The sequence below is a fragment of the Macaca fascicularis genome, chromosome 18 (assembly GCF_037993035.2).
Source record: "Macaca fascicularis isolate 582-1 chromosome 18, T2T-MFA8v1.1".
NCBI lineage: Eukaryota > Metazoa > Chordata > Mammalia > Primates > Cercopithecidae > Macaca > Macaca fascicularis.
Window position 1 is genome coordinate 43752912 of NC_088392.1, and position 106387 is coordinate 43859298.

The 106387-nt window shown below is 43.2% G+C and overlaps 1 protein-coding gene and 1 pseudogene across 2 annotated transcripts; one reads left to right on the forward strand and one right to left on the reverse strand.

The window, feature by feature from the left end:
- The first annotated feature begins 212 nt into the window (after positions 1-212).
- Positions 213-98197, forward strand: PSTPIP2 (proline-serine-threonine phosphatase interacting protein 2). Of its 2 annotated transcripts, XM_005586805.5 has the most exons (15): positions 213-317; positions 41194-41294; positions 54473-54550; positions 64238-64272; positions 68948-69054; positions 74335-74397; positions 81306-81404; positions 81993-82038; positions 82988-83067; positions 87105-87203; positions 89317-89413; positions 89536-89617; positions 90747-90781; positions 92742-92799; positions 96051-98197. In XM_005586805.5, exons 1-14 carry the CDS (start codon positions 285-287, stop codon positions 92789-92791), a joined length of 1005 nt encoding a protein of 334 aa, XP_005586862.3. In that variant the 5' UTR covers positions 213-284; the 3' UTR covers positions 92792-92799; positions 96051-98197. The 2 variants fall into 2 exon arrangements, with proteins under 2 accessions (XP_005586862.3, XP_073878501.1); XM_074022400.1 differs by lacking the exon at positions 87105-87203.
- LOC102124416 (U3 small nucleolar RNA-associated protein 18 homolog pseudogene) lies at positions 51019-52829 on the reverse strand (annotated as a pseudogene).
- Positions 98198-106387: the final 8190 nt, after the last annotated feature.

Here is a 106387-nt window from a genome sequence, read left to right on the forward strand (position 1 = left end):
CGTCGCCTGACGCTGTGGGGCTTTAAATGGGCCTGGGTCCCGGCGCTGGCTGCAGCCCCTGGCCGGGTGAGCGCCACGGGTCCCGCCCAGGTCCCGCGCGGGGAGCGCAGAGCGCAGACGGCGGCTATCGCAATCGGGAGTGGTTTAGGACCCGGGGGCGGCTTCCCTGCGCGAGTGTGGAACGCCGAAGTTGAGCCTGCGGGGCAGCGGGCAGTGGCAGTCAGGCCTCCCCACGCGGTGCCACCTGCGGCCCGGCTCTCCTCTGCGCCCCCACTCTCGCCGCGATGACGCGCTCGCTGTTCAAGGGAAACTTTTGGGTAAGTTGCGGGGCCGACAGCGGATCGCGGGGCTCTGGGCCCGGCCCGGGAGGGAGGCCAGCGCGCGTGCCCGCGAGTCCCGGGGGCTCGGACTCCAGGGCCCACCCTCTGCCGCCCGCGCCCCCAGCAGCACGTGCTCCTGAGGACACAGAGAGCCGAGACACCTTAGAGTCAGGATATCAACCCCTCCTCTCACAAGCGAAGAAGAGACCCTTAGGGAGGCGAGACCCGTCCAGGGACAGTCTCTGCCGGCCCCTGGAGCTGAGCCATGAGAGGATTTGGGAATCTGGTGTGGGGGCTTGTGAGCTTTGCCGGGTTGACAGCAGCAGCTGCCCCCCGGGATCTTCTTTTTCAGGAAACGTACAGCGTAGAGGGCTTCCCTTTGCTGGAGCTTGCTCTGTCCGACAGCCCTGTTTCCTGAGTTCCCTCCCCAAGCCATTGCCCCAGCCCATCCGTTCCAGGTCCCACAGTGGGCTGATGGTGTGGGAGACCCTATGAGCTGCAGGGGGTACCCCAGCCCGGTAGGGCCAGCCCAGCCTGGAGGAAGCAGGTCTGCCTGTCCCCCTCCTCTGTCCAGTCCTCTTCCCTCTGTCCTCTCACTCCCCAGGTGCCCCTCAAGGTCCATGCCCCCTCATTCAGAGGAGCTGTCCTCATCCCTTTAAGACAAGAGCAGGAGGCCGCACACCTCAAAATTGCCCACAGCTGCCAAGGGGCCCTGACTCCTTACGTAGGCTCCTGCTTGCCTCCCACCCAGGTAGCTTCACAGCTGCCTAGATGGTCCCTCTACCCTACATGGGCGGCAGGGTAGAGAAACCTGCCTGGGGACCTCAGGGACACAGTTTAGACTCTGCCTGTGAGTCCGTTCACTGGAGTTTGTGAGGTCCTCCTGGGGCACTGCTCACCCTAGGGTGCAGGGTGGTGGCAGCCTCACAGAGGAAGCAAGGGCACCACAGCTGGCTCTCACAAGAGGCCTGCGAGTTTTTCAGGTAGAATGGAGGACGGTGGAGTCCCATGGCAGGCACTGTGGGAAAAAGGCTCTGTATAATGCAATCTGGGGAATGAGATGTGGGCCCCAGAAATAAGGAAGTCAGCAGAGGAACTGGTTTGTGGAGACAGAAGGAGAAGGAGGCAGACGTGATACTAATAGTATGTAGTTCAGGCACAGTGGCTCTTGCCCGTAATCCCAGCACTTTGGGAGGCCGAGGTAGGAGGATTGCTTGAGGCCAGGAGTTTGAGACCACCCTGGACAACATAACCAGACTCTGTCTTTCCAAAAATATCTTTAAAATTAGCTGTGCATGGTGGTGCGTGCCTGTAGATACAGCCACTTGGGAGGCTGAGGCAAGAGGATTGCTTGAGGCCAGGAGTTTGAGGTTCCAGTGAGCTATGATCACATCACTGCACCCCAGCCTGGATGACAGAGTGAAACCTTGTCTCAAAAACAAACATACAAACAAACCCAACCAAACAACACAATCCTCAGTATTTAGCCATAGTTGTAGCACTGGCAAGACCAAGGCCAGGAGGGTGCTAAGCCCCTTCCCACCAGCCTCCACCTCTCAGCCCCATGCCAGGGATGCTGGATATGGGGAGGTCTTAGTGGAGAGGGTGACAGGGTGAAGACAGGGTTCCAGGCTGCAGAGTTTGTAGTATTTTAATATCTGCACAGCCAGTAAAACATGTCAGTGAGGACTCTCTGATGTCTGGTGGGTGACATGCCGGGTTTGAGGGGCTGGTGGAGATGGCCCCGCACCTTGGGAAGGATGTCCAGTTTTGAGAGCTCACCTAACAGTATGAAGCCTCTGAGGTGGGCTGCCCGGGTTTGAATCCAGTTCTGCCCCTTACTAGCTAGGTGACCCTGGGCAGCCTGCTTCCACCCCCAAGCCTCAGTTTTTCCGTACATAAAAATGCGGATAATAACAGTGTCTACTCCATAGGACTGTTGGGAGGATTAAACTTGAGAGTTTAGTACCGTACTTGACACACAGAGAGCACCTATAGTTGCCAGCTATTATTATCAGCAGCAGAGGTGACAAGTGAAAGAAGTGAGTGATGGTTATTCAAGGAGAAAGAATGAAGAGATCGGAAGTCCACAAAGAAGCTCTCTTAGTGAATGCCTCTATTGATGAAGGAGGAGAAAGGGGACAGAGAAATAGAAAAAGGGATGAAGGGATACAACCAGGAAAGAGCTATCACAGGCCCAAGAGAGGGACATTCCAAGGAAGGTGAGAGGACTGTGGTCAAACATGTTTGTACGTGTTCCTGAAAAGGTATGAGTCAACACACACTTCATAAATGAATGTATTTAAATGCTTCATGAAAATGTTTATTTAAGGAAACCTTCGATGAATCTGCTTCGAAAGAGAGTAATCAGTGTTTAAAACTGGGATTGGAGCTGGCATGCACCTGTAGTCCCAGCTACTAAGGAGACAGGGGTCTCTAAAAATCATTTTAAAATAAATGAGTAAAACTAGGATTGGCCCCAGGTGAATTTGCCTGCTATTGGTGCACACCTGTGTGTTGTTTCTCTCCCACCCTTCCCTTTGTGGCACTTTGGTTAAGCGGTGCTGTATACTTTCTCTTGGTTAACTTTGATTGTACCTTGTCAGAATAAGACAGTGACCATGATTTCCAAAGATCCAGGGAAACAGCTAGGCCACAATGAGAGAAATTCCAGTTTTGGGATGATCAGACACCAGTGTCCTTCAGATATGGGTGTGCACGGGTGACAGTAGGACCTGTTCTGGAAGGGGTAGATGAAAGCAGTGTTCTTTCACCCCTGGGGATTTCCAGCCTCTTCACTTGGGTGTGAGGTCCAAATTGTCCCTGAACCTCCTGTAGATACTTATTTTTCCTGGACCTTCCTGATTCCCAAGGTTCTTGGTGTAGACCAGCTTCCTAGTTGCTGTTTCAGCAACCCTGTTCCTGTAGTGGGCAGGGCTTCTCTCTCCCTGGGATTGACTAGGGCGAGTCTTGGGGCTGTCTGAACTGGCTCATTGCCCTGCTGTCAACATGGGGCTGTCTCTCTCATCCAAACCTTTGACCAGATTGGAATCTTGTCATTCTGGAGCCTTAGCAGAGTTTGAACTGATGTTGCATCTGGCTTTGCTCAATGGCTTTTCTCTATACAGTCATCTCTTGGTATCTGCAGGGGATTGGTTCTAGGACTCCCTTGCAGGTACCAAAATTCATGGACATTCAAGTCCTTTCTTTTCTTTTATCTTTTTCAAAATAGAGATTAGGTCTTGCTACATTGGCCAGGCTGGTTTCAAACTCCTGGCCTCAAGCTGTCCTCTTGCCTTGGCCTCCCAAAGTGCTGAGATAAGCGGTGTAAGCTGGCCGGGCGCGGTGGCTCATGCCTGTAATCCCAACACTTTGGGAGGCCGAGGCAGGCAGATCTCACGAGGTCAGGAGATCGAGACCATCCTGGCTAACACGGTGAAACCCTGTCTCTACTAAAAATACAAAAAAATTAGCCAGGCGTGGTGGCGGGCACCTGTAGTCCCAGCTACTCAGGAGGCTGAGGCAGGAGAATGGTATGAACTTGGGAGGCAGAGCTTGTGGTGAGCTGAGATCATGCCACTGCACTCCAGCCTGGGTGACACAGCGAGACTCTATCTCAAAAAAAAAGAGGTGTAAGCCACTATGCCTGGCTTACACACATATAACCTACACACATCTTCCTGTATACTTTAAATATTCTCCAAATTGCTTATAATACCTAATACAATGTTAATGATATGTAAATAGTTGTTTACACTGTATTTTTTATTCGTATTTTTTAATTGTTATATTTTTATTTTTTAATTTTTGGATTATTTTTCATCTGTGGTTGATTGAATCCATGGATGCAGATATGGAGAGCTGACTGTACAGTGCCCTAGATAAATATAGGAGGCTGCTTTAAAGAATAAATAAATAAAGAATACAGGTTAACACCACAGGCTCTCCATGCTAACCCCATAGTGTATTTTGTACAATGTTTAGGTTGTTGCTGTTATTTTTAAATACTCTCTTGGATTTTATGAAAAGAAAAACTTCACGCTAGTTAAATTTAGCAGAGTTTATCTGAGCAAAGAAAGTATTCATGAGTCAGGCAGCACCCTGAACCAGTAAAGGTTCAGAGACCTCCACAAGGCAAGAGTGGGCAGGCAATACTTACAGACAGAAAAAGGAGGTGATACAGAAATAGCCTGATTGGTTACAGCTGGGTGGTTGCCTTATTTGGACTTGACTGGGCAGTCTGCAGCCTGGGATTGGCTGAAAACTCCCCTGTTATGATTGGCAGAGACCCAGCTACTTGTTACAAGAATATACTCTTAGTTAGGTTACGGTTTGTTTACACACTAAGTTAGGTTGTGGCTTGCTATTTATGGAGGCAGCTTTAGGCCAAATTTAATTTGACAATCTGGTCCCTAGAAACATACCAGGAGGGCTATTTCCTATTGTCTTGCCTAGTGGCAAAAGGCAAGATAGAAAGATAGAGTCATGAACAATTACCCACTCTCCCATACATTCTTCATAGAGCAGCAGGAGGGAGCTAGCTTTAAAATAATTGTCAAAAATCCCTTTTTTTTTTTTTTTTTTTTTGAGATGGAGTCTCACTCTGTCGCCCAGGCTAGAGTGCAATGGCACAATCTCCGCTCACTGCAACTTCCACCTCCCAGGTTCAAGTGACTCTCCTGCCTCAGCCTCCCAAGTAGCTGGGATTACAGGCATGTGCCACCACACCCGGCTAGTTTTTGTATTTTTAGTAGAGACAGGGTTTCACTATGTTGGCCAAGCTGGTCTCAAACTCCTGACCTCAAGTGATCCACCCACCTCAGCCTCCTAAAGTGCTGGAATTACAGGCGTGAGCCACTGCGCCCGGCCGTCAAAAACCTTTTCTCTTGTTTATCTTAAACATTTAATAAGAGAGGCATAGGACCTATTTTTTAAAGAAAATAAAAAAATTCTTATTGTAATACATTAACATGTGACATGAATCCATTGGTCAGATTTTAAAAAAGAAATATATACAAGATGCATGAAATGGCCTGGCGCGGTGGCTCACGGCTATAATCCCAGCACTTTGGGAAGCCGAGGTGAGCAGATCACCTGAGCTCAGGACTTTGAGACCAGCCTGGCCAACATAGTGAAACCCTGTCTCTACTAAAAATACAAAATTAGCTGGGCATGGTGGTGGGTACCTGTAATCCCAGCTGCTCTGGAGGCTGAGGCAGGAGAATCACTTGAACCTGGGAGGCAGAGGTTGCAGTGAGCTGAGATGGTGCCACTGCACCCCAACCTGGGGGACAAAGTGAGACTTCATTTCAAAAAAAAAAAAAGAAAAAAAAAAGCATGAAAAAAGTACTTAAAACAAAATCTGGACATAGAGCCTTTTTGGATGAGAAAAGTTAACATAAAAGTTTGTTTTTGTTTTTGTTTTAAAATCAAAGTAACTAAAGCACATACTATAAAAATCCAAATATTGGCTGGGCATGGTGGTACCTGTAATCCCAGAACTTTGGGAAGCTGAGGTGGGCAGATTGCTTGAGCCCAGGAGTTCGAGACCAGCCTGGGTAACATGGCGAAACCCTGTCTCTACCAAAAATACAAAAATTAGCCAGGCATGGGTGGGACGCACCTGTAGTCCCAGCTACTCGGGAGCTGAGATGGGAGGATGGTTTGAGCCCAGGTGGTGGATGTTGCAGTGAGCTGAGATTGTGCCATTGCATTTCAGCCTGGGCGATAGAGTGAGACTGTCTCAAAAAAAAAAAGAAAAAAAAAAAGAAAAAAAATCCCAATATTTCTAAAAGCCTTGTGGTAAAAAACAGTATTTTTTCTTCACCTACCCCATTTGCCTCCAGCTTTTCTCAACATCTTTATGTAGAAACTCTTAGCTCTTTCTTCTAGTGGTTACCACCACTTCATAAAATGATATAAAATAATGTGATTATACTTCTCTTTCTTGATAGAGCAATTTTGAACATTATACACTGATTTACTACTACAGTGGAGGATTTAGCTCTTTTATATCACCACTTCCGCTTCCCTATATAATTATATTACTAGTTTTAGTTTTTTATTTAGAATTTAAAAGTTACAGAAATCTCAAGGGTATAAAGAATTCACATACAACCTTCACTTGGATTCCCCAGTGTTAAACCCCATTTGTTGTAAGTCTCTCAATAGATAAGTGGATGTGTATATTTTCCCTGAATAATTAAAAATAAATAGCACTGTTTTGAACCAAATAATCAGTTTACATTGTCACAGCATATAGATTGTTTTATTCAAAGCTAAGTACACTATAATCACATCTCTATTCTTACTTTTCCTGAACTTTTATCTGCCTTTTTTTTTCTCTTGGTGGCATTTACTACCTTTATTGTAGGCTATCTTGATTGTAGCCCTCTTCTTTATCTCTCTCATTTTTTTCATGCACCAGCATATCAAGTATTTATAAAAATCATTTCCACCTGCATCCTCCTATGGCGATCCCCTTCCTGGAGCCCTCCATCCCCTGTTCCAATCTGGACTGGTTATTTTCTGGGTCTGCTGCACAGCTGTCATCCTGAGCTTCCCTTTAGTGCTCTCTTAAGTTGGAGCCACTGTTTTCTAGATCTCATGTTCCCTAAAGCCCACCTTCCTTCCCTTCCTTCCTTCTGTCTCTCTTCTTTCCTTCCTTCCTTTTTTTTTAGATGGAATCTTGCTCTGTTGCCCAGACTTAGAGTGCATGGCACGATCTCAGCTCACTGCAACATCTGCCTCCTGGGTTCAAGTGATTTTCCTGCCTCAGCTTCCCGAACAGCTGGGGTTACAGGCGACCACCATCACGCCCAGCTAAATTTTGTATTTTTAGTAGAGACGAGGTTTCACCATGTTGGCCAGGCTGGTCTTGGACTCCTGACCTCAAGTGATCTATCTGCCTCAGCCTCCCAAAGTGGTGCTAGGATTCTAGGCGTGAGCCACCATGTCTGGCCCCTAAAGCGATCTTAAAAACAAATCAGGTCATGTCATTCCTCTGCTTAAATTCCTCCAGTGACTTCCCATTGCATTCGGAGTCCAAAGTCTGACCATGGCCTACAACCTGCCTGATGTAACCTCACCTGCTATCTCCCCATCACTTACTCTACCACAGCAGCTATAGGTCAATTACCAGATAATGAAACTCTCATTCCAACTAACCAATTAACTTGTTGCTGCTGCCTGTTCTCGAGGCATCCTGTGCCCCCAGCATAAGGCACATTCGTGATATTATCATTACCTCTCTCATCTGCTTCCCATCAGACTGTAAGCTCCACGAGGCGTGCTTGAGTTGTTCAGCACTGTAGCCCCGGCACCCAGCCAGGTATCTGGGCAAAGTCACAGACTCAGCAGGTATCAGAAGGAATGAGTGAATAAATGAAGCAACAGTGAGAAAGACATGTGGCAGCAAATGGGGTAAAATCTCTGTCTTTACACTGCCTTTTGTGGGAAGTGTCATTCCACCACCCCCTCCTTTTGTTTTCTGAGATGGAGTTTCACTGTTGTTGCCCACGCTGGAGTGCAGTTGCGAGATCTTGGCTCACTGCAACCTCCACCTCCCAGGTTCAAGCGATTCTCCTCCCTCAGCATCCCGAGTAGCTGGGATTACAGGCATGCGCCACCACGCCCGGCTAATTTTTTAGTAGAGATGGGGGTTTTGCCATGTTGGTCAGGCTGGTCTAGAACTCCTGACCTCAGGGGATCCGCCCGTCTCGGCCTCCCAAAGTGCTGGGATTACAGGTGTGAGCCACCGCGCCTGGCCTGTTCCACCCTTTCAAAGAACCTGTTCTGCTGTAAGTGGCTGGTGGTCTTGCATGAGGAGAATAATATCATCAAGGATGGGCTCTGGCTTCTTTAGAAGCCCTATACTCAAGAAGGGGTGCAGCACAACGCCCACACATGTGGGGCTCACCTTCTGGTGAGAGACTTTGTGACCAACAGAGAAAACACAGCGACTTGTTGAAGATGGGAATGTCTTCTCCATTTCCCACGTAGTCTCAGGCAGTTCAACTCAGCAAATGTCTATGTGAAGTCTGAGTGCCAGCTTTGTGGTAGCTGCGGTGGGCTCACAGAGAGACAGACACACAACATCTCACCTCTAAGAGATTATTAGCTACTCAAGAAGATGAGTCTCAACATGAAATTTTAAAACAATAGTTTTTATTTAATTTAAATATTTATTTTTGAGACGGAGTCTTGCTCTGTCACTTAGGCTAGAGTGCAGTGGTGCGATCACAGCTTATTGCAGCCTTAAATTCCTGGGCTCAAGCAATCCTCCTAAGTAGCTGGGACCGCAGGCACGTGCCACCATGCTTGGTTACTTTTTGTAGAAACGCTGTTTCACCATGTTGCCCAGGCTGGTCTCAAACTCCTGAGCTCAAGCAATCTGCCTGCTTTGGCCTCCCAAAGTGCTGGGATTACAGGCATGAGCTACTGTGCTTGGCCAATAGTTTTAAATATTAACATAAAATTAAGGTTATTAAAATATATATTATTAGTGATTTGGTACTTTCCCAACTTTTTTCCTCCATGCATAATTATAATCCTATAGTATCTGTACTATCTTGTATTCTACTGCTTTAATTAAAATATCGTAACTTTGGCTGGGCACGGTGGCTCATGCCTGTAATCCCAGCACTTTGGGAGGCCGAGTCGGGTGGGTCACTTGAGGTCAGGAGTTTGAGACCAGCCTGGCCAACATGGTGAAATCTCATCTTTACTAAAAAAATACAAAAATTGGCCAAGTGCAGTGGCTCACGCCTGTAATCCCAGCATTTTGGGAGGCTGAGGCAGGCGGATCACAAGGTCTGGAGTGCAAGACCAGCCTGGCCAATATGGTGAAACCCCGTCTCCACTAAAAATACAAAAATTAGCTGGGCATGGTGGCGGGTGCCTGCAGTCCCAGCTACTCGGGAAGCTGAGGCAGGAGAATCACTTGAACCTGGGAGGCGGAGGTTGCAGTGAGCCGAGATCTCACCACTGTACTCTAGCCTGGGCGACAGAGTGAGATGCTGTCTCCAAACAAACAAACAAACAAACACAAAAATTAGCCAGGCATGGTGGTAGGCACCTGTACCCAGCTACTTGGGAGGCTGAGACTGGAGAATCGTTTGAACCAAGGAGGCGAAGGTTGCAGTGAGCCAAGATCGCATCATTGCACTCCAGCCTGAGCGACAGAACCAGACTATATCTCAAAAAAAAAAAAAAAAAAATGTAACTTTATTTTATATATTGCTATCTACTTTTCCTAACAATTATTTAGAAAAGTTTTGTAAGTGATACAACTATTCTGTCACTGTTTGGCATTTATGTAATTTCCAGAGGTTTCTTTTCTTTCTTTTTTTTTTGAGACAGAGTTTCGCTCTTGTTTCCCAGGCTGAAGTGCAATAGCACGATCTCGGCTCACTGCAACCTCCACCTCCTGGGTTCAAGCGATTCTCCTGCCTCAGCTTTGCAAGTACCTGGGATTACAGGCATGTGCCACCATGCCTGGCTAATTTTTGATTTTTAGTAGAGATGGGGTTTCTCCATGTTGGTTAGGCTGGTCTCAACTCCCAACCTCAGGTGATCTGCCTGCCTCAGCCTCCCAAAGTGTTGGGATTACGGGCGTGAGCCATCGCACCTGGCCCAATGTTTTCTATAATGAAGAATGTGATGCATGTCATTCATGTAAGGTATTTAAAATTTGGATTCTTTAAGTATTTATTTCTGGAAACTCAAGACAGAACTCATAATTGCCCAGACATTTTACCATGTTTCTCTAATAAGATCACTCTTTCCCTGTCTGTAGTGATAATTTCATGCCTTTTCCACTCAAACCTCCACATCCCTCCCACATTCTCACTGTGTTTTGGTAATCTTGCCTCTACTCCATTAAGAAACCAGACAGTAGGGCTGGGTGGGGTGGCTCACACCTGTAATCCCAGCACTTTGGGAGGCCAAGGCGGGTGAATCGCCTGAGGTCAGGAGTTGGAGACCAGCCTGGCCAACATGGTGAAACTCTGTCTTTACTAAAAAAAAAAAACAAAAAAAACCCACAAAAATTAGCCGGGTGTTGTGGTGGGTGCCTGTAGTCCCAGCTACTCAGGAGGCTGAGGCAGGAGAATCGCTTGAACTTGGGAGGGGGTGGTTGCAGTGAGCCGAGGTCGCTCCACTGCACTCTAGCCTAGTCAACAGTGTGAGACTCTGTCTCAAAAAAGAAAAAAAAAAAAAAAAAAAAAAAAGAAAAAAGAAACCAGAGCAGCTGGTGAAAGCTCACTTGCCTTCTATGTAAATAGGATTCAGTTTGGCTGCAAGTAATAGAAAACCCCAAAACAACAGTGGCCTAGACAAGGAAGAGGTTTATTACTCTCTCGTCTACAAGCCCCTAATTGGTCATTCCAGGGCTGGCATGGCTGCACTTGGAGTGAGGACCCGCACTCCTGTCTGCTTACTCCAGTGGTACCTGGTTCAATGCCTGGCACATGACAGATTCTCAGTAATTCCTGCTGAATGAGTGAAAAAACCATTAACTAACAGGAGGACATTGAAAAACTTTTGATGTGTAGAACCAGGATGATTTCCTAAAGAGTGGGCATATTCTCAGTGTTCCCAATAATATCTGAGGATTCTAGTTTCACTCTGTCAATCATAGCTGTTGTCTTTTTTTCTGCTCATTTAATAAGCAGAAATTGGTGCCTTACTCAACTTTCATTTGCATTTTTATCACCAGGGAGAGCGCATGTTTGGTTATTATCTTGTAATTCCTCTTTTACAAACAGTTTTGTTTTCGTCCTCATGCTTTGCTTGCAAATTTATATGCATACTTTAAAATATATATTCTTGTATATATACGCGTGCCTGTGTGTGTGTGTGTAATTCACATGTTCTAACATTCAGTATAGGCATGACACAGTGAGAGGCAGTCCTCAGCCCTCAAGCTTTTGCACTGGACATTCCTGGGTTTGATTCCCAGTTTGGCTCCTTTCAAGCAGAAACATGTGTGTGCCCCTGTTCAAATCATTCAGCTTTCCTCAGCTTTGCATCCTCATCTGTAAAATGATATATGTATATGGATTTTGAAAACACTTTATACAGTCAAGTTGATTGATCTAATGTTTTGTGATGTCTTCTATTACACATCAAGGTTTTCTATGGTCCAAGTTTTACTCAATATGTGTCTTTTGATTGGGTGCCATGACTCATGCCTATAATCCCAGCACTTTGGGAGGCCAAGGTGGGAGAATTGCTTGAGTCCAGGAGTTCAAGACCAGCCTGGGCGACATAGTGAGACCTGTCCCTACAAAACACTTTTTAAAATTAGCCAGGCATGATGGCCAGTACTTGCAGTCCCAGATACTCAGGAGGCTGAGGCAGAAGGATCACTTGAGTCCATGCGGTTGAAACTGCAGTGAGCCGTTATTGCACCACTGCACTGCAACCTCAATGACAGAGCACGACTCTGTCTCACTAAAAATATTGTCTTTTGAGTACGAGGGCTTATGTATTCTGACATTTGCATAAGTCAGAAATGTGTGTGGACCTGCAAAATGAGGAGAAGGTGGATTCCTGCCCTCAGGGTCCTATATTCTTCTTAAGGAAGCAAACAAAGATGTAGGATACTAATGGGAAACAGACTGACCTACTCTCCTTCAAGCTAAAAAGAGTGGTTTACCCGCCTGGCACAGTGGCTCCTGCCTATAATCCCAGCACTTTGGGAGTCTGAGGCAGGTGGATCACAGGGTCAGGAAATTGAGACCATCCTGGCTAACACGGTGAAACCCCATCTCTATTAAAAGTACAAAAAATTAGCCGCCCGGGCGTGTTGGCATGTGCCTGTAGTCCCAGCTACTCGGCAGGAGAATTGCTTGAACCTGGGAGGCAGAGGTTGCAGTGAGCCAAGACTGCGCCACTGCACTCCAGCCTGGGTGACAGAGCGAGAATCTGTCAAAAAATAAAAAAAAGAGTGGTTTACCAGGGCAAGATTATTTTTATTTTTTTCTTCTTATTAGTTTTTTAAATTTTTAGTAGAGATGGGGTTTCACCATGTTGGCCAGGCTGGTCTTGAACTCCTGACCTCACATGATTGGCCCACCTCGGCCTTCCAAAGTGCTGGGATTACAGGCGTGAGCCACCATGCCTGGCATACCATGGCAAGATTCTGGGACAAGTCTGGCTGGATGGGTGCGATAGGGTACCAGTCATTGAAGAGTGCTAAAGTGGCACTGGGCATGCAACAAGATGGAGAAATCTTGGTTTTCAGAATACCTCTCAGGGAGGGGATGGTGTGGCACAGGGCTGGAAGGCTGCAAGGAAGACTTGAATAAGCTGCTCAGGGTAGGGAGACTGAGACCCCATCCCTACCTGAAGCGCATGCCCTCTAAGGGGCGGGATCCTAACTAACTTCTGAGCTTAGTTTTGCTGAGTGAGGCATGCAAGCTGAACTGCCAGAGAATGCAGTCTCCATGGTGTGCCCTCTTTACACTTGCCCTGTAGTGCTTGGTCTCTGCTTCTATTTGAACATTACTATTGAAAGAATAGCTGTTGGAAGTGATAATTTCATAAGTGGCCACAAATATTTGAAAACCCTAGAAATATGGGCATCTAAGTCCCTTTAGTGCTCCCAACTTTGGTGGCCCCACCTCTTGGAATCTGCTCTGAGCCCTTATTATCATATACAGAGATTGTTTTCTCTGTCCCAGGAGATCCAGATCCTGCCCTACAAGGCCTGAACTAGGGGTTTAAAAAGACCTAAGCTCTCAGGAATAAAAAGCATTGACTCAGGCCTTTGTCAGTGCTTCAGCAGATGGCCAGGTCTGGGCACTGTTGATTTGTCCCGTGGACTGTCTGTCCCAAGCTCAGGTTTCCTCATCTACCTGTCCTGTGTTAGGGCCTAACTGTTTAATCAGTGTTCTTGTCTAATTCCTGCCCATAAGAGTGGTTTATCTTGACTGTGACCAGCCACAGCCCAGGGCCACTGTCTTGGCTGGCAGGCCTCTCCCTGGCTGACGCAGACTGGTATTGCCTTTTCCTGGGCAGCAAGGGCAGGAAGTTTGTGGATAAGGGACCTTGATGCTCCTGCCAGGTCCTCTGAATCTCCATCTCATCTGCTTCCTTTGTCTTAGAGCTATTGTTTCTCTGTGCAAAGCAGCCTAATTTTGCTCATGAACTTCATATATTTTTGTTGTTGTTGTTTTGTGAAATGAGTCTCGCTCCGTTGACCAGGCTGGAGTGCAGTGGTGTGATCTTGGCTCAGTGTAACTTCCACCTCCCAGGTTCAAACGATTCTCCTGCTTCAGCCTCTCGAGTAGCTGGGATTACAGGTACACACCACCATGCCTGTCTAATTTTTTTTTTTTTGAGACGGAGTCTCACTCTGTCACCCAGGCTGGAGTACAGTGGTGCCATCTCAGCTCACTGCAAGCTCCGCCTCCCGGATTCACGCCATTCTCCTGCCTCAGCCTCCTGAGTACCTGGGACTACAGGCACCCGCCACCACGCCCGGCTGATTTTTTGTATTTTCAGTAGAGACAGGGTTTCACCGTGTTAGCCAGGATGGTCTCAATCTCCTGACCTCGTGATCCGCCTGCCTCGGCCTCCCAAAGTGCTGGGATTACAGACGTGAGCCACCGCGCCCGGCCATTTTTGTATTTTTAGTAGAGATGGGATTTCACCATGTTGACCAGTTTGGTCTTGAACTCCTGACCTCAAGCGATCTGCCCGCCTCGGCCTCCCAAAGTGCCAGGATTATAGGTGTGAGCTACCGTGCCCAGCCTCATGTGTGATTTTTATTAATGTGCATCTATTGGTGCATTCCCTCTTATCTGCCAACCACTGACCATTTCATCTCTGCTGTTTTATACATGTCATTGTCAATTAGTAACGTAATATTGATATCAAGGATAGAGTAGTATAGACTACAAGGCACCTGCCTGTGAGCACATGGCCCTTCCCTGCAGAAACTAAGCAGAAAGGCCCAAGGTCAAAGGGCTCAGCAAGTTATTATAGAAGCCTGTCTGCTCTCAGAGGGCAAAGAAACTAGTCCTCTGGGCGGAGCCTCGCATGGGGAAGCTGGATGCCTGGAAAGACCAGCACCCTCCCCCGCCACGTAAAGTCTGAGTGTACAAGACTGCAGCCATTTAGAGGGCATTGTGATCGATTCTGAGAGAACAGTCACCACATCCAGCTAATTTTTGTATTTTTAGTAGAGATGGGGTTTCACCATGTTGGTCAGGCTGGTCTCAAACTCCTGACCTCAGGTGATCTACCCACCTTGGCCTCCCAAAGTGCTGCTATTGCAGGTGTGAGCCACCATGCCCAGCCTAGACCTCATTTTTATTAAAAAAAATATGAAGACAGTCATATGTCACTAGGAAAATATATGAGGATTACATAGCAAATATTAACTATTGTTTTCTGTGGAATTTTAGGCAATTTGAAAATTATTTTCTTGGCCGGGCGCGGTGGCTCAAGCCTGTAATCCCAGCACTTTGGGAGGCCGAGACGGGCGGATCACGAGGTCAGGAGATCGAAACCATCCTGGCTAACACGGTGAAACCCCGTCTCTATTAAGAAATACAAAAAACTAGCCGGACGAGGTGGCGGGCGCCTGTAGTCCCAGCTACTCGGGAGGCTGAGGCCGGAGAATGGCGTGAACCCGGGAGGCGGAGCTTGCAGTGAGCTGAAATCCGGCCACTGCACTCCAGCCTGGGCGACAGAGTGAGACTCCGTCTCAAAAAAAAAAAAAAAAAAAAAAAAAAAAAGAAAATTATTTTCTTTTTGCTTATCTATACTTAAATTTTTTCAATAACAAAATAAGCATAACTTTTAAAATAAAGAAGCAGTGGTTCATGCCTGTAATCCCAGCACTTTGGGAAGCTGAGGCAGGTGGCTCACTTGAGGTCAGGAGTTCCAGACCAGCCTAGCCAACAAGGCAAAACCATGTGTTTACTAAAAATACAAAAATTAGTTGGGCATGGTGGTGGGCACCTGTAATCCCAGCTACTTGGTAGGCTGAGGCAGGAGAATTGCTTGACCCTGGAAGGCAGAGGTTGCAGTGAGCCGAGATTGTGCCACTCCATCCAGTCTGGGTGACAAAGTGAGGCTCTGTCTTAAATTTTAAAAAAAGACCAGCCTGGCCATCATGTTGAAACCCTGTCTCCATTAAAAATACAAAAATTAGCTGGGCATGGTGGTGTGTGCCTGTAATCCCAGCTACTCAGGAGGCTGAGGCAGGAGAATCACTTGAACCCGGGAGGTGGAGGTTGCAGTGGGCTGAGATCGCCCGACTGCACTCCAGCCTGGGCGACAGAGGAAGACCCTATCTCAAAAAAAATAATAATAATAAAAATAAAAAGAAGAAGAATTAAGAGGATTTCCCCCTAATGTATTAAAAGAAGAGCAAGTATGCTTGTTTAGAATAGAATAAAATTACCAAACCTGCAACTTGTACCCAAACCCAGATGGAAGTGGACCAGCCTCCTAGGCAATGTCCAGGGTCCTGGGTCCTGGGTCCTGGCCACCTGCCTGTGGCAAGGCCACAACCATTCCCTTGAGGACACAGAGGGTCCCACCCCGCTGGTGACAGGACCTGCCTAATGACAATTATCTTGCAGCGAGACCTCTCCTCAGCACCCCTGCCTTTAAGCAGAGAGAACCGCCTATGGATTCCATGAGCCATTTATTTTTCATTTTTATTGGTACCTTAAAAAACTAGGAATGTAGGACCAGTGCGCGGTGGCTCATGCATGTAATCCCAGTATTTTGGGAGGCCAAGGCGGGTGGATCATGAGGTCAGGAGTTCGAGACCAGCCTGGCCAACATGGTGAAACCCCATCTCTACTACAAATACAAAAAAATTAGCTGAATGTGGTGGAGCACACCTGTAGTCCCAGCTACTTGGGAGGCTGAGGCAGGGGAGTTGCTTGAACCCAGGAGGCGGAGGTTGCACTAAGCCAAGATCGTGCCACTATACTCCAGCCTGGGCAACAGAGTAATACTCCATCTCAAAAAAACAAAAAACAAAACAAAACAAAAGCTAGGAATGTAACATGCTTATTGTAAAATATCAAAACAATACAGATGTATATAGAGTAAAAAAACATAAAACTCCCTCCCTTAGCCTTCAAATCCCAACCTCCAGGGGTAAATTACTCATAGAGGATCTTTGCAGAGTCTTTTCCAGGGGTCCCCCATCCTATACAGGTAGGCTAGTGTAATTGTCTACATGAGGTGTTGAAAAAGTGTGCTTATTATCATGCTAAGGAATGACAGGTTAGCAGGCCATCCTTTCCTCTGACTCAGAGTTTTGTATTTTTTTTTAAAACATAAAAATAGAAATTTTACCTGGTTTTTAAAATTATGGGTGATTTTTGATTTTTCTTTTTTGCTAATGTGTTCACTGAGTAGAACACTGAGATATTCTGTAAATTAAGAAAAAATAGTTTTGGCCGGGCACAGTGGGTCACGCCTGTAATCCCAGTGCTTTGGGAGATGGAGGCAGGTGGATCACCTGAGGTCAGGAGTTTGAGACCAGCCTGGCCAACGTGGCGAAATTCCATGTCTACTAAAAATATAAAACAATTAGACAGGCGTGGTGGCGCCACCTGTAATCCTAGCTACTCGGGAGGCTGAGGCAGGAGAATCGCTTGAATCTGGGAGGTGGAGGTTGCAGTGAGCTGAGACTGTGCCATTGTACTCCAGCCTGGGTGACAAGAGCAAAACTCTGTCTCAAAAAAAAAAAAGAAAAAGAAAAAGAAAAAATATTTTAAATGTCTCCCAAGAAAGGGGGTGGTGGAGTCACATGCACCTTCATGTGACCGAGCAATCTTTGCTCTGAGGGAGGTCCCTGTGGAGGCAGGGAGGGGTCTCTGCTGAGTGGGAGGGAGGCAGAGCCAGGGCTAGGCTGAGGCACTTGCCTTGCATGTAAAATTTAAGGGGGTGCCAAAGAAACCATCCGTAGTCAAGATACATTATTCTTTTTTTCCTTTGAGATGGAGTCTTGTTCTGTTGCCCAGGCTGGAGTGCAGTGCCCTGATCTCAGCTCACTGCAAACTCCACCTCCTGGGTTCAAGCAGTTCTCCTGCCTCGGTCTCCCAAGTAGCTAGGATTACAGGTACCACCACTGCACCCAGCTAATTTTTTTTGTATTTTTAGTAGAGACGGGGTTTCGCCATTTTGGCCAGGCTGGTCTCGACCTCCTGACCTCAAGTGATCTGCCCACCTCGGCCTCCCAAAGTGCTGGGATTACAGGTGTGAGCTACCACATCTGGCCAAGATAAATTATTCTTTAATGTAATATTTAAAAAATCAAAGTTAATGAGAAAAACCCTGCAAGGAACAAAATATCAAAATTTTATTTCTTTAGAGACAGGGTCTCACTCTTTTGCCCAGGCTGGAGTGCAGTGGTGCAACCATACCTCACTGCAGCTTTGAACTCTTTGACTCAAGTGAGCCTCTTGCCTCAGCCTCCGGAGTAGCTGGGACCAGGTGTGCACCACCTTGCTCTGCTATTTTAAAAAATATCTTATAGAGACAGAGTCTTGCTATGTTGCCCAGACTAGTCTCAAACTCCTGGTCTCAAACTCCTGGCCACAAGCGATCCTCCCACCTTGGCCTCTCAAAGCGCTGGGATTACAGGCATGAGCCACCACGCCTGGCCCCTCAAAATTGTAAAGAAAGACAGACTTGAACCCTGCATTTGCACGACCGTGCCTCACCCTAGTAGGGGCCCTGGAGGAGGGTGACGTTTTGGACCAATGAGCCCTTTAAGGAAGCACAGGGCACAACAGAGGGAAGCATGGATTTGGGGTGGGCAGGGAGAGCCTGGAGAGGGGAGTTGGGAGAACATAAGTGATGATCCATTTTGCAAAGGGAATTCCTACAGACTCCCAGAACGGCTGAGGGATCTACGTTGCCGAGGGAGCACCTGCAGATAAGAAGCGGACCCAGCATGGATTCCCCATCATCCCAGACCCTCCAGGGCTGTGGGAGCTGTGGGGAGCCCACCTCTGCTGTAGAGAGAGAAGGGAGAGGGCAGGTTTGTGCTTGAGGCTCCTATAGAAGCTGTGCTGGTGAGAAAATGCACCTGCGGTTCAGTTAGGCGCTTACTAAACAAGAAAGATACAGTCTAAAAATACTCGGTTTTCCCGTGGAGTAGAAGCTTGTTTGTCTGCTTTCTCTACCTTGATTTTCCTTATCCTTTTTTAAAAGTGATTTTTCCAGTACACAAATGAGAGTCTAAAAGTAAATTGTAAAAATATGGAGAACTTTTAGACTTTACTACTAATAACAAAATCCACATTATACAGTTTTGCTTATTAAATTTAGCAAGTTTTAAAAAGTATATCAAGTGTCAGTATGTTTCACTGGGGGAAGGTGCAGGAAATGAACATTTAGTCATTACGAGTGGCAGGGTAAACTGTTAGAGTTATTTTGGAGAGGATTTGTCTGTGTGCATTATTAGCCTTAACAATCACAAGTGTTGGCACTGGCTGGGCACGGTGGCTTATGCCTGTAATCCTAGCACTTTGGGAGGCCGAGGCAGGCAGATCGCTTGAGCCTAGGAGTTTGAGACTAACCGGGGCAACATCGTGAAACCTTGACCAAAAAAATACAAAATATTAGCTGGGCATGGTGGCATGTACCTGCAGTCCCAGCTACTTGGGTGGCTCAGGTGGGAGGATCACTTGAGCCCAAGAAGGTCAGGGTTGCAGTGAGCTGTGATGACATCACTGCCCTCCAGCCTGGGTTGCAGAGTGAGGCCATACAAAGTAACAAATTATTAATAATTCCAGGGATTAGAATTTGGACATCTTTGGGGGAGGGTGTCGTTATCTACTTACCACATTAGGTGATTGGAGGGAGAGGCACTGGATGTGTATGAGGGACAGAGGAACCATAGAGGACTTCTCTATGGAGATGACATTTGAATTGAGGTGTGGTAAGGTCAAGCCAGCCTTGTGGATGACTGGGGAAAGGGGCGAGAGAACGGTAAGGCTGGAAAGGATCAGTTGGAGGAACAGAAGACCAGTGTGACTTCAGTAGGAGGCAGGAATGGGCCAAATTGCTGAAAATCAGTTGACAAGAGCCAATTTGCTGAAATGATCAAGTCACTAAAAACTTGTTTCTGTTAATTACCGACAAAGCTAAAATATGCTGTCGCCTCATTTTCAACAATTTTTAAAAATTAGTAGGTTTTTGGGAGGCTGAGGCAGGCAGATCACGAGGTCAGGAGTTCGAGACCAGCTTGACCAACATGATGAAGCCCCATCTCTACTAAAAATACAAAAATTAGCTGGGTGTGGTGGCACGTGCCTGTGATCCCAGCTGCTCAGGAGATTGAGGCAGGAGAAGCATTTGAACCCAGGAGGTGGAGGTTGCAGTGAGCCAAGATAGAGCAAGACTCTGTCTCAAAAAAAAAAAAAAATTCAGTAGGTTTTATTATTTAGAGCAATTTTAGGTTTACAGAAAACTTGAACTCAAGCCCAGATTTCCCATCTATTCTCCCTATTTTTCCTATTATTAACATCTTGCATTAATGAGGTATATTTGTTACAATTATGCACTAATATGGATACATTATTATTCACTGAAGTTCATGGTTTATATTAGGGGTAGCTCTTTGTGTCCCATAGGTTTTGACAAATGAATGATGTCATATATCCACCATTATCGTATCATACAGAGTAGTTTCACTGCCCTAAAAATCCCCTGTGCTCCACTTACTCATCCATCACTCTCTTCTCTTAAACCCCTGGCAACCAATGATCTTTTTACAGTCTCTATAGTTTTGCCTTTTCTAGAATGTCATATGTAGACATGGGCCACATAATGACGTTTTGGTCAACAAGAGACTGCATATATGATGGTGGTCCCATAAAATAATAATGGAGCTGCTTTATACAGATGTACCATTTTTAAAAATCCTCTATACAAGTATTTTTACTGTAACATTTCTGTTTAGATATGTTTAGATACATAACACTCACCATTGTGTTACAATTGCCTACAATATTCAACAGAGTGACATGCTGTACAGGTTTATAGCCTAGGAGCAATAGGCCATCTCATATAGCCTCACTGTGTAGTAGGCTACACCATCTAGGTTTGTGTAACTACACTCTGTGATGTTCAAAAAATGACAAAATGACCTAATGACACATTTCTTACAACATATTGCCATTGTTAAGTGACATATGACTGTAGCTGGAGTCAGGCAGTGTGTAGCCTTTTCAGACTGGCTTCTTTTACTTAGCGCTATGAATTTAAGATTCCCTCATGTCTTTTTGTAGCTTGATAGCTCATTTCTTCTTGTCATTGATTAATGTTCCATTGTATGGATGTAGCAGTTTATCCACTCACCTATTGAAGGCTCTTGGTCGCTTCCAATTTTTGGTAATTAGGAATAGAGCCTCTGTAAACATTTGTGTGCAAGTTTGTGTAGGCATAAGTTTTCAACTCAGTTTGGTTGAGGTTTAGTTTCAATGAATGAGACTTAATGGTCTGGTTGAGTTGAATGTCATTTTCACATGTGTTTCACATCAAGATGTCTGCATACTCTGCTGTACTCAAAACTCATGCAAGATGTTCATTAGATCAAGCTGGGTAAAAAATCAGCAAGTTAGAGAAGTAGAAAAGGCATTGGACTTCGATGAACATGTACTGAAAGAAACGCTTCCTGTAAGTCGCTTCTAAAATCCTGACATTTAAGACTTGCTTAATTCTGAAATTTGAATATATAAAAATTCTCATTCCCATGAATTATGGACCTGAAGTAAACTGAACTTGGGCTGGCCTCAGTGAAATGGCAGAAGTGAAGTTAAAAATAAGCTTAATCTAAAACTTAATTTAAGTGAAAACTTTGGCGAAAAACCTCAAGGACAACACAAAATGTCAATTTTATAAAGAGTAAGTAGAAACAGGAGTCACATATTTCAAGGATTGGAGAAGGCTGACCCACTGAGACATGGAGAGTGAAAAGTTCTTGGAATAAACAACAGACACTTGGCATTACTTGTCGGAGGCAAAGTTAATCTGTCTGATGTGTAAACTTGGAGATTACTTTTTTGTATTTATGTATTTTTGTTCATATTAAGAGTCTAAAGATTTTGGTCAACTTGTAATCCATGCTTGTTTCTTTCTTCATTTGTAAAAAAATGGAAATTAATGATATGATTGATCTCCAAGATGTACTCTACCTCTGATATCCTAGCACTCTACAACTAGAGCACTGTAGAAAAGTAAATAGACTCTTTGATTACCTAGAACATTTAGGAGATGGGATAATCTTAGTAACTGTACCTTCTGATTAATCGATAATGAACACTGATTCATTTATGGTTCAAAAAGTGTTACAAACTAAAAATCTACTTTTGTCTGGGAAAATCCAAGTGCGGAGAATGGAAGGGAATTTGTTTTAGAGGATTCTTCCAATTACGCTTTGGGGTTTGAAGATAGATAAGATGGAAGAAACTGAATGGGAATGAATGCACTGAGGTTAGGTTTTACCTTAGAAAAAGTTTTTTTAAATTAGCATTAAACATTTTCTATTAACTTGCAATTTCTTGGGATAAAGAGATAAGCCAAGGTTCCCCAGTTAGCAGCTGTGAAATGCATCCTAGCATTTACTTCTGCAGGGATGTGGTTAGGTCTTCACAGTTATATGGTGTCATAAGCCTTCAAGATTTGTTACACTTTGCTTATCTGGCTTGACTAGAGGCTGGCTAATAGAGATCAAAGACCTTCAAAATTGTGTTGTGGTAGGGGTGTGACATAGTAGTCAGAAGCTGTTTGGAATTTCTATGGGTTGGCCCCGAATATTGTACTTGTAGTGAGAAGGAACACAAGTCAGCTGGTGAAGCAATGTTGGACATTCCCCTGGGTTTGACCTAGTTCAAGTTCCTAACTCCTAGTTCTTTATTTGCTTTTGACAGTAGTGGCAGCACATTTGTTGTTTGATCTGGGTTGCTTTCTTGGGCTGCTGAGGTTTGGTGTCTCACTCTGTTCCTCTGGTCCCATATTTGTGGACCTAGTTCCAGTTTTGGGTATAGCCACTTCCTGGCACTTGCCTGCCTCCCCGTTCCTGTCTTGGGCATGCCCGGGGGTTCTCAGGGAATGCCATGGATCAGGAGGTGACCCGTGGGGTCTGCCTTTCACACATCTTGGACACATCACTGATTTTACCCAGTAATATGATGCATCACTAATTTGACCCTGTGATGTATGTGGTTGTTTACCTCTCAGGGATATCCAACAGAACTTCAACTTGTTTTTTATTAACTGGAAAAGTCTGAACGTTAACTTTAGTAATACACTCAGAGGTGGTTGAATGTTTATGAATTAAAACACCTACTTCAATTCTCAGGTTTTCTTTTTCAATGGAATTGTGAATTGCATTTCTCATGTCCCCGGGGATTTGGGGTTTTTCTGGGATTTGGATCATGTTGATGTTTAGATGGGTAATGTCAAACATTAACCAACTTTCTGAACATTGAAATCTACTGACTCTTATGCCTTCTATGTTAAGTTTCCAGGGATAATGGTCTTTTAAAAAGCCATGACCTCAACATACATAGTAGAAAATAATCTGTGTTGTTTTCAGTTTTATGTTCAATTGTTTTTTTTTTTTTTTCTTTAGACAGGGTCTTGCTCTGTCGCCCAGGCTGGAGTGCAGTGGCACGATCTTGGCTCACTGCAACTTTCACCTCCAGGGCTCAAGCGATTCTCCCACCTCAGCCTCCTGTGTAGCTGGGATTACAGGTGCCCACCACTGCACCCAGCTAATTTTTGTATTTTTGGTAGAAACAGTGTTTCACCATGTTGCCCAGGCTGGTCTTGAACTCCTGTCCTCAAATGATCCTCCTGCCTTGGCCTCCCAAAGTGCTGGGATTACAGGTGTGAGCCACTGCACCCGGCCTTATGTTCAATTTTTGTTATAAGAATCCAAACAGGCCAGGTGCGGTGGCTCGCGCCTGTAATTCTAGCTCTTTGGGCTGAGGCAGGTGGATCACCTGAGGTCAGGAGTACAAGACCAGCCTGTGCAACATAGTGAAAACCTGTCTCTACCAAAAACACAAAATATTAGCTGGGCGTGGTGGTGGATACCTGTAGTCCCAGCTACTTGGGAGGCTGAGGCAGGAGAATCACTTCAATCTAGCAGGTGGAGGTTGCAGTGAGCCGAGATTGCACCACTGCACTCCAGCCTGAGTGACAGAGTGAGACTCTGTCTCAAAAAAAACAAAAACAAAAACAGAATCTGAACTGTTCGAAGACAGAGGTTGTCACTAGTACATGTATGGTGTGTCCCTTTCTTTTTGTTGCAGTTACATATAATGGACCTGTACATTAACAAGTATGGGCTCATTTATAATGGGCTCATATATGTAACTTTCATTTTTCTCCTAGTATGTTGTATCTTGTTATGTTAATATATACAATTCTGCTTTATTCTAATATCTGTTCAGTTTTTCATCAAGTGATCATACATAATTTATTTAAATAATCCTTATTGCTGAATATTTAGGTTGCTTCCAATTCTTTGTTATCATTTTTATTTTATTTTATTTTATTTTTTGAGAAAGGGTCTCACTGCATTGCCTAGGTTGGAGTGTGGTTGTGCAGTCATAGCTCACTGCAGCCTCGATCTCTAGCATCCCAGGTAGCTGGGACCACAGATGTGTACCACTCTGCCTGGCTAATTTTTAAATTTTTTTGTAGAGATTGGGTTTTGCCATGTTTCCTAGGCTTGTCGCAAACTCCTGGGTTCAAGTGACCTGCCTACCTTGGCCTCCCATAGTGTTGGGATTATGGCTGTGAACCACTGCACTTGGCCAATTTTTTGTCATTATGATGCTGCACGGAACATCCTCGTGTATGAATCTTTTCATGTTTGTGTAGTTATTTCTGTAGGATAAACTCCTCATCATCAAAGGCTATACATATTTAAAATTTTAATGGATATTGCTAATTTCCTCCTCAAAAAGTTATGCCAATGTGCAGTTCTGCCAGTAGAATTTGACAGTATTTCCCTATAGTTCCTTGCCAATGTTAGAAATTTTCAACTTTTCCTAATTTGATGAGTGAAAAATTGTATCTTCTCATTTGCCTTTATTTGATTATTAATATTGATTCTCTTATTTAAAAATTGCTTATCAACCCTTTTTCTTTTTAGAGCGTTGCCTGTTTATATCTCTTACCCACTTGAGAAAATTGGTTGTTCATTTTTTTTTGTTTTGTTTTTTGAGATGGAGTTTTGCTCTGTCACCAGGCTGGAGTACCGTGGCGTGATCTCAGCTCACTGCAACCTCCGTCTCCCAGGTTCAAGCAATTCTCATGCCTCAGCCTCCCAAGTAGCTGGGATTACAGGCACGTGCCACCACGCCCAGCTAATGTTTGTATTCTTAGCAGAGACAGGGTTTCGCCATGTTGGCCAGGATGGTCTCAATCTCCTGACCTCTTGATCCACCTGCCTCTGCCTCCCAAAGTGCTAGGATTACAGGCGTGAGTCACCTCACCTGGCTGGTTGTTCATTTTTATGGGATTGATTTTTAGGGCTCATTACGCACATTAGTCTTTGATTAAATATTCTTGCTCTTTTTTCCTCCCTATTTGTCATGTCTTTTTACATTGTTTGAATATCTTTTTTTTTTTTAACTTTTATTTTAAGTTCAGGGGTACAAGTGCAGATTTGTTACATAGGTAACAAACTTGTGTCATGGGGGTTTGTCGTACAGCTTATTTCATCACCCAAGTATTTTTTTTTTTTTTTTTTTTTTTTTGAGACGGAGTCTCACGCTGTTGCCCAGGCTGGAGTGCAGTGGCGCGATCTCGGCTCACTGCAAGCTCCGCCTCCCGGGTTCCCACCATTCTCCTGCCTCAGCCTCCTGAATAGCTGGGACTACAGGCGCCCGCCACCGCGCCCGGCTAATTTTTTGTATTTTTAGTAGAGACGGGGTTTCACTGTGGTCTCGATCTCCTGACCTTGTGATCCGCCCGCCTCGGCCTCCCAAAGTGCTGGGATTACAGGCTTGAGCCACCGCGCCCGGCCCACCCAAGTATTAAGTCTAGTACCCACTAGTCATTTTTTCTGACCATCTCCCTCCTCCCACTCTCCACTCTCCAAAAGGCCCCAGTGTGTGTTGCTCCCCTGTCTGTGTCCATGTGTTCTCATCATTTCACTCCCACTTGTAAACGAGAACTTGTGGTATTTGGTTTTCTGTTCTTGTATTTACTCTTGTAAATATAGTAGAAAGAATTTCTGTGCTCTTCACTTGGATTCCTCAAAAGTTCTGTCCCTCTGTCTCTCTCCCTCTCTATCGCTCTCTAAACACACACACACACACACACACACACACACACACACACACACACACGCTTTTTTCTGAACCATTTGAAAGTAAAGACATGGGCATGATTTCCCTTTATCCACAAACATTTCAATGTGTATTTTCTAAATATAAGGATATTTTCTTATTACACAATCACAATACAATGACAAATCAGGAAATAACATCAATATAAGACTATTAGCTAATATATAGACCTGACTCGAATTTCCCCAGTTGTTCAAATAATGTCCTTTCTAACCAAAGAAGAAAACATTTCCCATTCAGGATTCCATGTGGCGTTTAGCTGCCAGGTCTCCTCCGTCTGCTTTAACCTGGAATAGTTCCTCAGTCTCTATGTGTCTTTATGAATTTAGCATTTTTGAAGGGTACAGGAGAGTTATTTTGTAGGATGTGCCCTGATTTGAGTTTGTCCATTTCCTGATGATTAGATTCAGGCCATGTGTTTTGGGAGGACCATAGCAGGAGTGATGCTGTGTTAATCTCAGTAACAGGAGACACGTGATGTTTATTTGCCCTGTTACTTGGTGGTGGTAACTTTGATCTTTTGGTTAAGGTGGTAGTGTTAGCTTTCTGTTACTGCTATAACAAATTACCACAAACTTATGCTTAAAACAAGATAAATTTATTACTCATGGTCCTGGAGGTCATAAGTCCAAAATGAGTTTCACTTGGCTAGAATCGAGTTGTCAGCAAGGCTGGCTCCTTCTGGAGGTTGTAGAGCAGAATCTCTTTTCTTGACTTTTCTAGATTCTAGAGATTGCCCGTACTCACTGCCTTATGGCCCCTTCCTCCATCTTCAAGCCAGCTGTGTAGCATCTTCAAATCTCTTTCTCTGGCCTCCATATTGTCATTGACATCTCCTACCCTGACTCTATGACCCTCCTGGCTCTTTCTTAGGACCCTTGTAAATAGGTTGGATCCACTTGAATAATCCAGGGAAATTTTCCCACCCCAAGACATTAATGACATCTGCAATGTCCTTTTTGCTATGTGTGGAAGCATATTCACAGGTCCTAGGGACCAGGATGTAGACATCTTTAGGGGCTCTTATTTAGCCTAGCATAGTGTTATTTTCTAGGTTTCTCAATTGTGAAATTACTGATTCCCCCTTTATAATTAATAAGTATCTTCAGGGGAAATATTTTGAAACCACATAAATATCCAGTTTCTTCTCAAATGCATACTAAATCCATTAGTCTTAACATCCATGAAAAATTCTTGCCTTAATCAATTCTTGCTAAGACAGTTGCCAAGTGGTGATTAAAATTCTTTCCCAACTTTGTTGAAGAACAGTTGACATATAGTTACATACCCATGTTTTAAGTGTATAATTTGATAGGTTTTTGTTGTTGTTGTTGTTGTTGTTGTTGTTGTTTGAGGTGGAATTTCGCTCTTGTTGCCCAGGCTAGAGCACTATGGCGTGATCTCGGCTCACTGCAACCTCTGCTTCCTAGGTTCAAGCGATTCTCCTGCCTCAGCCTCCCGAGTAGCTGGGATTACAGGTGTGTGCCACCACGCCTGGCTAATTTAGTATTTTTAGTAGAGATGGGGTTTCTCCATGTTGGTCAGGCTGGTCTTGAACTCCCAGCCTCAGGTGATCAGCCTGCCTCAGCCTCCCAAAGTGCTGGAATTATAGGTGTGAGCCACTGTGCCCGGCCAGTTTGATAGGTTTTGACATGTGTATTACCTTCATGAAATCGCCACAATGAAGATAGTGAACGTGTTCATTATCCCCTGCTAGTTTCCTCATGGCCCTCTGACATCTCTCCCTCCACATTATACTCTTCCCAGGCAGCCACTGATCTGCTGTCATGATAGATTAGTTGCATTTTCTATCAACTAATTGGAGCAAAGTAAGTACTTTTGTTCGCTTGGCTTCTTTCACTTATACTTATTTTGAGATTTATCCATGTTGTTGTATGTATTAATAGTTTATTCTTTTCTATTAGTGAATAGTATTCTATTTTTATGGACATATCACTGTTTATTCATAGACTTGTTTTGTTTTTTATGAGACAGGGTATCACTCTGTCACCTAGGCTTGAGTGCAGTGGCGCAGTCACAGCTCATTGCAACCTCCACCTCCTGGCTCAAGCCATCCTCCTATCTCAGCCTCCTGAGTAGCTGGGACTATAAGCCTGTGCCATCATGCCTGGCTAATTTTTTTTTTTTTTTTTGAGACAGAGTCTCACTCTGTTGCCCAGGCTGAGTGCAGTGGGGCAATCTTGGCTCACTGCAAGCTCCGCCTCCCGGGTTCACGCCATCCTCCTGCCTCAGCCTCCTGAGTAGCTGGGACTACAGGCGCCCACCACCACACCCAGCTGATTTTTTGTATTTTTAGTATAGACCGGGTTTCACCGTGTTAGCCAGGATGGTTTTGATCTCCTGACCTCGTGATCCGCCCGTCTTGGCCTCCCAAAGTGTTGGGATTACAGGCGTGAGCCACTGCGCCCGGCCGACTAATTTTTATATTTTTTGTAGAGACGGGGTTTAGCCATGTTGCCCAGGCTAGTCTTGAACTCCTGGACTCAAGAGATCCACCTACCCCGGCCTCCCAAAGTGCTGGGATTACAGGCGTGAGCCACCGCACTCAGCCTGGACTTATTAATGAACATTTGGGTTGTTTCAAGTATTTGGCTATTACAAATCGAGCTGCTGTGAACATTCATGTATAAATCTTTGTATGGTGGTTTTCTAATTCTATCTACGTAATAAAACTGGCGTTCTACTGTAAGGAAGTCTCCCCTCCCCACCATGTTAGTGTGGATTCATGGATTCTTATTTTATTTAATGCATTATAATATGTTACCATCTTTTATTTTTCTTTTTTTTTTGGAGATGTAGTCTCACTCTGTCGCCCAGGCTGGAGTGCAATGGCATGATCTCGGCTCACTGCAACTTCTGCCTCCCAGGTTCAAGCGATTCTTCTGCCTCAGCCTACTGAGTAGCTGGGATTACAGGCATGCACCACCATGCCCAGCTAATTTTTGTATTTTTTTTTTTTTTTTTTTTTTTTTTTTTTTTTTTTGAGACGGAGTCTCATGCTGTTGCCCAGGCTGGAGTGCAGTGGCGCGATCTCGGCTCACTGCAAGCTCCGCCTCCTGGGTTCACGCCATTCTCCTGCCTCAGCCTCCTGAGTAGCTAGGACTACAGGCGCCCGCCACCGCGCCCGGCTAATTTTTTGTATTTTTAGTAGAGACGGGGTTTCACTGTGGTCTCGATCTCCTGACCTTGTGATCCGCCCGCCTCGGCCTCCCAAAGTGCTGGGATTACAGGCTTGAGCCACAAAAGAGGTTTTGCCATGTTGATCAGGCTGGTCTCAAACTCCTGACCTCAAGTGATCTGCCCGCCTCGGCCTCTCAAAGTGCTGGGATTACAGGCATGAGCCACCATGCTCAACCATTACCATCATTATTAATCTTGATGTCCAAATTGTCTAGATTTGGACAGTGGGAAGCTCCTTTAAACTGGATCGTATTTCCCTTTGATATATCCTCATTATTCTTTGAGCACTTCCATGTTAACTGGAACAAAATGTTACAGGCTTAATAGGTAATTTCCCTGCCCCAGTTCTGGAATCTGCCGCTTCTCCAAAGAGTCCTGGTTCCATTAAGCAGAGAATAATATTTAGAAACTAAGATTTGTGGCTGGGCGTGGTGGCTCAAGCCCGTAATCCCAGCACTTTGGGAGGCCGAGACAGGCGGATCACGAGGTCAGGAGATCGAGACCATCCTGGCTAACACGGTGAAACCCCATCTCTACTAAAAAATACAAAAAAAAAACCCCAAAAAACTAGCCGGGCGAGGTGGTGGGTGCCTGTAGTCCCAGCTACTCGGGAGGCTGAGGCAGGAGAATGGGGTAAACCCGGGAGGTGGAGCTTGCAGTGAGCTGAGATTCAGCCACTGCACTCCAGCCTGGGCGACAGAGCAAGACTCCATCTCAAAAAAAAAAAAAAAGAAACTAAGATTTGTGATCTAGGGAAGCTCATTGCAATTTGTATGTTTCCAGGATTTCCCAACAGACAGAGCTAGGAAATACATTTATGTATGATAACACCTCCAATTCCATTTCAACATCATAGGGTTTACTCTAGCCTTCCTTCACTTGTAATTTGCATTCCCTTCTAGTGGTGTGCTGGCAGATGTTTAACAACTGGTTCTCCAGTGGATAAAAAGCCTGATAGGCAATGTTTGCCGGCATTCATGGTATAAAAGCTCCCTTCCATGGCCAGTTTCAAGCTAGCAACATGACATTACTGAATGGAGAATTAGAAAGAGATGTGTACAATTGATCCTTACTAAGTAAGCCAGCTCCAGCATGCCACTGTTCCTTTTTCTATGAGAAACCTGGCTCCCGTTATCCACAATAAGCAGTTTCAGAATTGCTAACCATACCGTTGTGAAAACAAGCTAGAGTTTCATATTTGTACTTTTTTTTTTTAAAGCTTTGGCTAGGAGTACGTAGTCAAAATATTGTGTCCAAAATCACCTAAGTTGGCTTGGTGTGGTGGCCGATCATTTAAATTTAAAAAGAAATCCCAGAATTTTGATTTTAATTGGAATTGTTTTAACTTTCTAGATTTATTTGGGTAGAACTGACTCTTTCCGATATTGGATTTTCTCATCTTCATCTAGGACTTATTTCTAGGCTGTATTGAGGTCTTTCTCTGTGTTCTTTGGCAATGTTTGGTAGTATTGCTTCAAAAAGACTTATTTCTAGGCTGTATTGAGGTCTTTCTCTGTGTTCTTTGGCAATGTTTGGTAGTATTGCTTCAAAAAGACTTATTTCTAGGCTGTATTGAGGTCTTTCTCTGTGTTCTTTGGCAATGTTTGGTAGTATTGCTTCAAAAAGACTTATTTCTAGGCTGCTCTGCCTATGGAGTAGCCATTCTTTTATTCCTTTACTTTTCTAATAAACTTGTTTTCACTTAAAAAAAAGACTTATTTCTAGGCATTTTAAAGATTTTGTTGGCATTTTGAATAGGATCTTTGTATTTTAAATTACCCTTTTTTTTTTTTTTTGGGGGGACGGAGTCTGGCTCTGTTGCCCAAGCTGGAGTGCAGTGGTGCAATCTCGGCTCACTGCAAGCTCCGCCTCCCGGGTTCACACCATTCTCCTGCCTTAGCCTCCTGAGTAGCTGGGACTACAGGCACCTGCCACCACGCCCAGCTAATTTTTTGTATTTTTAGTAGCGACAGGGTTTCACCGTGTTAGCCAGGATGGTCTCGATCTCCTGACCTTGTGATCCACTCATCTTGGCCTCCCTTAAATTACATTTTAAAAGGTTATTGTTGACATATAAGAAGGCTGTTGCTTTTTTGTATATTTATATTTTGTTCCCAGTTTTTCACTTTAATCTCTGGTTTTCTAAGTAGATACTTGTATTAACAATTTTTGATATTTTTATCTCTGTCTGTAGTGAGAAGTTGGGAAAGGCATTGCCCAGGAAGTGGAGGGCATTTAGAGGCCCTCAGAGCTGTGCTTATCCTTTTTTTCTGTAACTTTTTACTGGGGAAGCTTCGAAGACTGCTGAGGACAGCGCCTTTGCTGTTCTGGTTTTCATGCCCATGTTAGGCGCCTGTTGCGGGGTGGAGTCCTCGGACCAACTGCAACCTTGGCACAAATGTCAGAACCAGCTGCTCTGCTTCCTCCTGGAGTGGGGCAGGTCACTGGCTGGGTTCCCAGTGACCTCCAAACACCCTGCCGATTTCTCTGAGGCAGCTCTAATTTCAGCCCCTGCTGATGGAGAGCGTGGGGCTTCAGTTCTAGGATTGTGTTGGAAAAGTTTGTGTACTTCCTTCTCTGTCTTGTCTGGGTTGGAATACTGTCTTCCGACCTCTGTCTATCTAGTCCCATCTGCTTTTTCTGGTACAGAAATTCTTACAAATCTCCAGTTTCCTCATTGGGCCCCTCCCTGTTTTCTGTTGTTGCTGTGGATCATGTGTTATTTCAGTGTGGTTTGGGAACAGATGTGCGATAAACAAAAAAGTTCAATTTGCCATTAAGGGATGGAGGTAGGGAGAAAGACTTCAGATTATAAACACAGTGTAAGTATATTGTAGAAAGTTTAGAAAATGTAGAAAAGTGCTAAGAAGAAAATTACTTTCAGTGTTTGGGTTGTACATATTCTTCTTTTTTTTTTTTCTAATGTGTTCTTGGGTTACACGTTTTCTGAGGTTCTACTTTCACTTAACTTATTTTGAATCGAGTGAAGTTGCCTTTTTAAATGACCTGCTGACTTGAGGGTAGGCACATTTAGACACGTGAAAATGTCAAGTGTGGATCTAGCCTAGATGACGCCGAGGATTTTTGAGGGTTGTAGGAGGCGAGGTGGGCAGATTGTGGGTTTGTGGAATAACACTGAAGCAGGAACTGGGGTGGAATTTCATGCTTGTCTGCACTGTCCACTACCATTATTTAAGAAGGCTGAGGGACACAACCATTGTAGTGACTTTGACCTTAGGCTTGGGAGAACATGGCTGAACATACTGACGTGCTAACAGTCATCTTCATATCCTTTGCTAAGGTATATCTGACATGTCTCCAACTCCTTCCCAGATGACAATACACACATTTTTGAATATCTAACAGACTATGTTTATTTCACCATTGTTTGCTTTCAATGAAAAAATTCACAGCGTCCAAACACATCCTTTTTTGCTAATGTGCCTGGTCTTGAAAAATCCAGATTTATCTTCTTCATTCTTTTAATTCTTGAAGCAGTTGACAAACTCAAAGCATGTGACCTCCTTTAATCCTTCCAATATTCCCCATTTTACAGTCTAGTAAATTAGCAGTGAGAGAGATTGAGTCTTTAGCTCAAAGTCACATAGTGTGTGAATGGTAGAATTGCCACGCAAACCGAAGTGTAGCGTGAAAGCCTGGGTGTGTTGCATCTAGAATTGCAAGGAAATGGACTAATGGACAAAGAGTTAGATATGGTCCTTGTTCCTCAAATAAGGGAAGCTATGTAGTTGAGTGGTTTAAAAATTCAGACTATAGTCTGTTTCAAAATATAGATTTTAACCCTCAATGGGCTATGCTTTATAGGAAGATATTTAATAATGATACCTATGTCATAGCATTGTGGTAAAGATTCAACAAGATATTCCATGCAAAATACTTGATATGCTATTTGGCACATAGCAAGTACTCAATGTATATTAGACATATTTTTGTTTTTTATTTTAAGGCAGAGTCTCACTCTGTCATCCAGGCTGGAGTGCAGTGGCATGATCTTGGCTCACCACAACCTCCACCTCCCGAGTTTAAGCGATTCTCCTGCTTCAGCCTCCTGAGTATGTGGGACTACAGGTGCGCGCCACCATGCCTGGCTAATTTTTGTATTTATAGTAAAGACAAGGTTTCACTATGTTGGCCAGGCTGGTCTCGAACTCCTGACCTCATGATCTGCCCACCTTGGCCTCCCAAAGTGCTGAGATTATAGGCATGAGCCACGGTGCCTGGCCCTAGACATAATTATTAATATTAATTAATGATAATCCATATATGCAGAATTTGATCCATTTGGTTTTACCTCATAGAGTGGTAAGTAAACAGGAAAGAAAGATCAAGGTTGACAGCATAGGGAGGTAAAATGAACTTTGTGGTCTTTATCCCAAGTCTACTGTTTTATAGCTCTTAATAAATAACTGAGAGATTTAGATAATATTGTTAGTTAAGAATTAAAATTTTTCATAGTGGCTGGAAGCAGTGATAAGGAAAGCGAATAAGGAAAGCTTCCTAGTGCTTTGTTTCCTCCACCTGTAAAACATAGAAAGAGCTCCTGCCTCACTGTGCTTGTGGAACATGTGGTTCTTTAATGCAAAGTGCAGCGCACTTATGCACCCTATGCCCAGGCACCAAATAAACTACAGCCTTTGTATGAGATGCAAAGTAACTGGCCTCCTCCCTGTTCTAGTGGGGCTCTCTGGGCTTCCAAAAGCCATCATTGCCAACTTGCATGTTTTACTCAAGATTGGAGGTTTTTTTAAAAATGAAATGCAAACCACGGAGGGTCTTCTCTGGCCTCTTCTTTGTATTTCTGACAGTCATTCTGTCACCTCCCCATTCTGTAGTCTTCTTTATTTTCACAGGCTTGCATCCTGCTTTCTTCTTCTTATAAGCTCCTCTCGGCAGGAACCATGATGGTTCTTTTAGTCTTTTATATTTTGAATGGCCACAGTTGTCAAACTGCATTCCAAGTCACTTGGAAGGTGTATAGAAAGGTAGAGACTGTCGTGCCCCGCCCCAGGTTCAGAATTAGCAGGGCTGGGGTGGGACTGAGGCGTCTGCATGTTTAACAAGCTGCCTGAGTGATTCTAGCCTGCTAATCCCTGGAGCCCATGTCTATAGAGGTTGTATAGCAGACATCGTAAGAGGAGCGGGCTGGGGAAGCAGCACAGAACTAGATGTGCGGATGCTCAGCAGCAAGACCTGTAACCCTGACGGTGGCTTTGGAGACTGCAGGTGCTGTTTGCTTCCCCTCTACTCCTTACCCTTCTGCCCAGAGGCCATGGGAGGATAGAAGAGGTGAAAAGGAGCATAGAAATAAGTTATCAGAGGCCCTGCAGCATGGAATGAGTAGAGGCTTTTCCCCCCAGCAAGATTATGCAGTTATTCCAGAGCCTGCGTATTCCAGAGCCTTTGTTGAAAAGACTACCATTTTCCCATTGAATAGCTTTGGCAACTTTGTTGAAAGTCAGTTGACCATATATAAAGGAAATACACAGGTTAAACTTTTTTTTTTAAAAAAAACTGTTTCTGCATTCTATTCTGTTCCATTGGTCTCTTTGTCTGTCCTCTGAAAGGTACATACTATTTCGATTACCATAGCTTCAAAAAAAGTTGGTTTTCGGTTGTTGTTGAGGCAGGCTCTTGCTCTGTCGTCCACGTTGGAGTGCAGTGGTGCAAAGCTCACTGCAGACTCAACCTCCTGGGCTCAAGCGAGTCTCCTCCTTCAGCCTCCTGAGGAGCTGGGACTACAGGTGGGGGTGTGCACCACCACACCCGGGTCAAAAAAAGTTTCAAAGTCAGGTGGTATCAGTCCTCCAACTTTGTTCTTCTTAAAAATTGTTTTCTTCTTTTGCCTATTCTAGGTCCTTGGTAATTCTTTATCAATTTTAGTCTTGACTTGCAAATTTCTACAGAGAAGACTTTCGGGATTTTGTTGGGATTGTGTTGGATCTATAGATCAATTTGGGGAAATTGGTATTTTAACAATATTCACTCCTTCAATCCACAAACATGGTATACATCTACCTTTATTTAGGTCTTCTTCCATTTCTTTTAGCTGTACCTTTTGTAATTTTCAGTGAAGAAATCTTGTAAAACTTCTTGTGTTATCCCTGTATACTTTATCTTTATTATGCCATTATAAATAAATGTTTACATTTTTTTCTTTCCTTTTTTGCCACTGGTATATAGAAACACAAGAGATTTTTGTGTATTGACCTTGTGTCCTGCAACCTTGTTAAACTTACTAGGTTTAGTAACTGTTTTGTAAACTTCTTAGAATTTTCTGTCCATAGTCATGTTGTCTACAAATAAGGAAGTTTTACTTTTTCCTTTCCAATATGTATGTTCTTTATTTCTTTTACTTGCCTAGCACTGGCTAGGACATTCAGTGTGTTGAATAGAAGTAGTGAGAGCAGACATCCTTCCTAATCTTAGGAAGAAAGTATTCCGTCTTTCACCTTAAGTAGGCTGTTAGCTATAGGCTTTTTGTAGATACTATTTGTCAGATTGAGGACATTCCATTCTCTTAATGATTTGTTGATTTTCTATTGTGAGGTGGTATTGAAGTTTTTCAAATCCTTTTTCTGCATCTTGTAAAATGATTATATGACTTTTCTTATATTTTTCTGTTAATATAGTGAGTTATATTAATTGACGTTCAAAAGTTAAACTACGCCAGGCATGGTGGCTCATGCCTGTAATCCCAGAACTTTGGGAGGCCGAGGTAGGTGGATCACTTGAGGTCAGGAGTTTGAGACCAGCCTGGCCAACGTGGTGAAACCTTGTCTCTACTAAAAAAAAAATACAAAAATTAGCTGGGTGTGGTGGCACGTGCCTGTAACCCCAGCTACTTGGGAAGCTGAGGATGGAGAATGGCTTGAACCCAGGAGGGAGAAGTTATAGTGAGCGAGATCGTGCCACTGCATTCCAGCCTGGGCGACAGACGGAGACTCTGTCTCAAAAAAAAAAAAAAAAGTTTAACTTGTGTTATTGAGCTACCACTTGATCATAATGTGTTATACTTTTTGGCAAAGGTTTTTACATCTCTGTTTATGAGAGATATTTTTCTGTAATATTCTCTATTATTTTAAAAAATAATGCGCTTGTCTTTTTTTTGGTAACGGGGTTTTGCAAGTCTCATAAAACAAGTTGAGAAGTGTATTTCTATTTGCTGAAAGAGTTTGAATGTAATTAGTGTTACTTTTTTCCTTAAATGTTTGATAGAATTCAACAGTGAATTCATCTGGGTCTAATGTTTTCTTTGTGGGAAAGTGTCAAATTACGTATTCGATTTCCTTAAACATATAGGGCTTTTCAGATATCTGTTTCTTTTCTTTTCTTTTTTTTTTTGGAGATGGAGTCTCTGTCTGTCGCCCAGGCTGGAGTGCAGTGGCACAATCTCGGCTCACCGCAACCTTTGCCTCCCGGGTTCAAGAGATTTTCCTGCCTCAGCCTCCTGAGTAGCTGGGACTACAGGCATGCGCCACCACGCCCAGCTAATTTTTGTATTTTAGCAGAGATGGGATTTCACCATATTGACCTGGCTGGTCTTGAATTCCTGGCCTCAAGTGATCCGCCTGCCTTGGCCTCCTAAAGTACTGAGATTATAGGCATAAGCCACTGTGCCTGGCCAGTGCTAGCAGTTTTAAAAGGCTCAATTTAAATTTTATTTATTCTCTTCTCTGATGACCCTATCCTGTCCCTTCCTGTCTACTGCATCCATTCTATATTTTCTTTGTATCGTCTTATATACTAGTCTCTAATTTTCCTTGTGCATACATGTTTATTTTATGTACATGTCTTTTACTAACTCTCTAAATGAATGGTAGGGACTGATTGCAGGAACTCTATCTTATGCTGGCTTTGTAAACTTTTTAGTACTTCATATTAGTTGATATGTAATTAACAGACATTTCTCAAACAGTATTAATATGGAAACTACTGTGGATGATAGTTTCGGCATAATCCAGATGCCCTTTCAGGAGTTAAATGATTTTTTAAAAAGATGTTAACTCATGATACCAAATAGTATATGCTAGAGGATGTCTTGCCCTTTTTCTTGGCCCTTCTATGCTTATTTTTGTCAATCAACTTACCACCTGTGTTCTCTGAGTAACATAGGCAGGAGTTTCCAGACCAAGTCCTCCACCACTTTAACTTGGCCTTCAGCACTCTTTCTTTTCTCCTGGGGATTTCCTTTCTTGGCTGCCTCTGTAGTCCAGCCACTCCTCTGAAGCAGCAATTCTGGTTTTTTTAAAGGCTGGCAGCTGGGAGGTCTGTGGTTTTGGTTTGTGTTTCCAGGAAACTCTGGCCTAGTTCCACCCGCGCAATCCCACTCAAAGAGTTTCCACATCCTTAATTAAGAAAAAGGGGCCAGGTTTGGTGGCTCATGCCTGTAATTCCAGCACTTTGGGAGGCCGAGGCAGGAGGATCGCTTGAGCTCAGAAGTTCAAGATCAGCCTGGGTAACATAGTGAGACCTCACCTCTACTAAAAAAAAAAAAAAAAAAATTAGCCAAATATGGTAGTGTGCCTGTAGTCCCAGCTACTTGGGAGGCTAAGGTGGAAGGATTGCTTGAGCCTGGGAGATCGAGCCTGCAGTGAGTCATGTTCATGCCAGTGCACTCCAGCCTGGGTGACAGAGTGAGACCCGGTCTCAAAATGAAAAGAAAAGGAAAGAAAAGAAAAGAAAAGAGGAAGCTCAGTGTCTTTCTCTGGGAAGAGCAAAGACTCCTGTCTACAAACCAGTTTTGACACTGACCATTTGGTACCCATTCATTCATCACTCAGGAATCTGTTTTCATTGTTCTCTTCTAATGCATCTGGCAGCAAGCACAATAGGCCTTTTCATTCTCCAGAATTTTACTGTAGGCCTTTGATGTGAATAATATTAAGATAGATTTTTTGGGAGGGGGTGCAGGGGTAGTTCAAAACTTGAAAGAAGCTGCAAGCACTTGCAGTAGAGTTGGGACAGAAAGGTATTCACAGGCATGATAGCAAACAACAAATTCAGATGCTGGGGACTCTGAGAACCTAGAGAAGGGAGTAATGGGGCTACTCAGAGAAGTCTTCGGGAAAACCTGGGAATTGAGGGGCTATATCTGAATTCAGGAGACGATAATGTTAGCATCATCTTAGAGCTGCTGCTGAGTGCTGTATTTCGGGGGCAGTTAGATGCCTTCCTGGCTAAGACAGAGGGGCATGTGTGGAGCAGGCCAGTGGACAAATGAGGCTTTGGTGGAAGCTGTTTTTTGGGCTTTCTAAGGTCTAAATTTGTGCTCAAACAGCAGTTACAAAGCATAGAATCAAACATTTCTAACTTAGATTCATAATCTATAAAAGTTTTGATGATTTTATACATCCATTTAAAAAGTGCAAGGCAAAATGACTTGTTAGGGTGCCAAATTGAAATCAGCCCCAGGCCTGGGTCCCACTGGGTCTTTCTGGGACTGCTGTCCGCTCAGCGAGGCCATCATAAGTGGCAGCAAATGGAAGAGAGAAATTCTGCTTCTCTAGTGTCCAGGGCTGGGTAGGGAGGTATCTTTAGAAACCCCTTATCCTTAGTTCTAGGTCCTTGAGGAATCGCCACACAGTCTTCCGCAATGGTTGAACTAGTTTACAGTCCCACCAACAGTGTAAAAGTGTTCCTATTTCTCCACATCCTCTCCAGCACCTATTGTTTCCTGACTTTTTAATGATTGCCATTCTAACTGGTGTGAGGTGGTATCTCATTGTGGTTTTGATTTGCATTTCTCTGATGGCCAGTGATGATGAGCATTTTTTCATGTGTCTGTTGGCTGCATAAATGTCTTCTTTTGAGAAGTGTCTGTGGGTATATACCCAAAGGATTATAAATCATGCTGCTATAAAGACACATGCACACGTATGTTTATTGCAGCACTATTCACAATAGTAAAGACTTGGAACCAACCCAAATGTTTATCAATGATAAATTGGATTAAGAAAATGTGGCACATATACACCATGGAATACTATGCAGCCATAAAAAAGGATGAGTTCATGACCTTTGTAGGAACATGGATGAAGCTGGAAACCATCATTCTGAGCAAACTATCGCAAGGAAAGAAAACCAAACACCACATGTTCTCACTTATAGGTGGGAATTGAACAATGAGAACACTTGGACACAGGGTGGGGAACATCACACACCAGGGCCTGTCATGGGGTGGGGTGAGCGGGGAGGGATAGCATTAGGAGATATACCTAATGTAAATGATGAGTTAATGGTGCAGTACACCAACATGGCACATGTATACATATGTAACAAACCTGCAAGTTGTGCACATGTACCCTAGAACTTAAAGTGTGTGTGTGTGTGTGTGTGTGTGTATATATATACATATATATATATATATATATATATATATATATATATATATACCCTTATCCCATATGGAACCACACTTCCTTCTGCAAACTAGGGCTGGGAAGGGTTGGTTTGCCTTGGCTGGGATGGGGTGGATGAGTTCAAAACTCCCCAGGGCACATTCAGAGGCCAGCTAACCAACCTCTTAGGGTCTATGGTCTGAATCAGACAACCCATTGTATGCATTTGGGGGTGGAAACTAGGGAACCAGCCTCCTTAGGGAACACTTTGGAGTGTTATTTAATGTACTGATTTGTTGGTTTGGGGACTTGGCTTGATTTTTAAAATGTGCTGCATCTGAGGCTGCTGGCTGGGGGACTTAGCCTGGTCCCTCCAACCTTGGAGAGCACAGTAGAATAAAATATAAATAAGTTGCTAATTTAAAAATTTGGCCAGGCATGGTGGCTCATGCTTAGCACTTTGGGAGGCCAAGACGGGCAGATTGCTTGAGGTCAAGAGTTTGAGACCGGTCTGGGCAACATGGCGAGACCCTTGACTTTACTAAAACTACAAAAAATAGCTGGATATGGTGGCACATCCTGTAGTCCCCGCTATTCAGGAGGCTGAGGCAGGAGGATTACTTGAGCCCAGGAAGCGAGGGTTGCAGTGAGCCAAGATCGTGCCACTGCACTCCAGCCTGGGCAACAGAGTGAGACTCTGTATTTAAAACAAAAAACCAAACCAAAACAAAACAAAACAAAAAAAATACATATATATATATTTATACACACATATATAGTCCTTCTCCCCTAATTGGGGCCAATGACCACGGAGAGCATGCTTCATGCTTCCCAGTGGACAGACAGCCCTATTCTCCCACTCCTGAGTCCTGGTTCCTGGCTCCTGGCTTAGAGCTGCTTGTCTTTTGCAGAGATACCCTTGACCCTCAATAGTGCTAACTGGTGGTAGGAAGAGCTATCAGGGTGAAGTTCAGTGGCAAGTTTAAGGACAGAGAAAAATTGTATAGCACCAGGTTACATGGTCCTGTAGCGTAGGTCAGTTTCCATCTGGCAGTATAAGGAAGCACAGGACAGAAGGCTGGCCTGGGTGCCCAGCTCCTTCTCCCTCTCCTTGCCTGACTTTGGGCTTGAGTAGAGGATCCACAGAGGGACCTCAGCCTAGCCAGCTCCCTCATCCATGTGCCTGTGATTCGTCTGTCACTTCCTGTTTTGTAGCCCTTCAGTCTCATCAGTTAAAAAACTGTTTCACACAACATGTGTTCTTACTTCTTGCATTGTTCTTCTCGGCTTGGAGGTGTCTTGGAGGTAAAGCGTTACTGAACTAAACTTGAATCTGCTCATTGGGCACAGCAAAGCCGAACACTGACACAAAGGTTTGCAGTTACAGGAAGAAAGGCATTTATTGCAGGGCACCAAGCAAGGAAAAGGGGCATGATGGCTTATAAGCAAGGGTTTTTAAAGGCAGGAGTGAGGGGGTTTCCAAAGTAAGTTAGGGGCTGAGGAATTTCTGGAACTTCTTTATCCGTTTCCTGGTTCCAGTCTGTCGAAGGTCAACATGACTGTGATTAGCATTTGTCATCGGGTGAGAGTCCTGGTTTCTGAAAAACAACTCAAGGATGTATGTAAAGATGTTATCTTTGTTTCTATAGGGAACCAAATATCTTGTGATCCTGACTTACTTGGGTGGCTTGTTTGGTGGATTATTCATTCACTTCCCTAATTTCTGGTTGCAGGGCTAGCTAGATACCTGGAATTTTCCTTGAAGGAACTGAAACATGTTCCTTCATCTCCAGGGTGAGGGTGGAGAAGTCTGACAGGCTCCTAAGGGGGTCCCTGCACCATCTCAAAGTGAGTCAGCAACATTCTATGGCCAGCTTCTCACCTCTTTTGCCCCATCTTCTCTCCGGCCTCGGGGCTGCCTTCCATTCCTGGTCTGATGCTATGTTGTCTTTCCCCCAGAGCGCAGACATCCTCAGCACCGTCGGCTACGACAGCATTATCCAGCATCTGAACAACGGCCGCAAGAACTGCAAAGAGTTTGAAGAGTTTCTAAAAGAAAGGTACGATGCCCTGTCCTCTCTGAAGAGGGTGGGCCAAGATGTCTCCACACCGACAAGAAACAATTTCCTATTTTTCATTTGCGTTGAATGGTTCTGAAGACCCTCTGCTCTAGGTTATGGGATGATACCCGAGAAGTACATGATACTTCTGTCCTCAAGTTCTTAGAAACAAGTTTGACACATAAGATTTATGACGAAACTGTGAACGAATTATAATAAGAAACAAAACATACTTAGTACTGTGTTACAAATAACACTGAAAGACCCCATGATGTAGCTTTTAGACTGCTGAGGAGGAGACCGCTGAAGATTGGCAAAGTAGGAAAGGAGAGGAAAGGAAAAAGGAAGGAGAGAGGGAGGGAGGGAGGTAAAGAAAGGAGGAAATAAAATAGAGGACGGGGTGGCTTCACAGAGGAGTAGGTCCTTGTGGTGGCCCTCAGAGGGTGAGGTGGATTTGACAGGTGAAGAAGTACCTGAATATCTGGGAGAACAGCACGCTCGAGGTGGGAATCAGATGGCCCACGTGGTTAAAGGGAGGCAGAGCGCAGCTCAGAGACCAGCAGGATGAGGAGATGTGGGAAAGCGGTGAAGCCGATCACGACGCTCCTGGGGGTGGCAGGGCATGGTGGTCCATGGGGAACTGCCATGGTTTAGAGGATTTTCTTATCTTCTTCTTTTTAAAAATGGATAAGATAAAAAAAAAAAACCACAAAACTTAGTTTTGTGGAAACTTACTCATCTAGAATATTCCATTTTACAGAGGTTCTGGATGAAAGAATATGTTAAGAGGATTTGGGGCCAAAGATCAGGATCCTTGCCAAGATTCAAATCAATGAACAAGTTCTACTTGTAAGGCAGTAAGTGAAAGGCTCAGAACCCAGAGATACAGACATCAAAGTGTTTTTGGTCAACTCTCTCACTTTCTACTCAAGAGAAAATTTGGTAAACGATCAAACTTACTCACACTGGTTGCCCAGCCCTTGGGTGGTGAGGCCTGTCTCCTTGAGCCATCCCAAAGGTCTGGAGGACCTGGAGGCCTGAGGAGAGGTGAACCAAGAGAGGCTCGGCTACTGTCAGCGCTGTGGAGCTGGCCGCTGCTCCTCCCCCTTTAAGGGAGCAGTTCCCTTCTTTTCTACCCAAGATGGTTGACAGTGTTGACACCCAGTTAAAAAGTGTATCTTTCTTTTTACAAACACTGGCGGTGGGCTTCCTCCTTCCTTCAACAGTGCTAGGACAGAGTTTCATGAGCATGAAGGATCTAGAGATTGCAGAGGACTCTGCTTTTTTCTGTTCCTCCTCCATTTATGACTTCTATAAATGTCCTCCTGGGAATGAAATGGCCTTGGAATACATCTGCAGAGAAAGGAAGTATCTGTTGGCTCAGGACCCCAGGCACTGACTGCCTGGCAAGACCATCCAAGGGTCCCCTGATACAGTGGGGTTTATCTAAATCAGTGGCTTCCATACTTTTTTGAACGTGACCCTCAAAAAAATATATTTTACACAGCCACCCAGTACACACATACATAAACAAAACAATGAAACAGGACTACCCTGTCAATTTATCCAATTGTATTTCATTTTAAAATGCTAGTCTTCCAGCTATTCTGGAGGCTGAGGTCGGGGGATCACTTAGCCCAGGAGTTCAAGGTTGCAGTGAGCTCTGATTGCATCACTGCACTCTAGCCTGGGTGACAGAGTGAGATCCTGTCTTTCAAAAAAAAATTGCTGGTCATAATCCATTGAATTGATTTATGGCTCACAAATGGGTCGTGACCCACAGTTGAAAAACACTAGTCCAAATAGGACGCCAAAGCTAAGTTCTCACTTTTAAAAACGATTCACAAAAATACGTAAGAGTAGGAAATATATGGAGAATAAAAATTATTATTTATATTGTATTTCTAGTATATGTTCTCTCTCCCACCATGGGTTTTATAGCAAAAGGAAGTCAGTCTTGTGCTTTCCAATTTTGGGGAAGAATCTGCAGGCATTAGATCAGTGTGTCAGATAGGCATGCCCTGGGCGTGGAGATGCAGCCCCTGAGTGTGTGGCCTGCTTGGCTTTGGGCCTCTGTTCCTGTGGCACGCTTGCAGGAAGGAAGCTGCTGTCATTGAGCCTGTGTGTTTGTTCCTCCACTGTGTCCTGTTCAAGGGTAATTCATGTGCAGAAGGACAGTCCTCCAGGCGTAGGGGTCCAGCTTTCCTCTTGTTCAGGTGGGTGCAGGATGCTTGTGGGAACTGAGACTCAGTCGGCTGCATTTGTGCCATAATCTAATATGACTGAAACATCTCCTTGAGTCTTAAACATTATATGACTGAGCTGTCATAAATTACATGTAGAGGCTGGGCGTGGTAGCTCACACCTGTAATCCCAGCACTTTGGGAGGCCGAGGCAGGTGGATCACCTGAGGTTGAGAGTTTGAGACCAGCCTGACCAACATGGGGAAACCCCATCTCTACTAAAAATACAAAATTAGCTAGGCGTGCTGGCGCATGCCTGTAATCCCAGCTACTTGGGAGGCTGAGGCAGGAGAATTACTTGAACGCAGGAGGTGGAGGTTGCAGTGAGCTGAGATCTCGCCATTGCACTCCAGCCTGGGTAACAGGAGTGAAACTCCGTCTCAAAACAAAAACAAAAAACAAACAAACAAAAATTACATGTAGAACCCTGGGATATTTGTGGTTCTTAGAGACAAGAGGCAAACACACACCAATACAAGGGCAAAGATAACAGACTGTTATATGTAATAATTATTTTTGAACAACCACATCTTGTCCAATGTCATACGTTATTTATTATTTTGAGTTCATCAAATTTAATACACATACATTTATAACACTTTTATATGGTACATGACTAAACATGCCTTATATCTAATGGGGTACTTTCAAGACTTTCCAAAAGTGTCAAAGTCCTACCATGGGCCTCTCGAATTTCTGGCAGTTTAGTGGCAAGGGGAAGGGGGAGATACTATACTTCCTGGTGAGCTCCCACGCCCTTCTCTTCCCTGGATGGAACCCAGCACTGCACCCCTCCGTGCCACATTTTACCTCCATTACGGGAACTAGGAAATACCCTTTTCGTTGGTTGTACCCAGACAGATTGCAGTAAATTCATCTGCACTCCGTGGGGTTGGACAGAACAATCACCCCAGTGCAAGGAACCGCTCATGTGCTGCTCTGGAGGGACAGGGAGGCTGCCTTTCTTGCCACCCACAGGGCAGATTCTTGCATCCAGGGTAGACATATAAAAATAAAGTTAGCTCACAGGGTAGATACAGGTGATTAAATGAGATTATATAATAACTGCTGTTTATTGAAGGCTTGCTAGATGCATAGGGCAGATTCCAAAGCCCAACTTTCCTAGGTTTGAAACCATATTACCCCTTATTAGCTGTCTGACCTTAGGCAAATGCCATAATCTCTCTGAACCTCAGTTTCTTCAATTGTAACATAAGGATGAGAACAGTTAACATACAGGGTTATTGTAACAACTGTTACAATAATTGTTAATAATTAATAATTGTTAACAATTGTTACAATAATTATTTATAACTACTACATTGTTATAATAATTGTTAATAACTACTACAATTAATTGTTACAATTAATATTGTAGCATATTAACAATTAATATTATAATAATATTAAATCAAAATTGATATTAATTAAATTAATATATAATTAAATAATACTATAAGTAACAAAACACAGTAACAAACACTCCATCAGTGAATTGTAAATTTATCTGGTTTACCCTCCTCTCAGCTGGAAAAGCACAACAATAACAGAGGTGATGCTGGCAACCACAGCCAACATCTGAATAGTTACGTAATATAACCATAACATTGAGGCTTACACATCCCTTTGGTACTTATATTGGCTGCATAAGGTTTCTTGGAACAGAAGTGTAGCTTTGTAGATGAGGTTTAAGTAATTTACCAGGGGAATCTAGAAAGTGACAGAACCCAGAATGGTCCGGAGGGGCAGTGAGGACGGGGGTCTCATACAACCCCTGTGTTTATGATTCATCAACACCGGCAAAAGGGCTGGTGGCGATCTGAGGAGATGGGCTAGTTCCCAGCACAGACACACTCTCCTTCTCTTTTCTGTTTATACAATCTCACTCATTATACCCATTCTGTCTATTTCAGCCAGATGGGTTTATTGGTGAGCATGCTTTGGATGTCTCTGCCTGTACCTCTTTACTTCAGTATTTCCCCACCTGGAAAGTCCTCCTTTTTCCTTGATGCCTAAGTAAATTCTCCCCATCCTTCCAAGTCCAGGTCAAATTTTCCTCTTCTTTCATTTCTCTTCCCCCCCTTTTTTTTTTTTTTTTTAAAGACAGAGTCTTGCTCTGTCATCCAGGCTAGGGTACAGTGGTGCAATCTCGGCTCACTTCAACCTCCGCCTCTCGGGTTCAGACAATTCTTGCACCTCAGCCTCCCGAGTAGCTGGGATTACAGGTGTGCACCGCCACACTCAGCTAATTTTTGTATTTTTAGTAGAGATGGGGTTTCTCCCTATTGGCCAGGCTGGTCTTGAACTTTTGGTCTCAAGTGATCTGGTCTGCCTCAGCCTCCCGAAGTGCTGGGATTATAGGCGTGAGCAACCCGACCTTATTTCTCTTTAAAGGACCTTATTTCTCTTTAAAGGAAACATTCTACATAGGACTTTAGTCTGAATTCTTTCAGCCGGTTAACAATTAAAATGAAGCCATCCTGTCACTGATAGCCCAAGCCCAGGGACTCTCCCACCCTCAGATGCCCAGATGTGGCGAAATATTATATAATGAGCTCCTGATATGAGCAGAAAATGAGAACTATAAAAATAAGGTTAATCATACCTTAGAGGGTAGCTAGGGATGATTAAATGAGATTACATTAATAGCTTCTGTTTATTGAAAGCTTACTCTATGGAAGCTACAATGTGTTTTGTATATATTATTTAATTCTCATAAAAACTCTGTATGGTAAGTTTTCTCATCCTTATGTTATAATTGAAGAAATTGAGGTTCAGAGAGGCTACGGAACTTGCCTTAGGTCAGACAGCTAATTAGCTGTAGATACGGTTTCAAACCTAGAAAATTTGGGCCCTGGAATCTGCTATTAACCAGTACACTGTGCCCAGTAGAGTAGCTGGTACACAATACATAGTGAGTAAATGGTACCCACTGATCTTAGGCAAGTTCCATAACCTTTACTAATATTGTTATATTAAGTGTAGAAACCAAGTAGGGAATATATCATTAGCTTCCTTTTACAGACAAGAACACTGAAGTTTAGTGGATTTAAATGACTTGCCCAAGATTACAATATCAGTAAGTAGTAAAGCTGGGATTCCTATTGACTTCATGTCTGGTGGTTTTTCCACTTTACTTAATGGTCTCTTGAGAAAGTTGGGTGTATTCTCTGAAGGAGAACAGGAACTTGGCAGCCAAGTCAGTTCTCTTAATTGTGTGCTGTGATAGGATCCTTAATGGTCTCTTGAGTAGGGAGGAGGGAAACGTGCTTGTGGAACGCCTTTATGTCCAGAATTCTTTACCATTTGTAGATTAGCAGCTATACCTATGCTCTTGGGGATCCACAGCCCCGGTGCCTTGGGACTCTGTACTCTTCCCCATAAGCTCCTGTACGTCCCATGGTCAACCTGCCCTGGCTACAGCTCTGTTTCCGGGACCCTCACTGCGGTCGGCTACGTCTCAGGACAGCCTTAAGAAGGACAGATTGCCAGGATGGGAATGACAGATTCCTTCATGCATTAGCTGGTAAAGTTGTGAAGCCATTATGTACTATATTAGTTTTTTAGGGCTGTTGGGACAAATTGCCTCTGACTGAATGGCTTTAAATGACAGAATTTATTCTCTCACAAGTGCATAGGCCAGTAGTCCCAAATCAAGATGTTGGCAGAATCTTGCTGTCTTGAAGGCTTTATTGGAGAAGGTGTCCCATTCCTTTCTCTTGGTTTTTGGTGTCATCAGTAATCCTTGGCATATCCTGGCTTGCACCTGCATAACTCCCATCTCTTCCTCTATCATCCTGTGGTGTTCTTCCCCTGTGTCTTCACAGTGTCTTTTTTTTTTTGTTTTGTTTTGTTTTTTTTTGAGATGGAGTCTCACTGTGTCCCCCAGGCTAGAGTTCAGTGGCATGATCTCAGCTGACTGCAACCTCTGCTTCCCAGGTTCAAGCGATTCTCCTGCCTTCGCCTCCTGAGTAGCTGCGACTACAGATGTGCGAAACTACACTCTGCTAATTTTTGTATTTAGTAGAGATGGGGTTTCACCATGTTGGCCAGGCTGTTCTTGAACTCCTGACCTCAGGTGATCCACCTGCCTTGGCTTCCCAAAGTGCTGGGATTATAGGTGTGAGCCACCACGCCCAGCCCACATTGTCTTCTTGTGAGGACACTAGTCATACTGGATTAAGAGGCCATCCTACTCCAGTATGACCTTATCTCAATGATTACATCTGCAAGGACCCTATTTCCAAATAAGGTCATACTCTAAGATGCTGGGGGTTGAGACTGCAACCTATTTTGTGGGAGGAACACCTGTGCCCAAAAGAATGTACTGGAAGCTGAGAGCAACATGGGAAATAGAGTATTGGGATGGGAGTTTAGACACCTGGGCGGCCTTCTAATCCTGGCTTCCTCACTAGCCAGCGCTGATATTATTCAAGGCCCTAGACTTTTCTAGATTCCAGTTTCCTTAGCCGTAAAATTTGGATTGTATGAGATGTTCTATGAGAGCCCCTTGGATCTAATTCTTCCCAAGGAACTTATTCAGTTGAGGTGCTGTGAATGGCATATACAGTAAAATTGAGAAAAATATTTAAGTGTCAGGTTTTATGGCAAAAGGATTTCATCTTATCTGTTCACTCTGATTTTGGGGCAACCTGGAGCACTAGACTGAGAATCATCCTGAGGCTGCTTTCAGACCTGAGGGAAAAGACGATATCTGATGATGTTTGTCATGGGTTGTTTTTCCTTTCTTTCCTTCCTGTTTTCTTTTTCTTTTTCTTTTTTTTTTTTTTTTTTGAGACGGAGTTTCACTCTTATTGCCTAAGCTAGAGTGCAATGGCATGATCTCAGCTCACTGCAACCTCTGCCTCCTGGGTTCAAGCGATTCTCCTGCTTCAGCCTCCTGAGTAGCTAGGATTACAGGTGCACACCACCACACCCAGCTAATTTTTTTGTATTTTTAGAAGAAACGGGGTTTCACCATGTTAGCCAGGGTAGTCTCGAACTCCTGACCTCAGGTGATCTGCCCACCTCAGCCTCCCAAAGTGCTGGGATTACAGGTGTGAGAAACGGCACCCAGCCTGTCATGGGTTGCTGAAGGGAAAATGGCACATGGATTATTCCCGGTCTGGGAATTTGGAGAGAAGCGAGGTCAAAGGGAGTTGGGGTTTTTAAGGAGAGCTTTGTGAAGTGTAGCCAGCTAAGTGCTCAGAGGTATGGTATTGTCTCTTCTGTTTCCTGTACTATTTTGTACATTTTCATCTGGCCCTTGTTACGTGATAGTAAACTAAACTATTGGTTTACATCTCTCTCTTCTGCTAGATTATGAGCTCCACTAGGCAGGTCTCATATTTCAGCCATCTCTGTGTTCTTAGCACCTGGTATGATGCCTGACACATTGTGGATGTTCAATAAATGACAAATTGATGATCAGATGAGACAGAAAAAAATCGGATAGGTGGTAGGAGGGTGATCTAGATAAAGGCCTACTTATTCAAGCATGATTTCTGTGATGTTCTAGTAATTCCTTCATTGCCTGCCTGGACCCATTGCTTCCCATTTACTAGGGAAATACCCTCTCAACCTCAGTGGTTGTTCCCTGGTTTTATGAGGCTGAGATTCTAGTTTCACTTCTATTAAAGCGCCTTCTTTTCTCCAAAAAGCACACCATGGTGCTTGCTGGAACTCATTACTTCCCAGGTTCTAGGAGAACATCTTGTTTCATGGGGAACAAGATGTTGCCTATGGTATGTTTAGATTCATGATGCCTTCCTCTTACAAGAAGGAGACTGAGTGAGTGGTTTCTCGTCCTGGAAACAACAAAGATTCTAAAGAAATCTTAATGGATATGATTCTGAGGATAAAAGGATAAAATGCCTGTATATTATATATTTTTAAAAATGAAAATGGCCTGAATGTCTTTTTACCTGTAAAAATATTAAATGTCATTGTAGCATGTTAATAAATTTTTATATAGATATAGTGAACAGAGATTCAGAAAGTTAGAAATGGTTACTAGGGAGTTAAGATGCATCTTTTTCTGTAACTAGAGTCAGCTTCAGGTGTACTTTACATTGTCAGGAGCTGGAAAAACTTTAGAAGTAAAGTCGAAGAATGGAGTCCTGAGAAGAAACAGGGTTATTGCTGAAACTGTAGTACTGAGTACTGTCTAAGACCAGAAGGAGAAATCACTTGCATAATCTCAGACAAGTAGATAGGGCTGCCCACAGTACCAGGAGCAAGATGAAGCCAAATCCCAAAACAGCCATGCAAATGCACCTCCACCAAAGAAGGAGGGAAGGAAGGAAGAAAGATATCAAGGCAAAAGCAACCAAAGAACCAGAGCCCATAACTCAAGAACAGACAAAGCCAATCCAACATCTGGATAACTGACCCAAGTAGAAAATTTACCCAAAGGAATAGTGGAAGTATTCCAAGATATAATACAGGAAAAATGTCATGAAAGGAAGGACTAAATAGAACTGAAGGGCACACTATGAACCAGGAAACTCTGATACACAGTAATCAATACTGATTATGATTACATAAGGATCAATGTTAACACACATCCTGGCTAAGTTATTGAACTAAATAAAGAATTCTTCAAGTATGCAGGAAGGAAAAAACAAGTTGTCTATACAGAAATAATCAGGGGAAATTTGGGACGGCCCCAGGCTTCTGTACAATGACAGAAGCCAGTGGAACAAGTTCAGCCAAGTTCTGAGGGAACACTTAAGAACAGTCATTACACCAGTGAGGTTGTCAGTCCAATATAAAGGCCACAGGTAAATAGTCTCAAATATGAAAGACCTCAGGGAATACTGACCCCTTTCCTACCTTGAGCTATTTTGACAAAAGATTATGTAGTGATAAAATTTAGTCAAGCAAGAAATGAATCCAAATTAAAATCTTTGAGATGAATAATTATGATAACAGGACAATTATTGAGCTTCAAATTCATTTCAATAAATAGTTCAGACTAAACAACTGGTGGAAATATGATTGGAGAACAGAATATGTTATACACAAATGAAACAAAATGTAAACAATATTGAGGAGGTGGAAGTACAACAGTGCTTATTATCTAACACTTCCAGCATGCTGTCAAACATCTACAATGGTCAAAAATAGAAATCAATTGTTAAAATGTTTGAATATCTCCATCCTCTTACTTTTTTTTTTCAAACAAAAGCTGCCACATGTTTATTAAGACATTACTGGCGCTTAAGCATAGCTGGCTTTATAAACCATTTTCCACATATTATCACACATTTGGGAAATTTTCTGAGATGATATATCAAGACAGGCTTCTCTTGTGACTCAACTGGACTTCAAATAGTCTGTTTAGAAGTCTGAGTAATGATGCAACCTATACATCAGGGCCTTGCCCTTTTCTTTCTTTCTTTCTTTTTCTTTTTTTTTTTTTTTTGAGTCGGAGTCTTGCTCTTGTTGCTGAGGCTGGAGTACAATGGCGCGATCTCAGCTCACCATACCCTCCGCCTCCTGGGTTCAGGTGATTCTCCTGCCTCAGCCTCCCAAGTAGCTGGGATTACAGGCACCTGCCACCACACCCGGCTAATTTTGTATTTTTAGTAGAGACGGAGTTTCTCCATGTTGGTCAGGCTGGTCTTGAACTCAGGTGATCCACCCGCCTTGGTCTCCCAAAGTGCTGGGATTACAGATGTGAGCCACCATGCCCGGCCGGCCTTGCCCTTTTCATTCCCCAAGGCAAAGTATCCACCTCTGAGAGAAAATTCCATGGTATAAACATGAGAAATATTCTTCTTTTTAATGACTGGGAAGTTTGAAATACTGTACAGGAAGGAAGATGAACCAATCTGACTGCTTCTTTCATTTTTTCTGAAGCAACTGCCAATATTTCTGTAGTAGGATTGAATGTCAGAGAAGTAACACCTGTAACCAAGTTCATTATAGCTTTTATTGGCTTTGGGTTTGTTTCTCAGAGACAAGAATCTTGACTGTTTATATTTACTACTCCACAATTAGAACCACAAGCAACATACTATCCATTCCTAGATGTGGCAATGCTTCATCTATATAAACTGCCTTAATCAACAAATCTGTTAAGGCACCTCCTTGAGTTCACATCCCAAACATAAACTTCTCCATCCTCCGAAGAGGCATATACTTTCTCACTATCTGAAGAGAACGTGGATGCTGCAACCCTTCCATTAATTTTCATGCTTCCAATCAGTTCTTTGGTCTTCATTGATAGCAAATGCAAATACCTGGCAGTGCCATTTATGAGCAAGAAGGACCCACCTGGGGAGACTTCAGAGCTCCTCACCATCTTCTTTCAAACCTCTCACTGGATGCACAGGAATTAATTTTCCAGCTAGCATGTCATAGACATAAAAAACCTTGCTGTGGGTACTCGTGGCTAAAACTTCTTCCCCATTAGCACTAAGACAAGCCTTAAGGATTTGAAACCTTTCCAAATAGGTGCTTTGGATTTTAGGATTTGTTCTTCCATCAACCTGAAATAGTGATACAGGTTATCTAATCCAGCGACAATCACAATCTGTGCACACGGATGGAACTGCACAGATGAGATCTGAGCAGCAGTAGGACGTTCAGATGAGGAACGCTGGCAGTTCCTCATCTTCAGGATTCCTCTTGGCAGAGAAGTTATTGTGGATATGAAATTCCCAGTCCTTTGCAACAAAGCATCTTCATGCTCTTCACTTTCATCATCTGAAGATGTTTTCCGCCTATTAGTCTCTGCCCAGGCAGGTACTCCTCCCACGGCATGCTGGAATTCTTAAAGTCTCTTCTTAAGGTTGTCTTTCTAAAGTTTACTTTCACTAGCATTTTTCATCATTATCTTTCCGAAACCGATTGTTCATCATGTCAACCATTTCCTCATCTTCATCTTCTTCATCCACCCAAACTGGCTTCTTTTGAGGTGCAAAATTATCTTTTGCTTCATTCTCTGCTTCTGAGTCACCCGAGTCTTAATATCCTTGAACCCGCGGGCCCCGCAGAGGCCGCAGCCGCCCGATCTCGTCGTCTTCGATGTCGCCGGAGACCAGCGCCTCCAGGCACCGCTCGACGCCCAGTTTGCCCTCCTCCAGCGTGAGGCGGTGCCGCTGGCGGAGCCGGAGCCATCTCTCCTCTTCCGCCGCGGTTACCGCTGGGATGAAGGGGCAGCCTTTTCGGGCGGTGCGCCCGGCCCCGCTCCGGCTTTCCAGTCCGCCCTCGCTCTGGGCTAACGCTTCGGCTTCGCTTCGGTTCTCCCGTCCAGTTTCATTTGGCTCCTCAGTTCCCGCGGCATCGTTAGGTTTGAGGAGAGACGCAAGTGCTCACGTGGAACCTCGCTGCGCCTGGCCGCCTCTTTTCTTTTTTTTTTTTTTTTTTTGAGACGGAGTCTCGCTCTGTCACCCAGGCTGGAGTGCAGTGGCCGGATCTCAGCTCACTGCAAGCTCCGCCTCCCGGGTTTACGCCATTCTCCTGCCTCAGCCTCCCGAGTAGCTGGGACTACAGGCGCCCACCACCTCGCCCGGCTAGTTTTTTTTATTTCTTAATAGAGACGGGGTTTCACCGTGTTAGCCAGGATGGTCTCGATCTCCTGACCTCGTGATCCGCCCGTCTCGGCCTCCCAAAGTGCTGGGATTACAGGCTTGAGCCACCGCGCCCTCCTCTTTTCTTTTTAAGGCAGTGTCTGGCTCTGTTGCCTATGCTGGAGTGCAATGGCGCGATCTCGGCTCACTGCAACCTCCGCCTCCCGGATTCAAGCGATTCTCCTGCCTCAGCCTCCCAAGTAGCTGGGATTACAGGCATGGGCCACCATGCCTGGCTAATGTTTTGTATTTTTGGTAGAGGCGGGGTTTCACCATGTTGGCCAGGCTGGTCTCGAACTCCTGATCTCAGGTGATCCACCCGCCTTGGCCTCCCAAAGTATTGGGATTACAGGTGTGAGCCATTGCACCCGGTCATATGGTCTTATTCTTTAAAAATTATTTGTTGCATACATCTGTTAATCCTTCCTATTTGTATACCTGCAGAAAGAAATCCCCGTTACAATCATCATCAAATATTATTACTAATTAGTTTTAGTAATAGAATGATCTCAATTATGTAAATATGAAAGTTACATATATGTGTATATGTGAGATACGGGCATGTAAATGCAGAGAAAAGGGACTAGAAAGCTAACTAACAACCTTGGCAGTGGCTGCCCCTGGGGAGAGCAGTGGAGCTGGAAGAGAGTGGGAAGGTGCTGGCGTGTTTTGGACTGTCTACCTTTGTGATGTTGCAGTCTTTTACCGTGAGGATATATTCGTTTATTACTTACATATTTTTTTTAAATCTGAAGAAAAAAGTAGGGTAGATGAGCCTAAATCACTCTGTCCTAACCGTATGGTTTAGATAAGGCTGGGCTGGGACAAGAAATGGAGATGGTGACAAAAAGCAGCAGGGAGAGGGGAAGGGGAAGGAGGATGTTTAGTACTGGGACTGACCCTGCAATGCCGAGTAACAATCAGTGTTTTTATAGGGTACGCTGACTACAGAGTTTCTTTCCTGAAATTCCCCTTCCTTTGGTACAGTTTAGTTACGTATTTGAATTGCTTGTGAATGAAGGGCTCTATAGCATGGTAAAGGGCACTCTTAGAAAAGATGGAGGAGGGTTGAGCATTTCTTATTCCACTTAAACAAATGTTCAGTTTTACTGTAATGTTCACATAATGTTCATGTTAGGGACTTCTAACTGGAGAAGACCACCAGAGAGATGAGGGCCATTGATCTTTTCACAGTTGTTCCCCATCATATAGAGGGAGTCTTGCATTTTAGAGAACGGTGTTGTATCTGAGCTTCTGCGGTCACAAGTGCAGTTTTGCTTTCCAGGGGAGGGTCATTGTGTCTTAACAAAGAGTCAACTCTGAGAAGGACCCATAACCCTGTCTTCTGTTCCCCTAGGGCAGCAGTTGAAGAGAGATATGGCAAAGATCTGCTCAGCCTCTCTAGGAAGAAGCCGTGTGGACAGTTTGAAACCAAGTATGTACCAAGTTTTTTTCTGGTTTCCAGGTTGGTTAATAATGCCCGGGAGCCCCTTTGCTTCAGCAGACAGAGTTACCAGGAGGTTGAAAAAAAATTTTTGTTTTTTTGGAGATGGGGTCTCACTATTTTGTCCAGGCTGGGCTCAAACTCAAGATCCTCAGTCAGGCACAGTTGCTTATGCCTGTAGCCCCAGCACTTTGGGAGGCCGAGGCGGGTGGATCACTTGGGCCTAGGAGTTCAAGACCAGCCTAGGCAACTTGGCAAAACCCCATCCCTACTAAAAATAGAAAAATTAGCCGGGCGTGGTGGCCCATGCCTGTCATCCTAGCTACTTGGGAGACTGAGGTGGGAGGATGGTTTGAGCTCAGAAGGTAGAGGTTGCAGTGAGCCGAGATCGCGCCACTGCATTACAGCCTGGGTGTCAGAGCAAGACTCTGTCTCAAAAGATTTTTAAAAAAACGATCCTTACCCGTCAGCTGTCCAAGTCGCTGGGACTACAGGCACGTGTCTCTGTACTTGGCCTAAAAAAAATTGCAATTTTTTTTTTCTTATGTTCAATTGTGAAAAATCAAGACAAACAGAAAAATGGCTAAAGTGGACTATGAAGCCACAACCTGTTATTAATACCGTCTAAGTTTTTCTTGAAGTCTTTTTATATGTATACTTTTTCAATGATAGAGTTATATTATATATATTTATACTAGAAATTTAATAGAAGGGCTTCTTGTGTGTGTGTACTCTATGTGTGTGTGTTTTAGAAGCAAAAGAAGAAAAGAGGAAGGGCAATGTCCTATTTGTCCCCATTAGGACCTCTGAGGGGACACAGACTTCTGGGCATCTGTGCAAGTGTTGATAGCAGAGGTGCCCAGAGGGCTGTGTTGATATTATTTTATAATGTCTATCCTAAGTAAAATACCTGTAAAATTATATATAAAATATAAAATTACACATGTATTTTTTGGTTTGTGATAACTATAGGAGATTTTGCACCATTTAAAAAAAAATTTTTTTTTTTTTTGAGGTGGAGTTTTGCTCTTGTTGCCTTGGCTGGAGTGCAGTGGTGCGATCTTGGCTCACCACAACCTCCGCCTCCTGGGTTCAAGCAATTCTCCTGCCTCAGACTCCCGAGTAGTTGGGATTACAGGCATGCGCCTCCATGCCTGACTAGTTTTGTGTTTTTAGTAGAGATGGGGTTTCTCCATGTTGGTCAGGCTGGTCTCGAACTCCCAACCTCAGGTGATCCGCCTGCCTCGGCCTCCCAAAGTGCTGGGATTGCAGGCGTGAGTCACCGCGCCTGGCAAAAAAACTTTTAAGTTTAGGGGCACATGTGCAGGTTTGTTACATAGGTAAACATGTGTTATGGGGGTTTGTTGTACATATTATTTCATCGCCCAGGTATTAAGCCCAGTACCCATTAGTTATTTTTCCTGATCCTCTTTCTCTTCCCACCCTCCACTGTCTGATAGGCACCAGTGTGTGTCGTTCCCTTCCACGTGTCCATGTGGTCTCATCATTTAGCTCCCACTTATAAGTGAGAACATGTGGTATTTGGTTTTCTGTTCTATTTTAGTTTGCTGAGGATAATGGTCTCCAGCTCCATCCATGTCCCTGCAAAGGACGTGATCTCATTCTTTTTTATGGCTTCCTAGTGTTCCGTGGTGTATATGTACCACATTTTCTTTATTCAGTCTATCATTGGTGGGCATTTAGGTCAATTTCATGTCTTCCTTGCATCATTTTATAGTTGTCACCACCCATGTGAGATTTCTGTACCATAATTTTTATTTTTCAGTCATTCATTTAATACTTTGAGGATACAGAAATGACCAGGACATGGTACCTACGTTAGGAATACACTCCCTCTTATACAAGGCTGGTTTCCTTGGTGTCCTATGGCAACTCACACTTAGAAGGGTTTCATAATTGGTTTAGTGCCCTGCTATCACCATTCTGAAATTTTTAATAATTTATAAACAAGGGGTCTCACGTTTTCATTTTGCAGTAGGACTCACAAATTATGTAGCCAGTCCGACTCATTTGAAAAGTTCTAGATTCCTTCCCCAATATGTTGAGGGAGGGTTTGGAGAAGGAAGTCAGGCTTTCTCTCTGCAGACCTAACCACATAACATACTTTCCTGTATCCTGCTCTGGCTGTGCTATCAACAGAGATGCCCAGAGATCTGTGTCCCCTCAGAGGCCCTAATAGGGACAAATAGGACATTGTCCTTGCTCTTGTCTTCTCTTGCTTCTAAAACAAACACACATACAACACAGATACACACACACACACACACACACAGACTCATCCTAGACCACAAAGAAAGGTATTGAACTACTGAGGAGGAAAACATTGGGAGATATTGAAAATATTAATAGTTACATAAACCTAAAAATCTTGATACCCTCAGACATAGGAAATTAGCACAAGGAAGGTTTATTTTTTCATTGGTTAATTATATATTTTTGATGTTTTAAATGAAAATTTAAGAATCAGCTAGGCGTGGTGGCTTACACCTGTAATCCCAGCACTTTGGGAGGTCAAGGCGGGTGGATCGTGAGGTCGGGAGATCGAGACCATCCTGGTTAACATGGTGAAACCCCATCTCTACTAAAAAATACAAAACAAAATTAGCCGGGCGTGGTGGTGGGTGCCTGTAGTCCCAGCTACTCAGGAGGCTGAGGCAGGAGAATGGCGTGAGTCCCGGAGGCGGAGCTTGCAGTGAGCCAAGATCACGCCACTGCACTCCAGCCTGGGCGACAGAGCAAGACTCCATCTCAAAAGAAAAAAAAAAGAGAGAGAGAAAAGAAAATTTTAAAATCACAGAAAAGTTAAAAAATGAGCATAGTAAGTAGCTATATAGCTATATACCTATCACCTAGATTTTGCAGTTACTCATATTTGTCACCAAGATTTTATAATTATTAACAATGTAAATGCTTTAAATTTAAATCTGGAATCAGCTCTTTCTCCAAGAATACTTGGTTCCATTCCTTTTAGTGATTAATTATATTTAGAGATCAAATTTTCAGTTCTTTTTTTTTTTTTTGAGTCAGAGTCTCGCTCTGTCACCCAGGCTGGAGTGCAATGGCGCTGTCTTGGCTCACTGCAACCTCCACCTCCCGGGTTTAAGCAATTCTGCTGCCCCAGTCTCCCGAATAGCTGGGATTACAAGCACCTGCCACCATGCCCAGCTAATGTTTTGTATTTTTAGTAGAGGCAGGATTTTACTATGTTGGTCAGGTTGGTCTCGAACTCCTGACCTCAAGTGATCTGCCTGCCTTGGCCTCCAAAAGTGCTGTGATTACAGGCATGAGCCACCGTGCCTGGCCCAAATTTTCCGTTTTAATGTTGATCATTGTCACAGAGGCATCATTGTATGTAGGCCCTGGCAGGGAACGGATTTTAAAAGTATGAGTTCATACTGATATTTCCAATTCTAATTTAACTTTATAGGGCTTTACGTAATGTTTAAAATTTTATGTTTTTATTTCTTTCGTCTTATATTGAAGACCTGACAATATTAGTATAATTATCTGCTTTATTTTGTTATATATATAAAATTATTTTAAGATAATACAATATTGCTACTAACAATAAAACTTCTGAATAAAGCTTAACATTTCTTTGCAGTTCCTTTTGATCTTAGACCATGTAGGTCACTTAAACATTTACTTTCTCTGTGTGATTATGTAACCAATTTTACTTATAGTTAAGTTTATTTGTTTCAGTTTATTTTAAATTATAGGGATTGTTTTCTTTTTCCTGTTTGATTTAGTTTTATTTTTTGAATATGTAAAACATTTGCATGTCCAAGGGTCCAAACTACATCAACTTAGACAAGTTTCACTGTAATTAAAGAATGGTTTAGAACATTTCATGGAAGATAAGTGGGTCAGTTGACCAAAAAAACTTTTTTGTTTCTAACGAAAGCATAAGCTGTTGGCAATATACCCAGAAACTTTTGAGGTGATGTGATGGAAAATGGCCATATTCTCTCTACTACTTCCTGCAGAAGATACTTAACGGAATGAATCTGACCCGAAATGATATTTCTTACATCCTTACATGTTTGATGTTTGCCTTGTTATTTGGTAAATTCAGAGAGACTGTAACACAGTTCTTTTCTGTTGCTTGATAAAAGCCAGTCAGTTTTCCTTCTAAGAGTATACCTCAGAGAGGAAGTAGTAATAAGATAGGAGAACTGGGATCCTTTCCAAGGCTGAAGTGAAATGCTGTTTAGGTGACTTGTTTTTGTCACCTCATGACATGATCTTTAGGAAGATGTTCTAGATGACAGCAGATTTTTTTTTTTTTTTTTTTTTTGAGACAGAGTCTTGCTCTGTCGCCCAGGCTGGGGTGCAGTGGCCGGATCTCAGCTCACTGCAAGCTCCGCCTCCCGGGTTTAGACCATTCTCCTGCCTCAGCCTCCCAAGTAGCTGGGACTACAGGCGCCCGCCACCTCGCCCGGCTAGTTTTTTGTATTTTTTAGTAGAGACGGGGTTTCACCGTGTTAGCCAGGATGGTCTCGATCTCCTGACCTCGTGATCCGCCCGTCTCGGCCTCCCAAAGTGCTGGGATTACAGGCTTGAGCCACCGCGCCCGGCCTTTTTTTTTTTTTTTTTTTTTGAGATGGAGTCTCACTCTGTCACCCAGGCTGGAGTGCAGTGGCATAATCTTAGCTCACTACAACCTCTGCCTCTGGGGTTCAAGCAATTCTCTGCCTCAGTCTCCTGAGTAGCTGGGATTACAGGCACTCACCACCACGCCTAGCTAATTTTTGTATTTTTAGTAGAGACGGGGTTTCACCATCTTAGCCAGGCTGATCTTGAACTCCTGACCTCGTGATTCACCCGCCTCGGCCTCCCAAAGTGCTGGGATTACAGGCGTGAGTCATCGCGCCCAGCTGGATGATTTTGCTTATCCAGGGACTAGCTAGGATCTTCCACCTCATTGGCTACCCTGAGAGACTCAAGCCTGTGACGGGACCTGTTAGGGCTTAAGGCCAACGTCCTTTTAAAAAGAGTTGTAGAATAGTTTCCTTTTCCACAGTCAGGGAGAACACCGTGGAGAAGAGAGGGTGAATGTTGCTAGGCCACCATTCCCATGGTTCAGATTCCATTCCTGGAATGTCATTTTGTCCTGAACATGAGGAATGACAATGAAGTGATGATGGGAGACAACAAAGCAATGACAAAGGAAATGAAAATGGGGCTGCTCTTTAGGGGCCCTTCAGTCAGTCACTGTGGTGGGAGAAAAGTTTTAAACTTGGGACAGACAATTTTGCTGGAAGGCTGGCCTTTCAACCCTATGACTCACTATAGGGAAATAATCCCAGTTGTATCTCCTATCATATCCGTCTTTTTTTTTCCCATACTTTGAAGACAAATGAGCATCACTGAAGAGTGGGTTTATTAGTTCCAGTTGACCATTGGTGCATTTGTTTGGATATGGACACTTTTATTTTTATTTTTGTTTTTGAACTGGAGTCTCACTCTGTCGCCTAGGCTGGAGTGCAGTGGTATAATCTTGGCTCACTGCAACCTCTGCTTCCAGGGTTCAAATGATTCTTGTGCTTCAGCTTCCCAAGTAGCTGGGATTACAGGCATGTGCCACCATACCTGGGTAATTTTTGTATTTTTAGTGGAGAAGGGGTTAAACCATGTTGGCCTGGCTGGTCTCGAACTCCTGACCTCAAGTGATCCTCCCGCCTTGGCCTTCCAGCGTGCTGGGATTACAGGGGTGAGCCACTGCACCCGGCCTCAATATGGACACTATTATAATGCATTGTACACCTTGATAAATTGTATCATAAGATGGGTAAAGTGAATGGAGAATGTGCACTTAGACTGTCCTGCTTAGTGTATTTGTAATAGCTGGTGCAAGTGTTCATGTGAGAAAAGGCAGAGAGAAAGAAGAACCTTTGTTTTGAGATAGAGGGGGGAAAGTGAGGTAGTTGGGAGAAGGGGCCAGTTGGAAAATGCAGGGCCTTTAATTTCTAAAATAATAGAATTTTCCATATATATATATATATATATATACACACATATCTAAAATGATGCATGATCTTACGCTGCTGTGGTAGGGGACTATGAGTTAACAAAATCCCAACCCTGTTTGGGTAGGTTGAGCGAGCACAGTCCACAGTTCCATGAGATCAGCCTCCGTGAGAGTAGCAGTGAGCAAGAAAATTATCTGGGCCAAGGCACCTCCGAGGGGGTTCACTTAAGGAAGTGTAGGTTGGGGGAGAACTGAAATAATGGGCAAAGCGAAGTTGATTATAAGGGAGAGGATAGGGGAGATTGAGAGAAGGTATGAAAAATGAATCACGGTCTTCCATATCCACAACATGGTAGACTAGATATTGGGAAGCCCTCCCATCGTAAAACACTTAAAATGCTAGTTTAAAATATATTTTAATGACTTAAGATAAATATATGACTATGCTGTCAAGAAAGTAAGGAAAATCCTTCCAGGCCAAAGATGAATCAAAGGTGTCTTTCAGTGCTCACTTAGCTCTCTGGATTCAAGCTTTTCTTCATCTCCTAAATCCCAGAGAAAGCCTGGAAACCAGAAGAGAAATAATATCTTAATGAAAAGCTAAACTAGAGAAAAAAATCTCAATAAAAGATATCAAGTCATGCCTGTAATCCCAGCACTTTGGGAGGCCGAGGAGGGCAGATCACTTGAGGTCAGAAGTTTGATACCAGCCTGGTCAATGTGGTAAAACCCTGTCTCTCCTAAAAACACAAAAATTAGCTGGGCGTGCTGGTGGGTATCTGTAATCCCAGCTACTTAGGAGGCTGAGGCAGGAGAATTGCTCAAACCCAGGAGGCAGAGGCTGGGTGCCTGTGTGACCGAGTGAGACTGTTGCAGAAAAAGAAAAAGATAACAAGGAAAGATACCTCTCTAAGTCTTGATTATGAATGATGGAAGAGGTTGTATCTCCTGAGAATCTGTAATTACAAGCCAGTTATCTTGCAGATTTGGAGCTCCAAATTACCAAATTTCATCAGAGTGGTCTGAAGAATCCTAAGCTAAAAATTTAGTTTAGAGTGGTCCTGAGTGTCAACAGAAGCAATAAATAGCAGAATTAGACATGCAAAGATTGTAGATACTAGAACTAACAGATCTAAAAAAACAAGTATATATAGTATATTTAAAGAAAAAAAAAGAGTGAATTAAGAGCATGAGTAGGGTGACTTTCAGAGGTATCCAAGAAATTTTGAAAGGGATTCAGATAGAACTTATATAAAGAAAATAGAAAATACTTAAAATAAAAATTCAGTATATGAGATGCATTAAGTAACACATTAACTATAATTGAAGAGGGAATTCAAAAATTAGAAATGAAAAAATCAGGAGAGACTGGGGACAGGGTTTGGGGAAATGTTGATCAAAGGATACAAAATTTCAATTAGGAGGAATAAGTTCAGGAGATCTATTGTACAACACAATGACTATGATAATAACAATGTATTATATTCTTGAAAACCACTAAGAGAGTAGATTTTAAGTGTTCTCACCACAAAAAGTGTAAGTACATGAGGTAATACATATGTTACTTAGTTCTATTGAACCATTCTACAATGTACATATTTCAAAACATTGTTTTGTACACAATAAACACATACAATTTTTATTTGTCAAGTAAGTAAATACTTTTCAAAAAAGAAAAGAAATTATCTGGAATTAATCACAGAAAAAAATCAGAGGTTAAAAGTAAAGAAAAATTAAGAGACGTGGAGAATAGGATGAGAAGTTCAATGCAAACCTAACTAGAGTTCCAGAAGAGAGAACAGAAACAATGAGAAAAAACTTCTAAAGCAACAGAGCTTAACAATTTTCTATAATTGATGGGAGCCATGAATCTTCAGATTGAGGAAGCAAAATAAATCCCAAGAATGATAAATTAGAAGGAAATTCACAAGCACACAAGAACAGTCAAACTGAGTAAGATCCAAGTTAATGAAAAAGTCCTAAAGGCATTCAGAAAGAATGATTACCTACTAAGGAACATTTATTAGCGCAACAGCTGATTTTTCAACAGCAATGATGAAGTGAGAGACTGCAGAATTATGTCTTTAAAGTACTGAGAGGAAATAACTATCAACCTGGAAAAATTATTTTTCTTGGATAAATTATTTTTCAAGAAAGAAGGAAAAACAAAGATGTTATCCAACAAAAAATTAGAGTTAACTATGAGCAGATCTTCAATAAAGGAATTTCTAAAAAATATACTTTAGGAAGAAGGAAAAAAATCCGGGACAAAAGGTCTGGAGTGCAAGAAGGAATAGTGAGCAAAGAATATGGCACATATGGATAAATCTAAACAGTTTATAAATAAATGGTATTAATGTCAACTTGGGTGATTTAAAAAATAAGATGGAGCCGGGCGCGGTGGCTCAAGCCTGTAATCCCAGCACTTTGGGAGGCCGAGACGGGCGGATCACAAGGTCAGGAGATCGAGACCATCCTGGCTAACACGGTGAAACCCCGTCTCTACTAAAAAATACAAAAAAACTAGCCGGGCGAGGTGGCGGGCGCCTGTAGTCCCAGCTACTCTGGAGGCTGAGGCAGGAGAATGGCGTGAACCTGGGAGGCGGAGCTTGCTGTGAGCTGAGATCCGGCCACTGCACTCCAGCCTGGGTGACAGAGCGAGACTCTGTCTCAAAAAAAAAAAAAAAAAAAAAAAAATAAGACGGAGCCAAAATATTGGACATTGAAAGCTTATAACTTTTTAGGAAGGATAATCAGGGTTAAAACATTCTTAGGTATTTTATTGCTGAGGGTAAGTAAAATATTAACCTTGAGTAAGCAGATTCTTCCCCTGTCAAGCCACCAGATGAGAATGCAGCCTGGCCAATACCTTGATTGCTGCCTGTGATACTCTAAGCACAGGATCCAGCTAAACCATATTCAGACTGGCAATCCACAGAACTGTGAGATAATAAATATGTGTTGTTTTATGCTGCTAAGTTTGTCATGCAGCAATAAAAAAATGGATACAATTTGTTTAATGTCTGTCTCCTCCATTAGACTCTGAGGTCTGGGATGAGGTCTGTCTTGTACAATTGATCTACTAACATCTGACACAATGCCTGGCCCCTGGTTTATGGTCAATAAATATATGATGATTGATTAAATGAATGTAAATTAATGAAAAAGGAGGCAATCAGGACTAGGTTTGAACCCTTCCTTTGTTGCCTTGTATTCATATTTTGAATTGCTGTACTATTTATTTATTTATTTATTTATTTTGAGATGGAGTCTTGCTGTGTTGCCCAGGCTGGAGTGCAGTGGTGCGATCTTGGCTCACTGCAACCTCCACCTCACGGGTTCAAGTGATTTTCCTGCCTCAGCCTCCTTGTCGTACTTTAAAGAATCACTGGTATTCTTATGAGAAAGGGTCATAACTCCTATACTATCATTGGAGACAATGAAACACAAAGAGTTTTGGCATATTGCTCTCCCCAAGTGAACAGCTGAAGAATTTCTTGTGCCTGGGATTGAGGAAACTGGACTTAAGAAGTCTCGGTCTTTTGCTGTCTCTCTAGCTCATGGGCAAAAATTGGTCTGTAGGTCCTAAGTTAAGATATAGGCAGAGAGAAGCATGCAAAGGCATTATAATAAGATTGTGCAGAGAATTTCCAGAACTGAAATTATATATGTACTTGTCTTTTTAGCACCCTGAAGCGGGCCCTTGAAGTCTTCAAACAGCGTAAGTGATTTTTTAAAAAATATATGTTCACTGCCCTTGACAACCCCTTTTTAAAAAATATATATTCACTGCCCTTGACAAACCCTGTGTCTGTTGTCAAAGGTGTGTTCTAATTTGAACAGCAGTTTCATAGTGGGTCAAAAAAAATTAGAGCAACTCCTCAGGTGAGACAAAGCGCTGCAGGCTTGAAATGAACTGGAGAACCTACACACCTGCACATCTTGATGTGTGTTTGCCTTACTCAGAGCCATGCTTCTCACACTTGCATTAGCATCAGAATCACCTGGAGGGCTTGTTATTGACACGGATTCCTGAGACCCATCCCCAGGGTTTCTGATTCAGGAAGTCTGGAGTGGGGCCTGGGAGTCTGCGTGTCTCTCATGTTCCCAAGTATTGCTGAGGCCACTGGTCCAGGGACCATGCTGGAAGAATGGTTGCCTCAGAGAATTGTCTATACTTCTTGGTTCTAAGACGGAGACACTGTCATCCAAGTGCTCCTCCACACCCACACCTGCCAGACTGTCTAGCAACCTAACCCCTGGTATGTTCTTATGTTCAGTCTGGCTTCCTTCTCCCAGAGCCATCTCTGCAGGGCTTCAGACTTTGGGACTGTGTTGTGCGTGTCTTGCCATTTCTCCCAGATCACCAGACGTTTGTATCCGGAATAAAGTGAACTACAGTAAGCATCGAAGGAAGTATTGTCACTATTCCCTCACCTCTTACTCTAATCTGCCTGTGACCCCACCACTCATCTGGAACTGCCCTCTCCAAGGACACCAGCAACCTTTGGGTCACTAAGTTTAGGGGACAATTTTGGGCCTCTTCTAGCTTGACTCTTCAACAGCATTCAGCACTGTTGTGCATTTCCTTCTTCTGGAAACCAGCATCCCTCTGACCCCCTTGGATTTTTCCTGCTTCTCTGGCTACTTCTGTATCCCTTTCTATATTGCAGGTCCTCAGAACTTGGTCCTAGCCCTTCTCTTCTCAGTCTGCCTAGATAAACATCCTCATCCCTGACACCAGCTATCATCTTTTCATAAAGAATGTACAGTTCTATATTTTCAGTCCCGAACTCTCTAAGGACCAGAACTTACATCCTGTTGCCTACTTAATATTTCTTCTTGGGTGTTTCAAAGGCACCTTAAATTCAAAATATTTGCAGCTGAACTCATGATCTTACAGGCTGATTGCCTAAGGAAGTTTGAGATCTGTTTATTTTTATTTTTTTAAAGTCAGGGCATCACTCTATCATCCAGGCTGGAGTGCTGCACAGTCACAGCTCACTGCAGCCTCACACTCCCAGGGTTAAGCGATCCTCCAGCCTCAGCCTCATGAGTAGCTGGGACCACAGGCATGCACCATTACGTCTGGCTAATTTTTTACTTTTCATAGAGATGGGGTCTCACTGTGTTGCCCAAACTGGTCTTGAACTCCTGGGCTCAAGTGATCCTCCCGCCTTGGCCTCCCAAAGTGCTGAGATTACAGGTGTGAGACACTGTACTCAGCCATTGAGATCTGTGTTTTTAGAACCACATCCTGTTGTTTCCTTAAGAATTCTTATTTATTTATTATTTTCTTCCCAGGGTCAGGATGCTATGTCCTAAAAATGATCTCTTTTGGCCCAGTGTGGTGGCTCACACCTGTAATCTTAGCGCTTTGGGAGGCCAAGGCGGGCAGATCACCTGAGATCAGGAGTTCAAGACTAGCCTGGCCAACATGGCAAAACCCCATCTCTACTAAAAATACAAAAGTTAGCCAGGCATGTTGGCATGTGCCTGTAGTCCCAGCTACTCCAGAGGCTGAGGCACGAGAATCACTTGAACCTGGGAGGCAGAGGTTGTAGTGAGCAGAGATCTTGCCACTGCACCCCAGCATGGGCGACAGAGTGAGACTGTTTAAAAAAAAAAAATCCCTTCTTCAGCCTCTCCTTCAGCGTCTTAAGAGGAGAACCCAGTGGGAAGTTCCCTCATGTTTGGATTTATTTTCTTGTTTGGAATGGGGCATTCTAATTTTATCATACTTCTTGAGAGTGGTAAAGGCTAATTTAGAAAGGAAATAGAAAGTCTTTGGAAACACCAGTGTCACAATTGTCAGAGTTCATCTCTGTTGGGGTGAAGTTCTATTTCCCTTCATCTTTTTGAGGCTGAGGAGTCATTTTCTTCCTGTGTTGGTCGTCTTTGCTTTTCTTGGTATGAGAAATTATTATTTATTGGTATGAGTCTGGAGGGGAAATGGAAGACGTAAGTCATAGTGTCCTCAGCATCCTTTCTTAATTTCTCAGTTCTCATTTCCACTTGGTGGCCTTTGGTTATAACTGCAACTTGGAATTCAGTCAACAGATTTTTATTTAGTTCCTATTATTCTAATGTGATGACAAGCAGAAGTTGGGCAATCCAGGGTGGGACCCTGGCACTGTGGTTTTCAAGGGGTCCTATCCAGTTCTAATATTCTTCAGGCCTGTTACTCAGAACCTGCCTCTAAAGCTTTCTGTTTTTCAGAATACCTGGCCCTTCCAAGCTAAGAATTTTAACACAGCATAGTATGTTTAATACGTGCCTAAAGTGTTTCTGTAGCTCACTGAGTAGTTCTAGACGTTTGTAAATGTTAGCTCAATATTCATTTTAACGTTTTCATAGAAGGTGTCTTCTTCCCTCTGTAACTTGTCAGTGAATACATTTCTCAAGGTAGAGACAGTATCTTTTCACGTCCCTTATATGCACTGTAAGGCCAAGTATGGCGTGGCCCAAGGTCAAACCTCAGCATAGGCTGGGTCTCCTAAAATTTTTTTTGCCTTTCCTTTACTTGTTTTCTTTTTCTAAAAAAAATAAGTTTTATTTTCTTATTAAAATAATATATATATTTATCTTAAAAATTCAAACGAGACAACTAGCTGCAAAGAAGATAGTAAGCACTGGAATTTTCACTTCTCAGTGATTGTCTCCAGACAGTTTAATGCAATTAAACATATATATGTAGAGTATATATGTATTTATTCATATACAGAAATAGTATTATACCATGGCAGTGATCCACAATTTCTGGGATGGGGCCAGATATGTTTTTATATTGTTTTTAAAATGAAAACGATCATTTTAAAATCATGCTAGTAGTTTGGTGTATATCTTTCCAGACCTTTCTCTGTGAATTTACAACTCTCTCTCTCTCTTTTTTTTTTTTTTGGGACGGAGTCTCGCTCTGTCACCAGGCTGGAGTGCAGTGGCGCGATCTCATCTCACTGCAACCTCTGCCTTCCGGGTTCACGCCATTCTCCTGCATCAGCCTCCTGAGTACCTGGGACTACAGGCGCCCGTCACCATGCCTGGCTGATTTTTTGTATTTTTAGTAGAGATGGGGTTTCACCATGTTGGCCAGGGTGGTCTCAATCATTTGACCTCGTGATCTGCCCACATTGGCCTCCCAAAAGTGCTGGGATTACAGGTGTGAGCCACTGTGCCCGGCCAACTGTCTCTCCTTTAATTGTAGATGCACATATATATATAGACATGAATGAATTTTTATGCTGTTATACTATACATATCTCTCTATAGTTTGCTTTTTTACTTAACAATATATCGTAGACAACTTTTCATTTCAATTCATATAGATCTGCCTCATTCTTTTACATTTAAAAAATTTTGTTTCTAAAAAATGCCAAATTTCCTCCAGAAAGGTTGTGCTGTTTTTTTTTTTCCAACAATGATGTTTTGTTCCATGCTTGCCAATATCAAGAATTTTTGTGCTTTAAAAATTTTGCCCAGTTGAAAGGTTTGCATTTTAAAGTTCTGCATTTTTTTTTCAATAGTTTTAAGGCTGGGTATATTTCCAAATGTTTATTGGCCATTTAGCCACTCTTTTTTGAATTTCATGTTCTTTAACTGGTTTTTAAATACTGGAATATGTATTTTTCTTTTGATTTTTGGAAGCTCTTTGGATATAACTATTTGCTCTTTGTTATGTAAATTGCAAATATGTTTCCAGTTTGTCATATATCTTTTAACCTTCTTCAAGATTGTTTTGATACCCACAAGTTTACATTTTTTTCTTTGATCAATCTGACCATCTTTCAGTCTTTTTAGCTTTATCTGTCAGTCTTTTTAGCTTTAATGCCATGCTTTGATTTGTTTTCTTAGAACAAGAATTTATTCTTTTCTGTTACAAAGGCAGGCCATGCTCCTTGAAAAGATGTTAAAAAATAAGGGGAAAAATCACAAATAATCTTTCTACCCAGATATAACTATTGGTAACCAAAATTTTGGCATATGACCTTTCTTATAAATGTTCAGGCTTATGAGACATTAGAGATAGAAGGAACCTTAGAGGTCATCTACAGAGAATGAAGAATCAGGTTTGAAATTGTGGTGGCGTTGGTAATGTCTCCTAGGATGTAACCTTCATGAAATGGGATTTTGGCTGCTTTTCTCCCTAGTCCTGGGCACCTTAGGTTAGTAACAGTTAGCGGTAGGAGGCAAAGCCAAAGATTTTCTAGCTCTGACCTTGGTGGCCAGGGCAATGCTGGACGTATGGAGAGGTTCAATAAATGTTGGTGACCAAATGAAGTGATGTTGATTTTACCACTTACTCCAGTATTTTGTATATACATATTTATTTTGTATGATTTTATGTATTTTAATTCAGACATATGTAGACCTTAATTTTTTGAAATTCTTTTTTGCAGAAGTAGACAATGTGGCACAATGTCACATTCAGCTTGCACAGAGTTTAAGAGAAGAGGCCAGGAAGATGGAAGAATTCAGGGAAAAGCAAAAACTACAACGGAAAAAGGTTGGATTTGCATATGTGTTAAGGTGTTTCCTTTCCTCCTGTAGAAAACTACAGGCTTGTTTGTTCGTTATACTCCTCAGCTCAGCTCCTACCATCATGCAATCATGACCTGAGACATTACTTATTGGAGTCCCCACGTGGGGACTCAATCCAGATGGGTATATGCATTTCTATACCCCAGGCCAGTTGTCCTTTTTTAAAGTTCATGTAGGATTCAGGGGTCCAGCTTGCATTCCTCTTCTTTTCAGGTCTACTGCCACTATTCAGACTATGAATGGAAAGGGGAAACCCTCTGACTTCAATAGAATCTAGCACATCCCAGCTGGAGGGCTCCCAAACCACACTCCTCATCCTGGACAAGGCAATAGGGGAAGGGAGAAGTAGTGGAAGAGTCCCGCTCCCCCTGAAGACCATAATGTAGTCCAACTACTCTACTGTACAAATGGGAAAACGGAAGGCCTGGGAACTCCAAGTCCTTTTGTCTTCAAAGCAGCTTTACATAGGCTCTTTTTCATTCATGAGATTTACTCTGACCAACTACATGGAAGAAGACAAGGGTGAACAAGAGTTAACAAAACTGACAAATGTCTGGGATCAAGAAAAGAAGTCCAGGTTTATATCAAAGTGTTAGTTAGACTAGACCAGCCACAACTCTATTCTTTTCTGTTTTGTTCCTGAAAACCTGTATATTCAGGCTGATCCTGCAGCCATGTAGGGTCCTTATAGAATTTTTTTCTGTGTCTAGTTTTCAAGACTGGAACCTGGGCCTCACATAGGAGACAAGCTCTCCTCTATCTGGCACCCAAAAATGTCTACCCAGGTCTCCCGGCACAGCTCTGCGTAACTTTCGGTGACCTCTTTCACCCTTCCTGGGGGTCCCTTTGAAAACCTTTTCTTATCCTGGGTCTGAGCTTGCTGTCTACAATGAGCATATCCGATAAATAGCCAGCTGTTAAGGCTGATTCTACCCTGACCTCAGTCACAGCAACTTTGCCTGTGGCTCTAAGTTGGAGTCTAGGTCTAGCTTCCCTGGCGGCCACTGGCCTCTATTATGGGAGGCAGCATCCTGAGAACCTGCCTGCCTTACCCCTATTGCTGTTTCACCAGCTGCCTTTAGCACACTACTGCCTCTTCCATCTCACACCTGTACTTGTGCTGTGCCTTTTACCAGGAAGGAAGGGTAGAAATGAACATGGGAACACTCTGTCAGGTGCTTTGACATATTCTGTCAAGCTTGATGTATCAGGTTTGAGGAGTGCCTCTGAAAAAAAGGCTCTGAAGCCTTTTTCAGAGCAGAAATAGCATGTGTATTAAACCCATTGGATGGTCAGACCCTTGTGGCTGACATAGCCAGGACTGCTCACCCCTCTAGGGGAATTATAACTTTTCAGAATCAAAAATGCCTTAGACAACCAGAATCTATGCACACTTGATTTCCCCTCAGAGGAGAGGAGAATCATTTCCTTGCATGTTTTCAGTGCCCTTGGTAGCCCTAGTCCTTTCAGGGAGAGTTTTGTTAATTTTGCAAGGTTTCTGAAACTTCCTCATCCTAATAAGCTACACAGACCAAATTATTTTAAGCTAGACCTGAACTCTGCTGTGAACTATGTTAAGCAATTGTGTAAGTCACCTGTGCTCAGTCCCCTGCCACCCTCTAAGTTCCCTTTATTCTGTGTGCTCTCTACAGTGGGAAAATGCCTTCAGAGCTAGCTTTCTTTGAGAAGTCCAAATTTTATTAATAAAATTGTAATTACTTCTGTCAAAATGAACTCTGGGTTTTACCACTTCCGTATTTAGCTAGTTTTTTGTTTTTTTTTTTAAACATAAAACTTTGGGAGAAAATGTGCCAACGCTAACTTCTCATTTTTCACTGGTCAGACGCACGCTTTGGTCTTTCACTTCTTGGAAATTAAGCCATTTCCACTTAAGGAAAGCCATCAGTTGGTTTCTTTCAGTAAATGAGGGCACAGGAGGTGCAGGCCCTGGAAGGGCTGGCCAGAAGTTCGTGGTGTGCTCCCCCGCAGCTAATGTTTTATGAAGGTGGTGACCAAGACGTACACGGTCATCCTTCTCTCACTAAGCATGAGAGCAGGGCCAGACAGGTGGATGTGACCCAGGAATCATGGTAAAGCCTGATATGCCTTACATGATGCAGGGAAGGAGGAAGACACCATCTGAACACACAGTGGGAACACGTAATGTCATCTGGAGGCTTGGGAAGGCCTCCTGGAAGAAGGACATTGATGCTAAAACCACTGGGGTGAAAGGCTGTACAGAGGAGTGAGACACTCACCCCAGGGGATTGGCGGGTAGGAGCCATTCTCAGCGGTCTTGACACTTGAGGGTCATGAGGTTTCTCCCCCAGTCCATAACTGTCTGTAGCATGACAATGACAACACATGATCAGACACTCTGTCCTCTGGTGCCCACATGGTTTTATCCCCTCCGTTGAGATTGGGATGGTCATGGGAGAGTTTCGTGCTGCCTGTGTGGAGAGCCATCTCCAAAGAAAGGAACCTCTGTGGTTACAGAGGCGATGCTTCCAGTTTCTAGAATACAGCTTAAAGCTGAGCACGGTGGCTCATGACTGTAATCCCAGCACTTTGCCAAGGTGGGCGGATCACTTGAGGTCAGAAGTTTGAAACCAGCCTGGCCAACATGGCAAAACCCCGTGTCTACTAAAAATACGAAAATTAGCCAGGTGTGGTGGCTCATGCCTGTAATCCCAGCTACTCGGGAAGCTGAGGCAGGAGAATCGCTTGAAACTGGGGTGGGGGGTGAGCAGAGATCATGCCACTGCACTCCAGCCTGGGCAACAGAGTGACACTCTGTCTCAAAAAAACAAAAATTAAAAATGAAAAAATAGAATACAGCTTGAGTGTGAGTAGAGAGAAAAATGGGCTATGAAGCAGCTCTTCCAATAGTTTCTCTCAGGGTTATAGGGCCACTTGCAAATCTCTTCCTTTCCCCCGTCTTGCTTTTCCTCATCCTATGACAGATTGTTGTGTTTTTGCATTCCTTTGTGTTGTCAGTAATAAAACCCAATCATATTTCCACTGGATTTGGTCTGAGCAGAAAGTCTGAGTCTCAGAAGAGACACTGAGGAGCTCTGAAAGGGCACCTTTGTCTTACTGGGGTCACCACAAATAAGTCACCCTATAAGTGAATATGGACGTAAGGACACGTAAATCCAGGTAGTGTAGCAGACAGAGCTGGACCTGCTGTCTCTGACACTAACTCACGAGTGACCTTGAACAAAGCATCTCACCTCTTGGGCTCCAGGGTCCACGCCTGTTAGGTTAGGGAGGTGGAGGAATGCTTTCGAGACTCCTGCCAAGTTTCAAAGGCCAGGAATCCATGAAGGCAGAGAGAGGAGTGATAGGAGGTGAACAGACTTGGCTGCTGGTGGAATGTTGCAGCCACCTGAGAGGTGTTTGAAGCAAGTGTTATGTAGAACTTACAGGTAAGGTGGCCTAGGTGGGGCCACAAAATATAATACAGTAGCAGCTCCCAACTGTAACAGTGGCCATATGTGTATTTAGACTAGAAAAGACCTTGGAACAGACCAGCGTTACTAACTGATCTGCTCTGTGTAGCCTGGGAAAATCGGTAAAGATTATGAAATAAATAAGCCCAGCTTCTCCTCCTGGCAGAGGGACACAGTCATGCATGTGGACTGCAGGTTCCTGACTGCAGTGGCAGGGATCTGCCATGTGACTTTTCATGCTGGGCTCCTCTTGGAACCTTGTCTATTCTCTATGTCTCTGCTGTCGCAGGCGAATGGCCAGCACCTGGCAGCTGACTTTCACGTGGGCTGGAAGATGACTGCTGGATTCTCTGAGGGCTCATCTGAAGCTCCTCCAAGGGAATTTCATGTACTCCACAAAGCTCATATTTGAAGTGAGACCATTCCCAATATTCCATTCAGATATCTTCAGAATTCTTCAAACGATGTTTGTGTGTTATAGTAGCAGACAAAAACTTAAGTTTTGTGTGTCTGAAAGGAACTACATTTGGATTGTATTTTCAATATTATTTTGGCACAGTGTTAGTGTCATTGCTCATTTTGAATTATTGTGTCTTTTCGTTGTTTACAGCTTGGTTTTACAGAGCTATCATAAGGATAATGATAGTCTAGGGTAACAGTGAGAAACAAGGGCACTGGGGTCAGGGCTCCTGGGTTCAAATTTCAATTCTGTTACTTGCTGACTGTGTTACTTTGGGGTATGTTAATTAACTTCAGTACCATCAGGAAAATGGGAGAGAGAGTACTCACATAGCTGTGATGCATGAAAACTGCTTAGCATGTAAGTGCTTGATAAATGGAAGCTACTACGATTATGTCTGGGAGGTACATCTTTATTATTAACACCATTATTTTCAATAACAAGTATTAACAGCACAGCCACAATAAAAGATTTACTCCCAGCGAGGCATTTACCTCACTTGGATGGGGTATAAAAAGTAGCAGGGCTGGGCGCGGTGGCTGACGCCTGTAATCCCAGCACTTTGGGAGGCCGAGCCAGGTGGATCACCTGAGGTCAGGAATTCGAGACCAGCCTGGCCAACATGGTGAAATCCCATCTCTACTAAAAGTACAAAAATTAGCCGGGTGTGGTGGTGCAGGCCTGTAATCTGAGCTACTCGGGAGGCTGAGGCAGGAGAATTGCTTGAACCCAGGAGGCAGAGGTTGCAGTCAGATGAAATCATGCCACTGCACTCCAGCCTGGGCGACAGAGCGAGACTCTGTCTTAAAAAATAAAAAAATAAAAGAGTAACAGAACAGTTTCTTTTAGTTGTCTGACAAACTCTTTTTTCCTTCATACTGACCGGGCGCCCTGATGGTCATGGATGTGTCACTGATGGGCTGCAGAAGTGATACAAGTACCGAATTTAACTGTGCTGATGTATACTTAAAGAATAAAGACCTCCTTTAAAATATAAATGGCACTTTAAGAAAAGTTTTAAAATTCCTTTTTGAAACCAAAGTTCCTTGATTCCAGATTTTACCCAAGAGACTGCTCTGAGTTGATCAGTGACTCTCCACGGTGTCTGAGAGTTCAGGCTTTGGTGTTTGCCTGTACAAGTTCAAAGATGGGCCCCATTATTCGCTAGGAATAAGACCTTGGGCAAAATGTTTGGTCTCTCTTTTCTGAAGATTGTGAAATGTGGGTAATCATTTTGAACACTTAACCCTCCAGATAAACTGCTATTGATAATGATTTCTGTTTTTATTAATGATTTCTGTTTTTATTAATAGTGCTTATGATCTCTCTACAGACAGAGCTTGTAATGGATGCCGTCCATAAACAGAAGAGCTTACAATTCAAGAAAACCATGGATGTGAGTCACATTTTATTGTCTTTTTTGGGATAATGGTGACATTTTCTGAAATCCTGTGCTGTGTATGAACATATTCCTACTCAAATAATGTTTCAAAAATGTTACTATTTATTAGTGCAGTGTTTTAGGGAAAACAACCTTAAATGCTTTGGGTTTTCTTTTTTGTTGTTGTTGTACATATTATTATATCCAGAGATTAAGCTCAGTACCCAATAGTTTTCTTTTTTGCTCCTCTCCCTCCTCTCCCTCTCCCTCTCAAGTAGACCCCAGTGTCTGTTATTTCCTTCTTTATATTTAAAGTTCTTATCATTTAGCTCCCACTTATAAGTGAGAACATATGGTATTTGGTTTTCTGTTCCTGCATTAGTTTGCTAAGGACAATAGCATCCGGTTCTATCCATGTTTCCTCAAAAGACATGATTTCATTCTTTTTTATGGTTGCATAGTATTACATGGTATGTATATACCACATATTCTTTATCCAATCTGTCATTGATGGGCATTTAGGTTGATTCCGTGCCTTTGCTATTATGAATCTTGCTGCAGTGAACATTCACGTGCATGTGTCTTTAGGGTAGAATGCTTTCTATTCCTCTGGGTATATACCGAGTAATGGGATTGCTGGGTCAAATGGTAGTTCTGCTTTTAGTTCTTTGAGGAATCTCCATACTGCTTTCCACAATGGTTGAACTAATTTATACTCCCACCAACAGTGTATATGTTTTTGTTTTTTTAAGGCCTTGGAAAGATTGAAAGTGACACTGATAGTGGAAATGCAATGGGGTTATCTTTCTGGTAACCCGAGAAAATATAGCAAGTCAGTTCGAATATTTTAGGCAAATATATAAAAACATATATAGTGTACAATACCTTTATCTTGTTGAATTTGCAATTTTACCCTGTTACTATTTTGAATCTTGATTGCTTACCTATTTTATTGAGTGATCCCTTTCTGTTTTAAGGTATCTGAAAATTATAAAAACCGGCCGGGCGCGGTGGCTCAAGCCTGTAATCCCAGCACTTTGGGAGGCCGAGACGGGCGGATCACGAGGTCAGGAAATCGAGACCATCCTGGCTAACCCGGTGAAACCCCGTCTCTACTAAAAAATACAAAAAACTAGCCAGGCGAGGTGGCGGGCGCCTGTAGTCCCAGCTACTCGTGAGGCTGAGGCAGGAGAATGGCGTGAACCCGGGAGGCGGAGCTTGCAGTGAGCTGAGATCTGGCCACTGCACTCCAGCCCGGGTGACAGAGCGAGACTCCGTCTCAAAAAAAAAAAAAAAAAAAGAAAATTATAAAAACCTTTCCTTGAAGTAATTTGTTTAAAAACTGCTTGGTAAGATAGAGATTGGACAAGTTGCTAGAAATCTCTCTCTAGCTTTTATGAATCTATTGACTCTGGATACAACAAACTCTGTTATTAGAACATGTATGACTCCATCTTGATACAGAAGTATCATCATGATACTCTATGAGTAGGACATAACAGGGAAGTGTTACCAGGTTGATAACATATGCAATCTGTTTTGCTGCATTCTTTTTCTCTTTGATGCAGAAATCCCTCAAAAACAATTGATAAATAGGGAATGATGTCAGTGTAATACAGAAATAGTGTTGGTTGATAGATGATTTTTCCCAGACCTTTATATTTTAAGCAATCTGGGGCAAGCTTTTTTATAATTAAAGAGAAAGGCTTATCCAAATATAACTTTCTGGTTAGGTACAGTGGCTCACGCCTGTAATCCCAGCACTTTGGGAGGCCGAGGTAGGTGGATCACCTGAAGTCAGGAGTTCAAGACCAGCCTGGCCAACGTGGCAAAACCCCGACTCTACTAAAAATACCAAAAAAAAAAAAAAAAAAAAAAAAAAATTAACCAGGCGTGGTGGTGTGTGCCTGTAATCCCAGCTACTTGGGAGGTTGAGGCAGGATAATTGCTTGAACCCAGGAGGCGGAGGTTGTGGTGAGCCGAGATCACACCATTGCACACTCCAGCCTGGGCAACAAGAGTGAAACTCTGTTTCAAAAAAACAAAACAAAACAAAACAAAAACAGCTCTGAAAGGTGGAGAGAAGAAGGCACACTGGCTAGTGACCTTGGACTCAAAGAGCAACCTGACAAGGAGTTCCCTGGGCTTTCTTTTTGCCTCATTTGTCACAGGCTGAGTGCCAAAGAAGCAGGCATCCCAGAAATGCCAACGATCATACACAAAATAATAATAATAATTTTTATTAATAATAAAAATAATATTTTTATTAATAATAATAATTATTATTTTTTTAAAAGCTCCAAGAAAAGCCTGTTCTCTCCAGCCAAAAGACCAGAAAAGGGGCAGCCTAGCAGGACAGAAACTTTAGAAAATAACCATTGTACTGCAGCCAAACACCACATAAAAAAAACAGGGGCCCCACCTCCACACATCAGCAAAGGCCAAGTGGAGAGTCTAAACTTCCACCACACCAGGCTGTAGAGAGCACCCAACTCCCCTGCCAAGGTGGCATCAGAGAACAAATAGGGAACCAGGACTTTCACTCCCACCAGGAGGTAACAGAGCCTCCTCTACACAGTGTCAGTGGGAACCATGTGGGGAACCCTGATTCCACCTGCACCAGGAAATAATGACGTACACCCTCTCCCTGCTGGGATGTTGTCCAAGGAGGTCTAATGGAGAATGAGAACTTTAACCACTTTCCAGCGGTAACTAGGTCACACACACTCTGTGGTGTCAGTGGAGACCAAGGAGGGGAAACCTGGACTTTCACACTCACATGGCAGTAATGAGATGATGCCTCACCTTCCCCTGCTGGAGTGGTGTGCAGAGGAAGCTAGCTAAAACAGAAGCCTTAAATAAAACCCACAGTGTTGTAACGTAATACCAAAAATTCCCCCAAATCAATCGAATATCACTCTTCATACCAGAAAGATACGAAACTGCTGAAAAAAAAAGACAATCAATAGATGCCAAGATCTAGATAACAGAGATGTTGGAATTATGCGACGAAGATTTTACAGCATTCATTACAAAAATATTCAGCAAGCAATTACAAAGACAATTTTTTTGAGATGGGGAGTCTCACAGTGTTGCCCAGGCTGGCCTTCAATTTCTGGACTCAAGTGATTCTCCCACCTCAGCCTCCTGAGTAGCTGGAATTACAGGCATGTGCCACTACACCTGATTCACACTTGAAACAAATGAAAGAAACAAAGAAAGGACTGGCAAAGAAATAGAAAAGCTCAGCAAAGAAATAGAAGATATAAAGAAGAACCAAATGGAAATTTTAGAACTGAAAATATAATAATCAAAATTTTAGAAAACTCATTATATGGGCTTAAGAAGAGAATGGAAGAGACAGAAGAAAGAGTTGGTTAACTGGAAGACAGAATAATAGAAATTACCCGACATGAACAACAGAGAGAAAATAAGCTGAAAAAAATTAACAGAGCCTCAGGGACTTTTTGCACTATAAGAAAAGATCTCACACTAATGTGTCTGTGATGCTAGAAGGCGAGGAGAAGGAAGGTGGGCTGAAAAAGCCCAGCTTTAAGTCATTATTTAAAGAAATAATGGCTGAAAAATTTCCAAATTTAGCAAAAGACATAAACCTACATATCCAAGAGGCTGATTAAAATGAAAACAAGATAAACCCAAAGAAATCCATACCAAGACGTATAGTCGAACTTCTGAAAACTAAATGAGAGAGAAATGACACCTTAACTAAAAAGGAAAACCTAAAAGGGAAAACCAGTGACAGCAAATTTCCTATTAGAAACCATGGAGACCATGAAGAAGTGGCCCAACATATCACATATGCTGAAAGAAAAGAACTGTTAAGACATAACCCTATATCCAGTGAAAATATCTTCTAAAATGAAGGGGATGATAGCATGATATGGTGATTATAGTCAATAATCACTTAATTGCATATTTTAAAATAACTTAAAGAATGTAATTGGATTGTTTGTAACTAAAAGGATAAATGCTTGAGGGGACAGATGCCCCATTCTCCATGATGTGCTTATTTCACATTGCATGCCTGTATCAAAACATTTCATATACCCCATAAGTATATAAACCTGCTATGTACCCACAAAAATGTTTTTAAATTAAAAAAATAATGAAAGGGAGACAGAAAATAGAATGGGGAAAGGGCTGCTAAGGGCTGGGGAAAGAAGAAGTTGAGATGTTATTGTTTAATGGGCATAGAATTTCAGTTTTATAAGATAAAGGGAATTTTGAAGATGGATGGTGGTGATGGTTACATAACTTTATAAATGTGTCTAATACCACTGAATTGAACACTTACAGTGGTTACAATGGGAGAAAATATGCAAATTATTCATCTGACAAGAGACTAATATCCAGAATATACGAAAAGAACTCAAACAACTCAGCAGCAAAGAAAAAAACAAACAATTGGATTAAAAAATGGGCAACGGATCTGAGTAGACATTTCTCAAAAGAAGACATACAAATGGCAAGCAAATATATTTTGTAATGCTCAACATCACTAATCATCAGAAAACTATAACTCAAAACCACAATGAGGTACCATCTCACCCCAGTTAGGATGGCTGTAATCAAAAAGACAAAAAATAACAAATGCTGATAAGGATTTAGGGAAAAAGGAACTCTTACACACTGTTGGTGGGAATGTAAACTAGTATAGCCACTATGGAGAGCAGTATGGAGATTTCTCGAAAAAACTACAAATAGAATTACTATATGATCTAGCAGTCCCACTATCAGGTATTTATCCAAAGGAGAGGAAATCGGTATATCAAAGGGTTTATTTCACTTAACTTAATGTCCTCCAGGCTTATCCGTGTGGCCACTGATGACAGGATTTCATTCTTTTTTTTTTTTTGAGACGGAGACTCTGCCGCCCAGGCTGGAGTGCAGTGGCCGGATCTCAGCTCACTGCAAGCTCCGCCTCCTGGGTTCACGCCATTCTCCTGCCTCAGCCTCCCGAGTAGTTGGGACTACAGGCGCCCGCCACCGCGCCCGGCTAGTTTTTTGTATTTTTTAGTAGAGACGGGGTTTCACCGTGTTAGCCAGGATGGTCTCGATCTCCTGACCTCGTGATCCGCCCGTCTCGGCCTCCCAAAGTGCTGGGATTACAGGCTTGAGCCACTGCGCCCGGCCTGATTTCATTCTTTTATAGTGGAATAGTGTTCCATTGTGTGTATGTGCCATATTTTCTTTATTTATCTTAGTCAACCATTCTTTCTCATCATTTTTATTTATTAGCTAACTGTTTGATTCACAGCTTTGTTGGTTTTCTTCCTACTTCCTGGAATTAAGATAAAGCAGCTTTGGTGTTTAAAAAAGTCTTTGCTTTCATAGTTGAAACAGAAAATTATTTTTATGATCCACTAATGAATATAGTTTGTGAACTGTTTCCATAATACTGGTGGTAATGGTAGCACATGATAGACCATGGCCTACGTTTAAACTACATAAAACAGAATTCTTTAAATAAAAAAGGAACACTGGCTGGGCGCAGTGGCTCACACCTGTAATCCAGCACTTTGGGAGGCCAAGGCGGGTGGATCACCTGAGGTCAGGAGTTCGAGACCAGCCTGGCCAAGATAGTGAAATCCTGTCTCTACTAAAAACACAAAAATTAGAGGGGCATGATGGTGCTTGCCTGTACTCCCGGCTACTAGGGAGACTGAGGCAGGAGAATCACTTGAACCTGGGAGTCAGAGGGTATAGTGAGCCGAGATCACACCACTGCACTCCCGCTTGTGTGACAAAGCTAGACTCTGTCTAAATAAATAAGTAAATAAATAAGGAAAACGACTATCTTTAAGCAAAATAAATGATGGCATTGGTACCCTGCCCACTGTTCACATGCTGTGGTGAATATAGAGGCTTCATTAGAATTAGAGTGAGTTGGTACCAAATAACCAAGGGATTGTACGTGCATTCTGAGGATTATGAATGTTTTATAAATTTTAGACCACACGTTTTAGAGTTACATAAATATTTTAATTGTTGTTGTTATTATTGTTATTTTGAGATAGAGTCTCACCCTTTTGCCCAGGCTGAAGTGCGGTGGCATGATCATAGCTCACTGCAGCCTTGAACTCCTGGGCACAAGCGACCCTCCCAGCTCAGCCTCCCAAGTAGCTGGGACCCCAGGTGTGTGCCACCATGCCTAGCTAAGTTTTGTGTTTTTTGTAGAGATGGGGTTTCACCCACTTTGCCCAGGTTTGTCTTGCTCAAGCAATCCACCCACTTAAGCCTGTCAAAGTGTTGGGATTATGGGCCTGAGCCGTGGTGCCTGGCCTTAATTTTGTCTATTTCAAATTCCATCTTTTGTTTCAGTCCTTTTTTTTTTTTTTTGAGACAGAGTCTCACTCTGTCGCCCAGGCTGGAGTGCAGTGGCTTGATCTCAGCTCACTGCAAGCTCCACCTCCCGGATTCACGCCATTCTCCCGCCTCAGCCTCCCGAGTAGCTGGGACTACAGGCGCCCGCCACCAAGCCCGGCTAATTTTTTTTGTATTTTTAGTAGAGACGGGGTTTCACCGTGTTAGCCAGGATGGTCTTGATCTCCTGACCTTGTGATCCACCCGCCTTGGCCTCCCAAAGTGCTGGGATTACAGACATGAGCCACCGTGCCCGACCTCATTTCAGTCCATTTTTAAAGCTCATGTACTTTATGTTGCCAAATAGGAGTTATTACTTCCTTGATCAGGTTGCCGCTATTACATAATTTGAAAAAGGGCTAGAGAGAGAGAGTGAGCTTTCAAAGACTTAGAAAAAAAAGCATCTGCCCTCTGGGAGCCCAAGGCTTAGAGACAATCAGAGGGCCCTGTCCATGCTGGACTTCCTGGGCCAAGGGGGCTGCATTTCGGGGTTACACTCTGTTCATTTGTTTTGCTTCTCTTTGTTCATAATGACAAAGGCAAAGAAGAACTATGAGCAGAAATGCCGGGACAAAGATGAGGCAGAACAGGCTGTCAGCCGGAGTGCCAACCTGGTGAACCCGAAGCAACAAGAAAAGGTACCTGGGAGGGCTGACAACCCAAAAAATCCGAGATTGACCAATATCAGGCTAAAGCCAATTATGAATATTCATAAGAAATGAACCTGTACCCTAAACTCCTGGCAATATCTTCCTTCCCGTATTGGGGTCTTCTGAACCTGAAAAACCACTGTCACATTTTTGGGGGTTGGGGGAAGAGTGATAGAAGCACGGCTATGAGGGAGGGAGTTGGGGTGATAAGAGGTTGGAGGGGTTTCCCAGTTGTTTTCATTTTTCTTAAATACTCAGCTTATGTATTCTTTGTAGTCAGGTTGCTTTTTGCTTGGGTGGACTACAAATTTAACTTTGTAAAATCTAGATACAAGATTTCTGCAACGAGAGGATGTGTCTTTAGAAAGACACTGGGTAAGATGCTTTATGGATATTTTTCAAGACTGATAAGATTGCAGGGCACATTGAGTTATTTGCTCACGAGGGAGATGTACATAGGACTTGCACTAGACCTGGTCTCTTCATAGTTACTGCTTTTCAATCTGTTTTGCCTATGGAAGCCTTGTCCAGCATTCCCAATGCTTGCTATGTTTTTTTTTCTGTTTGTTTTCACAGCTTTTTGTGAAACTGGCAACTTCAAAGACTGCAGTAGAGGACTCCGGTGAGGGGCAGTTCCTACGAATGGGGGAGGGTTGCTGGTGGTGTCTATGTTATCCTAAATGTGTCCCTGAGAAAGGGAGTTTTATATACCTTAAAGAGAGAATATAAGGATATTCAGCAGGATTAGTGAGATATCAGAAGCGAAAAAGGGAGGAAGGAAGGGAGAGAGTAAGGAAGGCAGGGAGGAAAGAAGGGAGGAAAGGAAAGAAGAGGAGAGAGGAAGGGAGGGTGTATTAGAATCCCGGAAGGTGGGAGGAGGCTATGAGGCAGCCGTTTCTGGCCGCTGTCTGCTTAGATCTTGCTGCCTTACATGGGAGTGAGTGGTGATGGTGCAGTCATGTGGTAGCGGCTTTGCAATAAGGTGCTTCCTCTGATGTACTGGTAGCCCTTATCTGCTGTGAAACAGCCAAGCTGCAAGGCCTTGTTATCACTGAAATCTAAGACCCAAACCAGGCGTTTGCAAAAGCTCCTAATTCCCAGAATATCCTGCCGGAAATATCCCTCGTAACTGTGGTCATGTAAGATCTTAATCTTTACATTCGAAACTAAAGTAACTTGGTGCCCCTTTAGGGCTCAAGGTAGTTATCTTCTCTGCACCCTTCATCAGACAATTCTGAAAATGAAAAGTGATGGGAAGCATTGAGGTGGAATTAGACAAAGAAAACTTGGCTGAGGTTTCTTATCAGCTTTCACTTCTCCTTCCTTAGAACATTTCTTTCTCAATGTTTGGTCCAATGTTTAAAAAGACAGTGATACTCTGCTTCACCTGCTTCACCAAATATGATGAGGGTGAGAGATGGAATAACTCCCAGTGCTCAAAGTCCTGGGGGCCTTGTGAGCTGAGCACAACTCGGATGAGTTTCTTTTGCCATCTGAGATGAGCCTGTGGGGGTATCTGCGAGCCATCTTCCTGTCTAGTTTCTGACCCAGGTCTCTCCCTTCTGTTGCAGACAAAGCATACATGCTGCACATCAGCACCCTGGATAAGGTCCGAGAAGAGTGGCAGAGTGAGCACATCAAGGCCTGTGAGGTACCCGTAATGGGAAGCTGCTCAGGACTGGGGTGCGGGGGTGCGGGGGTGCGGGGGGTGTAACAGGAAGCTGCTCAGGATGGGGTGGGGGGAACTGGGCGGGGAATGGAGGGGGGGAGCGGGGAGGGGGAGATGGGGGGGCAGGAGCCTGTCTTCTGCCCAGAACCTGGAGAGTCTACTTTTGTAGAAATGATCTGCCCCGATTCTCATAGAGTTACAGAGCTTGAGGGCAAATTAGAAATCGGACATTTGGTGGGGCACAGTGGCCCATGCCTGTAATCCCAGCACTTTGGGAGGCTGAGGCAGGTGAATCACCTGAGGTCAGGAGTTCAAGACCACCTGGTCAACACGGTGAAACCCCATCTCTACTAAAAATACAAAAATTAGCCGGGTGTAGTGGCACACGCCTGTAATCCCAGCTACTCTAGAGGCTGAGGCAGGAGAATAACTTGAACTTGGGAGGTGGAGGTTGCAGTGAGCCAAGATCGCGCCATTGCACTCCAGCCTGGGCGACAGAACAAGACTTCTCTCCAAACAAACAAACAAACAACAAAAGAAATCAGAAATTTAAGTGAAGAATAGAAGGAACTGGAATAGTTTTCCCCAAACCTTGTCTGCCTCGTTCCCATCCTGACCATGCTGTCCAACTACTCAAAGCTTTAGTCTCATGTTGGGTTAGCACAGGCATAGAATAGCTGCATCAGTTAATGGTCGATTACGTAATTACCTTCGGAGAGCCTGGCCTGTACTCAATACGCTCTAAAGGGAACGCCGACAGCAAGTGAGCAGGCTTTGGAGGTTGGTTTGTTTGCTTTTTGTTTGTTTTGAGTCAGGGTCTCACTCTGTCACCCAGGCTGGAGTGCAGTGGCACAATCAGAGCTCACTGCAGTCTCAAACTCCTGAGCTCAAGTGAAGTAGGTGGGACTACAGGCATGCACCACCATGCCTTGTTAATTATTTATTATTTATTTTATTTTTAAAGAGACAGGGTCTTGCTGTGTTGCCCAGGCTGGTCTTGCGCTCCTGAGTCTCAAGCAATCCTTCCACCTTGGCCTCCTGTGTTGTGGGGGTTACAGGCATGAGCCACCATGCAAGGCTGGAGGGTTTTTTTTTCTTTTTTTACTCTCCTCTTACCTTCAGTTTCATCGCTGCTCCCCTTCTTTTGCTGCAAATGACCTCACAATTTCCAAGAGAAAATAAAAAGCGTAACTTGGAAGCTTCCTTAATTTTCTGTCACCCTGCCTGCACATTTTCTTCCAGTGGTTCTCAACGTGAGGTCCTAGGACCAGTAGCATCAGCATCACCTGGGAACTTGTTAGAAATGCAGGTTCTCAGACCCACCTCAGACCTACAGAATCAGAAACTCTGGGGGTAGAGCCCAGCAATCTCTGTGCTAATAAGCCTTCCAAGTGATTCTGATGTGAATTCAAGTATGAGAATCGTTGGCAGACATGCCTGCCCCACTCCTTTTTTCTTCTTAGCATGGAAAAGGGGCTATTCCTTCCTCGTTCAAGATCTTTTTTCATCCATCTTGCCTTTCCCCACCTTCTTGGACATAGAGAATTTGTCAACTTCTGTTATCTTACACACAGACTCAGCTCTTTCTTAGCTTTAAGACCCACCAGTTCGGCCAGGCATGGTGGCTCATGCCTATAATCCCAGCACTTTGGGAGGCCAGGGCAGGCAGATCACCTGAGGTCAAGAGTTCAAGACCAGCCTGGCCAACATAGTGAAACCAGTCTCTACTGAAAATACAAAAATTAACTGGGTGTGGTGGCAAGCACCTGTAATCCTAGCTACTTGGGAGGCTGAGGTGGGAAAATCACTTGAGCCCGGGAGGTGGAGGTTGCAGTGAGCCGAGATCATGCCACTACACTCTAGCCTGGGCAACAGAGTTAGACTCCATCTCAAAAAAAACCCCAAAATAATAAAAAAAAAAAACCCAGTAGTTCTTGCTTTCCTATCTACGACCGCTACCACCCCCACCCTTCTTCACAGCCACGCTTTTTGAAGGAGCTGTCTCCAACTCCTTGTTGTCCTGTCTGTCCCAGCCTACAGCATCTGGGATTTGCTTCCTTGCAGCTGCTGTCTTGGAGGGCACCAGCAATCCCTTGGCATGAGGGCCAGTGGGCCTTTGCAGTTTCTAATCTTATTTGACCTCTCTTTGCCATCTGATACTGTGGGTCATTATGCTTCTCCTAAAACACTGTTTTCTGCTTTACTTTAGTAACTCCACACTCTTAAGGAAAAGCCTAGAATGAGGCCATTTTAAAATAAGGTTTAAAAACATGTAAAGCAGTATCATATACATTTTATGGATACATATATAATGTAAAAACCTGCATAAAGGCCAGGCACAGTGGCTCACGCCTATAATCCCAGCACTTTCAGAGGATGACACGGGTGGATTGTTTGAGCCCAGGAGTTCAAGACCAGCCTGGGCAACACAGTGAAATTTTGTCTCTACAAAGACATATAAAAATTAGTCAGGCATGGTGGCAGAGGCTACTTGGGAACCTGGGCGGGAGAATTGCTTGAGCCCGTGAGTTTGAAGGTGCAGTGAGCCATGAGCATACCACTGCTCTCCAGCCTGGGTGACGAAGTGAGACCCTGTCTCAAAACAAAACAAAATAAAACCCCCCAAAACCAAACAACAAAACAACCCCTTCCCCATAAAACAAAACAAAACAAAACACTTGCATAAGAATGATACAATTCAGGATAATGGCTATCTGGGGAAGGAAGAAGGCGATAGAAACTGGGTAAATCACACAGGGGCTTTTACAGAATCTGAAACAAATATGGCTGAAGTTTTTGACAAAGCTGGGTAGTTGGTATATAGGTATTTATGATACTGCTATCTGATTCTATGTGAAATATCCCATAACAAAACTAATGTAATATTAATAAATTATTATACTATGTTATATAGACATAAAAATATTTAGAGGTGAAATAATGCATTTGTTTCAAAATACTCCAGACAGTAGGGTAATTGGTAGAGATATAGATAAAACAGAATTGGTTGTGAGTTGATAAATGTTTAAGCTGGTGATGAGTACATAGGGATTCATCATACTATCTGTACCTCTCTACTCTTGTATATGTTTGAAGTTTTGTTTATTTTATAATAAGTTTTAAAATGTAGCACATTTTAAAAGGCATTCAAAATTTTATGGTTTTGAATAAAACCTATAGTATGAGATATGAAATTGAATCAGAAACTATGGAGGTGGAGCCCAGCAATCTCTATGCTAATAAACCTTGCAAGTGATTCTGATGTGAATTCAAGTATGAGAACCACTTATAGCCATGCCTGTCCCCATCCTTTTCTCCTCATAGAGTGGCAAAGTGGCTGTGGTATATAAAAGCTACGGAATATAAAATTCATTCATGTTAAAAATAGCTATGGTATTCAATATTTTTAAAATACACTGATATATCACATCCACTGTTGAATAGAATGCCATCTGCTTCGTAGAATAGCTTGATTTTTCTAAAAGGTGACATTTGTTTATATCCAAAAAACTATCTCAGGCAATGACTTTTATTTTAACCCTTTTATTAAGGAAAAACAATTAAACATACACAAAGGTAGAAGACAAGTACATGGCCTCCCATGTATTCATCAACCAGCATCAACAGTTATGACCATCTTGCCAGTTAAACTCATTCATTCCAGGGTGGGAGGGGCAGCATGTTGAATCTGAGGCTCTGGCAGGCTGCCCAGGTGGAGATGATGTTAGATATTTGGAAATGTCAGTAGAAACTCAGTTAGAACATTGGTGTCTGGGATCATCATTACTTTTTGTCCTCAGAACTATTTCCAAGCCTGTTTGTGTTACTATATTAGGATTTGTTTGCATTCTTTGTGGTATGAGTTTATGAGCATCCTGAGTGGTGGGGGAGAAGTATTCTAAATTGGACAATAAGTTTACAGATAACTAAAGGTTGACACTGTTTCTTAAGTCACAGCCAGCCAAAATGAATGGCCCTTTTCCTTGCATATTTATGTACATGTAGCTATTTTTCTGTAGGCATTTGAGGCTCAAGAATGTGAACGAATAAACTTCTTCCGGAATGCATTGTGGTTACATGTGAATCAGCTGTCACAACAATGTGTCACCAGTGATGAAGTAAGTCAGAGGCATCCACTGAGGATTGTCCTGTGCATGTTGGATACATTAGAGTAGAAGGAACTATAGATATTGATTGGTTCACTTCGCCCCTGGTGAGGTAAGGTGACTTGCCTAAGGCCATACAGTGAGTTGATAGAAGGATCCAGATAACATGTAACCTGACTCCTGGCTCTTTTGCCACCATGATTTTCTCATTAAGAGATTCACCACTGGGAGCAGTGGTTCACACCTGTGATCCCAGAACTTTGGGAGGCTGAGGCAGGTGGATCACCCAAGGTCAGGAGTTTGAGACCAGCTTGGCAAACATGGTTAAACCCTGTCTCTACTAAAAATGCAAAAATTAGCTGGGCATGGTGGTTATATATATATATATATATATATATATATATATATATATATATATAAGAAATTCATAGTTAGGGCACAAAAGTAAATTCAGAGTTAGGGCAGGAGAACAGATAGAATCCAAATATAGTTTCATGTACGGAAGACAGATGTCACAGCATGTATGTGCATCCCAGACACGGCTCCATTCTGGAATGGGGTCGCTCCAGGACAGCACCAAGTACTAGGACACTGACCCTTTCCCAGGCTAATGGTTACGCCAGGGTTCAGACTTACCTCAACAGTATTCGCTGGTCCATTGTCCAGGCTTAACCTGTACACAGCAATAGTAATGGGCTCTCCACATCTCAGAGGCGTCAAATCAAGTTTTCACAACCTTCTTTGCTAAGGAGTAGCCACTCTCACTTAGATGAGACATTCACCTTAGAAGAACAACTAAACACCCAGAAAACTGATAGGATTGAATGGAAAACTCTTCTTTAAGTAATTGTCTTTGCATTTGTGTGTGGCATTGGTTTTGTGCCATAGGATTTGATATCTACTTTTTGGTTCCATCAGTATTCTTAAATTTTATCCAAGGCTGGGTGCGGTGGCTCACGCTTGTAATCCCAGCACTTTAGGAGGCCAAGGTGGGCGTATCACCTGAGGTTGGGAGTTTGAGCTAGCCTAGCCAACATGGTGAAACCCCGTCTCTACTAAAAATACAAAAATTAGCAGGCATGGTGGTGCATAGTGCCAGCTACTTGGGGGGCTGAGACAGGAGAATTGCTTGAACCCAGGAGGCAGAGGTTGCAGTGAGCCAAGATTGTGCCACTGCACTCCAGCCTGGGTGACACAGCGAGACTCCATCTCAAAAAATAATAATAATAATAATAATTCAGCCAAGGCTTCTGTCCTGCCACAAAGATACATTTTCTGTCATCTTTAAAATATTAATAGCAGATGTAGGCGAGGCACGGTGGCTCACACCTGTAATCCCAGCACTTTGGGAGGCCAAGGCAGGCAGATTGCCTGTGGTCAGGAGCTCAAAACCAGTCTGACCAACATGGTGAAACCCATTTCTAGTAAAAATACAAAAAAAATTAGCCGGACGTGGTGGCATGCGTCTGTAATCCCAGCTACTCGGGAGGCTGAGGTAGGGGAATTGCTTCAACCAGGGACGTGGGGGTTGCAGTGAGCCGAGACTGTGTCACTGCACTCCAGCCTGGGTGACAGAGCGAGACTCTGTCTTAAAAAAAAGAAATAATAAAATTAAAAAAATTAATAGCAGATGTGCATCAGAGAAAAGCTCTAATATGAATCTGGGACTTTGGAATGTGTTCTTTTTTCAAAACAAGAAAATTTGGAAGAGTCAGCTCTCTATCAAACCCATGTTTTTGTTGTTGTTGTTCTTTTTTTTTTTTTTTTTTTTTTTTTGAGATGGAGTCTCGCACTATCGCCTGGGGTTGGAGTGCAGTGGCACGATCTTGGCTCACTGCAACCTCTGCCTCCTGGGTTCAAGCAATTCTCCTGCCTTAGCCTCCCCACAGGCGCCCGCCACCACACCTGGCTAATTTTTTGTATTTTAAACAGAGATGGGGTTTCACTATGTTGGCCAGGCTGGTCTCGAACTCCTGACCTTGTGATCCGCCCACCTCAGCCTCCCAAAATGCTGGGATTACAGACATGAGCCACCACGCCCTGCCTCAAACCCATGTCTTTAAGGAGCTGTGTCACAATTATCTCAACATACTTCTACCTATTAATTGACCTTCTTTTTTATTAGATGTACGAACAAGTCCGAAAGAGTTTAGAAATGTGCAGCATTCAGAAGGACATTGAATACTTTGTGAATCAACGCAAAACTGGACAGATTCCACCAGGTGAATGGGGTGGTGGGGTGGGGAGTGTTATTTACACAATTCTATTAGCCTTTCTTGTTAGATGTCATTAAGGATGAAAGACGCCTGCCTCTTCATGTCCTGTTTCTTGGTGACTCTCCTAGCACCCATCATGTATGAGAATTTCTACTCCCCCCAGAAGAATTCAGTCCCACCAGGAAAGGCTACAGGGCCTAATTTGGCAAGGTAATAACCAGCTGCTTTTCACATGAAGAAAATTACTTTTAGCAAACATTGTTATCATGAATGTTCTAAGACTTGCTAGAATTGGAATATATCTACTACTGCATCTGCTTAATAAGGCTGCTTGCTTTTTGGAAATAGTATTTTTAGGACAAATATTAAGTGGATTTTAATAGTCATAGTTTAGGGAGGAGTATATCATGCTTGAACTTGATCATTACTGTTCATGTATGAATCCTATACTTCTCTTACAGCCTGTAGAAAGCAGGGGTCAGCAAACTATGGCCCCTAAGAGTTAAATTCATTTTTGTAGGGCCTGTGAGCTAAGAATAGTCTTTACATTTTTAAATGGCTAGAAAAAAGTCAAGACGATCCTATTTTGTGACATGCGAGAATTATTTGAATTTCAAATTTCAGTGTTCCTCTATCAAGTTTTATGGGCACACAAGCACCCTCACTCACTGAGGTTTTGTCTATGGCTGCTTTGCCACTAGAGATGAGTAGAGTTGCAAGAGAGACGGTATGTGGCTAGCAAAGTCTAAATCATTTACTACTTGGCCCTTTACTCAAAAAGTTCGCTGCTGTTCACGTAAAGGATCCTGCGGGAAGAGAAACTTCTGTTTGACATAGTCAGCTTGCGGTCTAAGCTTCTGAATTTTCACTCCAGTTTTATTAAAGATGAGGAGTGCCTGGGAAAGATTGCATGATCATTATCAATATTTAAGCATGTCAGGCACTGTTTAAAACCGTTAGTGTGAATTAGCTGATTTAATCCCCACAGTGAGGTAGGAGCTGTTTATACTTCCTATTTTACGTATGAGGATGTGGATGTTCAAGGCACGCAGGGAGTCTTTCCCACACAGCTAAGATTTTAATCCTGCCAGTCTAGGCTGTGGGGATAAGGCTCTGTGCTACTAATCACTGTGCATGCTGCCTCTTGCCATAATAGAACGTCTGCAACGTAGATTTCCGTAGGTCAGTGCTACCGATCATTTGCTTCAGGTGAGCTTTCTTGACCCTCCAGTGCAGAAACCAGATCTGATTAGAGTACAATAGGCTTGTAGCAAGAAGTAAAAATATTATAAAAATAACAAGAACTTATCTAAAATACTTTGGTTTTCATTTCTTACAGGAGAGGACCCCTCCCAATTCCTAAAACCTCACCAGGTATGCCACTAAAAAAGGTCTTTTGAAATTCTTCTATTGCAAGGCAGGCGGATCACTTGAGGTCAGGAGTTCGAGACCAGCCTGGACAACACGGTGAAACCCTATCTCCCTAAAAATACAAAAATTAGCTGGGTGTGGTGGCGTGTGCCTGTAATCCCAGCTACTCAGGAGACTGAGGCACGAGAATTGTTTGAACCTGGGAGGTGGAGGATGCAGTGAGCCGAGATTGCACCACTACGCTCCAGCCTGGGTGACACAGTCAAACTGTGTCAAAAACAAAACAAAACAAAACAAACAAAAAACAACAACAAAATTCTTATATTGCGTTTTCTTTAAAATTAAATAGCTAGAACTTTGAAATAAAGGGAATGAAAGGATTAAATAGAATCAAATTCCCAAGGGAATGAGTCTCTATTAGAATCTTACTATAATACTACTTGTCACAGAGTGGAATATGATAACTGGTGGTCTATTTTATAGCTTATCCAAGATAATTGTGTTACTGAAATACCAAAATAAACTTATTGCAAGCAAATTTTACCTAAAAGATTATTTCAACTTGGACTGTGAGAACAGCAGAACTGAGATGTAGTTCCCCTTGGATTACACAGAAATACAATTTATAGAAGGCATGGACGTCAGGAAACATGTCACTTAATGTTATCTTTAATGAGAACTTTCACTAATTACAGTAGTCTCTTTCTTTCTTTGAACTCCTATGATACCTCTGGGAGAAGTACACATCTTAGCACTTCTTATTAGTTGTATGGGATGTGAGGGCAGTTTGGCTGCAACATCTGTCAGCCTATTGTTTGCTAGGGTTGATTTGGCACATCTGGCTGGCTAGGCGGGTGTCCACTTCCTCCTTCACCAGTCCATGTGCGTCCCTGCCGAAGCTATGTGCTCAGTCAAAGAGCATGACCATTCCTGATAGAGGAGGGTCAGTCTTTGGTCAAGAGTATACAAATAGCTGCATTCCCCTGCAGCTACTCCAAACAAGCTCTGGTTAGTTGTATGCCTTGAATATTAATAAGATCCGGAGGTCAGGTACAACTTTGTCTTCTGTATTACTCACAACACTTGACACGGTTCTGAGTACATAGTAGGTGCTCAACATATATTTATTATTTGAGTAAAGAAAAGATATACCTATCCATATTCAAGAGAATGAGTGTATTAATCTGTTTACATGCTGCTGATAAAGATGTACCTGAGACTGGGAAGAAAAAGAGGCCTAATTGGACTTACAGCTCCACATGGCTGGGGAAGCCTCAGAATCATGGTGGGAGGTGAAAGGCACTTCTTACATAGTGGTGGCAAGAGAAAATGAAGAAGATGCAAAAGCAGAAACCATTGATAAAATCGTCAGATCTTGTGAGACTTATTCACTACCATGACAACATTGTGGGGGAAGCTGCCCCCATGATTCAAATTATCTCTCACTGGGTCCTTCCCACAACAGGTGGAAATTATGGGAGATACAATTCAAGATGAGGTTTGGGTGGGGACACAGAGCCAAAACCTATCAATAAGGGAGGAGTTCAGCTTATGCTGTACTTAACAGTTCACTAAAAATTTAGTGATGGAAAAAAAATGTAGTGGCTGAAATTCTATCTTTGAACAATATGAAGATTTAAGGTATTTTATTTCTTATTGCTTTAGAATTACCCTTTGGTAATGTAGGATGCTATTTCTGTCCATTTTTAAATATGATTTTACTGTGGGTACTGTACCTGAGCATGGATGAAAGAGGGCAAAGAAGTCAGCATAGTGATTTCCAGAATGTCCTCTGGTTTGGAGTAGTGACTGCCATTTATAGTTTTTGTTGGCAGATCTATTTTCTCCTTACAAAATGGTAGTCACCGGAATCTCTAAGTGAGATGCCCTGGCTTGAAAAGGGCTGAGATCTTATTATGAAAAATTGATGTTACTGTTGTTTTCTGTGTTCTGCCTTTTGCAGATGATCCTGATTACTCTTTGGTTGATGACTACAGTTTGCTCTATCAGTAACATCAATGGTAAGAACCTTTATTGAATTGAGTCGCGTGTAGACTGGCAATTGTGCTCTTGAGGCCTTTGAAGTTTCTTTATAACACCACCACAAACTAGCAAGGCCTTGCATCAGGCAGGCACACTGGCCAGCATGCTGTCCCTTCAGGATGCCTCTCTGGATCCCACAGCTGGAAGCAGACTGGAGACCCCTCCATACCTATTTAAATGAGGCTATTTTTCCTTCATTGATTATTCCGTAGTAACTCTTTATCTGCTTTTTTTTGTTTGTTTGTTTCAAGGCAGAGTCTCGCTCTGTCACCAGGCTGGAGTGCAGTGGTGCAATCTCAGCTCACTGCAATCTCCACCTCCCGGGTTCAAGTGATCCTCCCACCTCAGCCTCTTGAGTAGCTAGGATTACAGGTGCACACCACCACACCCAGCTAATATTTTTTTTGTATTTTTAGTAGAGACAGGGCTTCACCATGTTGGCCAGGCTGGTCTTGAACTCCTGACCTCAAGTGATCTACCCGCCTCAGCCTCCCAAAGTGCTGGGATTACAGGCATGAGCCACCATCGCCGGCCCTCTTTATCTGCTCTTATTAAGCTCTTTTATAGTTATTACACACCTGGATTTAAGGCAGTGCTCATCAACAAAACACACATCATCCTCACTGTTAAAGTAATTTAGATTTTAGTTTACTTGTCCACCATCTAAAAGAGGAAAAGTCAAATAAAAAGAAGTGCAAATGATATCACACTCACTGTACACACAAGGTCATCACAGAGGTCATCCTGCAGAGTATTAATGCTCTGAACGAGCTTTTCTTAGAAAAGGACTGAACACTGCTAAGCCAACTGCACCTGCAAAGATATACTGCATGGTGACTCTTTTTCTTAGGCACTGAGGTGCTTGGAACGTTCTCCAAGTCAAAATCATTCTTCACAGATGTGAAGAAATGCCTCAGAAGCCAAAGTAGTGATACTAAAAGAAACTCTTCATAAAGTATCATTCTTTTACCCCAATGGGCTTATCTTGGGGTAAAAGAATTATATAGGTACACATGAGCAAAGAAAAGGTCTGAAGAGATATATTCCTAAACAGGTAATGTTTTTCCTTTCTGTTTTTGAATTTGTCTGCAATGAAAATGTGTTACTACTTTGACTAAAAACTGTTTTAAAGAGTTGGTCCACTTACATATTCCTGATCTCAGTGTGGACTGAGCTACACGTCTGACCTACATGTCTTTGCATTTCTTGTTACTTTATGCCCTGGATAACAGTGTCAGAAGACAAAGTGGCAGGCAGTGGGTGGGTGGGATGCCAGAAGTCAACTGAGAAAGGCAGCAGCCCCTCTCTCACGCTTCCTGATTTGGTGTTGGTTACATATACTGTCCTTTATGAACCTAAACAGATTTTAACAGTGCTCCAGGGTGATTTTCTATAGTGTTCTATACCACCAAAGTGAGCACATCAAACATTATTTGTCTCCAGTCCTCTAAAAACACCTACTTTGTGACTTATAGCCAACTGGCTATCTAGGACAGATGGCAACTTGTCCTAATTACATAAAAATAATCAGCTAATGACCAGGCACAGTGGCTCACACCTGTAATCCCAGCACTTTGGGAGGCCGAGGCAGGTGGATCACTTGAGACCAGCCTAGTCAACATGGTGAAACCCCATCTCTACTAAAACAAAAAACTACAAAAAATTAGCCAGGCAGGGTGGTGGGCACCTGTAGCCCCAGCTACTCAGGACCCTGAGGCAGGAGAATCACTTGAACCCGGGAGGTGGAGGTTGTAGTGAGCTGAGATCGCGCTACTGCACTCCAGCCTGGGCAACAGAGCGAGACTCAGTCAAAAAAAAAAAAAAAGAAAAAAAACCAACTAGTTTCTATTATATTTAAACATAAGTCCTTAAATTGCTTAACATAATTGCTTAATATATTTAATATTTAAGCAACTTTGCTATAAAATAGATGGAACTTGAAGACATAAAGTACCCTGTTCTCTAACTGTATATAACTTCGGACCTACAAATCTACAAATAAATTCTAGTCTTTACAGTCATCATTTCTTCTTCGTTTCATAAGCCTCCCTCTTTCTCATGGAAAGGGGCAAGGCCCTAGTGAAGGTAGAGTGGAAACCTGGTAAATCAACGACTTGGAATTCAGAGGTGGCACCTGCTCTCTGGAGCACTGTGTAGATAATGGGCAGGCCATTGGCAGTCCTAAGTGTTTCTTTTTATTTTTTACTTCTTTCTTTTCTGTCCTTACTTGTTTGGGTAAAGAATATATTCTGGTAGCTTAATAGTACCACTTGACCCAACAACTGTAGTTCCTCAGAGTCGAAGAGTGTGATGTTTGAATGCAAGATGCTAGTGCCAACACATTTACTTGAGTTATATCATTTCACTGGAGTTCACTGGAATGTGTGCCCATTCAATGAGTTGGGGTTCAACATATACATCAATTTCAGAAAATTTTAGAAAAGGGAGTATATAACACATTCATATTCAATATACAACATATACTGAATTTCAGAAAATTTTAAAGAAGGGAGTCTAATTTAGTGAGTAACTTACTAAGCAACTTATCACAACAATTAAAATAGTTTGAGTGAACTTTTGGAAAATAAGTTTAAACAGGGTCCCAGCACGGTGGCTCTTGCCTGTAATTCTAGCACTTTGGGAGGCCAAGATGGGCGGATCACCTGAGGTCAGGAGTTTGAGACCAGCCTGGTCAACACGGTGAAACTCTATCTCTACTAAAAATACAAAAACTAGCCAGGTGCAGTGGCGGGTGCCTATAATCCCAGCTAATTGGGAGGCTGAGGCAGGAGAATCACTTGAAGTCAGGAGGTGGAGGTTGCAGTGAGCTGAGGTTGCGCCACTGTACTCCAGCCTGGGTAACACAGCAAGACTCTCTCTCAAAAAAAGAAAAAAAAAATTTAAACAGGAAAAGTTAGGAATTTGTGATTTGTTTTGTAGTTGCTGATTTTAGCTGCTATTCCTGTTGTTAATTCTAACATGTTTAGGTAAAGATAGATTGAAAATTTCAAATTTAAAATATGTATAAAAATGTAAATGTAGGTATTATTTACCACAAAGCAATGCTGGTATCATCACATTCCATTTCTCATTGCTTGGAATACCTATTCCTCACCATTTGTTTTCCTTGGCCTGCACCCTTATTCTTGTTGAATATACTCTCAAGGTAGGAGAGAGTGTTGACAAGCACTGTTCATTCATATGAAATTTCTTTGTTATTTTCTTTCAGAAACCAGAGCTTTTTCCGGCAAGTGCTTCTATGACATGGAAAGGGCACCCAGAGCAGCAGGACCTATAGCCACGTTATGTCAGTCATGAAGACTTTGAAGTGAACCCTTGCTATAATTTTTTAGAGATTTAAAATTTATGGTAGACATTTAGGACAACATAAGCAAGTAGAGTTCTGCAGTTTTTTGAAGTTTACATATTGCCCCATTCTGAAGAATTATTCTTTCCCAGTTACTCAGGTTGTGAATGAATTAAGTTTTCAACATGGGAAGCATGAAATCCACTTCTGGATTTGGAGTGTCCACTTGAGGAGCAGAGGTGGCAGCAGAGGATTCCGAGCCACCAGCTGCAGCAGTAGCTCCTTTGGCTTTGGGCAGCCTGGCTGTGGAGTTTCCACGGCGACACACAGCCTCAGTGGTGCAAGGTTTAAAATTACCTTCCTTTTTGGCTAGAAGACTTAGAAGCCACCTGATCACACTTTCTCATTTTACAGATGAGGAAACAAAGCCTACAAGTGTGAAATTAATTTCCTTACAGTTTTCCTAGCTGATTAGGGACAGAACCAGAACTAGAGCCCAAGTCCAACCCACATCACTATTCCTCTAACCCTTCCTGAAGTTGTGATGCTTATGCTGAAATTTAAGATGCCAAATATTTTTGCCAGCACTTTTTCAATTGGGAAAATCACCAGGGTTTAAATGTCAGATTTATTTTTATGTGGATCACTGTGTGTACTGAACTACACAGCATGATATTTAATCTAATCTAAGGAGCCACTGATTGTAAAACATGCCATTATTTTATGTTGCACTAAGAAGGTGGGGTCGAGGAGTTGCCAATAAACTTGTGACAGACCATTGGTGGCCAAGCCCATTTGAATTTAAGATGCTAAAGTATGAAAAAAAATACATCCTGGAATCAATGAAATACCATATTTTGATTCCACTCCTCAAGATCATTTTAGAGTTACAAAACCAGTCCTCAGTTTTGGGTCTTCACCGAGAATCTTTCCCTTGCTAGACCCCAGAATTTTAAATGCATCCGTCTTACACTTTCACAAATATTTGGGTTTTCCTTTTTCACTCACAAACAGCAGGGAAGTCATGTACTTTTTGTACAACATCTGTGCACTGTGAGAAAATGGTACTCTTTGGTTATTGACAAGTTAAAATAGCTCTCTCAGTTTTTCAGTATTACAGAGAGCAAATAGTTTCCTCTCCAGCTCTGTGCAGTAGCTTTTCCAGAACTATGGACAAATTGATTGAAAGAAGATGGATTATTTCCCCATCTTTTCTTTTCTTTCCTTTCTTTCCTTCCTTCCTTCCTTCCTTCCTTCCTTCCTTCCTTCCTTCCTTCCTTCCCTCCCTCCCTTTTTTCTTTCTTTCTTTCTCTTTCTCTCTCCCCCTTTTTCTTTCTTTCTTTCTTTCTTTCTTTCTTTCTTTCTTTCTTTCTTTCTTTCTTTCTTTCTCTCTTTCTCTCTCTCTTTCTTTCTTTCTTTCCTTCTTTCCTTCTTTCCTTCTTTCCTTCTTTCTTTGAGTCAGAGTCTCGCTCTGTCCCCCAGGCTGGAGTGCAGTGGCGTGATCTTCGCTCACTGCAACCTCTGCCTTCCGGGTTCAAGTGATTCTACTGCCTCAGCCTCCTGAGTAGGTGGGATTACAGGCACCTGCCACCACACCTGGCTAATTTTTTTGTATTTTTAGTAGAGATGGGATTTCACCATATTGGCCAGATTGGTCTCGAACTCCTGACCTCAGGTGATCCACCTGCCTCAGCCTCCCAAAGTACTGGGATTACAGGCATGAGCCACTGCGCCCGGCCTATTTCCCCACCTTTCATGTAAGGTGCCACTGAACATGACAGCTTCTTCTCATGGCAGGAAACTTGCATCAGTTGGATATCCTTTTGAGAAACTGAATTTTGCAAAGGGCCAAACTTCTCCAAACTGAACGGGCTCAGGAAATGTTCCTTCACACTCAGAACATTCTATTTTTAAGTACATTATTTATTATTGGCAGTTCCTCAGGGATTTCCCTTTTCTCTGTATTGGTCAGTGTAGTTGATGTAAAACTGTTTTGTGGATGGAAAATATTTTTATTTTATTCCTCTTTTAGTTTGGTAGGTTAAATAAAGGTTCTTGGTAATTTGGGATTTGTTTCGTATTTTTGTGTTGACCATATCGCTCTTCCAAGCTTTATTTGACCCCTTGCCACATTTGTGATTGTTAGGCTTCAAAAAGACAAACTCCTGGTCAGGGAAGCCACATGGAGACGGTGCCGAACTACTTTGCACGAATCCTTCAGAGGTCAGTTGCAGTGTTACTTCCTCTGGGAGACACCGCTTCTGCCTTCAGACTAGGTTGGATCCAACTGCTGTATCTCTCCTGCCCCTCCATTTTCCTTGTTATGATATGATTCACCTTTGAAATTAATTGTTCAAAGTCTGTCTGCCTTTTTAGACTGGAACCCCAATGGTAGCAGGGCCGTTGTCTATTCTTTTTCCTGCTGTATCTCCAGCACCTGGCACGTAGTAGTGACAATGAAAGAATTAGTGGCCTATGAGAAAACATAGCTAGAGAAACAACCACTTGAAAGAGAAATAAGAAGTACAAAGTGAGTGAAGCCAGTCAAATGAGTACATGTGTTACATTTAGTAAATGTGAGCTATTCTATAGACTGGTGGTATATTAATTTGGGTTCCATGAGAAGCAGACCCTGAGATAAGGATTTGTGTGCAAGTACTTTTTCCAAAAAGTACCAGTATGGAAGTGGGGACATGAGATAGGGAAAAGAAGAAAGGCAAAAAAAGCATGCATTATGAAGTAAGCTACCTGGCAGGCAGCTGGAGCTTACTCTTGTTGAAGACTCCCGGGAAACAGTGCAGAACAGAAAATTAGGGCCAGGCACGGTGGCTCATGCCTGTAATCCCAGCACTTTGGGAGGCCGAGGTGGGCAGATCACCCGAGGTCAAGAGTTCCAGACCGGCATGGCCAACATGGTGAAATCCTGTCTCTACTAAAAATAAAAAATTAGCCGGGCATGGTGGCACGTGCCTGTAATCCTAGCTACTCAAGAGACTGAGGCAGAAGAATTGCTTGAACCCGGGAGGTGGAGGTTGCAGTAAGCCAAGATCATACCACTGCACTCCAGCACGGGCAACAGAAAAGCTAAAACAAAAACAAAAAAACCCAAAAGAACACACACACACTTAGGAGATATTGACCTAAGCCGCAAGGGAGCTGGAGTATTTATTCAGCAACTCTTGTCAGTCACTGGTTGCGAATACTCCCAGGAGGCATTAATTTCCTGGCACTTCTGGACTGTCTCCAATGCTGGAGAATGGTCTGAGAGGGTCCTTAGGCAGGGACACAGTTCCTGACAGTTGGAACTGTGTGTTTAAGGAATTGAGAGGTACTGAGGGGATGTGGATGGGACGTTGACAGCATCTGACCCCCACATGGTTCAGACGCATCCATACCCCACATTTTATTCCATCCTAGCACTACTTCTTCAAGTCCCAACTTCCAAAAGCCAACACACATACATATAAATGAAACAGTTAGCAGGACCAGCTATATTTCCTGGTCTTAGAGATAATCCTAAATCCATAATTGATATTCATCATCTCCTTCCTCCACCCCCTGTTATGGATGAATCGTGCACCCCACCGTCACACACAATTCATATGTTGAAGTCCCAACTGCTAGCCAGTACTTCAGAATTTGACCATGTTTGGAGATAGAGCCTTTAAAGAGGTGATTAAGTTGAAGGGAGGCCGTTGAGGTGGGGCCCTAATCCTAGTGACTGGTGTTCTTCTAAGACGAAGAAGAGGCCAGGTGCGGTGGCTCACGCCTGTATTCTCAGCACTTTGGGAGGCCACGGCTGGCAGATCACTTGAGGTCAGGAGTTTGAGACCAGCCTGGCCAACATGGTGAAGCCCCATCTCTACTAAAATACAAAAATTAGCCGGGTGTGGTGGCAGGCACCTGTAATCCCAGCTACCTAAGAGGCTGAGGCAGCAGAATCACTTGAACCCCGGAAGCGGAGGTTGCAGCAGTGAGCCAAGATCACGCTACTGCACTCCAGCCTAGGTGACAGAGGGAGACTCTGTCTCAAAAAAAAAAAAAAAAAAAAAAAAAAGGAAAGAAAAAAAAGAAGAGGAAGAGACAACAGGAGCACATGTTTACAAAGGAATGAGCATGTGAAGAGGCAGCAAGAGGGTGGCCATCTGCCAGTGACAAGCCCAGGAAAGGGGCCTCAGAGGAAACCAACTCTGCACCTTGCTCTCCTTGCTCTTGGACTTCCAGCCTCTGGAACAGAGAGAAAATAAATTTTGGTTGTCTAAGCCACCCAATCTCTGTGTGTGTGTGTGTGTGTGTGTGTGTGTGTGTGTGTGTGTGTGTGTGTGTTTTATGGCACCCTTAGTGAACTAATGCACAGACATTCTAGAATCCTCTTAAACTTGGCTAGTTCGTCTGCTTGTCTAGGTTGCTTGACTGGTGGGATAACCTGCATCTTCCTCCCTGGCGGCAGTGGTGGGGGAGGTGGTCTTAGCCCTGGTTATCAGGCTTTTGTCCTGTTTGCTGAAATTGCCAGTTTATGTTAATTACCAGGCATGGGAACACAAGGAAGCACCCCAGGGAAACTCCTGCATTCCAGATATATTCATCCTTGCCCCCTTTTTCTCATGATACTCACTAACTCCTGTTGGGATTGGTATGCCTCTCTTTATCTGCTGGTGTGTTGGTATGAGGAATCCCAATAGCCCAGGCATTGGCCATAGTTTTATGGAACCCTTTCTATATACCCTGGTATAGGTATCCCCTGCCAACCTCCTAAAGTCAGGAGTTTTTGTCTGGCAGAGCCTAAAGTTGAAGGGATGGGAAGCACAAATTGCCCCTGTGGGTCAGTGGGAGCTATAGTGACAGACACCACTCTTACCTCTTGGTGTCTGTGAGAAACAAATTCACCCATCCAAACCCAAAGAATGGTCTCAGAGATCTGGAGAACATCACAAGTGAGACTTTTAATGACGGTCTTGCAAGATCAGGTGTCTGATGGGCAGGCACACCCAGCACAGTTTCAACAGGCAATTTATCCCCTAGTGCACAGGTCCCTCCCCTGGTTCCTCACAGGCTGAGTATTATGGGGTCACAATCTTCCTGGACATCGCCAGTTGATTGTTGGGTAAAGGTTTTAGGTATTTTTTTAGGGTTGTCTTGCTGCATCTTGTTGCAGCCCACAATGCATTGCAATCCTAGCTCAGGCGCTGTTCAAGTATTGGACTTATAACCTAAATAGCTGGGCAGGCTGACAAGAACAGACAAAATGAACTATTGTGCAGGTTGGTAAACTTTCATCCTAGATTAAACTGCTTTGGTTCAGCTGAGGGCAACTAAGTTATGGGGAAGGCGGAGGCCAACAAGCAGGCGTTGGCTATCCAAGCAGAGGCCTCACATATCCTGTTTCTTTTGTAGTTTGCTGATCTAAGCCAGTTCAAGGCCCTTTGTCTTGGAAATGGACCACTGTATACATAATTTTCTTCAGTTTCCAGACTGTTTTCCACCTATTGGAGTCATAACATGCAGTAACAGATTGTGGCCATATAAACACCAATACCTCATCATCAGGGCCAGCACCCCTACTTTGCAAGGTATTATTCTCAAGCTGTTGCACCTTTAAGAGGACATTCCAGTGATTCTGTCAGGACAGCAGCTTCTAGGTGATGCGGTACACAGTAGACAAAGGGGAATTGATGGGCATTTGTCCATTGTTGTACCACCTTTGCCGTAAAGCGAATATCTCTTAGTGTAAGATTTGCGTTCTCAGCCAGCTGTGGTGGCTCATGCCTGTAATCCCAGCACTTTGGGAGGCCGAGGCAGGTGGATCACGAGATCAGGAGTTTGAGACCAGCCTGATCAACATGGTGAAACCCTATCTCTACTAAAAATACAAAAAATTAGCCAGGCGTGGTGGCATGCATCTGTAATCCCATCTACTCAGGAGGCTGAGGCAGAAGAATCGCTTGAACCCAGGAGGCAGAGGTTGCAGTGAGTCGAGATCACACCACTGCACTCCAGCCTGGGTGACAGAGCGAGACTCTGTCTCAAAAAGAAGAAGAAGAAAAAAAAAAGATTTGCATTCTCAACGGGGGCAGTATTGCCACCAGGGGGGTGAAAATTGGTTATTGAGAGACAAAACAAACCTTACTATTTTTATGTATAAAGCATAGATAAACACACATTGCTTAAAAAGAAATACAGCTGTGCACGCTGGCTCACGCCTGTAATTCCAGCAATTTGGGAGGCCAAGGCGGGCAGATCACGAGGTCGGGGGTTCAAGACCAGCCTGGCCAACAGGGTGAAACCCCGTCTCTATTAAAATACAACCAATTAGCTGTGCGTAGTGGCAGGTGCCTGTAATCCCAGCTGCTCAGACGGCTGAGGCAGGAGAATCGCTTGAACCCAGGAGGTGGAGGTTGCAGTGAGCCGAGATTGTGCCGCTGCACTCCAACCCTGGCAATAGAGTGAGACTCTGTCTCAAAAAAAAAAAAAAAAAAAAAAAAAAAAAAAAAAGGAGAAGAAGAAATACAGTATATCTGTGGTATTAAAATTTCATGGGAGTTTTTGAATTCAGAAGGCATGTTAAAAAAAAAAAAGAAAAGAATAAAAAAAAGAAGTTTCATAGGGTGACAATTAGGAAAAAAATGTCTAAAAAAGCTCTTAAGGGAGTGATAATGAAAAAAAAATTGAAGACCGGGTGCGGTGGCTTATGCCTGTAATCCCAGCACTTTGGGAGGCCGAGGCAGGCAGATCACTTGAGATCAGGACTTCAAGACCAGCCTGGCCAACATGGTGAAACCCTGTCTCTACTAAAAATACAAAAATTAGCCAGGCCCAGTGGCACGTGCCTGTAATACCAACTACTCAGGGAGGCAGGAGAATCGCTTGAACCTGAGAGGCAGAGGTTGTAGTGAGCTGTGATTGCGCCTCTACACCCCAGCCTGGGAGAGAGAGCAAGACTCCGTTTCAAAATAATAATAATAATAATAATAATAATAACAATAAAAAGAAAAAAATTGAGAAACACTGGTTTAAGATGATGTTATTGGAAACCATAATGTTACATTAGACACTCTATAAGCTCCTGGATTGTGGTGCTGGCGGAGGCAATGCTAGTAGAGAGAAATGCTTCCAGGGCAGAACAGGTTTGATAGAATCAATTTGCCACCAAGTGGCTGGTTGGACTCCTTGAGGACTGGTAACATTTTTAGAGCTCAGCCTCAGTCTTTAGGCTAATGGGTCAGGCATTCAGTGGTAGTTGCTACCTCAGGGTTGGTGAACAGGGAAGTCCCCATAGCTCCATTCCTGCCACCATGGCTACTCTGTTAATGGGCCCATTGAGCAAGCACCAGAGTGGCCAAGGACAGAGGCCTGCTTACCGCACTGGATGCATCACCCCCACCACCTGGTTGCTCTGCACCTGCTCTGTGATGGATATTCTCTCACAGGCCTTGATATGAGACACAAAGAATTGCATGTTTTGTTGCCTAATCCCAGAGGCCACTCGCCTGCTTTTTCCCTAGGACTCTTTGTCTTCAGTCTTCTATTTATTTTTTATTTTTATTTGTTTTTAAGACAGTCTTATTGTGTTGCCCAGGCTGGAGTACAGTGGTGTGATCTCGGCTCACTGCAGCCTCTGTCCCCTGGGTTCAAGCAATTCTCCTGCCTCAACCTCCTTAGCAGCTGGGATTACAGGCACACACCACCACGCCTGGCTAATTTTTGTATTTTTAGTAGAGACAGGGTTTTATCATGTTGGCCAGGTTGGTCTCGAACTCCTGACCTCAACTGATCTGCCCGCCTCAGCCTCCCAAAGTGCTGGGATTACAGGCATGAACCACCATGCCCAGCCTGTCTTCAGTCTTCTAATTCCTCCCTTACCAATCAGTCAGGTCGCGTGCCACAGTCCAGGAATCTATATATATATTTACTGTGGGCAATGTCTCCCTTCACAGCAAGTTGATGAGCAGCTGGACTGCTTGACTCCTGCGCTTTGGGAATATTCCTCTTTGCTGCTGTTTTCCACAGTCCTCCTGCATGGGACTGTCATGTGGCAGCAGTCCATATAGGTACAGAGCAACAATTAACATACAGACCTGCCCTATTCTTGACCGGGCCTGAGTTTTTCTCCATCAACTAGGTTGAAGGATGCCTTCTCTGAGGCCATAGGTATGAGGTCAGGGAGAGGCACAGGTAAAGGTAATTGATGAGTCTGCATCACCTTTTGGGGCAACATACTTGTGCTCCCTGGAGTTGCTTAGGCCTGATCCAGAATGTACCGTTTCTACCCTGTGCAATCATATGCACCTGCAGTCCCAGCTACTTGTGAGGCTGAGGTGGGAGGATCCCTTGAGCCCAGGAGTTTGAGACCAGCCTGGGCAACATAGGGAGATGCCATCTCTATAAACAACAACAACAAAGAAACCCGAATGTACCATTTCCACTGCAGGGAGGATTACTGATGTGCCCTCCTGATCTGTGACTTGGGATCTGAAGAAAGATAAAGTAATTTGGAAGTAACATCATTTCTTTTTATATTCACGTTACCTTTATAATTTTGTAAAACGCATCTCTTTAAATGACGCCACAAGGGCTTTCTGGCTTTCCTACTATTCCCTGAGTGACCTGAGCTTATGATTTCTGCAGTGTATCAACAGCAGTTGATAAAAACCAACCTACTTGATAGTCCTTAGAACTACCTTTGCCCCACATCTTTCAAATGTTAGTAATGTTGCATGAGCTCCTCCACCCGTTTCACCCAAATTCACCACAGGTGAGGCCTCAGTAACTGTGATTCTGCAGCATAGTGTTTTTGTTTGTTTGTTTGTTTGTTTGTTTTTGTCTGCCTGTGCCTCTTTAATCATTACATCACATCAAGACTGAACCACACGGGTTTGGCATTCCAACGACTTGCATTACATATGAACATAACTGAAATGCAATGTGGTAATAGAGGCATTTACAAAGACTTGTAAGGTTCAAGGGAGAAATAATTATTTCTCATGAATGGGTCAAAGAGAATGAAGCATTTCAATATTGGTAACTGGTATCACAGGGGTTTGCTGTACAGATTATTTCGTCACCCAGATACTAAACTTAGTACCCAATCATTATTTTTTGAGACAGAGTCTTGGTCTGTTGCCCAGGCTGTTACGCAGTGGCATGATCTCGGTTCACTGAACCTCCACCTCCCAGGCTCAAGTGATCCTCCCACCTCAGCATCCTGAGCAGCTGGGACTATAGGCATGTGCCACTACTCCTGGCTAAGTTTTGTGTTTTTTGTAGAGACCGGCTTTTGCCATGTTGCCTAGGCTGGTCTTGGACTCCTGGGCTCAAGCGATCTTCCAGCCCTCAACTTCCCAAAGTGCTGGGATTACAGGTGTGAGCCTCCATGCTTGACCCCAATAGTTATCTTTTCTGATCCTCTCACTTCTTCCACCCTCCACCCTCAAATAGGCCCCAGTGTCTGTTGTTCTCTTGTTTGTGTCCATGTGTTCTCATCATTAAGCTCCCACTTATAAGTGAGAACATGTGGTATTTGGTTTTCCTTTCCTGCATTAGTTTGTTAAGGATAACGGCCTCCAGCTCCATCCATGTTCCCAGAAGGGACCTGATCTCGTTCTTTTTTGTGGTGCAGCACAGATGTTACCACCATTTCATTTCATCCTGATTGAGACCGCCTTTGCAGAAATATTAACTGAGAAGATTATGACAGTGGAAGATATCAGACCTAACTGACCCCATCTTGCTTCTAACCTCTAAACCGTCCTTGTTGATTCCTGGGCATACTCTGAACTAGCTTAGGGAAGGAATTTAGTGTATACTTTATTTAATAGCCCTTCCCAAAAGGCTAAATTGTTTTTGTAAAATAAATAAAAGGGCACCAGCCACCAAGTCAAGATGAGAGGGGCTGGAATTCTTTTTGGCATGATCTCAGCTCACCGCAACCTCTGCCTTCTGGGTTCAAGCGATTCTCCTGCCTTAGCCTCTGGAGAAGCTGGGATTACAGACACCCACCACCACGCCCGGCTAGTTTCTGTATTTTTAGTAGAGACGGGGGTTTCACCATATTGGCCAGGCTGGTCTCTAACTCTTGACCTCAGGTGATCCTCCCGCCTCAGCCTCCCAAAGTGCAGGGATTAGAGGCATGAGCTACTGCACCCAGCCCTGGCTTATATTTTTGTTTCTGTCTTTTAGTATAGTTTAGTTTAGTTTTAGGTTGAAGCTATTGTTTTAGGTTGAAGCTATTTGTTTCAGCTATTGCCAGAAATTTCCATCTG

What these genes read in the sequence shown, in the direction of transcription:
- PSTPIP2 (XM_005586805.5), top strand. Translation starts at nt 285, where the DNA reads ATGACGCGCTCGCTGTTCAAGGGAAACTTTTGG. An exon ending in ACCCGAAGCAACAAGAAAAG is followed by an intron (nt 81,405 to 81,992) that starts GTACCTGGGAGG and finishes TTGTTTTCACAG; the next exon opens with CTTTTTGTGAAACTGGCAAC. An exon ending in AGCACATCAAGGCCTGTGAG is followed by an intron (nt 83,068 to 87,104) that starts GTACCCGTAATG and finishes ATTTTTCTGTAG; the next exon opens with GCATTTGAGGCTCAAGAATG.